The sequence below is a fragment of the Salvelinus alpinus genome, chromosome 5 (assembly GCF_045679555.1).
Source record: "Salvelinus alpinus chromosome 5, SLU_Salpinus.1, whole genome shotgun sequence".
Taxonomy (NCBI): Eukaryota; Metazoa; Chordata; class Actinopteri; order Salmoniformes; family Salmonidae; genus Salvelinus; species Salvelinus alpinus.
This window is the reverse complement of record NC_092090.1, coordinates 53,497,429-53,616,058: the sequence shown is the minus strand read 5'-3', so window position 1 is coordinate 53,616,058 and position 118,630 is coordinate 53,497,429. Positions and strand designations below refer to the sequence as shown.

The 118,630-nt window shown below is 43.3% G+C and overlaps 1 protein-coding gene across 3 annotated transcripts; it reads left to right on the top strand.

The window, feature by feature from the left end:
- Positions 1 to 8,121: 8,121 nt before the first annotated feature.
- On the top strand, positions 8,122 to 98,681 carry adam9a (ADAM metallopeptidase domain 9a). Of its 3 annotated transcripts, none has more exons than XM_071402277.1 (23): positions 8,122 to 8,546; positions 18,174 to 18,277; positions 21,864 to 21,922; positions 27,872 to 27,950; positions 45,410 to 45,486; positions 63,240 to 63,456; positions 63,556 to 63,621; positions 66,919 to 66,990; positions 72,955 to 73,124; positions 78,007 to 78,088; positions 81,718 to 81,851; positions 82,141 to 82,312; positions 83,187 to 83,279; positions 87,755 to 87,950; positions 88,167 to 88,272; positions 88,403 to 88,586; positions 88,870 to 88,950; positions 89,046 to 89,151; positions 89,504 to 89,645; positions 90,752 to 90,830; positions 94,576 to 94,605; positions 95,842 to 95,909; positions 96,011 to 98,681. In XM_071402277.1, exons 1-23 carry the CDS (start codon positions 8,462 to 8,464, stop codon positions 96,069 to 96,071), a joined length of 2,463 nt encoding a protein of 820 aa, XP_071258378.1. In that variant the 5' UTR covers positions 8,122 to 8,461; the 3' UTR covers positions 96,072 to 98,681. The 3 variants fall into 3 exon arrangements, with proteins under 3 accessions (XP_071258378.1, XP_071258379.1, XP_071258380.1); XM_071402279.1 differs by having other exon boundaries at positions 8,123 to 8,313; XM_071402278.1 differs by lacking the exon at positions 94,576 to 94,605.
- The last annotated feature ends 19,949 nt before the right edge of the window (positions 98,682 to 118,630 follow it).

The window sequence follows — 118,630 nt, the reverse complement described above, 5'->3', positions numbered from 1 at the left end:
TGTCTTTCCCACCGGAAAATGGCAGCTGCAGACCCAAGTGTTGTCACTGGGTTTCCGGTCCGCCCATTTGAAATCGAAAAAATATATATATAATTTTACTAGCTAGCTAAGTTGATTACTAAAATGGTAACATCTAATTAAAAGACCATAACCCACAGACTTGACTATAGTAATAGTAAAATAGACTGGGCTTTGGTCTATCTGCACATCTAAAATCCTACTATGAGTATGGGACATTTCTGCTGGGATGGAGGAATTATCTGGAATGCTTAACTTGGTGTCAGGACAGTCTATGGTACTATTTGTCCAAAGAGGTGAAGTATTCTGATGAGCTATACTACTGTACTTCTGATTCTAATTCTCAAGAGGAAAGTTAAAACCCTCAGCCATTAGGAACCATGAGGAGGACCAACAGTGATAAGGTGGATCGTCTAAGGAACTGACATGCAGGGATGTGGAACATAAGGATTTTGGGCAATGGCCAGCAGACCACAATTTCTACTAGCCCAGGCAACATTCGGGTCCTAAATCTGTGGTATGCGATGTTTATAAAGGAAAAATGTTTCTGCTGTGTCATGCTAGTTTGGTCCATGTTTTACTAGCCATTTCACTGCAGTGTCAGGCTACTTTAGCTCATTGTCTATGTAACAGTATAGCTCCGTCCCTCTTCTCGCCCCTACCTGGGCTCGAACCAGGGACCCTCTGCACACATCAACAACTGCCTCCCACGAAGCATCGTTACCCATCGCGCCACAAAAGCCGCTGCCCTTGCAGAGCAAGGGGAACAACTACTTCAAGGTCTCAGAGCAAGTGACGTCACCGATTGAAACGCTATTAGCGCGCACCACCGCTAACTAGCTAGCCATTTCACATCGGTTACATTTACTAGCCCAGTCTGAAAAGTACTAGCCTTGGGCTAGTTTAATTTCCATCTCTGCTGATATGTATAACTGACTTCACAGGACATTTGATTAGTCATGTACAACAGATACACTCGTGGAACAAAACCATTTGTTTTCTATGGGAAAACATTGAGCCCACAAGTCCTTTGTAAGCTAACTAGCCAGCTAGTTAACGTTACCTCACTGTTGCTTCTTGTCAATGGAAAAACCTACGGTTAGCTAGTTAGCTACAAAGGCCAGGGTCATTTAAAAAAAATAGTAATTAAAAAATGCTAAGGTAGCTAGGCAGGTCCTTTGAAAAATAAACACGATAAACTAAAAAGGCCAAAATATGTACTCGCTAGGTTACTGCTACTTGTCGATGAGAGTTTGCATGGAGAAATGTGGAGGTTTTTCCCACCATGGGGCTTGAGTGATTTAAGTCAACTTGCAACAGGATGTGTAGTTCTGTATGATAGCCACATTAGCAGCTAATTAGCATTTTATTTTTGGAGGGTAATTACATGCAAATTTATTGATAAAAGTTACCTTGTCCGAGAGAGATTTGCGCGGTTATCAAAACGTCACGGAAGCCTACACAAAACACAGACCTTGTATGAAGCGGTGTTGCCAACTCCTCAGTAAGGAAAGTAGCTATTGGCTGTCCTAAAAGTTGCTAGAAGTCGCTAAATGGCATCATCACCAAATTTACATAATTGGCCATGTGCATGTAATTGTGATGGACGCTGTAGGAGAGAGGAATAACGTCGTGGGAGAGACAAAAAATTTGTTAAAAACACCCTAAATATGTTTAGAACTACAAATGAGCAAGCTGCAGAGAGTGACACACACAGCGAATAAGAACCAGATATTTGAGGCCATACTCCTTCCTTCAGCACTTTATGGACCCCATTGTTAATCCCTGTCATAACAGAGGCATTGTCAGTCTCTATCCCCAGGGGTTTCTCTTTTTAAGACAACACTTCTCGAGGAAAGCCACCACAGCACAGGCTATAGATTTGGCATCTCCTCCCTCCAACTCAACAAGCCCCAGAAATGTTGATACAATTGTCTGCTTGGTCACTAAAGTACCTTATCACAACCCCCAGGTACTTAGAAACACTTACATCCGTGGACTCATTGAGGAGGAGGCTGAAACGCTGGTCACCCACATCTGCGACCAACTTTTTCAGAAAGAATGGTGCTAGAACACCATTAATCATTTCTGTGCATTTTGAAGTGGGTAGCAGCAGTGGAGTCTAAGAAAGTAGCTAGCTCTACATGCTTCTCCAATGTGATAACGTGTCAGCATGGAACAGTGTTCAGCAATAGCTAATGCCATGGTGCGCTCAGCCTTTTTTGCAGCTTGTTTTGGGTGGAAATGTTATAAGGCTTTGCCTTTTGAGTATGTTTTTGAGTTGTCATGTGTTTTTTTACATCACTAAGTTTGGCGTAGAAATCAGCCTTACAATACATATATGCCCGTGTATCATCTCCAATAATCGGCTTCAACCAGCCTTTGAATTCAGGGTTTGATTCCCACTCCTTTCTGTATTTTTGAGTGTACAGTTTAGACTGAGACATGATGAGCTAGCCAACTAGATGTTTAGCTTATGTCACAGAGAGCCACACACACAGTGGACAAGGTGAGTAAGTGACTGAGGCTGTGTGAGTCAAATGCAGGGATTTATTTTAGACAAAAAAACATTTTACATTTATATCCCGCCCTGAATGTAAGCCAGGGGGGGATCAGCCAGCAGTGGCTTCCCGCATGTGCGATTCATTTGCAGTCTGGAAGCGGAGGGGTGAACATCTCCTGCTCTGACTGCAGCTGGGAGGGACTGCTGCGAGAGGACTGGGCCGTCAATCTCCAATAACACCAGAAAAAATGGCTAGATTTGTCGCTAGTTGATTTTTTTTTAAATGTGTCGCTAGAGGGGTCTGAATACTCGCTAAATATAGCGACGAAGTCGCTAAGTTGGCAACATTGGTATGAAGTAGTTCTAAAATCTCAGATGGAAAAATGTATGGTGAAAAAAAACGTTTGGTTTTATGGGTATTATAACTCATACTGTGGTACTCAATTGAGAAAACAAAGAAATGTAACCTCTGGTTACTGAGAGATATTTCATTATAATTCCAGGTTTATTGTTCAAAGCTAAAGGTTTATCTAAGTTGTGAATCGTCCATAAATTATACAAAATGTAGATATGATTTTTAGGCCATATCGCCCAACCCTACTTTTCGTCCTCTTGCTAGGTTATGTGGTTGTGTTTTATTGTCCACAGCTGAAGGATTATCTAGGTTGGTTTATATCTCACTATAAATTAGCTTTTTCAAACAGAAATTTGCATCCTGCAGCACTAATTCCCCAAAGTTTTGGGGCACTGTAAAGTTCATGGAGAATAAGAGTACCTCCTCCCAGCTGCCCACTGCACTGAGACTAGGAAACACTGTCACCACAGATAAATCCACGATAATTGACAATTTCAATAAGCATTTCTCTACGGCTGGCCATGCTTTCCACCTGGCTACCCCAACCCCAGCCAACATCTCTGCACCCCCGCAGCAACTGGCCGAAGCCCCAACCCCCCCCCCCCCCCCCCGCTTCTCCTTCACCCAAATCCAGATAGCTGATGTTCAGAAAGAACTGCAAAATTTGGATTCCTACAAATCAGCTGGGCTAGACAATCTGGACCCTCTCTTCCTAAAATTATCTGCCGCTATTGTTGCAACTGTAAAAGGTTGCGTCAATCGAATCTGGTATCAGGATAAAATGTGATCCAGAGTCACCGAATATACTTTAAGTATTTTTATTTAACATAAGCGATAAATGGTAAATGCAATTTTCGTATATACTGGTTCACTGTATCACCACGCAGGGTAAAGCAGAGAACTGACTGAAATAGTACAGACATCTTCTTTTATACTGTGACAGATGTTGTAAGTTGGTGGTTGAAGATATCCCTCTAGTGGTGCGGGGGCTGTGCTTTGGCAAAGTGGGTGGGGTTATATCCTTCCTGTTTGGCCCTGTCCGGGGGTATCATCGGATGGGGCCACAGTGTCTCCTGACCCCTCCTGTCTCAGCCTCCAGTATTTATGCTGCAGTAGTTTATGTGTCGGGGGGCTAGGGTCAGTTGGTTATATCTGGAGTACTTCTCCTGTCCTATCCAGTGTCCTGTGTGAATTTAAGTATGCTCTCTCTAATTCTCTCCTTCTCTCTTTCTTTCTCTCTCTCGGAGGACCTGAGCCCTAGGACCATGCGTCAGGACGACCGGGCATGATGACTCCTTGCTGTCCCCAGTCCACCTGGCCTTGCTGCTGTTCCAGTTTCAACTGTTCTGCCTGCGGTTATGGAACCCTGACCTGTCCACCGGACGTGCTACCTGTCCCAGACCTGCTGTTTTCAACTCTTAATGATCGGCTATGAAAAGCCAACTGACATTTATTCCTGATTATTATTTGACCATGCTGGTCATTTATGAACATTTTGAACATCTTGGCCATGTTCTGTTATAATCTCCACCCGGCACAGCCAGAAGAGGACTGGCCACCCCTCATAGCCTGGTTCCTCTCTAGGTTTCTTCCTAGGTTTTGGCCTTTCTAGGGAGTTTTTCCCAGCCACCGTGCTTCTACACCTGCATTGGTTGCTGTTTGGGGTTTTAGGCTGGGTTTCTGTACAGCACTTCGAGATATTAGCTGATGTACGAAGGGCTATATAAAATAAACTTGATTGATTGATTGATGTAGTTGGCCTGTCACAGTTGGCCTGTCACAGTAGAGTAGTAGAGTTGGCCTGTCACAGTAGAGGCTTAGCGTGGTTTAAACTTGCTAGCCTATTGGTGGTGCCCAGGCTGGTCCCAGCCTCACAGCACACAGGATCCAGATATCCGGAAGTGTTTGTTGTGAAGTTTGAGCTAAGTTGTCGGTGGCTACACTGCTCAGTTCCTGTTTTCTTGTTATTCAGCATTTTTCCATCTTGTCTCAACCTTCTGGTTAGCACAGTCGACACCCTAGATTAACAACAGCTTTTCTGCCGTCACGCTATGTTTTGTGATTTACATGTCCTATTTCTATAAGGCATATATTTTTGTTAAAAAGAGAACAAAATCAAACTTCACACAACCTCTATTACTAGTCTGTTCAACCTCTTTCGTATCGTCTGAGATTCCTGAAGATTGGAAAGCGGCTGCGGTCATCCCCCTCTTCAAAGGGGGTGACACTCTAGGCCCAAGCTGTTACAGACCAATATCCATCCTGCCCTGCCTTTCTAAAGTCTTTGAAAGCCAAGTGAACAAACAGATCACCGACCATTTCGAATCCCACCGTACCTTCTCCGCTATGCAATCTGGTTTATGAGCAGGTCACGGGTGCACCTGAGCCACACTCAATGTCCTAAATGATATCATAACCTCCATTGATAAAAGACAGTACTGTGCAGCTGTCTTCATCGAGCTGGCCAAGGCTTTCGACTGTCAATCACCGTATTCTTATCGGTAAACTCAATAGCCTTGGTTTCTCTAATGACTGCCTCGCCTGGTTCACCAACTACTTCTCAGACAGAGTTCAGTGTGTCAAATCGGAGGGCCTGTTGTCCGAACCTCTGGCAGTCTCTATGGTGGTGCCACAGGGTTCAATTCTCGGGCCGACTCTTTTCTCCGTATATATCAATGATGTCGCTCTTGCTGCGGGTGATTATTTGTTCCACCTCTACGCAGACGACACCATTCTGTATACATCTGGCCCTTCTCTGGACACTGTGTTAACAAATCTCCAAACGAGCTTCAACGCCATACAACTAACTCTCCTTCCGTGGCCTCCAACTGCTCTTAAATGCCAGTAAAACTAAATTCATGCTTTTCAACCGATCGCTGCCCGCACCCGCCCACCCGACTAGCATCACTACTCTGGACGGTTCTGACTTAGAATATGTGGACAACTCTAAATACCTAGGTGTCTGGCTAGACTGGAAACTCTCCTTCCAGACTCACATTAAGCATCTCCAATCGAAAGTTAAATCTAGAATAGGCTTCATATTTCGAAACACTCATGCTGCCAAACATACCCTTGTAAAACTGACTATTCTACTGATCCTTGACTTCGGCGATGTCATTTACAAAATAGCCTCCAACACTCTACTCAGCAAATTGGATGCAGTCTATCACAGTGCCATCCATTTTGTCACCAAAGCCCCATATACTACCCACCACTGCGACCTGTATGCTCTCGTTGGCTGGTCCTCGCTACATATTCGTCGCCAAACCCACTGGCTCCAGGTCATAAGTCCTTGCAAGGTAAAGCTCTACCTTATCTCAGCTCACTGGTCACCATAGCAACACCCACCCGTAGCACACGCTCCAGTAGGTATATTTCGCTGGTCATCCCCAAAGCCAACACCTCTTTTGGCCGCATTTCCTTCCAGTTCTCTGCTGCCAATGACTGGAACGAATTGCAAAAATCATTGAAGTTGGAGAATTAGATCTCCCTCACTTACTTTAAGCGTCAGCTGTCAGAGCAGCTTACCGATCGCTGCAGTTGTACACAGCCCATCTGTAAATAGCCCATCCAACCAACTATCTTCCTCATCCCCATTATTTGTTTTTGTTTTTCTGCTCTTTTGCAACCCAGTATTTCTGCCTGCACATCCTCATCTGCACATCTATCACTCCAATGTAAATTGCTAAATTGTAATTACTTCGCCACTATTGGCCTATTTATTGCCTTATCTCCTTACTTAATTTGCACACACTGCATACAAATTTTTCTATCGTGTTATTGACTGTATGCTTGTTTATCCCATGTGTAACTCTGTGTTGTTGTTTTTGTCGCACTGCTTTGCTTTATTTTGGCCAGGTCGCAGTTGTAAATGAGAACTTGTTCTCAACTGGCCTACCTGGTTAAATAAAGATGAAATAAAAAAAACACTTGACTAAAGCATGGAAGATTCCAAAAAAATATTGCATCAGTAACAAGGTAAAGGAAGTTTCATTTAAAATGTTACGTAAAATGTATCCTGTGAAACCTGTTATGAAAGATTCAAGCTGAATTTTGATACTGTGTGATTTCTATATTTATAGTAGAATTTTTGGATTGATATACACAACTTTGTTATAAAGAAAACATGTACAATTGAATTGTATTGATATGATTTATTTCAGAAATTCTGATATTGATAAGGATGATATTTATTTCAACTGCTAATAATAATGGGTACATTTCATATTCACAAATGCAAATGGTCACTTTGTAAATGAATTGAAACAATATGGGACTACTTTAACTAAAATGAAAAACAAGGCAATCAACCTGTAGTATTATTAATTAATATGATTTGTTTGTGTAGGATTCCTGGCAATGTAAAAATGTTATGTATGCGTTTTTGCATGTGACTATTCCTCTTTTGTTTTGTTGATGTTTGTTAATAAATAAAGACAAAAAAAGGAGGCAGAGAAGGACGTCACTCGTTAACATTGCCACAAGTCATAATTATGGCTAAACTCCGCCCATTTCTACAAATGATCTCCTTAAAATCTGATTTTAAACTTAACCTTACCAAACAGTAAATTTCTGTAGCCAATTTTGACTTGGTGGCTGTGTTATTTAGTGGAAACCGGCAGGAGAATCACAAAATGTCTCTGACATCTGCTCAGCCATTGGCTGAGTTCAAGGGACAAGCAAGAAAGAACTGGTCCTACTAAATACGTAGATATTGCTGTGGTAGGCATTCCTGTTCCTGGAGTGTCGCAGGTATTGCAGTTTTCTTCCAACTAAGCAACGCACCAGACAAACTGGGCTAATTGATCAGTTCTGTAATTGCCTAAATTCAGCACACCTGGTTTTTCAGGTTGGTTATATCAAAACTATAAAGTGCCAGCGACACTCCAGGATCACTGTTACCTAAACCTGTAATAGTAGTTCTCTAAGTTTGTAATTTTCGTAACGTTATATTATGCACGTAGGACTGCATAATTTAGTGCATGCAACTGATACAGACGAGCTATGTTATTTTGGTTGGTACGCGCCTAGGGGTTTCCACTAGATAACACAGCCACAAAGTCAAAATTGTATATTGTAAAAATTCAAGAAAAAACAAAAATGCGCTTTTTGGTCTTCATTTGAGATCAGCGTTATGGGTTAGGTCTAAAATCACATTTTAAGAAGAGAAATTGAACAAATGGGAGGGATATATGACTTACTGGCAGCTAGTGACGACCGCACTACAAAGTCTGACGCATCAACACGCATGCGCTGTTTTATCCATTCGGGTTTACTGGATATGACATTAGGACTCGTTTGATCTAAAACGAAACTCGATTAAAAAAGATTGTGAAATCTGCGTTATTGTTAACTATTAGTCACTGATCATGCGATCCTGCTAGATCTATCGTCTGAAAAGAGCCAAAGCCAGCAGCGGTGAAGCAGTTGCTTGTTGGTGAGCTAGCAATAGTTGTTACGATATGGCAAGGTAATTGTCTAAAGGCTTTTTACAGAATGTGGAGAAGGCACTTCGTAATTGCTTGGAAGGCAACGCCTGGATAAGAAGATCCCTACTTAGATATTTTGTTGACAATTAGATAAACATGGGTATGCCATTATTGTCCCATCCGTGCTTTAAAGCAATTTGTGTCATCGCTTTACTCAATGGGCTTGGCGACTGCAGCGAGGGTGAGTAAAATTTACATTATAGCGAGCAACGGCTACAACATAGCCCGAGCGGCTTTCCTTCTCGGATATTCTAGGTTTCCAGTCGATAGTACAGTCACAAAGTCCAAATGGTCTATATCGTAAAAATTAATGTATAAAATGTTGCTTTTGGGTCATAATTTAAGGTTAAAATCCAATTTTAAGAGGGTAAATAGTCGTGGTTTATTACTTTGTTGTGGTAATTTGTTTGTAAATAGTCGTGGTTTATTACTTTGTTGTGGTAATGTGGTAACGACCGCTACTATGTCGCAAGAGGGATTCTAGAATTTGGCTAACTATATGAGAAGGGTGCAACTGCAGCCCGCTATTAGGGGCGTTCCTGCATCTGTAGGAACCCCTCTTTATACTAATATTGGTAACTTTTACAGGGGCGCTCCACTACAGTAGATGGCGCTAATCGCTAATGCACCATAATGTTGGATGCCAACCGCTGATACACCTCAGAAGAGGGGGAGGGTGGCAAAAACGGTAGCTAGCTATATCTACTACACACTGGTAGTGCCCCTGCCTGTCTGGCTCTGTTTTCCCGCAGTTTCCCACAGATGGGATCGAAGGACCTTGTGCTAGCTTAGCCAGCTACTCCTAAGGAGGACACTGGTACACAGCAGGTGGGAGGCGAGGGTGACGTGTGCTAGTACTGCTAGCTAGCTAGCACACATGTTGCCCGTGTCTCCTGTGTACCTGCGTAGCTAGCGGTAAGCGGGGGCGACACCGTGTGCTAGTTACTTAGCAAGCTAGCACATGGTGTCGCTAACTAGCAAGCTGGCTAGCTAGTTAGCACACAGTGTCGCTCCAGCCCCCTGCCTGCTGTACTAGCGAGAGGCAGGGGTGCGACCGGAAGACGGTGTCCTTCGTGTCCGCCTTTCGGGCACTGTTTTCCAGTAGTCCTGTGAACGATGTTGAGGGTTGGGCAGGCGGGAGCGAAGGACGCTGTCTATCGGTATCGCACCCACTAGCTAGCAAAGAGGACTCCGTTACACGTCAGGCGGTGGTGGATTTTTTAAATTTCCCTTTTGATCCACATTCAAAAGTGTCACACAAGCATGAAGATGTTGTGCACAAGGGGAGGAGTTTATGAAGGAACCAATGGGATGCTCGAGGGGGTGTTCGTGCAGATTCATAAATGCCCACATGCAGGAGCACCCCAAATTGCGGGCTGCAGTTGTACACTATTGAACTACATCCCTGCACGTGCTTTGAATGTTTTCTCTATCCAGACAGATACACGGCCCAGTCTATTAATGGAAGTAGTTGGCCCAGTCTCGTAATAGAAGTGCTATCTACGCTACCATAAGCTTTCCACTTCCTAGACGTCATTATTTACATTTACATTTAACATTTAAGTCATTTAGCAGACGCTCTTATCCAGAGCGACTTACAAATTGGTGCATTCACCTTATGATATCCAGTGGAACAACCACTTTACAATAGTGCATCTAACTCTTTTAAGGGAGGGGGGGGTTAGAAGGATTACTTTATCCTATCCTAGGTATTCCTTAAAGAGGTGGGGTTTCAGGTGTCTCCGGAAGGTGGTGATTGACTCCGCTGACCTGGCGTCGTGAGGGAGTTTGTTCCACCATTGGGGTGCCAGAGCAGCGAACAGTTTTGACTGGGCTGAGCGGGAACTGTACTTCCTCAGAGGTAGGGAGGCGAGCAGGCCAGAGGTGGATGAACGCAGTGCCCTTGTTTGGGTGTAGGGCCTGATCAGAGCCTGAAGGTACGGAGGTGCCGTTCCCCTCACAGCTCCGTAGGCAAGCACCATGGTCTTGTAGCGGATGCGAGCTTCAACTGGAAGCCAGTGGAGAGAGCGGAGGAGCGGGGTGACGTGAGAGAACTTGGGAAAGTTGAACACCAGACGGGCTGCGGCGTTCTGGATGAGTTGTAGGGGTTTAATGGCACAGGCAGGGAGCCCAGCCAACAGCGAGTTGCAGTAATCCAGACGGGAGATGACAAGTGCCTGGATTAGGACCTGCGCCGCTTCCTGCGTGAGACAGGGTCGTACTCTGCGAATGTTGTAGAGCATGAACCTACAGGAACGGGTCACCGCCTTGATGTTAGTTGAGAACGACAGGGTGTTGTCCAGGATCACGCCAAGGTTCTTAGCACTCTGGGAGGAGGACACAATGGAGTTGTCAACCGTGATGGCGAGATCATGGAACGGGCAGTCCTTCCCCGGGAGGAAGAGCAGCTCCGTCTTGCCGAGGTTCAGCTTGAGGTGGTGATCCGTCATCCACACTGATATGTCTGCCAGACATGCAGAGATGCGATTCACCACCTGGTTATCAGAGGGGGGAAAGGAGAAGATTAATTGTGTGTCGTCTGCATAGCAATGATAGGAGAGACCATGTGAGGATATGACAGAGCCAAGTGACTTGGTGTATAGCGAGAATAGGAGAGGGCCTAGAACAGAGCCCTGGGGGACACCAGTGGTGAGAGCACGTGGTGCGGAGACAGATTCTCGCCACGCCACCTGGTAGGAGCGACCTGTCAGGTAGGACGCAATCCAAGCGTGGGCCGCGCCGGAGATGCCCAGCTCGGAGAGGGTGGAGAGGAGGATCTGATGGTTCACAGTATCAAAGGCAGCCGATAGGTCTAGAAGGATGAGAGCAGAGGAGAGAGAGTTAGCTTTAGCAGTGCGAAGCGCCTCCGTGACACAGAGAAGAGCAGTCTCAGTTGAATGACTAGTCTTGAAACCTGACTGATTTGGATCAAGAAGGTCATTCTGCTGATTATTTGACCAGTGTGTTGGTTACAACATTAGCGTGAGCAACAATAGTGGAATTGGTGTTTCACCTTTAAAAGAAAAGTCCCCAATTAGTGGAATCAAGTTATTTTAAACTACACTGCTGTTTATATTAGTAACACCTTAATTAACCACCAAGGCCTTATGAGTATTGTCATGTGTCATTGGTACAATTATAGTAGCCCAAGGCTGTCAAAAGCTTTGAAACCTCATAAACCCAATCATATCGCTCAGGGATATTCAACTGGGGGTCCTACTGCAGCGGGTCTGCAAAAAATAAATTTATTTTAATGTTTTTTATGAATATCGCCAGCAATAACAGAAAAAACACATTTTGAATTGCATACATACAGTAGAAAATAGGATAATATCTTATTTCTAATGATGTCAACTTTATTTCTCAACTCTTAAAATTGAGCAAATTACCCTCATTGGAGCCAATTACTCACTCGAGTATCTGACATAGGCTTTGAAAAAGCACCTGCAAATAGCCTACCAGTGTGGCAAGTGCTGCTGGTATGCTTTCTTGACTTGGACATACATTTTTGCAAACACATGGCTAACCTTTGTTTAAACTGCTTCAGACCTGCCTAATTGTCACTTGAAACCGTTTTACTGTTTTAATAGGCTTAATTACACATTATTTTAACATCATACTCCAGTGTGATCTGTTATTGCAATTTATAGTCTTTGACATTTCAGGTTCAGATATAAGAATTTATCACAAAACAGTTTAGATGTAGTGAACTACTTTTTCAAAAAAACCTTAGTAAAGTATATTTTCTTAAGGGTAGCTTAACTTCTTCCAGTGTGAAGTAATTGGTAGCTTGTTAAACTATTTTTACAGTAGCTTCCCCAACACTGTCTACCAAATCTATTCATTTTAATATGTTGATTATTAAGAAAATACGTGGATTTTTTTGGGCTAACGTATGATGGGGGCCGCCGGTTTGCCAGGGAGAGGGGGTCCCTGGGCAAGAAAATGTTTAAGACCTCTGCACTAAAACGTTGGATTGATCAACAAAGTATAGTCAGCCAATCAGGCTCCGTGCGGACTACATCTGTGGAAATGTCAAAATAACATTTCCTTGATTGGCTGACTATCCTTTTGTTGTTAAACGTGACATTCTAGTGCCATTCCAAAAATTGCTGCTGTGGCTTCTGCTACTTAGCATGATGACAAAGTGCTCGTTTTTCCAGAAAACTGACGTCGTTCAATCTTCTCCGGGGGATAATGGTACAATTCGGGTACATTTTCTGAGCCATGTCTAGTGCCGGCTCCGCGGTGTCTTAATCTAAACAGGAGGCCTGTCTGAACCTAGTGCAGCTGTAAGCAAGCGGATCGGATCTTCTGTCTAGCCTACATCCGTCTCAATATTATATTCCGTCTCAATATTGTCCTTTTCAATATTAGCCTAAATGTGCCAATTTCACTTGTTGCGGTCTTAATGCTTCATTTGCTTCAAAGCCAGACACGACTATGCCCATTAACACGTGTCCCAAATGGCCGTCTATTCCCTATGTAGTGTGCTACTTTTGACCAGGGTCCAGAGGGCTCTGGTCAAAAGTATTGTACTTTAAAGGGAGTGGGGTGCCATTTGGGACACATCCTCAACAGGAAGTGGTGGAGGGTCATGGGAGTTTTCAGCTATTAGATCCAGTTTTTCCTCCGACAGTGTTTCCTAAAAGTATCAAATCAGATTCTATCATTGGATGGACAGATGGCATGGGCACCGGCGTGAGCAGGGACTGGAGATGTGTAGGGACAGTGTTTGTGATGATATAGAGAGCTAATCGGCCTACCATACAGTTGTTAATTTCCTACATGCAGGGCATTCATTTATAGCCTGACGACTCACACTTTATTCTTCCGCTGCTCTGTCGTTCGCTACATACTTTAGTCTTACAGGCTGACTACACTGCTTGCATTGCTGAGCGTTGTAAAATACATTTAGAAATCTATATTATTCAATTATTGCACCCACACTGCTCGCGCGCGCCAACCAGCGTCTGCGTTGCCAAGGGCTAAAATAGAACTCAGTTCTATTTCTGACGCAGATCCCGCTGCAAGTCCTGCCTCTCCCATCTCCTCATTGGTTTATAGAAGCAGGTACCCACGTGCCATCTCCTCATTGGTTATAGCCACGTGGGTGACTGAAAGACGAACGAGGTCAGTGGCGGTAATGCACCTAATTTATGAAAGTTGCCAATCGCAATATAAAGTCAAGAGAAGAAAAGGCCTGGAAGGAAGAGAGATGACTAGAAACGATTCGGTTGACCGTTTTATGTGTGGATTAATTGGCGGAGTAGAGGACCTTGTGCATTTCAGGTAAAGTAACAACTCAATGTTATATCCCAGGACAAATTAGCTAGCAACAGCAAGCTAGCTAAATTGGACAAATTAGCTAGCATGTGCAAGCTAACTAGCTAAATTGCCATAAATGTTTAATGCTTTTCGACCTGTCCCCAAATTAATATAATTGGTTCAGAGTTTGTTTTGATATTTTAACCTGCGTGTCGTAATCGCGTTTGGTGTGGGGGGACAAAATACATTTCTGCACGATGGCGCATGCGCGTAGCCGGTTTGGGTTCCGTGTTAGACTGCCAGCATTGAAGTTGTATGTGGTGACGAGGGGTGTTGTATAAAAAAAGTAATCAGCGATTGGATTGTCTAACCAATCAGAGTATCAAAGGCAATGACGAATTTTCTAACCATCGCTTTACCCACGTGTTCTAGCCTAACCCATTGGTTTCTGAACCAACCAGATTGCCCCAAAGTGTTCACATTTGAAGGGTCGGAGGTACCTAGATCAAGACTCATTGTGGAGAAGAAACTAACGTTCATGGGTGTGGCGTAGCGTTTGGCCGTAGCCAGGCAAATTCATTTAATGTTGAAGGTCCCCTTTCTGTGACAAATAAACCAAGCCTAGTGGCATGTTGTGGTTATGTAAGTGTGTGTTGTTGAGCAGGGACAAAGCCCTTACTTTACTGTATGTTACATCGACCTTGGTTGTTGTTTTTTTGTGTCCAAGATGCAACCATAGTAGACCAGTCTGGGCAACTTGATCGTTTTAAAACCTGTAAGGATGTTGAATAATTAAGTATTATGTAGATTAATCCAAAATCCAGCACAGATGTACACTCCAACAGGATGTGACAAGGTTGCCATGGTTACTCATCAACACAGACCTCACCATCCCCTCCAACCCACTGGTATAAAGAGCTGGAGACTGTTTTCAACGTAGTCTACTCTCGATTGCCTATGCAGATTCATGGACCGGCTATATCCGGGTTGCATATAAACAACTTCACATGCACTAGCACTCAATGCGCACAGGGAACAGCGTGAACTGTGATATCATTCTGTCGTCCAAAAATATGGCAGACATTGGATTTTTATTTGATTTAACTAGGCAAGTCAGTTAAAAACGTTCTTATTTACAATGACGGCCAAACCCTCCCCTAACCTGGACGACGCTGGGCCTATGGGACTCCCGATCACGGCTGGTTGTGACAGCCTGGGGTTGATTATCAAATGTTAATATCTTCGGCTGTGAATGATGGGGGAAAAATCTAGTCATCACCTTTGTGCACAAAATATACATAAACTATCTTAATAGGAATTTTCTTATCTGACTTCTCTATGTGGCCGTCTATGGAAATTGTTTTTCTAGACTGGGCATCAATTAAAGTGCAGTACCGACGCAGGACTGTAGGAGCAGTCAAAACCGTGATTCTAGACCGGAACCTTGGCCCATTGCTCCAACCCACACGAAGCAACGAGGTGACACTCCATGGAAAGTAGAGGTCGACCGATTATGATTTTTCAACGCCGATACTGATACCGATTTATTGGAGCACCAAAAACAGCCCATACCGATTAAATCGGCAGATAAAAAATAAATAAATGTATTTGTAATAATGACAATTACAACAATACTGAATGAACACTTATTTTAACTAAATATAATACATCAATAAAATCAATTTAGCATCAAATAAATAATGAAATATGTTCAATTTGGTTTAAATAATGCAAAAACAAAGTGTTGGAGACGAAAGTAAAAGTTCAATATGTGCCATGTAAGAAAGCTAACGTTTAAGTTCCTTGCTCAGAACATGAGAACATATGAAAGCTGGTGGTTCCTTTTAACATGAGTCTTCAACATTCCCAGGTAAGAAGTTTTAGGTTGTAGTTATTATAGGAATTATAGGACTATTTCTCTCTACGATTTGTATTTCATATACCTTTGACTATTGGATGTTCTTATAGCCACTTTAGTATTGCCAGTGTAACAGTATAGCTTCCGTCCCTCTCCTCGCTCCTACCTGGGCTCGAACCAGGAACACATTGACAACAGCCACCCTCGAAGCAGCGTTACCCATGCAGAGCAAGGGAAACAACCACAGGCTCAGAGCGAGTGACGTTTGAAACGCTATTAGCGCGCACCCCGCTAACTAGCTAGGCATTTTACATCGGTTACACCAGCCTAATCTCGGGAGTTGATAGGCTTGAAGTCATAAACAGCATAATGCTTGAAGCATTGCGAAGAGCTCCTGGCAAAACGCACAAAATGCTGTTTGAATGAATGCTTACGAGCCTGCTGCTGCCTACCATCGCTCAGTCAAACTGCTCTATCAAATCATAGACTTAATTATAACATAATAACACACAGAAATATGAGCCTTAGGTCATTAATATGGTCGAATCCGGAAACTATCATCTCGAAAACAAAACGTTTATTCTTTCAGTGAAATACGGAACCGTTCCGTATTTTATCTAACGGGTGGCATCCATAAGTCTAAATATTCCTGTTACATTGCACAACCTTCAATGTTATGTCATAATTACCTAAAATTCTGGCAAATTAGTTTGCAACGAGCCAGGCGGCCCAAACTGTTGCATATACCCTGACTCTGCGTGCAATGAACGCAAGAGAAGTGACACAATTTCACTTGGTTAATATTGCCTGCTAACCTGGTTTTCTTTTAGCCAAATATGCAGGTTTAAAATATATACTTGTGTATTGATTTTAAGAAAGGCATTGATGTTTATGGTTAGGTACACGTTGGAGCAACGACAGTCCTTTTTCACAAATGCGCACCGCATCGATTATATGCAACGCAGGACACGCTAGATAAACTAGTAATATCATCAACCATGTGTAGTTAACTAGTGATTATGATTGATTGTTTTTTATAAGATACGTTTAATGCTAGCTAGCAACTTACCTTGGCTTCTTACTGCATTCGCGTAACAGGCAGGCTCCTCGTGGAGTGCAATGAGAGGCAGGTGGTTAGAGCGTTGGACTGGTTAACTGTAAGGTTGCAAGATTGAATCCCCGAGCTGACAAGGTAATAATCTGTCGTTCTGCCCCTGAACAAGGCAGTTAACCCACCGTTCCTAGGCCGTCTTAACTGACTTGCCTAGTTAAATAAAGGTTTTAAAAAATCGGCCAAATCGGTGTCCAAAAATACCGATTTCCGATTGTTACGAAAACTTGAAATCGGCCCTAATTAATCGGCCATTCCGATTAATCGGTCGACCTCTAATGGAAAGTGTGACAGGCGGAGTTTCACGTACACAGTTACAGCTCCATTCACCCATTGGTCTTACTAGACAAAAGAACCAAAGAGACAGTGACGTTATTGTTGACCAGGCTCATCATATTCCTGTCTGCTGTTCACACACAACCCACTGTCTTTTATGTTGTCATATAACCTGGAGAGTTTGGAAACAACATCTAGGCCTAACATTAACTAATAGGATATGTCAAATAATAGTCCCTATTTCATGTTTGTAGGCCCTATGCACATGTTTGTTATCCACCAGTATTTTTGTAAACCGAGCAAAATGTCCTAGGGGCTCGGCTGCTTATACTGTACATCATGTAGCCCTATGGGATTGTGTGGCATTTTCCTTCAATTTAGCCTTTCAGGAAACACCAATGACCCCCACAAGCCAGGTGACAGAATAAACGAAAGAATGCCTATTTTCTTGCTAATCTCTACAACAGAAATTATTTGGCCACTGTTTGAAGAGATTGTAATTGTTTGTTGTCCATCTCTCACAAAGTGTATCTCCGTGTAGGATTGCTCTCATCCCGAACTAAGATGACGATCTAACAATATTTTTCCAAAACCAGACATGTAACATATGCCTACTATATAATCTGTTGTTTTTCGGCTCAAGAATACTTAATTAATTTGCTAGATGTTAAGTTTGAGCAAATATTTACAGTACTACTTGTTCTACGACTCATTCTTTATAGGCCACCCCACAAGGCAGCTCAGGTGAGAAGAAGTGAAAGAGTCAGTTGTCCTTTTGTGTTTGGGAAGGACACTCACACAGGAGGGGCCCGGCTGTCAGCTGTGAGCCAGCGCAGTGTTGGCAACCAGGCCCAAACGTACGCTTGACGTTGGCCTGGGTCGGGCAGCCGGAGCGACTGTGTGGGGTTAGCATCATCAGCACTTCTATCTCATATCTTCAGAGAGCAGTTTTCCTGACTGTGAGGAGGATGGAAGATGCCTGTATTGTTCCCTGCTCCTTGCCCTGACCTCAAGCGAAACAGTGGTCTCTCCCTCTCATTCACTCACACAGCCTCAGTAGGTTACGTAGCAGTTGAATGAAAATAAATTATTTGCTATAAACATGACCATATACAGTAGCGTAGACTGAAAAATATTTCTCACATTGGCAATGTAGTGGCATTGTGGTATGTCTGCTCCTTGACTGCTGTTATGCTGTTATGATCCTCTGAAATGACTAATGTAACTGTCTGTTGATGATCTATTGCAATACTATGCACAATATAACAGTCATAATGGTGTTATTCCTCTTGTAGGGTCAGCATCGCATCAGACCTCGCAGTTCTCCTCATATGAAGTCACCATACCCAAGCGCTTTGGGAAGCAGAGGAGAGACATGGATAGCTCAGATTCTAACCAGGTAAACCATGGCAATACATACAGAGAGAAAGCATTGTTGCTGTTCACCTCTAAAGTCCTTGCTGTCAGCGTCTATCAGCTGATAGTGAGTTAGTTTCCTCCTGACTTCCCTCCCTGTGTTGGGATCCCGCTCTCTCTTCACTCTCTTTGTCTCTCGCTCTCCTCTCCAGCTCTCTAACAACTCTGGCAGGAAATGTCAGCGTGGTAATATTTCTAGGTAGCCCACTGCCACTTCCTATTCACTCTGACCTCTGAAAACTCTGAATAAGAAAGAACTCTACAGTATTTGTACTCTGAAAAGCCATCCTCCACATTTTGTTTGTAGATTGTCTGTGATGATGTCACATCTTCGAGAATTCAGGGAGTCGCTGGTTTTATGTTCTAGACTCTCAAGACAGTGGACGATCCAGAGTTTTTACTATGGTTGTGTATTCTTAGCTGTTTTTCCTTCCTGGATAGCGTGTTGGAGCATGTTGCCTTCCAAACAGACAGCCCCCCTTCCGTAGAGACTTGGAGGAGTGGGTGAAATGTGAGAATTCCGTATGAAGGAGTGTGAAAGTTTTGAGGGTGTGTTCAGACAAAAGAGCTCTGTCATTTCTTTGTGCTGCAATGGACTTTGAATCCCCGAGCCGACAAGGTGAAAAATATCTGCCCTTGAGCAAGGCACTTAACCCTAATTCCTCAATCCTAGTTCCTCCGTTAAGTCACTCTTAAAAATTACTAAAATGTAGTAAATGTGCACCCTTACATAAGTGACTGAAGTTTATTAATTTGCATGGCTTGGATGGTCTAGCCTCTAACGGTTGGCATGGGTCGGCAAGGGTTCGAATCTGGCCTACTGTCTTGTGACACATTCTCTCTCTACCCTCTCTGTCATCTTGTCTATCTCTTCCCACTCCCTAAAATATGGTGAATTTGCTAACTCAAGGCATTGCCGTCATAAACCATGGGTGGGAGAAGATGAGAGGGTGAATATCAGTTTTTGGCTGTGGTGTGTGGATGGATGGGTGTTGGCCTCAGTTATCCTGGGACTAGAAGGCACTAGGGGGGGGGAAGTGCTAGACAGTGCTAGGGGAATGTCAGTCAGCCTCAAAATGGCTGAAGGAATGGAATTGACAGCATCTAGAACACCAATCCAGAGCACCTCTAGCCTATCCCAAAACTTCTCCCTCCAGCCGTGCTGCGGATTTTTCACAGGAACCATCTGTGAGAAACAGATGCCCACACTATGGGGGGGGTAGGAGGAGTCTGAAAAAGCACCAACACCTGTGGTTAGCCTCCTCCACCCCATGTCACACCTGCTATATGGCACAAACAAACAAGGACTTTTCTCCTGTTTTCTAGAGTAATATTTTTATTTAACCTTTATTTAACTAGGCGAGTCAGTTAAGAACAAATTATTTTTTACAATGATGGCCTACCAAGTAAATACAAGGCCAGTGAATCAAGTTGACAGCTGCAGACCTGGCCCTGTCTTTATTGGTCCCCTACACCCAACCTAGGGCTGGGCAGTATACTGTATTTTACCATATACCGGTGTTTATGCACAGACCGGTTTGGGTTTTACTTCACCTTCTAAAACGGTATTTGAATGTTTGGTTTGTTAAATGTGATACGCTGTGTGTAACGTCCATTGTTATAGTTTACTCCACTACTTGAGTCATCTCTCTCACTCACACACAGAGACCTAGTCACTCAAGGAGCGCATTTGTTGTTGCTTGACCACGAGACACATTCTTTCATTCTGCATGGTCAATGCAACAATGTTGATGACAATATAAATCCACAAGCGTTCTATAATTACAATATTAGTTTGTGTTTCTTACATCTGCAAACAACTTTGTATTTTCTTAGCAAGTTAAGCTAAATCGTGTTAGACACTAATGCTAATCGCTAGATAGCTAACTAGCTAATAAAAGTACTGGGTCAGAGCAAACGAAGCTAGCTAATACAGCCTGATACCAGTACTGGTGGAGGCTTAAATCAGCATGTTGTTTGTGCAACAGTATCTTCTAAATCAAAGAGGAATAGGCAAGCATGATATGTTGGCTATATAAATAAAGATTTAATTTAGCCAAATATTTATAGGGTCCCCTAGGAAACACTCTGAACATCACTTTGGTTCCTACCCTGTCACAATAACTCCTCCATGGTATTTTCATTTGTTGTTATGTCAGACAACACTAATCAAAGTGCCCACTATTATTTATATCCTAACTATAGAATTATAATAAACATTCTATTTCCATGATTACAAAAGTTCACTCAAGTGTTTTGATCTAAATCGCAATTGCAACATTTGGAGTTGAATGGAGAAAGACCCATTGAAATCATTTAGAATATATGTGTTGCCACCCTAGGGTCACGCACTACTCATAAAGCAAATGTAGAACTTTTATTAATCAAAAACATAAAATACCATCAAATTTGAAAAATACCATATTATATTTTGGCCTTATCGCCCAGCCCTACCCCAACCTCATCATCTACCTCTGTCAACAAGGAAAGATATGTTTTTGTCATTAATTCTCTCACTCACTCAGACAAGCGCACAAGCAAGCGCGCGTGCGCACACGCTTGCACTGACCGACTGGCATCAGCAAAACTAAACTAACTAATCTGCCTCCAGTCACAACTGGTCTTCCTCTCTGCAGCCTCCTAATGTCATGATTAAAAGGTCAGAGACTAGTGGCACAATTACACAGTTCAACCATCTGTCATGCCTCTGAGGCTGCTTTCCAAATGACACCCTATCCCCTATATAGTAGGGCCCTATGGGCCCTGGTCTAAAGTAGTGTACTATGTAGGGAATGGGGATGCGGTGCCATTTGGGACGCAGCCTCTGTAAACCTTGATGAAGGTCTATTGACCAAAACACTGTTTAAAAAATAAACTATTAAATTGTTGGTGGAACATTCAAGATGACCAGTGTTTACTTTTTTTCGGCCTTCAAATGCATCTCGAGGGTTTGCGCCTCGATGAAAGTGAGTAATCTGTAACCATGAGACGATTCTGATTCACTGGAATAACTGTGTCAAATTTAGTCTCTTCACAGGTTTTCACAACACAGTCAGTTGCCTGTGAGGCACTGTCAATGTCCTTTTAGGCTAGACACCATTTAACCTATTAAGAGATTCAGACTCCAGACCGAGGACACTGACTGGCCGCCTTCTATTTTCTCAGCTTCAATGACAGCATCTTGAAGACATCTACAAATAGCTTTGGTCTTGCTTTTATTTGGTTTGCCTTGATTGGTGAGTCAAATAGCCCATGTTTCTACATCGACAGGCATCCAAGTACTACTTGCTTGCTTTCATTCCTCTGGGGTCTGTTGGTTACACACCTAAGTACTGGGTTCGTTCACTAGGAACCAAACGAACGCAAACGGCCTGAAACAGGGAGGTATTAGCCTGAACGTTTTCGATAAGAAACGCTAGTTTTTGTTGCAGCGTGTTTCTTATTGCAAAATGTTTTGCTACGGTGTGCACTAATGAATGCACCCAATGACTGAGTTACCCTGTCACTCCGCTTTGTTTGTCCATCCAAATCCAGCATTGAAATGACTCCAGTTGTCTTTGCTTTTACAGGTGTCCTATATCATCAGTGCCATGGGAAAAGAGCATGTTGTTGTCCTGGAGAAGAATGAGTACGTATTGCCCACCCATGTTCTCCCTTGTCTTCTCTTGTAGATAGGCTTAGGCGGTATCCAGATTGTCATACCTTCATACCGACCTTGTGCCATACTGGGATATTTGTTAATACCGGCACTGAATACAAGGGGCGCTATTTTCAAACCCCACTGATCCTCTGTAATCCAAAGTTTAGCAATGCTAACAAGTACACATCCAATAGAGAATGCTAACTAAATACTAACAAACATTTTATCCATCCTCTGACCCAAGTATTTGCAGGACAGATATCCCAGATCATTAAGTAATACACGTAACTAAACATGTTACATACAGTTTGCATCATGTACAAAACAAATATTAGACAGCAAGGCTCTTGAGCCAGGAGGGGATTCTCTGCTGTCACCAAAATAAGCTTGATTTTGGAAGAAGCTAACCACTTAGCTAGATCGCTAACTAGCTACTAAATTAGCAAACCAAATGCACAACTGTAGAGCGTTTAGCATATTTTTGACACTTAACTTAATAGGTATAGGATATCTGGCTGGCAAACGTTTAGTTGTGAATTCCATACTCTAACTCGATTACCTGGTGAGTTCTGCACAACAGTGAGTGACTCACAAGGCTCCGGTCTCATCGTTGTGTGCTTGTTAACAAACACCACGTGACTGGGACTACCAATCATTTTTCGTTATGAAGCTTATGTGACAGGTGAAATGAACGCGTTCAACTTTATCTCCTAACATATTGCACAAATTGACTGCAAGTATTTACTGAAAGTATCTACAAATATTGCAATTTATTAAAAAAATACCTTCCTGTGGCTATTTCCAAATACCCCGGTATACAGCCCAAGCCTACTTGTCGACATTGTGTATCTAATCTAAAGTGATTAAATGTCATGGTGTCCCTTAAATATCTTTAACAACAGGCATGCTGATGATTATTGACAGGGCTTTAGTATAGCAGTATCACACACTGAATTCAAATCTACCTCTAGCCCCCAATCCCCTGCATGTAGGATTTGTTGGAAAATGAACAGAATTTGGCGGACTATATTCTGGTCAGAGGCACTCGGCCACTGTTCTGTTGTTTCTCTCATAGTTAGTATTAGCAATATGTCAAACTCGACCTAGCTTATTTAGAAGTCAAGGTGCAGTAATGACCATACCTATCAGATTATTTCTGCAGGAGTAACCAGGGGTTAGGGGTGGATTTTGGGATTCAGCAACTGTCCAATAGCACCCCTGTCAAGTGATGTTCCTGACCAGGGATGAGGCAGAGTGCAAGGCCCTACGCGTGGGCAACTCGGCCTGCAGCCCATTAGACCTTTCGAAGGGAATTGTTTATGTAGCAATTAAATATACACCGCAGCATTTCTGTTCCATCTATAAAAGTTGCAGAGCAGCCCCCAAATTAATTCGCGTTAGGCTGGTCTGTGGCTAGGTCCATTATGCCATGTTATCCTGCACACTGCGTGGCTAAGAGGCACAGTGCTCTACTACCAGTCTTTTAAAGCTACAGTGATGCTTTCCTCATAGTGATATCGGAATCCAAAGGTACACTTGTAGTTTGTCTTTTGCAGAGCTGCCCCCACGGCAAACCTGAGGGTTTTCTGAAATTGTGCACTTTGACGGAGAAATGCAGAGTTGACATTTTCCAGTTGTAAACACTACTCGCTTAGGAGGCTGAGTTTGTCAGCTCAAATGTTGTCAGCCAAGGACATGGTCAGACGTTACAGATGCAGTTAAATGATAATAGAGTTCTGTTCTTATAGGCTCTGTTGTTCCTAAAAAAAGAATACCCTGCCAAATTCTTTCCCAAGAGCGTATGCTCATTTGCTGCTATTGCGAGGTGGGAGGGGTGACAATATTTGACGTGTGTCCTTAAAAACGAGCGCAAAAGTGTCCATTTCATGCTACGCGAATGTGAACGTTTTAAGAGCCACAAAAATCAGGTCTTAACGGTAACGCAGTTGATAATGACATGGATTTTGAGCGAGGAAGTGCAGCCTATCCAACCATGATGCACAGTTCCCATGGAAGGAGAGATGTACCTTTTGGGCCGGTGAATTTCATATTGATAAACATGACACTGCTCTTGATAGTATCACTGATCTTTAATAAGCTTACGTATTGCCGAAAGCTCTGACGAAGGCCGTGAGGCCGATACGTAAGCTTATTAAAGATCAGAGATACTATCAAGAGCAATTTCCTTTTTCCTTCATCTTGTTCAACCATGCACCTGCAAAAAAGATTGCTCAGATGTGCGAGTGCCTTTTGAATATTGATAAACATTAAAAAACGATTGGTTTCCCCCCATTTTCGTTTATATTGATTTAAAAACCAATCACAGCCTACCCTCCCCTTAACCAAGGCTGGTTTAGCAGCATCACATAGGTGTGTCTTTTTATAGTGTCTCCAAAAGTAGCCTATGAATAAAGGGGTTTTAAATGGTCTACTGAGCGTGCATTTTCATTATTCACATACATTACTGTACCTGCATTTTGCTTGTACCTGGATTTTGCTTGTTTTGCTTGTTCTTGTTCTTCTCTTGTTTTCAAAGAGTGCCCTTCGTCCGATTACCAAAGACACGCTCCTGGCTCCTCCAAAGTACTCTATCCTCCTACATTGCCATATCAACGGCAGATATACAGTACCAGTCAAAAGTTGGGACACACTTACTCATTCAAGGGTTTTTCTTTATTTTTACTGTTTTCTACGTTGTAGAATCATAGTGAAGACATCCAAACTATGACATGACACATATGGAATCATGTAGTAACCAAAAAAAGTGTTAAAACAAATCAAAATATATTTTATATTTGATATTCTTCAGTAGCCACCCTTTGCCTTGACAGCTTTGCGCACTCTTGGCATTCTTTCAACTAGCTTCACCTGGAATGCTTTTCCAACAGTCTTGAAGGAGTTCCCACATATGCTGAGCACTTGTTGGCTGCTTTTCCTTCACTCTGCGGTCCAACTCATCCCAAACCATCTCAATTGGGTTGAGGTCTGGTGATTGTGGAGGACAGGTCATCTGATGCAACACTCCACTCTCCTTGGTCAAATAGCCCTTACACAGCCTAGAGGTGTGTTTTGGGTCATTGTCCTGTTGAAAAACAAATTATAGTCCCACTAAGCGCAAACCAGATTGGATGGCATATCGCTGCAGAATGCTGTGGTAGCCATGCTGGTTAAGTGTGCCTTGAATTCTAAATAAATCACTGACGGTGTCACCAGCAAAGCACCATCACACCACCACCTCCATGCTTCACGGTGGGAACCACACATGAACTCATGTATGATGGTGATGTGGTAGGCTTACCTTACTATTTCAACAACACATCATCAGTAGGGTACAACTAACTTATCTCACTACTGTGAGATGGTCCTGTCAGGTAATCCATTCACCTACTTTGTCTCACAAAGGCACAGTGGTTGGAAACAAAAATCGCAAATTTGGACTCATCAGACCAAGGGACAAATTCTCCCCTGAACAGTTGATGTTGAGATGTCTGTTACTTGAACTCTGAAGCATTCATTTGGGCTGCAATCTGAGGTGCAGTTAACTCTAAGGAACTTGTCCTCTGCAGCGGTCCTCATGAGAGCCAATTTCATAATAGCGCTTGAAGGTTTTTGTAACTGCACTTGACGAAACTTTAAAAGTTCTTGATTTTTTTCCTAATTGACTGACCTTCATGTCTTAAAGTAATGATGCTGTCGTTTCTCTTTGCTTATTTGACCTGTTCTTGCCATAATATGGACTTGGTCTTTTACCAAATAGGGCTATGTTCTGTATACCTCCCCCACCTTGTCACAACACAACTGGTTGGCTCAAACGCATTAAGAAGGAAAGAAATTCCACAAATTAGCTGTTAACAAAGCACACCTGTTAATTGAATTGCATTCCAGGCTACTCCCTCATGAAGCTGGTTGAGAGAATGCCAAGGGTGTGCAAAGGGTGGCTACTTTCTCATATGATTCCATGTGTTATTTCATAGTTTTGATGTCTTCACTATTATTCTACAAAGTAGAAAATAGTCAAAATAAAGAAGAAAAAAACCTTGAATGAGTAGGTGTGGTACTCTATATAGTGCCCTCTAAAATCGGTGTTGCGGAGAATGCAAACGGAATTCAACAATATTTTTTTTTTAATGAATTGAACTTGGCAAGAAGTCAACTAAATGTATTGAACTTATTAGGAAAGTAATTCATTTGCCCAAGTTAATCATAAGACATGAACAAAATACATGAGTGATTTAGTTTTTTCCTGCAAATTTCTGAAATGGCACAGGAATGCCCGTCTGCGTGTCCGTGTATGTCTACACTTTGTGTAGCCGTTAGTGAAGATTCTAATGATAACCCTGGTAGAGCTGGAAAGGCTTTCCCCAAAAAACTCAATTAAATGTTAACTACAAAGTATCCTATGCCTTCCTGGCAGAATTATGTAATGATTATTTGCATAAATCCAGTAGCCATTTGTTTAGAAAATGCTGCAATCACATGCGCTCTACAGAAACATTGCTAACCAAACACATTCTCTTGCTGGTGCGCACTTGTATTGAAGGGTAACTACACCCAAAAATGCAATTTCTTCAATTTTTCACAGACCTCAAAAGTGGTTTCCTGATGTGATTTAAGCACATCCACTTTGGTTGTTTTTCTAAGTATGATTTTGAGAGTGAGAGCGGAAATCAGGTAAAACAAAACGGCAAACGGAATCAGGCAAAAAAATAAAACCAAGCTTTGCTCAGTTAACTTTTGTGTTCCCCCAAGAAATGCTCCATGGGAAGGGGTTCCCCTTTACGGCCATTGGATCCCTCTTCCCACTTATCCCCCTCCAGCCCAGAAAGGACTTCATGAACATCCCGCTATCGTCCAAATACGTTTTTTTTTTTAAATACTCAAAGCTTATTTAAAACCTTAACAATGCCTCATTGTTTTCTGTGCGCTATTATTAGTCTGCATATACTGTGGTATTCTAGTAGGAGAGTGTATAAAAGTGTAGTAGTCAATGTAGTCATTTCTGATAATGTGCCCCACATCCAAAGTGGCCTGCTGTGGCCTGCTGGAGGTAATTTTGCAGGGCTCTGGCAGTGCTCCTCCTGCTCAAAGGCGGAGGTAGCGGTCCTGCTGCTGGGTTGTTGCCCTCCTACAGCCTCCTCCACGTCTCCTGATGTACTGGCCTGTCTCCTGGTAGCGCCTCCATGCTCTGGACACTACGCTGACAGACACAGCAAACCTTCTTGCCACAGCTCGCATTGATGTGCCATCCTGGATGAGCTGCACTACCTGAGCCACTTGTGTGGGTTGTAGACTCCGTCTCATGCTACCACTAGAGTGAGAGCACCGCCAGCATTCAAAAGTGACCAAAACATCAGCCAGGAAGCATAGGAACTGAGAAGTGGTCTGTGGTCACCACCTGCAGAATCACTCCTTTATTGGGGGTGTCTTGCTAATTGCCTATAATTTCCACCTTTTGTCTATTCCATTTGCACAACAGCATGTGAATTTTATTGTCAATCAGTGTTGCTTCCTAAGTGGACAGTTTGATTTCACAGAAGTGTGATTGACTTGGAGTTACATTGTGTTGTTTAAGTGTTCCCTTTATTTTTTTGAGCAGTGTATATATTTTTTTATACATTTGCAAAAAATGTCAACTTTTTTGCTTTGTCATTATGGGGTATTGTGTGTAGATTGAGGGGGGGGGGGATATTGAATCCATTTCAGAATAAGGCTGTAACGTAATAAAATGTGGAGAAAGTCAAGGGTTCAAGTAAATATTAACTCCTTTAACTACCACAACAAAAAATAACAGGTAAAGCAAGTCCCACAATTTTACTTCATTTAAAATTACCATTCATTTTTAATCAGACGTTGACTTTTTACCCGGCTCTGATACTTATGATCTGATGTGTAATTCCTGACAGAGGGTGTAACGTCAGCGTGTGTTTTGTTTTGTAGGCTACTGCTCCCTAAGGACTTCACTGTGTACACACATGCCAAGGATGGATCTCTAATAACCAACAGACCTCCAATGCAGGTAAGACCGTTTAAGATAACCTAAGGGTACTAGGGCTAGGCGATATCCATATTTTCATATCAATAATATGCCCTTGTTAAATATTGTGTTTTCCACTGAGTGTACAAAACATTAGGAACACCTGCTCTTTCCATGACATAGCTTTCACCTGGTCAGTCTAAGATCCCTTATTGATGTCACTTGTTAAATCAACTTCAAGGAGTGTAGATGAAGGGGAGGAGACAAGTTGAAGAAGGATTTTTAAGCCTATGTACTACATCAATTATGTAGTACATAGTGAAATCATGCATAAAGTACCCTACACCATCGCAAAGCACTTGAATTATATTCACATGCGTGCTGCCTAGTTTCAGCGGAATATCATCTGCAGGCAGTAATAGTGTGACCTAAAGTTTGAAGTGTAACTGACAGCGTTTTAACTACTTAGACCTGTTTGTGCCTTATCCAAATCATGTCCAGTCTAATAAAACATTCCCCAACCAGAAACCGTGGATTGATGGCAGCATTCGCGCAAAACTGAAGGCGCGAACCACTTCTTTTAATCAGGGCAAGGTGACCGGAAACATGACCGAATACAAACAGTGTAGCTATTCCCTCCGCAAGGCAATCAAACAAGCTAAGCGTCAGTATAGAGACAAAGTAGAGTCGCAATTCAATCATATTCAATCAATCCTTATACCAGTCTGCTGTCCCCACATGCTTCAAGAGGGCCACCATTGTTCCTGTTCCCAAGAAAGCTAAGGTAACTGAGCTAAATGGCTACCGCCCCGTGGCACTCACTTCCGTCATCATGAAGTGCTTTGAGAGACTAGTCAAGGACCATATCACCTCCACCCTACCTGACACCCTAGACCCACTCCAATTTGCTTACCGCCCCAATAGGTCCACAGACGACGCAATAGTAATCACACTGCACACTGCCCTAACCCATCTGGACAAGAGGAATACCTATGTAAGAATGCTGTTCATCGACTACAGCTCAGCATTTAAAAACATAGTACCCTCCAAACTCGTCATTAAGCTCGAGACCCTGGGTCTCGACCCCACCCTGTGCAACTGTGTCCTGGACTTCCTGACGGGCCGCCCCCAGGTGGTGAGGGTAGGTAACAACATCTCCACCCCGCTGATCCTCAACACTGTGGCCCCACAAGGGTTCCTTCTCAGCCCTCTCCTGTACTCCCTGTTCACCCACGACTGCGTGGCCATGAACGCCTACAACTCAATCATCAAGTTTGCAGATGACACTACAGTGGTAGGCTTGATTACCAACAACGACGAGACGGCCTACAGGGAGGAGGTGAGGGCCCTCGGAGTGTGGTGTCAGGAAAATAACCTCACACTCAACGTCAACAAAACAAAGGAGATGATTGTGGACTTCAGGTAACAGCAGAGGGTGCACCCCCCTATCCACATCGACGGGACAGTAGTGGAGAGGGTGGAAAGTTTTAAGTTCCTCGGCGTACACATCACGGACGAACTGAAAAGGTCCACCCACACAGACAGCGTGGTGAAGAAGGCGCAGTAGCGCTTCTTCAACCTCAGGAGGCTGTAGAAATGTAGCTTGTCACCAAAAACACTTTCACAGATGCACAATCGAGAGCATCCTGTCGGGCTGTATCACCACCTGGTACGGCAACTGCTCCGCCCATAACCGTAAGACTCTCCAGAGGGTAGTGAGGTCTGCACAACACATCACCGGGGGCAAACTACATGCCCTCCAGGACACCTACACCACCCGATGTCACAGGAAGGCCCAAAAGATCATCAAGTACAACAACCACCCGAGCCACTGCCTGGTCACCCCGCTATCATCCAGAAGGCGAGGTCAGTACAGGTGCATCAAAGCAGGGACCGAGAGACTGAAAAACAGCCATCACAAACATTGAGTGGCTGCTGCCAACATACTGACTCAACTCTAGCCACTTTAATAATGGGAAAATTGATGTAATAAATGTATCACTAGCCACTTTAAACAATGCCACTTTATATAATGTTTACATACCCTACATTACTCATCTCATATGTATATACTGTACTCTATATACTGTACTCTATACCATCTACTGCATCTTGCCTATGCCGTTCGGCCATCACTCATTCATATATTTTTATGTACATATTCTTATTCATTCCTTTACACTTGTGTGTATAAGGTAGTTGTTGTGAAATTGTTTGGTTAGATTACTTGTTAGATATTACTGCATGGTCGGAACTAGAAGCACAAGCATTTCGCTACGCTCGCATTAACATCTGCTAACCATGTGTATGTGACAAATAAAATTTGATTTGATTTGAATTTACCACAGGTGGAATCCAAGTTGTAGAAACATCTGAAGGATGATCAAGGGAAACAGGATGAACCTGAGCTCAACTTCGAGTCTCATAGCAAAGGGTTTGAATACTTATTTATATAAGGTATTTCTGTTTAATACATTTGAAAAAATGTTGAACAACCTGTTTTCACTTTGTTATTATGGGGTATTGTGTGCAGATTGCTAAGGATTTTTTTATTTAATCCATTTTAGAGTAAGGCTGTACCGTAACAAAATGTGCTAAAAGTGAATGTCTGAATACTTTCCGAAGGCACTGTATATACATACTCCTTTCTTGAAACATGAATATCTTAACAGCCTATCTGTTATTATAGACATGTTTGCACAGTGGCAAACCAATAGGAGGCCTTCAGTGTGTGACAGGTTTTTGATTCTGAAAGGACAGAAACCGTAATACCAGCGCACTCATGTAGGAGAGTGCACTTTTTGTAAAACGAGAAGGGCCAATGTTGTAGTGAAGGGTAGACGCAGGTATAATCCGTATACCCACTTTTCTTTCAGTGGGCATTGCTTATACTCACTTCTTAATCCCTACTGATGTGTATCAAAGTAGTGTAGTGGAGGTATACAGTGGAAACGGGTTCTCTGGAGTGATGAATCACGCTTCACCATCTGGCAGTCTGAATCGGGGTTTGGCGGATGCCATGGAAACACTACCTGCCCCAATGCATAGTGGCAACTGTATTGTTTGGTGGAGGAGGAATAATGGTCTTGGGTGTTTTTTCTTTGTTCGGACAAGGCCCCTTAGTCCCCAGTGAAGTGAAATCTTAGACTTCAAATGGGTTTCCATAGTACACAATCCATGTCTCAATTGTCTCAAGGCTTAAAAATCTTTGTTTAACCTGTCCCTTCACCTACACTGATTTGAAGTGGATTTAAAAAGTGACACCAATAAAGAATCATAGATTTTTACCTGGTCAGTCTGTCATGGAAAAAGCAGACGTTCCTAGTGTTTTGTACACTCTGTGTGTGTGTGTGTGTGTGTGTGTGTGTACATGCACAGTCAGTCAGGTCCAAAATTATTGGCGCGACTATATAATACAGATACTGAGCTATATTGTATGCTCAAAAAATGTGGGAAATTATATTCTTAAACTAGTACATCTGTTTTGAATACCTTGAGATTTTTTCTATGTTTTATGAGATTGGAGAACACATTGGGATGGATTTTAGACCATTCCTCCAAACATAATCTTACCAGATCCTTAATATGCTTTGACTGCACTTATGTACTGAGATGGCCATTGCAGAATGTTGATTATGTGGTCAATTAATAATTTCTTTGTGGATTCTGATGTGTGCTTGGGGTTATTGTCTTGCTGGAAGATGAACTTGTGGCCAAGTTTCAGCCTCCTGGCAGAGGCAACCATGTTTTTGGATACAATGTCCTGATACTGGAAAAAGTTCAGGACAAGGGCCCCAGGACCAGTGGAAGCCAAATAGCCCCATAACATCAAACATCCACCACCATGTTTTATAGTATATGTATATAGTATATGCATATTATTTTTCAACCCAAAACCCACCACTGATATGTGTGGCCAAAGAGCTCTGTTTTCATGTGCAATTGTATTAGTATAAAGAATATAAAAAAAACATTTTTTTTTAGCATACAGTAGCTCAGTATTTGAATTATTTATTTTATGCAGTCTTTTTTGTTCATCTTTATAATGGGTGCCAATAATTTTGGACCTGACTATCATTTATCGTGATATATGATAATACCGGTATGCTCATATCACCTAACCCAACAGGGCACTGACAATGTATCACCCATTTAGCATCTCTCAAATGCACTTCTTTCTCATAGCTTTTTATTGACTGCTTTGCGACTGCCTTTTATAGAAACGTGTGCTGTGGAAATGGCCTCTTCTGCCCAACCTGTTTTGTAATTTAATAGATAACTATATTTCTTTAAAACAGAAACTCATGTTAAAATGATACTACTATCCCATAAAAACAGTCACTTCAGTACAACCATCCACAATGACTTCTTAGTTTTTTTGATTGGATGTCCTATTTGTATGAGACCGACTGGGTTGAACTTGGGTCTCCTGTGCTCTACAAGACTGTTACAGCCCTCCTGTCAGGATCGTGAAGGTACAATTGAATAGTTCTATCCACTAATTAATTGGTGTTAATTTCTAGGGATGTATGATATATCGGTGAACATATCGGAATTGGCCGATATTAGCTAAAAATGCCAACATCGGTATCGGCCGATGTCTAGTTTAACGCCAATGTCAAAGCTGACGTGCATACCTATATAATGTAGGTACATGACGTAATGACGCCATGTAAAATGTTGCGCTACAGCTGCAACACAGCATTCCTAACCTAGCCAACAATGTCTGCTGTGTGGATCGAGCAGTAAACAAGTCAAGCAGTCATTTGAAAGAGTAAGAAAATTTCAGCGAGACAACACAACGGCGAAATCCATTAACACTAAGATAATGGAATTCATTGCCTTTGACAATCAACCGTTCTCTGTCGTGGGTGAAGTTGGCTTTCGCGAATGGTCGAGCACCGGTACACACTACTAAGTGTGCTATTTTTCAGATGTTGCCCGACCGGAATTACAGTAATATCGTCACTATTAGCTTCACGACATACTATGGAACGCCGTTTGGGTCTTTGTGTGTCAAAAAAGATACACGTCAAATAACACTATTTGACAAAACTATTTGCATGTGCAAGCCAAGCGCCACCACTACTATCAGTAGCACCTGCAAAGCTGTAAAAAATCTGCAAACACCGGCCACGAGCGATGTGTTTACAATACCGCGTTGGTAATAAAGCATTATTTGTTCGTCCGCAACTTCTGGGGAAGCTAGCTAGCTTTAGCTTGGTACCGAGCTAGCACCAATACAACCAGCCTGAAAACAATGACCAGTAGAAACTGCAGTCGTTTTCATTATTCTTAGCAATGATTTAGGAATCGTTGTGATTTAAGTATTAGCTATGTAGCCACTTGTTGTTCGCCAAATGAACTTCAGTTCATGAAAATATATAGCTAGCCTGCTATTTAACCCTGTTGGCCAAAGCTAATGTTATAAGCAGGAAGCTTGCTTCATCTGGCTAGTGAGGCTCAACCTGACCAATTTGTGGTTTGCCTTCAAAATACAAGTACCTTTTTGAAAGTGATGTTGAAGGTTACAATTGGTGGAATCATGCCATATTTAGACTAGATAATGTTAAACAAGGTTGGAATGTGAAGCAATGAAATGGGGTATCTGTCTACTCGGTGACACCCACAGAACACAACTGTGAAGAGTTTACCCAAATATTAGCGTTGTAGCTCTTTTCGCATGACTGTGTGAAATCACCTCCCCACTCAGCCTATTGTGTGTATTGACATTCATATTGCACTGTATAGCTTTACCTAAGGATTGGGGATCAATTAAATGGGGGTAACAGTCTACTCAATACTAGAGGTCGATCGATTAATCGGCATGGCCGATTTAATTAGGGCCGATTTCAAGTTTTCATAACAATTGGTAATCTGCGTTTTTGGATGCCGATTACATTGCAATCCACGAGGAGACTGCGTGGCAGGCTGACCACCTGTTACGCGAGTGCAGCAAGGAGCCAAGGTAAGTTACTAGCTAGCATTAAACTTATCTCATAAACAATCAATCTTAACATGGTTGACGATATTACTAGTTTAACTAGCTTGTCCTGCGTTGCATAAAATCAATGAGGTGTCTGTTAATTTATCATCGAATCACAGCCTACTTCGCCAAATGGGTGATGATTTAACAAAAGCGCATTCGTGAAAAAAGCACATTCGTTCCACAAATGTACCTAACCATAAACATCAATGCCTTTCTTAAAATCAATACACAGAAGTATATATTTTTTAAACCTGCATATTTAGTTAAGATAAATTCATGTTAGCAGGCAATATTAACTATGGAAATTGTGTCACTTCTCTTGCGTTCAGTGTAAGCAGAGTCAGGATATATGCAGCAGTTTGGCCCACCTGGCTCATTACGAACTGTGTGGAGACCATTTCTTCCTAACAAAATCCGTAATTAATTTGCCAGAATTTTACGTAATTATGACATAACATTGAAGGTTGTGCAATGTAACAGAAATATTTAGACTTAGGGTTGCCACCCGTTCGATGAAATGCGGAACGGATCCGTATTTCACTGAAAGAATAAACGTTTTGTTTTCGAAATGATAGTTTCCGGATTTGACCATATTAATGACCTAGGCTCCTATTTCTGTGTGTTTATTATAATTAAGTCTATGATATGATATTTGATAGAGCAGTCTGACTGAGCGATGGTAGGCAGCAGCAGGCTCGTAAGCATTCATTCAAACAGCACTTTCCTGCGTTTGCCAGCAGCTCTTTGCAATGTTTGAAGCGCAGCACTGTTTATGACTTCAAGCCTATCAACTCCCAAGATTAGGCTGGCAATACTATAGTGCCTATAAGAGCATCCAGTAGTCAAAGGTATATGAAATACAACTGGTATAGAGAGAAATAGTCCTATAATAACTACAACCTAAAACTTTTTAATTGGGAATATTGAAGACTCATGTTAAAAGGAACCACCAGCTTTCATATCTTCTCATGTTCTGAGCAAGGAACTTAAACGTTAGCTTTCTTACATGGCACATATTGCACTTTTACTTCCTTCTCCATTAATGTGTTTTTACATTATTTAAACAATTGAACATGTTTCATTATATGAGACTAAATTGGTTTTATTTATGTAATAAGTTAAAGTTAGTGTTCATTCAGTATTGTTATTATTACAAATATATATAAAAATCATCCGATTAATCGGTATCAGCTTTTTTTTGTCCTCCAATAATCGGTATTGGCGTTGAAAAATCATAATCGGTTGACCTCTACTCAATACCCAAGATATTTTTTCCCAACTTCCCTCAGAGTTATCGGACTCCAAAATATCCACGCAGTATTGTTTTTCCTCTGGAATAGTGTTCAATACACATAGGTTGACAATAAATTTGGCTCAATAAACAGTTGTTTCAGAGTCCCGCAATAAGAGCTACGATGCTAATGTTCTCTGGGTGTCACTTAGTAGACTGAAACCCCATGTCATTGATCCGCAATCCATAGGTAAAGCTGTACAGTGAAATAAGTATGCTCCCAAATGAAATTATAAAGTGTAATACATCCAGTGTGATTTCAAGTCTTTTGTCAAATTAACAAATTGCCTTCTGTTGATTTATTTTTTACAACATTCCAACCTCATTTAGCATGATCTATTCAATTATTGCTTAATTCTACTATTTGTATGCATTTGCAGCACTGTCAATGACATTTTCATTTTGAAGGCTAACCGCAAAGTCCACTATTGTGGCTAATCCTTATTGTGGCTAGCTTGGGTCCGACCACCATTAATCAAATAAGAACTGTCTTACAAATTAGGGTTATTTTAGATGACACCTAGCTATACAGCTACTGAAACAGATGTCGTTTTGCTATGTTTTGTGGAAGAACATTGTTTGCATCCATGAGCTAGCAAGCTTTTTTTTAATGACCAGCACTGTAGGTGTGCGAGAACTTGACCAGCATCATACCATATGTATCGATGAATCGTTGTGACATATAAAATACGATTGATAGAGTAATCAATGTATGAACATGTTAAGTTATTATGTGCAGTCATATTCAGGTCCTGATTGGTCAACAAGCTTATTGTTAATGTATCTTCTTTGACATGCAAAGACACAAACGGTGTTCCATAGAAATCCCGGTTGAGAATGAAACGACTGAACAATTGAACAAGAAACAGCGCAGCAAGTAAGTGAAAGAAATGGGGACATACGTAAATGCCAACAAAATAACTTTTTGGTCAATGTGGTGTGTCTAACCTCTATTTAACTAGGCAAGTCAGTTAAGAACAAATTCTTATTTACAGTGACGGCCTAACCCGGCCAAACCCGGACAACGCTGGGCCAATTGTTCGCCGCCCTATGGGACTCCCAATCACAGCCAGCTGTGATACAGCCTGGATTCGAATCAGGGACTGTAGTGACACCTCTTGCCCTGAGATGCAGTGCCTTAGACCGCTGCGTGTGTGTGTTAACTATTTAACTACTAGAATGCTTAAAAGGCCGCAATTTTTTTTTATATCGGTTATAGCTATCAGGTTTTTTGGCAAGGAAAATATTGGTATCGGCCAAGAATGTAATATCGGTGCATCACTATTCATTTCCTGTTTGTCTGGATGGAGCCAGAACAGGCGGAAGCAACTCCCATTCTGATAGAGGAAGGGAGTTGTGTTGGGTTAAAGACACACATTCATCACGTCATCATTCAGTTGTCCTCCACTATTTACTGCTGAAGTCCAGCTCTGTATTGCTTCCTGTATGACGCTGACATTTTAGTACTGGTATCAGCTATGTTTTGTGGAAATGTATGCATTTTGCAGAAGAAAGCGTATAGCGCATTCTTACTTTAAGCACTGGTTTCTCCCTCTGCATATTCATAATGAGTCCTAACTTAGCTCACAAAAATCATGACTAAGAGCAGCAGTTCTGGGAAGATGATGTAACCGTCTGGCTTACAGACAGACCTACTGTACAGTCAGGAATGCCTTTAAATTATTTAATTTTAAATAAAAGTTTTTTTTAAATGTGTAGTCTATTTTATTGATCAATACACTGAAGAAGTGATTGAGATGGAGAGGGACATAGAATAGAACTAGACCATCCCCAGCACTTTCTCTCCTTTTTGGCTAGACAGATGAAATATGGGTGGTGTGTGAAGACGTCCATCTTCTGCATTTGTTTTACATTGAGAAGGTCACAGAGATGGTAATCTTGCCATGTTAACAGTATATCACAAGACATTACAGAGATAGGGGCGGGACGTTTGTAGACTCTGGCATTTGTTTGACCCCTAGAGAGTGGGACTATAGAAGGCTGTGCTGTCCGGTTGTCATGATCCCCCGTCGTCTGACTCAGGATCCCCAGGGAGCCTATCAGAAAGGGGGATCTGTGGATCTGGATTAAAGGATCATGGTCGTACAGGCATGTTGTGACAACGCTGTCTAATGACAAATGCTGAGTAACAGGAAACACACTTCAATATTTTGATTAAAATCAGTACTGTTGTGATCAAGTCAGTCAAATGTTATTGTAATTGACAATCAGGAGTCTCACATGTTCCTTTGTTCACAGCAGGAGGCAAGAAATGGCCTATCATTTTTTTTGTATTGCCAATCTCATTCAATTCTACATCAAGCCTGTGTTGGAACTGGTCTGTTTGATGCCTCCATGAATGCCATTGCCTACATTTCAAAAGCAACCACATTATGATTTCTGAGCCATAAGGGCATCGGAGGATGAGCGATTTAATCTAATTGTGCAGACTGTCGTGAAAATGTTAGCAAGAGCCTAGAATGACAAAAATGGCCATCTTCTGTCTGTTGTAGAAGGCTGTTGTTCCTATTATCAACACCTGGAGAACCTCCTCACAGACACTGGGCAGGGCGCAATGAGACATTCTCAGAATGCAACATACGACTAGGGTTTTTTTGGGGATATTTTTCAGTTGTCTGTTCTGTTTAAACATTTCAAAGCGCAGAGATTTAGACAAATGGTGTACAGTGCTAAATACTGGCCTTTTCACTTTGGTAGTTTAAAAATGACATACTCCTGTGACCAAAATGTGAATGTGGCCTATACTTACTATATTCTGATATACTATTTTTATTATACAATATATTTTCCACAGCCACGCTGGAGGACTTTTTGTTTTGGTATTACTGGGAAGAAGCCAATGGAGGACGTCTGGAAAAGAGGGATTTTCCTGTAATGCTTTAACTTGGATGCCTTCCCTTGATATAGCTCATATATTCCATAACTATGCACATAAGAAATTAGCAATGTCTTCCCTGCTCTACAACTGACTTTTTTTGTGCCACAAAAATGAGTGATTTCGATTAAGTTGTTGGCAAACTAGAGTCATGAATTTTAAGGGTATTTTCTCGTCACTGGATCTGGGGCGAAATGGTAGTACAAGGTTGATCATGATCAAGAAATAGATGTTTGTGTTGGATACTGTCAGTGTGCTGTAGTAGGATGTCTACCCAGAGTGGGTGTAAACGCACTTTGGTGATAACTTCACTTCCTTATGTTATACATTTTACCAAGAGAAATATGATTATTCATATATCGTCCAGTGGGGTATTTCTCTAACATACTGTATCATTAACATATCCAAAAAGTCGGATTTTGTAACCTAATTTCTTAACCATCCGATAATAAACACCAAGCTCTAACACAGTGCAAGTTTCGTGTAACAACTTTTGAGGATTTTACATTTTGTGGTCAAAGTTGTTTTTGCGGATCGAACAATTTGCATGACACGAGCTGAATTAAATGCAAAAGGCTTTGAAAATAATTAAAAAGCTTGGTATACGCTCAGTGCTCCGTTGAAATTTCAGATACGCTTGTTATTGTGAGAAATCTAAGAATTACAGGAATTTCTAATTAATATGAAAAGCATATACTAAAATGCTACATGTAATGTCTCAATCGATATCCATCTTACCTTTTTATAGTTTGTCCTGCGGATTCAAGAAGAAAGATTAGTGTAACAGGAAAGTGAGCTTGTCAGGTAGCCAGTAGCCTTTAATTCTTGCACAGAATCCAACACAGCTGACATGGTGCATTATTCTTTTTTTCTCTGAAATCCATCCACCATAATTCTGGCCATCCTACAAGGGTAAAAACTCCAATATCTTTTGAACGGATTATGCTCGAGACATGAGGTTTGGACCATTAGTCTTAGAGGATTATCGACACAATGACCATATTATTTTACCCATTGGTCAAAATATGTGTTTTTGATTGGACACCCTAATTCTAGTATTTCAACTCTCATTCTTTTTGATAGTCTAACATTTGTTAAAAGAAAATGCGATACAAATGAGAACATTTTTAAATGAAGTCAAATAATTGAAAGGGAACATTCTGATTGTTTACTTCGTTTTTTTATTTTAACAAACCTTACGAGTCACAGGAAGTAAGAAATGTGACCATACGGCTCAAATCAGTCTTATGTAAACAAATTCAAATTGTTTGTTTTTTTACATTGGATAAAAGTAAAGAGACAGAGCTAGGAAATTGTATATCATACACTACAGTTGAGGAACAATGGGAAAGTAATTTTGGTTTTAAAGTTGATAAACTTGTAAACTCACTTTTGAGAAAATGGCCTTTGAATGGCCTTTTCATCGAAGTTTAATAAATTCCTCACTGCTGAAGTGAAGGCCATCCTCACTTGCTGCTTTTTAGTTAGCTTTGCGACAGTATAGAAAATAAATGTTGGATTATTTTTTATGAGCCTCAATCAGGTTGGAAGAGTAGGCTGATCGAGCAGCATTGAGGGCTCTTCCATATTGCACGGTATTGTCTTTACAAGCTTGTTGGACGACTTACAGTTTGTGGAGCGCCATTTTCATTTCAATTTTCTGGAAGCTTGCTTCTGGGCTTGGGTATTTTCTGTATATCGGGGAGCTGATTTCTTGTGACAAATGTTTTTTTGTTGTTAGAGGTGTGATTGCATCAATGGTAGGCTTGTGACGATACCAACATTTTACAAACGATACAATATCAGGCCAAGTATTGCGATACCGAGTAGTATCGCGAAATGCTGGTGTTTCTAGCTCCAACAGTGCAGTAATATCTGACTAGTAATATCTAAAAATGTAACAGGATGGTTGTTGCCATCCTGTACCTGTCCCGCAGGTGTGATGTTCGGATGTACCGATCCTGTGCAGGTGTTGTTACAAGTGGTCTGCCACTGCGAGGACGATCAGGTGTCCGTCCTGTCTCCCTGTAGCGCTGTCTTATAGCCTGACTACACACGTCTCATGTGCGAGCGTTGCAAAATAAATTTAGGAATCTATGTTATTCAATTATTGCACCCACACTGCTCGCGCGCATCAACGAGCGTCTCCGTTGCCAAGGGCTAAAATTGAAGTCATTCCTATTTCTGACGCAGATCGCACTGCAAGTCCTGCCTCTCCCATCTCCTCATTGGTTTATAGAAGCAGGTACCCACGTGCCATCTCCTCATTGGTTATACCCACGTGGGTGATTGAAAGATAAATGGCGTTGTCGTTGTAATACTATGAAAGTTTAGATGCCAATCACCATATAAGTTCAATGATGAAAAAGCCTGGAAGGAGGAGAGATGACTAGAAACGATTCGGTTGACCGTTTTGTGTGGATTAATTGTTGGAGTGGAGGACCATGTGCAGTTTAGGTAAAATAACAACCTAATGTTCATATCCCAGGACAAATTAGCTAGCAACAGCAAGCTAACTAGCTAAATTGGGCAAATTAGCTAGCAAGTGCAAGCTAACTAGCTAAATTGCCATAAATGTTTAATGCTTTTTGACCTGTCCCCAAATTAATGTAATTGGTTCAGAGTTTGTTTTGATATTTTAACCTGCGTGTCGTGGACAAAATAAATGTATGCGTGATGGCGCACGTGCGCAGCCGGTTTGGGTTCCGTGTTAGGTGTCTCACAGTACGGACATTGCAATTTATTGCCCTGGCCACATCTGCAGTCCTCATGCCTCCTTGCAGCATGCCTAAGGCACGTTCACGCAGATGAGCAGGGACCCTGGTAATCTTTCTTTTGGTGTTTTTTCAGAGTCAGTAGAAAGGCCTCTTTAGTGTCCTAAGTTTTCATAACTGTGACCTTAATTGCCTACCATCTGTAAGTTGTTAGTGTCTTAACGACCGTTCCACAGGTGCATGTTCATTAATTCTTTATGGTTTGTTGAACAAGCATGGGAAACTGTGTGTAAACCCTTTACAATGAAGATCTGTGAAGTTATTTGGATTTTTACGAATTATCTTTGAAAGACGGTGTCCTGGAAAAGGGACGTTTCTTTTTTTGCTGAGTTTGTGTGTGTGTGTATATACAGTTGAAGTCGGAAGATTACATGCACTTAGGTTGGAGTCATTAAAACTCATTTTCAACCACTCCACAAATATCTATATTCACAGTAAAACGAGTCTTATATCGACATAACCTGAAAGGCCGCTCAGCAAGGAAGAAGCCACTGCTCCAAAACCGCCATAAAAAAGCCAGACAACGGTTTGCAACTGCACATGGGGATAAAGATCGTACTTTTTGGAGAAATATCCTCTGGTCTGATGAAACAAAAATAGAACTGTTTGGCCATAATGACCATCGTTATGTTTGGAGGAAAAAGGGGGATGCTTGCAAGCCGAAGAACACCATCCCAACCGTGAAGCACGGTTGGGCATCATGTTGTGGGGGTGCTTTGCTGCAGGAGGGACTGGTGCACTTCACAAAATAGATGACATCATGAGGTATGTGACTATATTGAAGCAACATCTCAAGACATCAGTCAGGAAGTTAAAGCTTGGTCGCAAAGGGTTCTTCCAACTGGACAATGACCCCAAGCATACTTCCAAAGTTATGACAAAATGGCTTAAGGACAACAAAGTCAAGGTATTGGAGTGGCCATCACAAAGCCCTGACCTCATTCCCATAGAAAAGTTGTGGGCAGAACTGAAAAAGCATGTGCGGGCAAGGAAGTCTTACAAACCTGACTCAGTTACACCAGCTCTGGCAGGAGGAATGGACCAAAATTCCCTCAATTTATTGTGGGAAGCTTGTGAAAGGCTACCCAAAACGTTTGACCCAAGTTAAATAATTTAAAGGCAATGCTACCAAATACTAATTGAGTGTATGTAAACTTCTGACCCACTGGGAATGTGATGAAAGAAATATAAGCTGAAATAAAAATAACTCTACTATTATTATGACATTTCACATTCTTAAAATAAAGTGGTGATCCTAACTGACCAAACTCAGGGATTTTTTACTCGGATTAAATGTCAGGAATTGTGAAAAACTGAGTTTATATGTATGTGGCTAAGGTGTCTGTAAACCTCCGACTTCAACTGTATGTATGTGTATATATATATATATATATTATATATGTGTGTGTATATATATGTATGTGTATAAATGTATATATATGTGTGTATATATATGTGTGTGTGTGTGTATATAAAAAACTTTCATCGAATTAGATGGCTTATTCATCACAAAAATCATTGACAAAGTGGGCAAACTTAGGCACGAAGTGTCAACAAAGAACAGTTAGCCATCGTATGCATGCATACTAAAGCTAATAATTTAAGAAAAGCATTGCAATTTTGTAAAGTTATCAATAATGACAAACCTCCTGGCATTGACAATTTAGATAGCTACCATCCTCAGTAGCTTTCTGACTCTATAGCCACTCCTAGCCATCAAGTCTTTCATCTGAGCCTAGAGGAAAGACTTGGTCCTCAGGCCTGGAGGGAAGCCAAGTAATTCCCTACCCAAGAGTGGTATAGCGGCCTTTACTTGTTCTAACAGCAGACCTATCAGCTTGCTACCAGCTCTTAGCAAACTGTTGGAAAAAATGGTGTTTGACGAAATACAGTGCTATTTCTCTGTAAACAACAGACTTTCAGCATGCTTGTAGAGAAGTGCACTCTACATGTAATGCACGGACACAAATGATTGGTTGAAAGAAATGAATAAGAAGATTGTGGGAGCTGTACTGTTAGATTTCAGTGCAGTCTTCGATATTATTGACCATAACCTGTATAAAAAATGATGCAGCTGAGAAGAAGCAAAAAAACAAGAAAAAGTCAAGGTGTCTGAATACTTTCTGAATGCCCTGTATATGATGATCGTTTGTGGATGTGTGTGTGTAGAGTCAATATAAATGTGTGTGCATATTATGTATCTTAGCCTCACTGTCTAGTTGGATCACGTGACTGGTGAAGCAACGCACTTCCGCGTTGTCTCTGCACTGCTGTACTGTTTGTTGCTACTTGGCTACCTGCACATTTTGTTTAGCTTTTTAATAACTATTTAATCACTCTATATTTAACAAGTTTACCACGGTCTTAGTTTTGTCCTCACACAACTTTTTTTAATCAAATTTTTTCACCCGGAAGCTTAATCTGGACATAGGTCAGCAGGGGTGTGTGTATGTTTACATTGAAAGCCATGCTCAAGTAGGATTAGGAATTACATATGCCAGCTATCACTGTCACCTGGCTGAGAGTGATGGGGCCCCAGTCATGCTTCCTGGGTTTGGCTCATTTAAAGGGATATTCCTAGTGATTTTACATAATTAGTTGTTTCATATCTAACATGTTTTTCAGGTCTCCCTTGTAAAAAGAGGTCTCTTGACCTCAATGGGAAATAAAATCATGTGAATATACAAAATCCCCAAACTATCCCTTTTAATGTGGTAGTGTTGCCCCAGACCTGCCCAGTCTGCTTTTGTAATGGCCCTTTAAAGCAGCTGGATGAGGGTTCAGCCCTTCTTGCCCCCTCTCTCTGGTCAGGTCTCAAGATTGTCAAGCAAAGTGTGAGGAGGATTTCAGCCGGTCAGTCAGCCTCTAATCAGTGCTTCAGATTACGATATTTATGGGGTGGTTGTTTACTTAGTGACCCGGGCCTACACTATATATTCAAAAGTATGTGGACACCCCTTCAAATTAGTGGATTCAGCTATTTCCGTCACACCTGTTGCTGACTGGTGTATAAAACCGAGCACATCCATGCAGTCTCCATAGACAAACATTGGCAGTAGATTGACCTTACTGAGGTGCTCAGTGACTTTCAATGTGGCATTGTCATAGGATGCCACATCACGCTTCACCATCTGGCAGTCCGATGGACATATCTGAGCTTGGTGGATGCCAGGAGAACGTTACCCGCCCGAATGCAAAGTGCCATCTGTACATTTTGGTGGAGGATGTATAATGGTCTTGTGACTGTTTTTCATTGTTCGGGAAATCTTAATGCTACAGCATGCAATGACAATCTAGACGATTCTGTGCTTCTGACTTTGTGACAACAGGCCCTTTCCTGTTTCAGCATGACAATGCCTCTGTGTGCAAAGCTAGGTCCATACTGCAATGGTTTATCGAGATTGGTGTGGAAGAACTTGACTGGCCTGCACAGAGCCCTGAGCTCAACCCCATCGAGCACCTTTGGGATGAATTGGAACGACGACTGCGAGCCAGGCCTAATTACCCAACATCAGTGCCTGACCTCACTAATGCTCTTGTGGCTAAATGGAAGCAAGTCCCCGCAGCAATGTTCCAACATGTATTGGAAACCCTTCCCAGAAGAGTGGAGGCTGTTATAGCAGGAAAGGGGGGACCAACTCTATGTTAATGCCCATGATTTTGTAATGAGATGTTCAACAAGCAGGTGTCTTGATACATTTGGTCATGTGTATATCCCTAAAGTATCTGTGTAAGATCTAGGATCCGTTTTGCCTTTTAAGATCATAAGATTATATGGACAGAATTCTTGATGGGTCTACCATACCATCCGATTGCCCTATACTCTGGGGGAAACTCTCTGAACCTTGGTTACTTTACTTCGTTTCAGTGAGCTCCCATAGTTCTAAATCTCTACATGTTAGGCATCAAGGCTAAGACAATTAGCTCATGCTATTGTGAGAGAGCAGGGTGCTGCCAAGAATGCTTAAAGGGATAGGACACAGCATTTCCCTATAGATAGCCAGGGGGAGATTACAGACAAACGCAAAACATGTTTAATGGTGTTATTTAAATTGGACCTCAATTAACCCCTACAGCACTGTCAGTTCACGTGAAACCATTTCAGTTGACTTCTTCAAAATAATTTCTAACTTTAAAAAGACATTGCTCTGCAATATGTGCATGGGTTAGAAGTAGGCCTCATAATTTATTTGCCAAGCTCGACATGAACTCAGGACCAAATCTCTACCTCCAATTCAAGCCCCATCTTGAATCGTCAAAATTGAGTGATGCGCTTGCCTGGCGCTGCACTAAATCAAGATTCATCACCTCACCCAAAGATTTCACATTTTCTGTCACAAGCAATTAGGCTCTTAAATTGACTGTGGCTAACACAATGATATAACTTGCAATGCAATTTGAGTCAAATGTAACACTGACAATGGCCTTGCCAGGATGACATTACCTCATCTTTGCCTTCTAGCATCTCCTCTATAGCCTCTCTTGATACATATGGTTGTTTGACTCTTTAAGAAATTACTGAGCCGCCATTTTCTTTTATCCCTTCCGCAGGATCACTGTCACTATCGGGGCTATGTGGAGGACGTGGAGGGATCATCTGTGGCCATGAGTATCTGCTTTGGGCTAAGGTAACCCTTACCAAAAAAAACAGGCTTCTGTCCAATCTTTTGCCAATTTGCCGCAAATTTGGGGTAAGCTCATATTTTTTACATGCAAATTAGTTTTGTGGCAAACTGTTGCGGCAAATTTGTGGCGAACTTTTGGGTGAACTTGTGCCGAACATTCTGTTTGCTGAAAATTTGCTGCAACTCATTATGGATATGCCAATTAGATCAGGTTGTTGGTTACTTTGTGTATTAACAATATTGAAATGTCATATCTACAAAACAACTCACATAACTTTAAAGGAAAAATCCACCCAAAACCAATCATTCCTTTAACTTAGTGTTAAATAACACTGTGAGAACAATATTTTTTGTGAACAAATGTTTCATTTTGCCGTTTTATAATAATGTTGGTAGCAACATGGAAAATTATTGTGGAAATCTGCAGCTCAGGTTGACCACAAAATCTGCAATGCTCTCTCTATGGGCTGGCTAGGTGACTAGCTAGCTAGCAAATGTAGCTACACACAATAATACCAAAGAAAATATCAACATGTAAAGTAGCTAGTTTGTGGTAAAATCGCCTAAACAAACTGCACTATTAATTTAGGAGTCTACAATCTCACCATGTTCAATCAGTATATCAATGTGCCTCAGAGTGGAGTCTAACATTCGCAACAGCAGATATACGTTTGAGGAGATGGGAAACGTTGCCCATGCTACATCAATTGGCCATGCGGTGCATTCTGGGACAAAGAGCTTCAAGTAGTGAATGGGAGTCTATTCGGCGTCAGCTCAAAAACCCAACATTAGTACAAATTTTGTCGACAAAAAGTACAACATTATAAATCTTTCTTGAGATAATTAACTTGCTATCTGTAATATCGTATAGCTTTGGAATCTTGACATTACATACTTTCAAGGAAAATAGGCACGTTTCTCGACATATACACTGACTTTGGGAAGGGATTGCATGACGATTAGCTTTGCAACTTCGTGACGCAGCATGACAATGTGAACTCCATTGGTCGACAGTCTTCTGGGTGGGGAATTATACGTTCATTCATCTCCAATCTCCTTTCTATAATATCTCAGGCAACGGCATCATGCAATGCACCCTGGACTAAAAAGGCCGACCAAATAGGAAAAATTTTCTTTACCCTCCGTTAAATTACACATTTCATTAATTTAGCCATTTAATGTAGTCTTTGGCTCTCTGTAGAGTTTTATCATGTCAATTAACTCGTGACATTTGAAAGGGGTTCACCTAGGGTTCATGATAGGGGCTGTCCATATGTTTGATGCATTTTAATAGTTGATTATGCTTATGTTGTATTAAGAGAAGGGGAGGGGTTATAAGACCCCGCCCTCCTTACAGTTAAAGGGTCCTAGACTACAGATTAACGATATATATATATATTCATTATAGAGGTTTAGTATTGTTCCACAGTTGTTTTCTGGTCTCTTATAAAGAGACCCCTCTGAGAAATGTGTGACTGTGAAGACAGAACTCTGCAGGGGAGTGTAAGAGACAAGAGATAAGTCAGACATTCCACTATAAATCAACTTGGACATTTACTGCTAAGCTTTTAGATAGCTATATAAACAAGAGTTTTAGTGTTGAGTAGGCATGGATTTGGTCTCATGAGTAAAATATAAGGACGTAGGCAGTGACATTACAAGGGCTGGACTTCGGGTTTAATAAAATAACTTGGGACCTTTTCTTTTATGCAGAACTTACTCGGAAACATGCGTATGTTCCTGTTGTCAACTTCTGTCTGCAGTTGCATTAATAAAGGTTTTTGAATGATTTAATTAAAGATATTGTCAGAATGCTAATTTCACCAATGAGCCAATGATTGAAAAGGAACAAGGAACGAACTCCAACCCATTCTTGAATTACTCATTATACTAATAAAGTCTGATTTAATCAACAAATACGATAGTCAGTTTAAAAAAGATTAAGGGTACAGGACTGTACATATCTGGCTGTGTTGGCAAAATCACTACATGTCCCATCGAGCCAAGCGGGGAGAGGCTGCCCGTTGCCACAGTTCCAAGACAAGTCAGAAACGTCCAGCTAACCCTACGCCAATGACACCAGTGTATGATCTGCGTTAAGTAGCAATGATGTCCTTCGCAACTGTTGTCTTATGACACGACAGATAGCTCGAACCAGTCATGACTATTCAACAAAATAATAAATAATTTTCAAGTTTCTTTTACAGAATTTTTTTTACTTACACGATTGTATAACTAGCAAAAGAGTTTTGAAGTTGAGGGTGCATTTTGTATTAAGTTTGGAAATGAGGATTTAAACTTTCAGCTAGCCAGCTAATTTAGTCAGGGAAAAAAACGGGGGAAACAAGATCTAGCTGGGCGCACATGCACACTAGGCTAATTCAGGACACAGATTGTAGTTTTTATGCCCTGAAAAGTTTGAGTAAACAACTCAGACTGTAACTAATATATTAGATGACAAATATTTAAGGAGAGCGAATCGATATACAATCCCGAAATCAGCTGTAACTATCAATATTAAATGTTTACGTGAACCTGAATACAGAAAATGAATGGTGAAGACGCTTCTGGAGACGGTAGACTTCTCCCCACCACTTTATGGGAACGTTGACCTTAGAATGTTTAAAGGAACTACAGAATTTACATGAGCTAAGTGATAACTGAGCAATGAGCTTTCAACCAATGGATGTAACCAAATTGACAAAATCAAACCCAGTTCAGAACTATTGCCTTTTTGAGTGAACTTTGGAAGTCCTTGAGAAACAATCAGAAAACACAAAAACAACATTAGGGTACTGAAATCAGTCACTGAAAACATTTTATATTTTTGCATCTCAGCGGATAATGGACGGGTTTGGCTTTGGAAAAACAGGGTCACCTGTTACAAAGTTGCCTTGATGTTGCTATGCTTCTCACTGAAAGCATAGCAACATGGCATTCTACATATTTTTCAGCAAGGAAACAATGTTTCTGCCTTGTATGAATTCTATATAAAGAAACAATGTATCTAGCATAAACTGGGACTTAGGCCTACTCAATCTACCTTTAAATGTGTGGCCAACTGTTCCTAGAGTATACAAGATTTTTCTCCAGCCAAGCCTCAACACAATTGATTCAAACAAATCAACTAACTGTGATCTTCAATCTAGAATGGGGTCTTCATCATTACTAGTCTACTAGTTGTCTCTTCTTCCTGACAATGAGTTATGCCTAATATGGCAATATATATTATTTTTCCAAAATGTATTGTTGACTTACATCTCCAAGCCAAGCATGCAAAAAACATCCGGCGCCGAAACGAGATGGCCGCCTCGCTTCGCGTTCCTTGGAAAATATGCAGTATTTTGTTTTTTTATGTGTTATTTCTTACATCGGTACCCCAGGTAATCTTAGGTTTCATTACATACAGTCGGGAGGAACTACTGAATATACGATTAACGTCAACTCATCATCGTTCCTACCAGGAATATGACTTTCCCGAAACGGATCCAGTGTTTTGCCTTCCACCCAATACAATGGATCTGATCCCAGCCGGCGACCCTGTGCGACGCCGTAAAAGGGGCAAACGAGGCGGTCTCGTGGTCAGGCTTCGGAGACGGGCACATCGCGCTCCACTCCCTAGCATACTACTCGCCAATGTCCAGTCTCTTGACAATAAGGTTGATGAAATCCGAGCACGGGTAGCATTCCAGAGAGACATCAGGGATTGCAACGTGCTCTGCTTCACGGAAACATGGCTAACTCAAGAGACGCTAACGGAGTCGGTGCAGCCAGCTGGTTTCTTCATGCATCGCGCCGACAGAAACAAACATCTTTCTGGTAAGAAGAGGGGCGGGGGGGTATGCCTTATGATTAACGAGACGTGGTGTGATCATCATAACAACACACAGGAACTCAAGTCATTCTGTTCACCTGATCTAGAACTCCTCACAATAAAATGTCGACCGCATTATCTACCAAGGGAATTCTCTTCAATCATAATCACAGCCGTATATATTCCCCCCCAAGCAGACACATCGATGGCCCTGAACGAACTTTATCTGACTCTTTGTAAACTGGAAACCACACACCCTGAGGCTGCATTCATCGTAGCTGGGGATTTTAACAAGGCTAATCTAAAAACAAAACTCCCTAAATTCTATCAGCATATCGATTGTGCTACCAGGGCTGGAAAAACCCTAGATCATTGTTATACTAATTTCCGCGACGCATATAAGGCCCTCCCCCGCCCCCCTTTCGGAAAAGCTGACCACGACTCCATTTTGTTGATTCCGGCCTACAAACAGAAACTAAAACAACAAGCTCCCGCGCTCAGGTCTGTTCAACGCTGGTCCGACCAATCTGATTCCACGCTTCAAGACTGCTTCGATCACGCGGATTGGAATATGTTCCGCATTGCGTCCAACAACAATATTGACGAATATGCTGATTCGGTGAGCGAGTTCATTAGGAAGTGCATTGACGATGTCGTACCCACAGCAACGATTAAAACATTCCCAAACCAGAAACCGTGGATTGACGGCAGCATTCGCGTGAAACTGAAAGCGTGAACCACTGCTTTTAACCAGGGCAAGGTGACCGGAAGCATGACCGAATACAAACAGTGTAGCTATTCTCTCCGCAAGGCAATCAAACAGGCTAAGTCCCAGTACAGAGACAAAATCGAGTCGCAATTCAACAGCTCAGACACAAGAGGTATGTGGCAGGGTCTACAGTCAATCACGGATTACAAAAAGAAAACCAGCCCCGTCGCGGACCAGGATGTCTTGCTCCCAGACAGGCTAAACAACTTTTTTGCCCGCTTTGAGGACAATACAGTGCCACTGACACGGCCCCCTACCAAAACCTGCGGGCTCTCCTTCACTGCAGCCGAGGTGAGTAAAACATTTAAACGTGTTAACCCTCGCAAGGCTGCAGGCCCAGACGGCATTCCCAGCCGCGTCCTCAGAGCATGCGCAGACCAGCTGGCTGGTGTGTTTACGGACATATTCAATCAATCCTTATCCCAGTCTGCTGTTCCCACATGCTTCAAGAGGGCCACCATTGTTCCTGTTCCCAAGAAAGCTAAGGTAACTGAGCTAAACGACTACCGCCCCGTAGCACTCACTTCCGTCATCATGAAGTGCTTTGAGAGACTAGTCAAGGACCATATCACCTCCACCCTACCGGACACCCTAGACCCACTCCAATTTGCTTACCGACCCAATAGGTCCACAGACGACGCAATTGCAACCACACTGCACACTGCCCTAACCCATCTGGACAAGAGGAATACCCATGTGAGAATGCTGTTCATCGATTACAGCTCAGCATTTAACACCATAGTACCCTCCAAACTCGTCATCAAGCTCGAGACCCTGGGTCTCGACCCCGCCCTGTGCAACTGGGTCCTGGACTTCCTGACGGGCCGCCCCCAGGTGGTGAGGGTAGGTAACAACATCTCCACCCCGCTGATCCTCAACACTGGGGCCCCACAAGGGTGCGTTCTGAGCCCTCTCCTGTACTCCCTGTTCACCCACGACTGCGTGGCCATGCACGCCTCCAACTCAATCATCAAGTTTGCGGATGACACTACAGTGGTAGGCTTGATTACCAACAACGACGAGACGGCCTACAGGGAGGAGGTGAGGGCCCTCGGAGTGTGGTGTCAGGAAAATAACCTCACACTCAACGTCAACAAAACAAAGGAGATGATTGTGGACTTCAGGAAACAGCAGAGGGAGCACCCCCCTATCCACATCGACGGGTCAGTAGTGGAGAAGGTGGAAAGTTTTAAGTTCCTCGGTGTACACATCACGGACAAACTGAATTGGTCCACCCACACAGACAGCGTCGTGAAGAAGGCGCAGCAGCGCCTCTTCAACCTCAGGAGGCTGAAGAAATTCGGCTTGTCACCAAAAGCACTCACAAACTTCTACAGATGCACAATCGAGAGCATCCTGTCGGGCTGTATCACCGCCTGGTACGGCAACTGCTCCGCCCACAACCGTAAGGCTCTCCAGAGGGTAGTGAGGTCTGCAGAACGCATCACCGGGGGCAAACTACCTGCCCTCCAGGACACCTACACCACCCGATGTCACAGGAAGGCCATAAAGATCATCAAGGACAACAACCACCCAAGCCACTGCCTGTTCACCCCGCTATCATCCAGACGGCGAGGTCAGTACAGGTGCATCAAAGCAGGGACCGAGAAACTGAAAAACAGCTTCTATCTCAAGGCCATCAGACTGTTAAACAGCCACCACTAACATTTAGCGGCCGCTGCCAACATACTGACTCAACTCCAGCCACTTTAAAAATGGGAATTGATGGAAATTATGTAAGAATGTACCACTAGCCACTTTAAACAATGCCACTTAATATAATGTTTACATACCCTACATTACCCATCTCATATGTATATACTGTACTCTATATCATCTACTGCATCTTGCCATCTTTATGTAATACATGTACCACTAGCCACTTTAAACTATGCCACTTTATGTTTACATACCCTACAGTACTCATCTCATATGTATATACCGTACTCTATACCATCTACTGCATCTTGCCTATGCCGTTCTGTACCACCACTCATTCATATATCTTTATGTACATATTCTTTATCCCTTTACACTTGTGTGTGTATAAGGTAGTAGTTGTGGAATTGTAGGTTAGATTACTTGTTGGTTATTACTGCATTGTCGGAACTAGAAGCACAAGCATTTCGCTACACTCGCATTAACATCTGCTAACCATGTGTATGTGACTAATAAAATTTGATTTGATTTGATTTGAAGAAGCCATGACCTGGTGCACACATTTCTGTCCTCAGTTTGATTGAAGGCCTCAATCTGAATTTTTGCCTTGTAACTGATTGCTTCGAGTAAGAGAGAAGGAACAACACATGATGAAGATGCGCTAGTTACTAGTTTAATTAAAGCTATAAAATATCTAATTGTTACAAAGAATGGATGTATGGGCTACATTTATGAGATACTTGCATTTACTTACCTTATCAAGCTTGGGGACGGTACAAATGTATCACTCAAAAAAGTGTTCAGAGTAAGTGCACCACAAACATTTTTCCAGGGTGTTGATGCATCCTCTTCCCAATACAGCCTCTTCCAACACCACGGGTAGGGGGAGAGTATCCATCTGCAAAAGTAAAAGTTTGCTTTGATGTCAAGTCAGCTCATATTGTTGCTACCTTAGCTGTTGTGCTAGCTAACATGCTACTGAACAGTGACACTAGCATATTATTGGTATTAGCTAAAAGACAACAACTTAACACCTACAAATATCAGTGTTTTAAGCAAATCATTAGTGAGTTAGCTAGCTATCACATACATTTTGCAACATTTTGTATTCTTATTTTTCATAATTTTTTGTTGTATTGTTGAGGAACCTGCAAAAACGCATTTTGTTGGACGATGTATACTTGGGGACGGTACAAATGTATGCCAACATGCGTATCTTTACATACTACTAATAACATTTGAAACTTTAAATATGTTAACACTAGCTAGCCAGTTAGTGGTGGTGACAGATTGATACAGCAACAGAAAGTGTTGCCCTCTATCCCATAAAACATGACATTGCTAGCCACGTATCAATTAGCTAACACAATTTAAGAGTTGTTTGGAAGTTGAATAACTTGGACAACTTCGGTAGGTAGCTAGATAGCTAGCTTGGTTTGCATTTTCCAACAGATTTTTTTCTCCGCCTGACCTGGTTGTTAACAGTTACTGGTTTTCAAACTCGTGATCACAAGAAATGGCTTCTGGTAATGTTTCCTGCTAGTGGCAATAAATATTTTTGCCACGTGTGCCCTAGATTCACGACTAGTGGCATACATTTGCAAACTTCTGCTGACATTTTTTTGCACACTATTTATACTGAACAAAAATATAAACTCAACATGTAAAGTGTTTCATGAGGAGAAATAAAAGATGTCAGAAATGTTCCTTACACAAATTGCACATTAACAAGTTAAACCATCCACCTGACTGGTGTGGCATATGAAGAAGCACAGGTGCACCTTCTGCTAGGGACAATAAAAGCCCACACTAAAATGTGCAGTTTTGTCATACAACACAATGCTACAGATGTCTCAAGTTTTAAGGGAGCGTGCAATTGGCATGGTGACTGCAGGAATGTACACCAGAGATGTTGCCATAGAATTTAATGTTCATTTCTCTACCATAAGCCACCTCCAACGTCATTTTAGAGAATTTGGCAGTATGTTCAACCAGCCTCACAACCGCAGACCATGTATAACCACCCCAGCCCAGGACCTCCACATCCAGCCCCTTCACCTGCTGGATTATCTGAGACCAGCCACCAGGACAGCTGAGGAAACTGTGGGTTTGCATAACCTCAGAATTTCTGACAAATTGTCAGAAACCGGTGCAGGGAAGCTCATCTGCATGCTCATCGTCCTCACCAGAGTCTTGACCTGACTACAGTTCGGCGTCGTTACCGACTTCAGTGGGTAAATGCTCACCTTCAATTGCCACTGGCATGCTGGAGAAGTGTGCTCTTCACGGATTAATCACAGTTTCAACTGTACAGGGCACATGGCAGACATAGTGTCTGGTGTCATGTGGGCGAGCGGTTTGCTGATGTCAATGTTGTGAACAGGGTGCTCCATGGTGGGGTTATGGTATGGGGCAGGCATAAGCCACGGACAACAATTGCAAACACAATTAGCATTTTATCAATGGCAGTTTTAATGCACAGAGATAACGTGACAAGATCCTGAGGCTCATTGTTGTGCCATTCATCCGCCGCCATCATCTCATGTTGCAGCATGATAATGCACAGCCCCATGTTGCAAGGATCTGTACGCAATTCCTAGAAGCTGAACATGTTCGTTCTTCCATGGCCTGCATACTCACCAGACATGTCACACACTGCGCATGTTTGGGATGCTCTGGATTGACGTGTACGAAAGCGTTCTCCAGTTCCCCCCAATATCCAGCAACTTCGCACAGCCTTTGAAGCTGAGTGGTACAATATTACACAGGCCATAATCAACTATATGTGAAGATGTTGCACTGCATGAGGTCACACCAGATACTGACTGGTTTTCTGATCCAGACTCTTACCTTCTTTTTTTTAAGGTATCTGTGACCAACAGATGCATATCTGTATTCCCAGTCATATGAAATCCATAGAGTTATGAATATGAATTTATTTGAATTGACTGATTTCCTTATGAACTGAAATTGTTGCATGTTGCACTTATATTTTTCAGTGTAGTTTGTAGCAAATTTGCAAGAACAAATACTTTTTTTAGCGTTCGGTTATCAAAAGTGACAACACTCTGGATTTGAGAGGTTGGGGGGATTTAAGCTGTCAACTGTGGTTTAGTAGCAAAACAAGGTGCTCTCAAATAGGCCTCCCCGCCGGAGAGCGGGGTTCAAACCCCATAATGACGAAGCAAAAGCAGTTATTTAAAAAAAAAAAAACAAGCCATGAGGTCAAAGGAATTGTCCTTGGAGCTCGAAGACCGGATTGTGTCGAGGCGCAGGTTTTGAAGGTCACCAAGAACACAGTGGCATCCCTCATTCTTAAATGGAAGAAGTGTCGAACCACCAAGACTCTTCCTAGAGCTGGCCGCCTGGCCAAACTGAGCAATCGGGGGAGAAGGGCTTTGGTGAGGGAGGTAACCAAGAACCCAATGGTCATTCTGACAGAGCTCCAGAGTTCCTCTGTGGATATGGTTGTCCTTCTGGAAGGTTCTCCCATCTCTGAAGTACTCCACCCATCAGGCCTTTATGGTAAAGTGGCCAGACCGAAGCCACTCCTCAGTAAAAGGCACATGACAGCCTGCTTGGAGTTTGCCAAAAGGCACCTAAAGGACTCTGACCATGAGAAACGAGATTCTTTGGTCTGATGAAACCAAGATTGAACTATTTGGCCTGAATGCCAAGCGTCACGTCTGGAGGAAACCTGGCACCATCCTTACGGGGAAGCAGCATGTTTTTCAGGGACTGGGAGACAAGTCAGGATGAACAGAGCAAAGTACTGAGAGATCCTTGATGAAAATCTGCTCCAGAGCACTCGGGACCTCATCCTGAGGCGAAGGTTCACCTTCCAACAGGACAACAACCCTAAGCACACAGCCAAGAAAATGTAGGAGTGGTAGTACAGAGTAAAGGCTCTGAATACTTATGTAAATGTGATTATAAAATTATTTTTGTAATTATATTTTTAAATAATAATTAGCACAAAATAAATACCTGTTTTTGCTTTTGTCATTATGGATTATTGTGTGTAGATTGATGAGAAGAAGAAAAAAAACATTTAATCCATTTTAGAATAAGAATATATACACTCCCGTTCAAAAGTTTGAGGTCACTTTGAAATGTCCTTGTCCATAAAAATAACATCAAACTGATCAGAAATACAGTGTAGACATTGTTAATGTTGTCTCCACATCAACAGTGAAGAGGCGACTCCGGGATGCTGGCCTTCTAGGCAGAGTTGCAAAGAAAAAGCCATATATCAGACTGGCCAATGAAAAGCAAAGATTAACATGGGCAAAAGAACACAGACACTGGACAGAGGAACTCTGCCTAGAAGGCCAGCATCCCGGAGTCGGCCAAGATGGCGTAGCAGTCGGACGTGTCTTTGTCTTGTCTTGTCCCGTGTAAATAGTCCTCGTATTTTTCGTATACATTTCGTATATATTTTAATTTCACTTTCCATCTAGGAACTGAATATACATTCCTACATTCCGCCTCACCCAATGTGGTACGGACCTGCTATTTTTTATACTTTAGAACCGTAACCCCAATCAGAAGCTAGCCAGATAACTAGCTAGTAGTCAGTTAGCCACTGCTGCGGTCTTCACCCTTAACTCGGACACAGCCAGCTTCAGCTCGGGCCAATACCTGCCAGTCTGCAAGCGCGATATCAACCCAGAGCATATAGGACTGCTTTTTCTCTACCACATCACCGGATTCCTGACGCAAGCTCTGGACAATTACACCGTATCATCACAGCTAGCTAGCTGCAACCGAGTGGCTACTACTGGCTAACACCTCTGTCCCGAAGCAAGCACCAGTTAGCCTTGAGCTAGCCTCGAGCTAGGCCCATCTGCCGGCTAGCCGAAGAGGTCTACCAGCGAATTCTTGGGCTACAATACCTCTTTTGCCAATTGGACTGGACCTTTTTTTGCCGACACAGAGCCCTGCCAATCCATCACAACTGGTCTAAATCAGCTACAAGCTAATTTAGCCATTTTTTTGCCGCTGCTAGTAGCTTTTACCTTCTGCACAGACACCAGCCCTGTTATTAGCCTGGATATTACTCACCAATTTACCAGCATCGGACTGTCTCTCGACAACAACGCCGGATTCCTGCCGTAATCCCTGAGCCACTACTTCTGATCCTCACAGCTAGCTTGCAGCTAGCGCAGCTAGCGCCACTGCCACGAAGCTAGCACCAGTTAGCAAACACAATTCTACAATTCACAACCTCTCTTTCGCCACCGCCATCCGGCTTGGATTCTCTGTCGACACGACCACGTCTGAGCAGACCACCCCCCGGGCTACTAACTTTAAACGCCGCGTGCTAGCTTAGTGGAGGCCTCCCTGCTCCATCTACGGATGCCCCCTGGACACTATGATCACTCGGCTACATAGCTGATGCCTGCTTGACTGTCCATTAATTCACGGTACTCCATTCTGTTTATTTGTGTCGGCTCTGTGCTTTAACTCAGGATCTGTGTGTAGTTAATCCGACCCTCTCTGCCTAGTCGTCGCCATTTTTACCTGTTGTTGCTGTGTTAGACTAGCACCCTGTTATTGCTGCTGTTATCTTACCTGTTGTTTTAGCTAGCTCTCCCAATCAAGACCTGCAATCACTTTATGCCTTATTGTATGTCTCTCTCAAATATCAATATGCCTTGCATACTGTTGTTCAGGCTAGTTATCATTATCATTGTTTTGGTTTGCAATGGACCCTGTAGTTCCACTCTCCGTACCTCTGATACCTCCTTGGTCCCACCCCCCACACATGCGGTGACCTCACCCATTGAGACCAGCATGTCCAGAGATACAACCTCTCTTATCATCACCCAGTGCCTGGGCTTGCCTCCGCTGTACCCGCGCCCCACCATACCCCTGTCTGCACATTATGCCCAGAATCTATTCTACCACGCCCATAAATCTGCTCCTTTTATTCTTTGTCCCCAACGCTCTAGGCGACCAGTTTTGATAGCCTTTAGCCGCACCCTCATCCTACTACTCCTCTGTTCCTCGGGTGATGTGGAGGTAAACCCAGGCCCTGCATGTCCCCAGTCACCCTCATTTGTTGACTTCTGTGATCGAAAAAGCCTTGGCCTCATGCATGTCAACATCAGAAGCCTCCTCCCTAAGTTTGCCTTACTCACCGCTTTAGCACACTCTGCCAACCCTGATGTCCTTGCCGTGTCCGAATCCTGGCTTAGGAAGGCCACCAAAAATTCTGGGATTTCCATACCCAACTATAACACTTTCCGTCAAGATAGAACTGCCAAAGGGGGAGGAGTTGCAATCTACTGCAGAGATAGCCTGCAAAGTTCTGTCATACTTTCCAGGTCTATGCCCAAACAGTTCGAACTTCTAATTTTAAAAATTAATCTCTCCAGAAATAAGTCTCTCACTGTTGCCGCCTGCTACCGACCCCCCTCAGCTCCCAGCTGTGCCCTGGACACCATCTGTGAATTGATCGCTCCCCATCTAGCTTCAGAGTTTGTTCTGTTAGGTGACCTAAACTGGGATATGCTTAACACCCCGGCAGTCCTACAATCCAAGCTTGATGCCCTCAATCTCACACAAATCATCAAGGAACCCACCAGGTACAACCCTAAATCCGTAAACATGGGCACCCTAATAGACATTATCCTGACCAACCTGCCCTCCAAATACACCTCTGCTGTCTTCAATCAAGATCTCAGCGATCACTGCCTCATTGCCTGTATCCGCCACGGGTCCGCGGTCAAACGACCACCCCTCATCACTGTCAAACGCTCCCTAAAACACTTCTGCGAGCAGGCCTTTCTAATCGACCTGGCCCGGGTACCCTGGAAGGATATTGACCTCATCCCGTCAGTTGAGGATGCCTGGTCATTCTTTAAAAGTTACTTCCTCACCATATTAGACAAGCATGCTCCGTTCAAAAAATGCAGAACCAAGAACAGATATAGCCCTTGGTTCACTCCAGACCTGACTGCCCTCGACCAGCACAAAAACATCCTGTGGCGAACTGCAATAGCATCGAAAAGCCCCCGCGATATGCAACTGTTCAGGGAAGTCAGGAACCAATACACGCAGTCAGTCAGGAAAGCAAAGGCCAGCTTTTTCAAGCAGAAATTTGCATCCTGTAGCTCTAACTCCAAAAAGTTCTGGGATACTGTAAAGTCCATGGAGAACAAGAGCACCTCCTCCCAGCTGCCCACTGCACTGAGGCTAGGTAACACGGTCACCACCGATAAATCCGTGATAATCGAAGACTTCAACAAGCATTTCTCAATGGCTGGCCATGCCTTCCTCCTGGCGACTCCAACCTTGGCCAACAGCCCCGCCCCCCCCCGCTGCTACTCGCCCAAGCCTCCCCAGCTTCTCCTTTACCCAAATCCAGATAGCAGATGTTCTGAAAGAGCTGGAAAACCTGGACCCATACAAATCAGCTGGGCTTGACAATCTGGACCCCCTATTTCTGAAACTGTCCGCCGCCATTGTCGCACCCCCTATTACCAGCCTGTTCAACCTCTCCTTCGTATCATCTGAGATCCCCAAGGATTGGAAAGCTGCCGCGGTCATCCCCCTCTTCAAAGGGGGAGACACCCTGGACCCAAACTGTTACAGACCTATATCCATCCTGCCCTGCCTATCTAAGGTCTTCGAAAGCCAAGTCAACAAACAGATCACTGACCATCTCGAATCCCACCGTACCTTCTCCGCTGTGCAATCCGGTTTCCGAGCCGGTCACGGGTGCACCTCAGCCACGCTCAAGGTACTAAACGATATCATAACCGCCATCGATAAAAGACATTACTGTGCAGCCGTCTTCATCGACCTGGCCAAGGCTTTCGACTCTGTCAATCACCATATTCTTATCGGCAGACTCAGTAGCCTCGGTTTTTCTAATGACTGCCTTGCCTGGTTCACCAACTACTTTGCAGACAGAGTTCAGTGTGTCAAATCGGAGGGCATGTTGTCCGGTCGTCTGGCAGTCTCTATGGGGGTACCACAGGGTTCAATTCTCGGGCCGACTCTTTTCTCTGTATACATCAATGATGTTGCTCTTGCTGCGGGCGATTCCCTGATCCACCTCTACGCAGACGACACCATTCTATATACTTCCGGCCCTTCCTTGGACACTGTGCTATCTAACCTCCAAACGAGCTTCAATGCCATACAACACTCCTTCCGTGGCCTCCAACTGCTCTTAAACGCTAGTAAAACCAAATGCATGCTTTTCAACCGTTCGCTGCCTGCACCCGCACGCCCGACTAGCATCACCACCCTGGACGGTTCCGACCTAGAATATGTGGACATCTATAAGTACCTAGGTGTCTGGCTAGACTGCAAACTCTCCTTCCAGACTCATATCAAACATCTCCAATCCAAAATCAAATCAAGAATCGGCTTTCTATTCCGCAACAAAGCCTCCTTCACTCACGCCGCCAAACTTACCCTAGTAAAACTGACTATCCTACCGATCCTCGACTTCGGCGATGTCATCTACAAAATAGCTTCCAATACTCTACTCAGCAAACTGGATGCAGTTTATCACAGTGCCATTCGTTTTGTTACTAAAGCACCTTATACGACCCACCACTGCGACCTGTATGCCCTAGTCGGCTGGCCCTCGCTACATGTTCGTCGTCAGACCCACTGGCTCCAGGTCATCTACAAGGCTATGCTAGGTAAAGTGCCGCCTTATCTCAGTTCACTGGTCACGATGGCTACACCCACCCGCAGCACGCGCTCCAGCAGGTGTATCTCACTGATCATCCCTAAAGCCAAAACCTCATTTGGACGCCTTTCCTTCCAGTTCTCTGCTGCCTGCGACTGGAACGAATTGCAAAAATCTCTGAAGTTGGAGACTTTTATCTCCCTCAACAACTTTAAAAATCTGCTATCCGAGCAGCTAACCGATCGCTGCAGCTGTACATAGTCCATCTGTAAACTACCCACCCAATTTACCTACCTCACCCCCCATACTGCTTTTATTTATTTACTTTTCTGCTCTTTTGCACACCAGTATCTCTTCTTGCACATGATCATCTGATGATTTATCACTCCAGTGTTAATCTGCTAAATTGTAATTATTCGATTTATTGCCTACCTCATGCCTTTTGCACACATTGTATATAGATTCTCTTTTTTTTTTTCTACCATGTTATTGACTTGTTTATTGTTTACTCCATGTGTAACTCTGTGTTGTCTGTTCACACTGCTATGCTTTATCTTGGCCAGGTCGCAGTTGCAAATGAGAACTTGTTCTCAACTAGCCTACCTGGTTAAATAAAGGTGAAAAAAAATAAAAAATCCCGGAGTCGCCTCTTCACTGTTGACGTTGAGACTGGTGTTTTGCGTGTACTACTTAATGAAGCTGCCAGTTGAGGACTTGTGAGGTGTCTGTTTCTCAAACTAGACACTAATGTACTTGTCCTCATGCTCAGTTGTACACCTCCCATTCCTCTTTCTATTCTGGTTAGAGCCAGTTTGCGTTGTTCTGTGAAGGGAATAGTACACAGCGTTATACGAAATGTTCAGTTTCTTGGCAATTTCTCACTTGGAATAGCCTTCATTTCTCAGAACAAGAATAGACTGAGTTTCAGAAGAAAGTCTTAGTTTTTGGACATTATGAGCCTGTAATCGAACACACAAATGCTGACGCTCCAGATACTCAACTAGTCTAAAGGCCAGGTTATTGCTGATTTAATCAGCACAACAGTTTTCAGATGTGCTAACATAATTGCAAAAGGGTTTTCTAATGATCAATTAGCCTTTTAAAATGATAAACTTGGATTAGCGAACACAACGTGCCATTGGAACACAGGAGTGATGGTTGCTGGTAATGGGCCTCTGTACGCCTATGTAGATATTTCGTAAAAAATGTGCGGTTTCCAGCTACAATAGTCATTTACAAAAAAAATTGCTTTTCTCTCAAAAACAAGGACTTTTCTAAGTGACCCCAAACTTTTGTGTGTGTGGTGTACCAATTGAAACTTGGACACACCTACTCATTCAATGGTTTTTCTAGTGTAATAATAATAGTGAAGACATCATACTAAGAGAATAACACATGGAATCATGTAGTAACCAAAAAGTGTTAAACAAATCAAAATATATTTAATATTTGAGATTCTTCAAAGTAGCCACCCTTTACCTTGATGACAGCTTTGCACACTCTTGGCATTCTCTCAACCAGCTTCATGAAGTAGTCACCTGGAATGCATTTCAATTAACAGGTGTGCCTTAAGTTCATTTGTGGAATTTCTTTCCTCAATGCGTTTGAACCAATCAGTTGTGTTGTGACAAGGTAGGTTTGGTATACAGAATATCTCCCTATTTGGTTTAAGAACAAGTCCATATTATGGCAAGAACAGCTCAAACAAGCAAAGAGAAACGACAGTCCATCATTACTTTTAAGACATGAAGGTCAATCAATCCCGAAGATTTCAAGAATAGTATGATTAATATACATTTTCATCAAGTGTTTGACCTTTTTTAATGTGTACTTTTTTGAAAAGAATAATAATAATGGACCAGAATACCAACAAATCTCAATGTATAGGTAGAGGCAAAAATGTAATTTCAGTTTGCAGTGCCTGGCCTAAATTGTAATTAACAGGCTCAGTTTCCAAGCAGTTTTTTTGTCTTTTTCACCTACCTCCCACACACCATATGATCATGCTTTCGTATCACAGCAAGGACAAGCCAGTTTAGGCAGTGTTTTGTGGGTGTGGAACATTTATTGTTTTAGTTAAATGATCGTTAGTTGATTGTCTTTAGGAAAGAACCTGTACCAACCTTCCTCTTAAAACTGCCAATTATTCTGTTCTAAATGTATGTGCCATTCCCCTACTAAACTAACTGAAATGGGGAGGGACTACCCGGACTTGTTAACATCCACTGAAGTAGTTTGCGAGATTACTATATAGCTGCAGTAGTTGCCTTCGTAACCAAACAAACAGACTTGCTAGTTTAGCTAACCAAAATATCAGTCCTAGTTTGCTATTATGAACATCTACTTCAACAATGCCAATGTTTTCATTTTGACTTTTGCATTCAAAAACAGCTCAAACATTGAACATGTAACAATGAACTATAGCCATTGAATTCTACCATGCTGATATACCATGCATTATAGGGAAAAAATGCACACTCTCGAATGCCATTCAAGCCCATCAGAAACGAGTATTCAACAATGCCCATGGTGTAATTAACCAATAAGGCCCGAGGGAGTGTGGTATATGGGCAATATATCACGGCCAAGGGCTGTTATTGTGCAGGATGCAACACAGAGTACCTGGAAACAGTCCTTAGCCGTTGTAAATTGCCCATATACCACAAACTCCGAGGTGCCTTATTGCTATTATAATATTGTTACCAATGTAATTTGAAGAGTAAAAATACATGTTTTGTCATACCCATGGTATACGATCTGATATCCCACAGCCTTTTAACCGATCAGCATTTCGTTTATAATGATTAATATTGACCCCTTATGACCCTGGTGTGATCAGCCTTTTGTGTTTGAACCTCCAGAGGGGTGCTCCTCATGGACAACTCCAGCTATGGGATTGAGCCGCTGGTGTCTTCCTCGGACTTCCAGCACCTAGTGTACCGGCTGGAGGACGTGGTGTCGGAGCCGCTGGTGTGTGGCACTCCACACACGGAACAACTAGCCCCATCTGAACAGGACCACTCAGCGCATCACACCCACTCTGACACACACAAACAGCCTGTCAGCCACCTCCTCAGGGTGAGTTACCACAGGGTGTATGTGTGCGTGCTGAGTGTGCCTGTGCCTTCGTGCTGATTTATCTGCTTATGGTACTGTATGTGCTTTCTCTCCCTTCAGAGAAAGCGGGCAGTGCTGCTCCAGCCACACTATGTAGAGCTGTTCCTGGTGGTGGATAATGAGAGGGTGAGTGAATGTCCAACGACTGATAAACCTAGACTGTGTTTTATACATTATTTAAAATCTCTTCCCTCAACAGTACATTTTGGAAAGCAGTGGATGTGGTTGTGTTTAAAGCGGTTTTGATTGAGAAGTGTTTTTTTAAATTCCAATTCTTAAACCACAAAACGGTCTTGAGTGACAACAAATCTGTTCAATTAGCTTATTCGCTTTCCATACACCCACTCGCCCAAACTCCGGTCGCCATATTGGACTGCAGTAACACATACTTGTTTTTTCTGGCTGTCTTAATCAATACAGTGTAAAACAAAAACCTTTTTTTTTTATTATTATTTTTATGGAAGAACGATTTCAGTGTAAACTTATTAAACTACTCAAATCTGACAAATTATGTAGATAAGATAATGTACCTATATACACTACCATTCAAAAGTTTGGGGTCACTTAGAAATGTCCTTGTTTTGAAAGAAAAGCAACAACAAAAAATGTCCATTAACATAACATCAAATTGATCAGAAATACTGTTTAGACATTGTTATTGTTGTAAATGCCTATTGTAGCTGGAAACGGCTGATTTTTGAATGGAATATCTACATAGGCATACAGAGGCCCATTATCAGCAACCATCACTCCTTTGTTCCAATGGCATGTTGTGTTAGCTAATCAAAGTAAAAAAAAATTTAAAGGCTAATTGATCATTAGAAAACCGTTTGCATTTATATTAGCTCAGCTGAAAACTGTTGTCCTGATTAAAGAAGCAATAAAACTGGCCTTCTTTAGACTAGTTGAGAATCTGGAGCATCAGCATTTGTGTGTTCGATTACAGGCTCAAAATGGCCAGAAACAAATAACTTTCTTCTGTAACTCGTCCGTCTATTCTTGTTCTGAAGGCTATTCCATGCAAGAAATTGCCAAGAAACTGAAGATCTCGTATAACGCTGTGTACTATTCTCTTCACAGAACAGCGCAAACTGGCTCTAACCAGAATAGAAAGAGGAATGGGAGGCCTCGGTGTACAACTGAGCATGAGGACAAGTACATTAGTGTCTAGTTTGAGAAACAGACACCTCACAAGTCCTCAACTGGCAGCTTCATTAAGTAGTACACGCAAAACACCAGTCTCAACGTCAACAGTGAAGAGGCGACTCCGGGATGCTGGCCTTCTAGGCAGAGTTCCTCTGTCCAGTGTCTGTGTTCTTTTGCCCATTTTAATCTTCGCTATTTATTGGCCAGTCTGAGATACGGCTCCTCTTTCTAATCTGGTTAGAGCCATTTTGCTATGTTCTGTGAAGGGGGTAGTACACCGCGTTGTACGAGATCTGTGTTTAAAAATAAATACATAAACAATAATAAAATGTCCCTTTTTCAGGACCCTGTCTTTCAAAGATAATTCGTAAAAATCCAAATAACTTCACAGATCTTCATTGTATAGGGTTTAAACACTGTTTCCCATGCTTGTTCAATGAACCATAAACAATTAATGAACATGCACCTGTGAAACGGTCGTTAAGACACTAACAGCTTACAGACGGTAGGCAATTAACGTCTCAGTTATGAAAACTTAGGACACTGAGACCTTTCTACTGACTCTGAAAAACACCAAAAGAAAGATTACCAGGGTCCCTGCTCATCTGCGTGAACGTGCCTTAGGCATGCTGCAAGGAGGCATGAGGACTGCAAGTGCTGCCAGGGCAATAATTTGCCATGTCTGTACTGTAAGATGCCTAAAACAGCGCTACAGGGAGATATGGCGGACAGCTGATCATCCTCGCAGTGGCAGACCACGTGTAACAACACCTGCACAGGATCACTACATCCGAACATCACACCTGCGGGACAGGTACAGGATGGCAACAACAACTGCCCGAGTTACACCAGGAACGCACAATCCCTCCATCAGTGCTCAGACTGTCCACCATAGGCTGAGAGAGTCTGGACTGAGGGCTTGTAGGCCTGTTGTAAGGCAGGTCCTCACCAGACGTCATCCGCAACAACGTAGCCTATGGGCACACACCCACCGTCGCTGGACCAGACAGGACTGGCAAAAAGTGCTCTTCACTGACGAGTTGCGGTTTTGTCTCACCAGGGGTGATGGTTGGAGTCACTCTTATCGTCGAAGGAATGAGCGTTACACCGAGGCCTGTACTCTGGAGCGGGATCGATTTGGAGGTGGAGGGTCCGTCATGGTCTGGGGCGGTGTGTCACAGCATCATCGGACTGAGCTTGTTGTCATTGCAGGCAATCTCAACTCTGTGCGTTACAGGGAAGACATCCTCCTCCCTCATGTGGTACACTTCCTGCAGGCTCATCCTGACATGACCCTCCAGCAGGACAGTGCCACCAGCCATACTGCTCGTTCTGTGCGTGATTTCCTGCAAGACAGGAATGTCAGTGTTCTGCCATGGCCATCAAAGAGCCCGGATCTCAATCCCACTTAGCACGTCTGGGACCTGTTGGATTGGAGGGTGAGGGCTAGGGCCATTCTCCCCAGAAATGTCTGGGAACTTGCAGGTGCCTTGGTGGAAGAGTGGGGTAACATCTTACAGCAAGACCTGGCAAATCTGGTACTGTCCATGAGGACTGAACTTGTTCTCAGTTGCTGAATCTTATGTTCATACAAATATTTACACGTGTTAAGTTTGCTGAAAATAAACGCAGTTGACAGTGAGGACGTTTCTTTTTTTGCTGAATTTATTTGAGAACTTTCACCAAAATTAAAGCTAGACGGGGAGAATTTAAAATGTTTGCGCATCAGAACACAGCATTAGCCATGACAAAATGCATAAAATTGCATAAAATCTTTCTCTCGACTCCAAGGCACAATATGTAGAATTGCAGGCATTTCGCTTTAAAACTGCAACATTTTCTCTCAGCTCCATGGAGAAATGTGTAACATTTCAGTCAATTGGCTTAAAAATGCGAGCATTTCTCAACTTCGCCAAGGTGGGGGCCTTAAGTTTTCTTGCCAAGGGCCCGGACCGAATTCAGTTGCAGCGACTGGCTGACCGCACCCATTACCACCTAATCCCATTTTTGATCAAGAAAAAACCTTTGATCTTTTCATTTCTTGATGGCCTGTGTGAAATCTAGCCTGGGTACCAGACCTATTTTTGCTATCATTCCACTCTTTGCCATATGCCAAAGATATGACAAGGAGTGGCATGGTTGCACAAACATGATGCCCAGGCTAGTTGAAATCTCCATTGGGCTTAAGAACTTTTGGCCCAGTCCGTTTTTAAATTTTTTGAATGAGGCCTTCAGGATACTCTAGCCAATGCTCACTTCTGTCCTTTCCCTCTACAGTTCACCTACATGCACAGGAATGAGACTGCAGTGCGAGACGAGATGATTCATCTTGCAAACTACATTGACAGTGTAAGTATACAAAAAAGTATGCATACTACAAGTGCTCAATCAGGGTCAAATACCCTACGACACAGTATGGTATGAGTTGCAGTCAACGTTTGCAATACCAAACAAGACAATTCCAAGAATATACACCAATGATTTCTTCATAGATTGTGTTTAGAGTTTAGATGCAACATTTTCATATTGCATAGGAATTGTGCATAGTGCAAAACGTACTATAAACCTCACTATAATCTGGCAGTGTGATTGAAACATTTCTTTAACAATCTGCATTATAAAGAGGGCCTTTATGTATTTTTTTAAAACTATTAAGTTTAATAAATGCTAGTATAGTAAAATATTGCCTCATTTTAATTCTTCATCACACTACGAGATAAAGGTTAACAGTTATTGTGTCTTTGGCATCATTAAAGTGAAGACTGTTATTTTATCAAGTAAATTCTCTAATTATTATTACGTGATTAAACTAATCATGTAAAAGTAATTAACTAGAGTCAGGGCACGAAGGAAAATATTCAGATTAAAGTTATAATTTTCCTAATATAACTTCAGATATTTTAATATCTGATCAATTATTCTTCAATTAATGAATTATTCTTTACCTCACGTTAATCTCATTCCAAACGTCATAAATTGTTGGTTTTCTGCACGAACCCAGCCTTTACTATGAATCATCCATACATCAATTGTCTTAATCATATATTTACTAACTGAATAACAGAAATGCAAAAACAAACAGTAGATATGGTTACAAGGAAATGATAGGGGAGGTTCCCTAGTGGGCTTAGCCCATATGACGGCTTGGTAGACAAAAGGAAGTGGGTGTGGACTGAGAAGAGCGGGTAAGACAAGAGTCACTACACAGTTGATAATAATTCATTCAAATGCTAATTTGTAAGTCGCTCTGGATAAGAGCGTCTGCTAAATGACTTAAATGTAATGTAAATGTAATCCTTTGCACATGAACGCTCACTCATTCGGGAATCATTGCAATCAATATATATTTACGCTCAGTGTGCCATCAGAGATCTCTGTTGGAATCGTCCGTCTTTCTGTTGGAAAGTTCATCCGCTCGTCTCTCCATCTGCTTCCAATAAGTATTCTGTGGTAAGAATGGATACTTCAGTCCCATTCAGAAATGTTCTTATACAATAGATGTTTCGGCGGTTGTCGGTCTTCGCATTCCATGGTACATAATTCCTAGCTGCAGACTAGTAATTAGTATCGAAGATTTGCTCTTATTCTGTCGGTATCGATAGTCTGAGTTGTACCATTTCCACCAGTGTAGCCAATGCTCCACGTGGTTTGGTTAGGAATTCAACAACCATTACAACCTTAGCTTTTACTGAAGTTTTTTGTGGTCTCTACTCAAACCTTCGCCCCCTAAGCTTACCGAGGTACGCATGGTCTAAAGAGGATTTCTTCAGGTGGGGGTTTTATTCGGAACAGTAGAAAAGGTCTGTCCCATGACGCCAGATCAATGTCTGTGCTCATGGGGCGGGCCAATGACATTTACATTTAAGTCATTTAGCAGACGCTCTTATCCAGAGCGACTTACAAATTGGTGCATTCACCTTATGATATCCAGTGGAACAACCACTTTACAATAGTGCATCTAACTCTTTTAAGGGGGGGGGGGTTAGAAGGATTACTTTATCCTATCCTAGGTATTCCTTAAAGAGGTGGGGTTTCAGGTGTCTCCGGAAGGTGGTGATTGACTCCGCTGACCTGGCGTCGTGAGGGAGTTTGTTCCACCATTGGGGTGCCAGAGCAGCGAACAGTTTTGACTGGGCTGAGCGGGAACTGTACTTCCTCAGAGGTAGGGAGGCGAGCAGGCCAGAGGTGGATGAACGCAGTGCCCTTGTTTGGGTGTAGGGCCTGATCAGAGCCTGAAGGTACGGAGGTGCCGTTCCCCTCACAGCTCCGTAGGCAAGCGCCATGGTCTTGTAGCGGATGCGAGCTTCAACTGGAAGCCAGTGGAGAGAGCGGAGGAGCGGGGTGACGTGAGAGAACTTGGGAAGGTTGAACACCAGACGGGCTGCGGCGTTCTGGATGAGTTGTAGGGGTTTAATGTCACAGGCAGGGAGCCCAGCCAACAGCGAGTTGCAGTAATCCAGACGGGAGATGACAAGTGCCTGGATTAGGACCTGCGCCGCTTCCTGTGTGAGGCAGGGTCGTACTCTGCGAATGTTGTAGAGCATGAACCTACAGGAACGGGTCACCGCCTTGATGTTAGTTGAGAACGACAGGGTGTTGTCCAGGATCACGCCAAGGTTCTTAGCACTCTGGGAGGAGGACACAATGGAGTTGTCAACCGTGATGGCGAGATCATGGAACGGGCAGTCCTTCCCCGGGAGGAAGAGCAGCTCCGTCTTGCCGAGGTTCAACTTGAGGTGGTGATCCGTCATCCACACTGATATGTCTGCCAGACATGCAGAGATGCGATTCGCCACCTGGTTATCAGAAGGGGGAAAGGAGAAGATTAATTGTGTGTCGTCTGCATAGCAATGATAGGAGAGACCATGTGAGGATATGACAGAGCCAAGTGACTTGGTGTATAGCGAGAATAGGAGAGGGCCTAGAACAGAGCCCTGGGGGACACCAGTGGTGAGAGCACGTGGTGCGGAGACAGATTCTCGCCACGCCACCTGGTAGGAGCGACCTGTCAGGTAGGACGCAATCCAAGCGTGGGCCGCGCCGGAGATGCCCAACTCGGAGAGGGTGGAGAGGAGGATCTGATGGTTCACAAAATCAAAGGCAGCCAATAGGTCTAGAAGGATGAGAGCAGAGGAGAGAGAGTTAGCTTTAGCAGTGCGGAGCACCTCCGTGACACAGAGAAGAGCAGTCTCAGTTGAATGACTAGTCTTGAAACCTGACTGATTTGGATCAAGAAGGTCATTCTGAGAGAGATAGCAGGAGAGCTGGCCAAGGACGGCACGTTCAAGAGTTTTGGAGAGAAAAGAAAGAAGGGATACTGGTCTGTAGTTGTTGACATCGGAGGGATCGAGTGTAGGTTTTTTCAGAAGGGGTGCAACTCTCGCTCTCTTGAAGACGGAAGGGACGTAGCCAGCGGTCAAGGATGAGTTGATGAGCGAGGTGAGGTAAGGGAGAAGGTCTGGAGAAGAGAGGAGGGGATAGGGTCAAGCGGGCAGGTTGTTGGGCGGCCGGCCGTCACAAGACGCGAGATTTCATCTGGAGAGAGAGGGGAGAAAGAGGTCAAAGCACAGGGTAGGGCAGTGTGAGCAGAACCAGCGGTGTCGTTTGACTTAGCAAACGAGGATCGGATGTCGTCGACCTTCTTTTCAAAATGGTTGACGAAGTCATTCGCAGAGAGGGAGGAGGGGGGGGAGGGGGAGGAGGATTCAGGAGGGAGGAGAAGGTGGCAAAGAGCTTCCTAGGGTTAGAGGCAGATGCTTGGAATTTAGAGTGGTAGAAAGTGGCTTTAGCAGCAGAGACAGAAGAGGAGAATGTAGAGAGGACGGAGTGAAAGGATGCCAGGTCCGCAGGGAGGCGAGTTTTCCTCCATTTCCGCTCGGCTGCCCGGAGCCCTGTTCTGTGAGCTCGCAATGAGTCGTCGAGCCACGGAGCAGGAGGGGAGGACCGAGCCGGCCTGGAGGATAGGGGACATAGAGAGTCAAAGGATGCAGAAAGGGAGGAGAGGAGGGTTGAGGAGGCAGAATCAGGAGATAGGTTGGAGAAGGTTTGAGCAGAGGGAAGAGATGATAGGATGGAAGAGGAGAGAGTAGCGGGGGAGAGAGAGCGAAGGTTGGGACGGCGCGATACCATCCGAGTAGGGGCAGTGTGGGAAGTGTTGGATGAGAGCGAGAGGGAAAAGGATACAAGGTAGTGGTCGGAGACTTGGAGGGGAGTTGCAATGAGATTAGTGGAAGAACAGCATCTAGTAAAGATGAGGTCAAGCGTATTGCCTGCCTTGTGAGTAGGGGGGGAAGGTGAGAGGGTGAGGTCAAAAGAGGAGAGGAGTGGAAAGAAGGAGGCAGAGAGGAATGAGTCAAAGGTAGACGTGGGGAGGTTAAAGTCACCCAGAACTGTGAGAGGTGAGCCATCCTCAGGAAAGGAACTTATCAAGGCGTCAAGCTCATTGATGTACTCTCCAAGGGAACCTGGAGGGCGATAAATGATAAGGATGTTAAGCTTGAAAGGGCTGGTAACTGTGACAGCATGGAATTCAAAGGAGGCGATAGACAGATGGGTCAGGGGAGAAAGAGAGAATGTCCACTTGGGAGAGATGAGGATCCCAGTGCCACCACCCCGCTGACCAGAAGCTCTCGGGGTGTGCGAGAACACGTGGGCAGACGAGGAGAGAGCAGTAGGAGTAGCAGTGTTATCTGTGGTAATCCATGTTTCCGTCAGTGCCAAGAAGTCGAGGGACTGGAGGGAAGCATAGGCTGAGATGAACTCTGCCTTGTTGGCCGCAGATCGGCAGTTCCAGAGGCTGCCGGAGACCTGGAACTCCACGTGGGTCGTGCGCGCTGGGACCACCAGGTTAGAGTGGCAGCGGCCACGCGGTGTGAAGCGTTTGTATGGTCTGTGCAGAGAGGAGAGAAGAGGGATAGACAGACACATAGTTGACAGGCTACAGAAGAGGCTACGCTAATGCAAAGGAGATTGGAATGACAAGTGGACTACACGTCTCGAATGTTCAGAAAGTTAAGCTTACGTTGCAAAAAATCTTATTGACTAAAATGATACAGTACTGCTGGCTGGTGAAGTAGGCTAGCTAGCAGTGGCTGCGTTGACTTTGTTTGAAAGTGTAGCTGGCTAGGTAACCTCGATAACTGGCTAGGTAACCTCGATAACCTCGATAATTACTCTAAACTACACAATTATCTTGGATACAAAGACAGCAAAGACAACTATGTAGCTAGCTAACACTACACTAATCAAGTCGTTCCGTTGTAATGTAATAGTTTCTACAGTGCTGCTATTCGGTAGAATTTGGCTAGCTGGCTAGCTAGCAGTGTTGGCTAGGTAGGAGAACGGCGGCGCGGCGGACGAAAATAGCTGGCTAGCTAACCTCGATAATTACTCTAAACTACACAATTATCTTAGATACAAAGACAGCAAAGACAACTATGTAGCTAGCTAACACTACACTAATCAAGTCGTTCCATTGTAATGTGATAGTTTCTACAGTGCTGCTATTCGGTAGAAGTTGGCTAGCTGGCTAGCTAGCTAGCAGTGTTGACTACGTTAGAAGGACGAAAATAGCTGGCTAGCTAACCTCGATAATTACTCTAAACTACACAATTATCTTTGATACAAAGACGGCTATGTAGCTAGCTAAGAAAAAATTGCTAAGATCAAACAAATCAAACCGTTGTACTGTAATGAAATGAAATGAAATGTAATACTACCTGTGGAGCGAAGCGAAATGCGACTACTCGCTCCAACCCGGAAGTGCCAATGACTTAGTTAAACTTTAAAGGGAATACAATTCTCTCACATTAACGGTTTAAAATCACGTTACATAATTTCACAAATAGCTTAATCTTTACTCATTCATTTTATACAATAATTAGATGCAAACTCATAACGGAGGCTCCTGTATAAACAGAGTTATGGTAATGTGGCTGTATCGTTTTCCATGAGGTCACAACATGAAACAAAACGGACCGGTCGTCTTCTCCACCGACCGTTTACACATTCTCCAAAACATGGATATTGTTCAGTTCTCAAGTTCTGTGATGTAGAAGTTCCTTTGTTCTACTGTGAAACTCTCTCTCTCTATACTGCCTGGCCCTGCGGAGAGTCTCCTCCAGGAATCTACGACCTGAGATAACAGAACCTGGGTAGGAGGGAGAGAGAGGTGGTGAGAGAGAAGGGGAGGGTACTCACTATACCCAAAGAGGGCCACGTCATGACACAGTATTTTTAGCACGAAAATGACACCCTAGATGTGTCTATAGATCTCAATTTGTGACGTTCTTCCCATTTCTCTGTAATATACAGATGTACGTGGAGCTAAACATCCGTGTGGTGTTGGTGGGCCTGTACATCTGGGCCAACGGTAACCCCATCAGCATGGAGGGCAGCGCCGGGGAGGTGCTCAGCCGCTTTGTCCAGTGGAGGGAGAAGGAGCTGGTGCCACGGCAACGCCACGACAGCGCCCAGCTCATTCTGTGAGTCCCTGTACAGTTTTGCATCATATGAGGCACTATACATCATCATAGTTTTTGCTCTACTGAAAGTGCTTCAACTTAATGTGAGCGGACCAAGTAATTGGGCGTCACTCTAAAGCGGGAAGGTGGAACAAACGAGTCAGGAGTAGGTTTTCTTGATTGAACAAAGTTCTATATTGAGGGCATTTGGTCAACACAAACACTCCAACATAATCAATGAAAATCTCCAAAGGAAAAAACATACATCTTCTTCTCCAGATCAAACAGGAACACAATACGATTGTCTTTAAACTACAACAAAAGTCACGGGATTGTCACCGTCTTAATGGTTCTTCATAGATCGCTCCTCTGTCTCGGTGGCCATCTTCCAGAGATAGTTCTTCCCCCCCCTTCTGCTGGTTCCATACTCTCTCTTATAGGGGAAGGAGAATATCTCATTAGTAGTGTCAGCTGTGCTCAATTGCCTCTGGTTACCTTGTCTCCCATGCCTTGTTGGGCTACCATCCGTGAGCCCAGCCTGCCCTCTGGTGGTCCTTCCACATACCTTCCCCCTCAGGACCGAACCGGAGGGTCGGGCGCCAGACGCACCGTCTTGGTCGCGTCGGGACAGCGCGTCTGCATTCCCGTTCCTCGATCCGGCCCTGTGGATGACATGGAAAGAGAACGGTTGTAAAGACAAAAACCATCTGGCTATTCTGTTGTTACTGTTTCTCTTACCAGCCATCCACGTGAGGGGCGCATGGTCCGTAACTAATGCAAACCTCCGACCCAGTAGGTAGTACCGGAGATAATCGAGGGCCCACTTAATGGCTAAGGCCTCTTTCTCTACGGTAGCATACCTCTGTTCCCGATCGCTGAGCTTCCTACTTATGAAGAGAATTGGCTTCTCTGCTTCGCCTTTACCCTGAGCTAGTACGGCCCCGAGCCCCGTATCCAAGCCGTCGACCTGCACAATGAACTCTTGTGAGAAGTCCGGAGCCTGTAGGACGGGATCAGAACACAGGCCATCTTTTAGCAATTGAAAGGCCTCTTCCGTCTCGTCTTTCCACTCTACCTGGTTTGGCAAGTTTTTCTTGATGAGGTTTGTGAGGGGATTGGCAATGGTTGCATATCCCGGGATAAAACGGCGATAATATCCCGTTATCCCTAAGAAGGCCCGAACGTCCCGCTTGGTCCGGGGTCGCGGCCAGTCCCGAATTGCCCTGGTCTTCTCTGCCTGTGGGCGTATTTTCCCATTCCCCACGGTGTACCCCAGGTATTCCGCTTCGGACAGACCCAGGCAGCATTTATTTGGATTGGCCGTCAACCCTGTGGCTTCCAAACTCACGAGCACCGCCCGTAATCGCAGGAGGTGACTATCCCAGTCCTCGCTGTGGATAACCACATCGTCTATGTACGCCGCTGCATACTCTTGATGGGGCCGTAGAATGGCATCCATGAGGCGTTGGAAAGTTGCAGCGGCACCATGCAGTCCGAAGGGCATCCTCGCATACTGGAAAAGCCCCTCTGGTGTGGCAAAGGCAGTCTTTGGGCGATCCTCCGGAGCCACCGGCACTTGCCAATATCCCTTCGTCAAATCCAGGGTGGTGATGAACTTGGCCTTTCCTAAGCGCTCCAAGAGTTCATCCACGCGGGGCATGGGATACGCATCGAATGTAGAGATGGCATTCACGGCCCTAAAGTCGTTGCAGAGTCTCATACTACCATCGGATTTGGGGACCAGGACTATGGGACTGGACCACTCACTCGTCGATGGCTCGATCACACCCATCCTCAACATCTCCCTTACCTCGTTCTTAGCGATGACTCGGCGAGCCTCAGGAATCCTGTAAGGGCGGATATGCACCTTCTTGCCGGGTTCAGTGTGGATATGGTGAAACAGGACATCTGTTTGTCCTGGGAATGGAGAGAATATTCAACCGAAGTTCATAATCAGCTTGTCTAGCTGTCTTGACTGCTCCGGCAGGAGAGTTTGACCACGGCGCACCTGTGGTAGAGCCTCCTCTTTTCCTTTTCCCTCCAGGGCCATCAAAGCCACCTCCTCCTCTCTTCCATGGTACGTCTTCAACAGGTTTATGTGATAGTTGGACCTTCTTCCTTCTATCAGGTTGCTTGATGAGGTAATTGACCGGTGAGACCCTTTTCATTACCTCGTAGGGCCCCCTCCACTGTGCCAGCAAGCGATGTTCGGCCGTGGGCACGAGCACCATCACTTTCTCTCCCACGGTGAACTCACGGGGGGTCGCGGACTTATCATAGGCCCGGCCTTGGGTCCTTTGTGCCTTCTCCATATGCTCCTTGACTATGGGCCACACTGCTGACAGGCGGTCTCTCATCAGGGTAATATGTTCTATTGTGGATCGAAAGGGGCATGGTTGGGTCTCCTTGGCTAAGTCGAGGATCCCTCGACAGGGTCTGCCATAGAGCAATTCAAACGGAGAGAATCCAGTGGATGCTTGGGGTACTTCTCGCAGGGCAAACATTAAGTGTGGGAGAAGCATGTCCCAGTTTTTCCCGTCTCGGGACACCACTCTTCTCAACATGCTTTTAATCGTTTTGTTCAAGCGTTCACACAACCTGTCTGTTTGAGGGTGGAATATGCTTGTACGTATCTGTTGAACCTGATACAACCGACACAAGTCCTTCATCAACCGGGACATTAATGGGGTCCCCTGATCAGTTAAGATCGTCTTGGGGAGGCCCACCCGAGAGAACATCATGAATAATTCCTTGGCAATTCCCTTTGACGACATGTTACGCAGGGGTATGGCCTCCGGGAACTTGGTAGCGTAAATCTATGACCACTAGGATGTACTCGTGTCCTCTGGCGGATTTTGGGAGGGGTCCTACGAGGTCCATAGCTATGCGTTCAAAGGGAGTCTTTATGATGGGGAGAGGAATCAAAGGGTTACGTAGGTGTGGCCGTGGAGCTGTACGTTGACATTGATCACACGTCCTACAATACCTGGCCACATCCCGGGTGACCTGGGGCCAATAGAATCTCTGCATGATTCTGTCAATAGTCTTGTCTCGTGCCAGGTGTCCTCCTAGGACGTGGGATTGGGCTAACTGTAGAACTGTGTCCCTGTATGGTCTAGGCACCATTAGTAATTCCTGGTTTTCCCCCCTTCGTCGTACGACCCAGTATAAGAGACCCCGCCTGATTGCATAGTAAGGAAGAGGGGGCTCACCTGATCCGTCGACGTTCCTCCCGTCGATCACCTTCACCTTCATGGCCTCCCTTAGGTCTGGGTCTCTATGCTGCGAGGTGCCGAACTGTCCCTTTAATTCCTGGGGCAGATCAACCTCGGTAGAGGGATGTGGAGGTTGTTCCCCATCCCCCTCAGGGGTGACCGATGAGAATCCCTTCCAGGTTCCCTCCTCGGATGGAGCTTCAAATATATCCCTTAGCGCCTGGTTGCTCCTTCCTTCCTGTGTTGTGTATAACCCTTCACAGGTGTCTTCATCGGTGGTTTCCTGGAATATCTGTCGTAAACGTTGGGTCGCTATTTCTTCCTCTGCTGCAGAGGACGAGGACGCAGCTACGTCTCCTTGTAGGACTACTACCTCGGGCTTGGATTTTCTCTTTCCTGTACCCCTTCTTCCCGTGCATAACGTCATCTGCCGAAGCTCCTTATATAGAGGACAGTCTCTCCCGATCAATAATGGTACCTTTAGCTGGGGCACTTTCCCTGACCTGACTGTACACCTTCCTTTTGGAGTGAGAATAGGCAGATTCACAGTGGGGTAATAGTGGGTGTCTCCATGGATACAGGATACGGCTACTTTGTCTGGTAGCAGTGTTGCGGAGGTCACCAGCCGCTCCTCTACTAACGTAACCATACTTCCCGAGTCGAGAATGGCTACCACATCTTGTCCTTCGACTCGAACTGGAATCTCTGGGGCTGAAGCTATTTCTGCTAACCAACAGTGTTGATCCTACCCCCTCAAACCGAGATGTGTGGGGGTGGGCAGTGATGACTCTGTGCCCATGGGCTCGTCCTTGCTAGGACATTGTGGGGCATAATGGTTGGGAGACTGACATTTATAACACCGACCCTGCTGTGTGGGGGATGACTTCTCCCACCTCCGGAGGGGTTTTGGACGTTTCGGTGGCGGACGCGCCTGGGTGAGTCGTGGTACGGGATTGGAAGAATCCTTCCGTTCCTCCTTGTCACTTTTTAACAACTCCCCTGTAGACCGATATGTTTCCACCGCCTGGGCTATGTCGTCGGCTGACAACGGGTTGGCTTGCCCCACAACCCTTTTTAAGTCACTGGGTAATTCCCTCAATATCTTGTCCACTACGAGAGTCTTTAAACTACAACAAAGGTCACGGGATTGTCACCGTCTTAATGGTTCTTCATAGATCGCTCCTCTGTCTCGGTGGCCATCTTCCAGAGATAGTTCTTTCCCCCCCCCTTCTGCTGGTTCCATACTCTCTCTTATAGGGGAAGGAGAATATCTCATTAGTAGTGTCAGCTGTGCTCAATTGCATCTGGTTACCTTGTCTCCCATGCCTTGTTGGGCTACCATCCGTGAGCCCAGCCTGCCCTCTGGTGGTCCTTCCACATTAACTACTGACATCAACAACAAAAAAATGTATTAATCATTTTTGAGTGTAGTTATCCTTTAACCTCATAGAATACAGGGTTCATATTCAGCTTCTCTGAGTCAGAGTGCTGATCTAGGACCAGTCTTGCCTTTACAATCATAATAAGTAATAAGTGCTGATCTAGGGCAGGGGGACCTGATCCTAGATCAGCACTCTTACTCTGAGACACTTGATGAACATGGGCCCAGGAGAGACAAAATAGTAATTTATCACTGGGTTTATTATGTCTCTCGCTACATAGTCTCTCTGTATTTTTTGTCTCTCCAGGAAGAAGAGCTTTGGGGGCACTGCTGGGATGGCCTTTGTCAGCACGGTCTGCTCGCGGAGTCACGGGGGTGGGATCAACGCAGTAAGTTGCTGTTAAGTTCATGTTTTAAGTATCCCTATATTTCTGTTATTACGGGGCTATCACTCTGTCAAGAGTGCGCCTGCGCGGGAAGTCTTTCTGTTGATGGACCTAGCCTGGAGTGCGATGGCTACCTTGTAGTGTGTTCATATGGTATAGTAAACTTTGTTAAACTGGAACCTTGTCGTTGTGTCATTTCGAGTTAACAGTTGCTCCCTTGGGACTCCACTGATTACTCTCCCAAATGCATCATATCATGTAAAACACATCTCATACCTGTTATTTCTCTCTACTGAAAGTGCTCCATCTTGACTGCTGACATGCAACATTTTGGGGGATTGCATTAACAGTGGACTAATTAACAAAATACTAACAGATCGTTTTTGAGTGTAGTATTCCTTTAATATCCTCACCTCATACTCCGTGCATGTCTCTGCGTAGTTGCTGCTTGTTCGATAGATACTAAGCAGCCTTTCATTATATAGAAACTGACGCCTTTATCTATTTTTCTACTGGTTGTCAATTTGTTTGGATCTTTTTCACTGTGCTCATCTCTCTGTCTGTGCAACCATTTGCAATGCAAAAATGTTATCCCTAGCCAAAAGTGATCCCGACAGTTAATTTGGCCTACAATCAGCAATTAACAGCAGCAAGCCTGCTTCTCTCCATGTGAAGGCTATTAGGTCTAGAATAAGCAGACGGAGGCAGAGAGTGAGACGCTACAGCCAAAACCAACTAACTTGTAGCAGACAACGTCATTTGTCATCCCATATAATAGTGCCTGTATTAACTGGAGTAGCCAATGGAGACCTTAACCCCATTCAAATAATACAACAGCCTACCTGAAAGTTGCTAGTTGTAGTCTACTCTTTCTCATTTCGCTAACTTTAACTCCGTAATTTTATTCCGTCTTGCATTGCATTAGTGAACTCTCATTACACTTGTTACACATTGAGACTCATTGCTGCTTTGATTGGCTAAGATAAACGACAAGCTACACACTTGAAGGCTACCGGACGGCTACCAGGCTTTTTTATGGGGCGTGTGTCTTAAAAACTACATTGAAAAGTTTGTTTTATTAAATGAATCATTATAAATGTCATGGTATATCCTTGCAAGTAACAATGTCATATGGATATTTCAATTTAATGGAGAAAATCATTTTCAATGTTAAAATAGGCCTATTTTTGGGCCACAGAAATTCATACTCACAGAACATCAGTTCGTATATTCGAATAACGTGCACATACTATAGTAAAGAGACTTGCGTCCGTAGCTTATAGCCTATTGCTAACAGCTGGTAGATAGAGGCTATAGTTGTGTAGCCAAATTAAGAAGCTTAATAGTGCTAAAAATATTTACCTGTCAAAGTGCAAGAATCAAAGCTCCACTATTGATTAGGCCTACGTTTTTAGGCAGAAACATTATTCTACCTAGGCTACAGTTCAGTGAGGAATTTGTTATCAAGTCAGTACACAATTATTGTCTAGGGCTGTAAACTGCAGTGATGTAGGAACATTTGAATAACTGCCCGAACATCCTGTTTTTAATGCTTCTTGCTGAAATAAATGCATACAGCCTAGGCCTGATTTATGCAACCATTTGGATCGGTTATGGGTCTATTCTCAACTGTTTACAAGGTCCAAAAAGGTACAGTACATTAGCAGGCTACATGTTGTGAATTTTGATCACACAATCGCGCGCGCTCGCTCCTTTCAAACTCCCCGCCAGTTCTTTTGGCTCCTGTATTTTACATTCAGCAAGCAAGAACAAGCTGTAATTTCTCCTCAATAGACTAGTAGTAGTACATAAAATGCTTGAAATCATTGTACAACAAGCTATTGTAGTCTGGCTTTTCCTGGGACTCCAAGACTAAAGAGAAAAAGCTGTAGCGGAGAGGCCAGGTGCGTAATTGCGCAAAGATAACCTTCAAGACATACCAGAGATGTGTAGCCTTAGTTAGGAGCGTATGCAACCCATTATTCATTAGCTAAATATTAGCCCTAATACTGCAGTGAATAGTCTATACCCAATGAATTTACTCAGGGAAATATTTGTTTTAATCAGATGATGAAGTGACAGGTAGCCTAGGATAGACTAGACTGTGCACTTCCCAGGCTACGCTCCCAGTCCCGTGGGCATCCAGCTTGAAAATCTTTCTAATTGATTTAACTTTTTAGGGACAAGAAAATGACTAGGCTATAACAACACAATGCAATAATGCAACAAAAAAATATATAATATATATACATTTTTGGGGGTGTGTGTTTTACCCCCCTTTTTCTCCACAATTTCAATCTTGTCTCATTGCTGCAACTCACCAAGGGGCTCAAGAGAGGCGAAGGTGGAGTCATGCGTCCTCCGAAACACCCGCCAGCTTAACCTGGAAGCCAGCTGCACCAATGGGTCGGAGGAAACACTGTTCAACTGGCTACCGGATTCAGCCTGCAGGCACCCGGCCTGCCACAAGGATTCACTAAAGCGCTACGAGCCAAATAAAGCCCCCCTGGCCAAACTGTCCCCTAACCCGGGGGGACAGTTTGTAGTAATGTCTCTAGCACTGCGATGCAGTGGCTTAGACCGCTGCGCCACTCGGGAGGCCCCAATAATACTTTTTTATTTTTTAAGACTTTTTTTGTGAGTAAAAAAGTCTAGTCTGGGCTGTAACCTGCAGCGAATATAATTTCAATAACCGCTAAAAAGCCCTGTGTTTTGAATGCATGTTTCATTTCAAAATAATAATCTAGCCCAGTGGTTCCCAACCAGGGGTACTAGGACTTCAGGGGGTACTTGGCCAGTCCACAGGGGGTAGTTGAAGACTCATGAGACCATAGACTTACTGGTCAAATGCACACATGGGGGTATTCCGGGGCAGAGTATAATTCAGTTGGTGGTACACTAACTAAAAAAGGTTGGGAACCACTGATCTAGTCTATGCCTGATTTGGCAACTATTTGAATCAGTAATGGGTATTTTCTATTTTGTCAGGCTGTATCAGTGTTAACAGATAACATAGGAAAATATGTCCTTCTCATACTGATATGCGCTGTTTGTTGTGGATCATCATTCTCCCAAGTCGTCCTATAATTAATGTGGCCACCAATATGCTCACACATGCCCAGTTATTCAGGCAAGCTTACCGTGTACTCTGCTTCTCTCCTCTTCGAGCATCCTCGCGCACCTACAACCAAGAACACTTCAATAGAACGTGTTTTTGATTGGTTGTCAATGTTTTATCGTCGGAGGGACAGGGAAAGAATCTCTCTGAAAGTGATCCAAACGTTGGCTCTCGTTATCATTCTCAACTGCTTTTATAGTTATCGTTGTAGTGTGAACACTCTTGTTCACTCGTTATTGTTATAGTTATCGTCCTTGGTGTGGTCAGCCCTTAACACCCAAGTCAAGTTGAACTGGTCTTACACGCGATTAGAGTAAAGATGGGCATGGTGTGTGTCGCAAATGGCACCCTTTTCCCCATGTAATGCACTACTTTTGACCAGAACCTGGTCAAATTTAGTGCACTATATAGGGAATAGGGTGCCATTTGGGACATATCAATTGTGTCCACGCTGTTTAGCCTATAGCCCTCATTTGATTTCTAATGAGCGTTCTATGTCTTTCTCTGCCTTCAGTTCACCAACAACAACATCCCGTCCTTTGCGTCCATCGTGGCCCACGAGCTGGGCCACAACCTGGGCATGAACCACGACGACGGGCGTAACTGCCACTGCGGGGTCACCAGTTGTATTATGAACTCGGGCGCCACGTGAGTTTTCCTCGACCCTCAGACTAATTTCACCACTTTTCCCATGGTGATCTGTCCTTACATAAGGAGGGTCAAATATTGCTGTGGTGCAAAGTTTCCCCAAAGAACATATGTGGGATCAGCTTCCCCAACCCCAATCCTAGCTTTAACCATTAGTGGGGGAAATGCATCAGTGTCGTCTCGGGGAAACTTCAGACCTAGGATCAGTGTCGTCTAGGGGAAACTGCACTCTACACCATCACATATCCTGGTACTAACCCAGCTTCTTCTGTCTCTTATCCCCTCTCAGTGGCTCGCGGAACTTCAGCAGCTGCAGCGCCGACGACTTTGAGAAGATGATCCTGAACACGGGGGGCAGCTGCCTGCTTAACATCCCGCATCCTGAAGAGGCCTACAGCGCCCCCTACTGTGGCAACAAACTGGTGGATATGGGAGAGGAGTGTGACTGTGGCTCAGACAAGGTGACCGTTACAAAGTGACATGGTGCAACGTTGGTATCATTTTCAATTAAGTCAATTCAGGAAGTAAACTGAAAAAGAGGAATTGTCATTTCCATTTACTTCCTGAATTGACTAAATTGAAATGGAATATACTCCAACCCTGATATGGTGCTAGGCCCATAGACAGGGCTCTAAAGTGCTACCATGATTACAGGGAATCATGAATGATGAGTGAGAAAGTTAGAGGGATAAATATCATACCCTCCAAAAAATGGTTAAAGATTAGCATATCTTAGGGGTATGACCTCTAATTTTTCACTCATCATTATTCAAGATTCATTCAAGATTATCTGTAATCATGGTAGCATCCACATTAATATAGAAGTTTTCAGAAACATATTCTTATGTAAAATAAAAGTTACTCCAAAATGACACTACATTATTTACCATTCATTTCTACTGGTCACAACAACATCTAAATCACAAACAAAACATACTGCATAATGCATTAAACAAGTTTGTAAAGTCACAAGGCGTGCTAGGAATATGGGACCTTTGACTACTTTAAAAATCATGTAGAGAGTGAGACGCTAATCGGCTACAGCCAAGACTAGCTAACGTGTAGCAGCCACAATGTTTTTTATCTTCCCATATAACAGTGCCTGAATTGACTGGAGTAGCCTAGAGAAGCTAGCAAGCCAGCTAATTAAGGCCATATTTTGCTCTTTTTCTCCTTAACGCCATTCAGAACTACTAGCGCCAGTTGACGATTCCTGATATAGGGAATAGGGTGCTGTTTCGGACTACAGCAGTATTTTTGGAGAATGCCATAATAGTCTGTGATGGTGGCCTCCTGCTCACTGATTGTTCATGGTGTTTGTTTCTCCCCCTACAGGAATGTGAGAAGGACCCGTGCTGTGAAGCCAAGACCTGCAAGCTCAAGGGTGGAGCACAGTGTGCTTATGGAGTGTGCTGTAAAAATTGTCAGGTAACTTCCATTTAGTGTAGCACTGCTGTCTATGTTATTGGTATTAAAGTCAACCATCAGATTTTTTTTTTACATGAACCTCAAATTAGGGACAGACTAGAAAGAAAGGAATTTGAACAGCAGCAATATTCACCAGATACTTCGATAATTAAGTACTATTAAGCTTTTTTCGAATACTTTTAGCGTTTGCTTTCATCTACCTAGTTTGCTAGATACAGTGTCTTCAAAAAGTATTCATGCCTCTCGACTTTTTCAACCTTTTGTTGTGTTACAAAGTGCGATTCAAATTTATTTAATTATAATTTGTCTACGAACTACACAAAATACTCTGTCAAAGTGGAAGAAAATGTAAAACCTTTTAACTATGGAAAATAAAACACTAATATACAGTTTATTCGGAAAGTATTCAGACCCCTTGACCTTTCCACATTTTGTTACATTAAAGCGTTTCTGTAATTGGTTACATTTATTTTTCCCTCATCAATCTACACGCAATACCCCATAATGACGGAGCAAAAACTTTTTTATATATATGTATATGTGTGAGTATAAAATAAATATCACATTTACGTAAGTATTCAGAGCCTTTACTCAGTACTTTGTTGAAGCACTTTAGGCAGCATTTACACCCTCGAGTCTTCTTGGGTATGACGCTACAAGCTTGGCACACCTGTATTTGGGGAGTTTCTCCCATTCTTCTCTGCAGATCCTCTCAAGCTCTGTCAGGTTGGATGGGGAGCGTCGCTGCACAGCTGTTTACAGGTCTCTCCAGAGATGTTCGATCGGGTTCAAGTCCGGGCTCTGGCTGGGCCACCCAAGGACATTCAGAGACTTGTCCCGAAGCCACTCCTGCGTTGTTTTGGCTGTGTACTTAGGATCGTTGTCCTGTTGGAAGGTGAACCTTCGCCCCAGTCTGAGAACCTGCTCCAGAGCACTCAGGGCTTCATTAAATATCTGTCTGATTGGTGGAGTGCTGCAGAGATGGTTGTCCTTCTGGAAGGTTCTCCCATCTCCACAGAGGAATTCTGGAGCTCTGTCAGTGACCATTGGGTTCTTGTTCACCTTCCTGACCAAGGCCCTTCTCCCCCGATTGCTCAGTTTGGGCGGGCAACCAGCTCTAGGAAGAGTTTTGGTTGTTCCAAACTTCTTCCATTTAAGAATGATGGAGGCTACTGTTTTCTTGGCCTTCAATGCTGCAGACATTTTTTGGTACCCTTCCCCAGATCTGCGCCTCGACACAATCCTGTCTCTGAGCTCTACAGACAATTCCTTCGACATTATGGCTAGGTTTTTGCTCCGACATGCATTGTCAACTGTGGGACCTTATATAGACAAGTGTGTGCCTTTCCAAATCATGTCCAATCAATTGAATTTACCACAGGTGGACTCCAATCAAGTTGTAGAAACATCTCAAGGATGATCAATGGAAACAGAATGCACCTGAGCTCAATTTCATATTTTATAGCAAAGGGTCTGAGTACTTATGTAAATATGGCTTTGTCATTATGGGGTATTGTGTGTAGATTGAAGAGGGCCATTTTTCTTTTTAGAATATGGCTATTACGTAACAAAATGTGGAAAAGGGGAAGGGGTCTGAATACTTTACGAATGCACCTGTATCTAGATTAGGTAAGTATTCAACCCCCTGAGTCAATACATGTTAGAATCACCTTTGGCAATTACAGCTGTGAGTCTTTCTGGGTAAGTCTCTAAGAGCTTTGCACACCTGGAATGTAAACTCAGCAAAAAAGAAACGTCCTCTCACTGTCAACTGCGTTTATTTTCAGCAAACTTAACTTGTAAATATTTCTATGAACATAAGATTCAGCAACTGAGGCATAAACTGAAAAAGTTCCACAGACGTTTGACAAGCAGAAATGGAATAATGTGTCCCTGAACAAAGGGGGGGGTCAAAATCAAAAGTAACAGTCAGTATCTGGGGGGAAATGGCCCTAGCCCTCACCCTCCGATCCAACAGGTCCCAGACGTGCTAAATGGGATTGAGATCCGTGCTCTTAGCTAGCCATGGCAGAACACTGACATTCCTGTCTTGCAGGAAATCATGCACAGAACGAGCAGTATGGCTGGTGGCATTGTCATGCTGGAGGGTTATGTCAGAATGAGTACCACATGATGGAGGAGGATGTCTTCCCTGTAACGCACAGCGTTGAGATTGCCTGCAATGACAACAAGCCCCGTTCGAAGATGCTGTGACACACCGCCCCAGACCATGACGGACCCTCCACCTCCAAATCGATCCCGCTCCAGAGTACAGGCCTCGGTGTAACGCTCATTCCTTCGACGATAAGCGTGACACCGACCATCACCCCCTGGTGAGACAAAACCGCGACTCATCAGTGAAGAGCACTTTTTGCCAGTCCTGTCTGGTCCAGCAACAGTGGGTTTGTGCCCATAGGCTAAGTTGTTGCCGATGACGTCTGGTGAGGACCTGCCTTACAACAGGCCTACAAGCCCTCAGTCCAGCCTCTCAGCTTATTGCGGACAGTCTGAGCACCGATGGAGGGATTGTGCGTTCCTGGTGTAACTCGGGCAGTTGTTGTTGCCATCCTGTACCTGTCCCGCAGGTGTGATGTTCGGATGTACCGATCCTGTGCAGGTGTTGTTACACGTGGTCTGCCACTGCGAGGACGATCAGCTGTCCGTCCTGTCTCCCTGTAGTGCTGTCTTAGGCGTCTCACAGTGCGGACATTGCAATTTATTGCCCTTGCCACATCTGCAGTCCTCATGCCTTCTTGCAGCATGCCTAAGGCACGTTCACGCAGATGAGCAGGGACCCTGGTCATCTTTCGGTGTTTTTCACAGTCCGTAAAAAGGCCTCTTTAGTGTCCTAAGTTTTCATAACTGTGACCTTAATTGCCTACCGTCTATAAGCTGTTAGTGTCTTAACAATCGTTCCACGGGTGCATGTTCATTAATTGTTTATAGTTCATTGAACAAGCATGGGAAACAGTGTTTAAACCCTTTACAATGAAGATATGTTTACAATAAACCCTTTACAATGAAGTTATTAGAATTTTATGAATTATCTTTGAAAGACAGGGTCCTGAAAAAGGGACGTTTCTTTTTTTGCTGAGTTTATAATAGTTGTCCATTATTCTTTTAAAAATTCTTCAAGCTCTTTCAAGTTGGTGTTAATCATTGCCATTTTCAAGTCTTGCCATAGATTTTCAAGCCAATTTAAGTCAAAACTGTAACTAGGCCACTCGGGAACATTCAATGTTGTCTTGGTAAGCAACTCCAGTGTATATCTGGCCTTGTGTTTTGGGTAATTGTAATGCTGAAAGGTGAATGTGTCTGTTGGAAAGCAGACCAGGTTTTCCTGTACGATTTTGCCTGTGCTTAGCTCTGTTCTGTTTATTTGTATATTTTTTTTAAAACTCCCTTGTCCTTGCCGATGACTAACATACCCATAACATGATGCAGCCAACACCATGCGTGAAAATATGAAGACTGGTACTCCGTGACGTGTTGTATTGGATTTGCTCCAAGCATAATGCTTCATATTCAGGAGAAAAAGTTAATTTCTTTGCTAAAAATAATTCAGTATTACTTTAGTGCCTTATTGCAAACAGGATGCATGTTTTGGAATACTTGTATTCTGTACAGGCTTCCATCTTTTCACACTGTTATTTAGGTTAATGTTGTGGAGTACCTACAATGTTGTTGATCCATCCTCAGTTTTCTCCTATCACAGCCATTAAACTCGGTAACTGTTTTTAAGTCACCATTCGACCTCATGGTGAAATACTTGAGCGGTTTCCTTCCTCTCCAGCAACTGAGTTAGGAAGGAAGCCTGTATCTTTGTAATGAGTAAGTCTATTGATACACCATACAAAGTGTAATTAATAACTTCACCATGCGCAAAGGGATAGTCAATGTCTGCTCTTTTTTTTTACCCATCTACCAATGGGTGCCCTTCTTTGTGAACCATTGGAAAACCTCCCTGGTCTTAAATCTGTGCTTGAAATTCAATGCTTGACTGAGGGACCTTATAGATAGTTGTATGTTTGGGGTACAGAGATGGGGCAGTCATTTAAAAATCATGTTAATTAAACACTATTATTGCACACAGTGAGTCCATGCAACGTATTATGTGACTTCTTACGCACATTTTTACTCAACTTATTTAGGCTTGCCATAACAAAGGGGTTGAATAGTTATTGACTCAAGACATTTCAGCTTTTCATTTTTATTCATTTGTAAACCTTTCTACAAACATATTTCCCCTTTGACAGTGTGGGGTATTATGTGTAGATCAGTGACACAAATCCAAATTTTATCAATTTCTGAGGCTGGGTTTGCAGTTGTACCGATCCTGGGTTTGCAGTTTTGCAACTATAAAAAAAAGAATCATTGCAGCAGGCAAACTCAGTCAAGCCCAGCTAAAGTACTGAAGTTAGTTTGAACCCAGGTCTGATATTCACACTGTTCATGTGATGTCTTTACTCTCTTAGTATTTGCCAGGGGGCTCAGTGTGTAGAGGTAGCAATGATGAGTGCGACCTCTCGGAGTACTGCAACGGCTCATCTGCACTGTGTCCAAGCGACGTCTTCAAGCAGAACGGCCAACCCTGCAAAGTGGTTAAGGCCTACTGCTACAATGGGAAGTGCCAGCAATACGATGGACAATGCCGGGCCATCTTTGGCCCAAGTGAGTTCCCCTTTGCTCTGCATAAGAGGAATTCTGCTGCCTTCTAAATCACAATGTCCAGAACAATTGCTTATGAGTGCCCTCTGGTGGTACAATTGTTCTCCCTGCTGTTCCTACTCTTTTTCTCCTGGTAGTACAACATTTATAGACAAATCAGTGCAAATAAAACAATGGACACTGTACTGTAAATTCATTAATTTCCCACTTGTTGTACAGAGGCAAAGGCTGCCCCAGAGGTGTGTTTCAAAGATGTCAACTCCAAGGGGGATCGTTTTGGTAACTGCGGCTACCAGAACAATGGCTACAAGAAGTGTGAGAGCAGGTCAGACAAATTCTGTGACTTGCATTCTTGTCAATGTATAATCGACAGCAAATACAGTTGTCAACAATGTATGTTGACGGCATGAGGAAAATGTGTACTTGTGTGTTTACCCGTCTGTCACTCTGTATAGGAATGCCATGTGTGGGAAGCTGCAGTGTGAGAACGTCCAGTCGGTCACCGTCTTTGGCATCGAGCCCTCCATCATCCAGACGCCCATCGCCGGAATCAAGTGCTGGGGCGTTGACTTTCTGCTGGGGTCGGACGTTCCAGACCCTGGCATGGTGAACGAGGGGACCAAGTGTGGAGAGAACAAGGTAAGAGGAGCAAGTCGAACAAGTTGCAGGACCACTTTGGAAACGGGTTGGTTTTAGGAGCTATCCTCTGGGGAGCCATTGTACATTGTATAATTTTTTTCACCCAAATAAATTCCATTCAATTCCATAGTCTTATCTTCTTTGTTAGAGACCATTTCCAGGCGATACAGTAGTTGCAAAGCCCAGATGCAGTTATTTGCGTCTGCGTACAGAATTAGGTACGCTGTTCTCCACTTTCGCAGGAGCGTTTCGCTGAGCGACTTCTCACGTTATCGCTCCACAGGTCTGTTTGAATTACGAATGTCGGAGTGCCGACGTGCTTAACTACGACTGTGACATCCAGAAGAAATGCCACAGTCACGGGGTAGGTCATTCACTACTACTAAATTAATCGTCTCCCGGTGTGTGTCCTACAGGTGTCTGGGCTTTGTCTAATACGCTTGCATTTTCCGCTTTTAGGTGTGTAACAGCAACAGGAACTGCCACTGTGAGAACGGCTGGGCACCGCCCTACTGCGAAGTTAAAGGTTTCGGCGGCAGCGTGGACAGCGGCCCTACGTGGAACGGTGAGTGACCAGCACAAAGGCCCTCTCAGAGCAGACTCCATGGGCGCATAGTCTAAAGAAGAATCTTCTTCTCCTAATCTACCTGCTATGATCTGAAGACATCTGTGTGTTTTGGATACCAAATGGGTGTAAGCAATATGGCCTAATGAGAATTTACTAATTTAGTCTTACTTGTCCAGATTAAAAATAGATTTTTCAAAGAGGACAATAAGAGGCTACTTGAAGCCAGTTGAGATGCAAGACCTTGTGTCAGTCTGTTATTTCCCAGGATACATTGAAGTACAGTATTGTTAGACAGGTTGATTGGGACTGTTGGTCCCTACCCCTGACTGTTGGTTCCTACCCCCTACAGACAAGGACACCGCCACAAGGGATGGGCTGCTGGTTTTCTTCTTTCTGGTACTGCCTCTGATGGCGCTGGGCCTCTTCGTCTTCTTCAGGAGGAATGAGCTGCAGAGGCGCTTCTGCAGGAGGAAAAGATCCCAGGGCTACGAGTGAGTCCACTTCATCAACTTCTCTTAGTCTGGGTCCCAAATATTATTCTATACACTGAATTCCTTTACCATATAGACCATATTTATTTCATGATTGCCCTTGACTTACTTTAAAGACACGATATGTAGAATTTAGCTCTGACGATTACTGTTTTCAAAAATTCTGAAGTTTCTGCCTGATTCCAGCTTATGTGACACAACAAGCAAGTGTAGAGAATCATTGTACCATCTAAACCACTGTGAAATATGTGTTCAATAACAAAAAAATATATTTTTAGCTTTTGAAGTTGACAAAAACGAAAGTTATGGGGAAGCAAGGCCAAGCATACAAATATTACACATAGAACAGATCTACCGCTTGTCAGACTTGATGCCACTAACCACGTTTCCATCCACAATTTTTAAGCGAGTAAAGTCATGTCGTTTAAAAACATAATCACGACAGCTGTGATGGAAACAGGAAGTTTTGGTATAATTTTATTAATGCCGACAGATGATTTGTTCGTTCGACATGGTGCCACGGTGATGAGTTTAATGCCGCTTTCCTAAAAATATTGAGGGTCTTCTACTGGTGACATGATGATTGATGCTTAACTTCCGTTTGACAAATAAAAATATTCTTGCTCTTATCCATAATAATCTTGTCATGTAGACTAGCCTACCCTCACAGCCTACCCGCACTGTATCTGCGAGCTGTTGACTAGAGCGCAGGTGCCAAGACCAGAGGAGGCTCGTTTGCTATTTAACGCAACAGATTTTGTTACAAAACTATCAGTACAGTTGAAAACGCGATGGAAACACATTGAACTTTAAATGTTTATTCTGTACAAGAAAACCTGAGTGAGAAAGTACATTTTGTGTGAACTTCATCATCACACACTGATTTTTATCCGCAACAAGTCTATTTAGTGGAAACATACCACTGGTGGGAAAATGCTCATATTTTCTTTATGCAGATTCTAGAATATTTGCATGAAAATCTGTTGCAAATTGGATGGAAACCTAGCTACTGAGAATGACAGATCTATATCTTGCATTTGTATCTGAAATGAACACAAAACTAAATAATGGGACATGCTTGTTTGTTTTTTCCCTCCTGTGCACAGGGCCGACAGCAGACCTCAGGCCAACACTAGCCGAGGCCCTCCTCCGAGAGCCAACCCCAACACCATTGTCAAAGACAGAGTGAGTCTCAGTCACCAAACTTTCCCCATGAAAGTTTCATGGTGGTATGGATGTAATCTTTTAAAATAATTCTCTAACCCATAAATGACAGACTTCAGGCTAGTAGATTCTCTCCCTGTATCTCATCATCTGTCTGTCTTTGACTAAGAAACATTAAACATGCTGTGCCCCAGGTTGTCTGAAAAGCAGAGGTTGCAATTAAAATAATGTTCTTATCATTTAGTTCTGAACAGTACCATTCTTTTTTTTGTTCCGTTCTGAAACGGTTTAAACACCAAAAAAGTAACAGTTTATATTTAAAAAAAATAAAAATAATAATTGTTCACTTAGCTCGACATTTTAATTATTTCACCAATGGATAGATCAGCTTGCTATGGAATGGGAAAGCTATGTACATGCATTGGACAGACAAGTGTTTTCCATAGGGTGCGACTGAAATTTTGCGGGTGAGGAGCGCTCTGTGTATGAAGCGCTGGGCATCTTGTTGTTATGACATGCCAAGTCTGAATTAGACCCACGGAATTATACCTACGGAGGGAGCGACTTCTATGAAGGAACTTTGAATGTCTTTGAACTTCAGAGCGTTGGCTTACTGCTCCTTCCGGACCAGGCCCAAATCCCCGTCATTCGCATGAAGAGGAGACGCCGATACACGGGCCGCAAATCTGGGTACTTGGTGAGAATTTGTCGGCGAGTGGATAATCCGCCTTTAACTACTGTCCTACTGGGGAACGTGCAATCACTGGAGAGTAAACTGCATGAGCTCCATTTGAGACTATCCTACGAACGGGATATTAATAACTGTAATATCATATGTTTCAACAAGTCTTGACTGAGCGAGGACATGGATAATATACAGTTGGCTGGGTTTTCCATGTATCGGCAAGACAGAACAGCTACCTCTGGAAAGACTAGGGGTGGTCTGTGTCTATTTGTCAATAACAGCTGGTTCGCGATCTCTAATATTAAGGAAGTCTCATGATAAACTGTAGACCACACTATATACTAAGAGAGTTTTCATCTATTTTTCATAGCTGGCTATTTACCACCACAAACTGATGCAGGCACTAAGACCGTACTCAACGAGTTGTATAAGGCCATAAGCTAACAAGAGAATGCTCACCCAGAAGTGGTGCTCCTAGTGGCTGGGGACTTCAATGCAGGACAACTTAAATCCGTTTTACCTCATTTCTAACAGCATGTCACGTGCAACCAGACGGGAAAATATGCACACGGAGATGCGTACAAAGCTGTCGCTCACCCTCCATTTGGCAAATTATATCCTCTTGATTCCTGCTTACAAGCAAAAACTCAAGCACAAAGTACCAGTGACTCGTTCAATACGGAAGCGGTCAGATGACGTGGACGCTAAGCTACAGGACTGTTTTGGTAGAACGGACTAAAATGTATTCTGGGATTCATTGGGAGGCATTGAGGAGTATACCACATCAGTCACCGGCTTCATCAATAAGTGCATCGACGACGTCACGACGTCGTCCCCACAGTGACCGTACGTACATATCCCAACCAGAAGCCATGGATTACAGGCAACATCCGCACCAAGATAAAAGCTAGAGCTCCCGCTTTCAAGGATTGGGACACTAATCTGGACGCTGATAAGAAATCCCGCTATGCCCCCACGACGAACCATCAAACAGGCAAGCGTCAATACAGGACGAAGATTGAATCCTACTATACCACCTCTGATGCTTGTCTTATGTGGCAGGGCTTGCAAACTATTATGGATTATAAAGGGAAACCCAGCCGCGAGCTGCCCAGTGACGCGAGCCTACCAGACAAGCTAAGTGCCTTCTGTGCTCCGAGGCAAGCAACACTGAACCAAGCATGAGATCCCCAGCAGTTCCGGATGACTGTGTGATCATGCTCTCTGTAGCCGATGTAAGACCTTTAAACAGTTCAACATTGCTTTGAAAGGCTGGTCATGGCTCACATCAACACCATCATCCCAGAAACCCTAGACCCACTAGAATTCGCATACCGCTCCAACCGATCTGCAGATGATGCATTCTCTATTGCACGCCACACTGCCCTTTCCTACCTGGCCAAAAGGAACGCCTAAGTGAGAATGCTGTTCGTTGACTACAGCTCAGCGTTCAACACCATAGTGCCCTCAAATCTCATCACTAACCTAAGGACCCTGAGACTAAACACCTCCCTCTGCAACTGGATCCTGTACTTCCTGCCAGGCTGCCCCCAGATGGTAAGGGAAGGCAACAATAATCTGCTACGCTGATCCTCAACACAGGGGCCCCTCAGGTGCGTGCTTAGTCTCCTCCTGTACTCCCTGTTCACCCACGACTGCGTGGCCACGCACGACTCCAAAACCAAGTTTGCCGACAACAACAGTGGTAGGCCTGATCACCGATCAGCCTACAGGGAGGAGGTCAGAGACCTGGCAGTGTGGTGCCAGGACAACAACCTCTCCCTCAATGTGAGCAAGACAAAGCTGTTTGAACCACAGGAAAAGGAGGGCCGAGCACGCCGCATTTATCTCGACGGGGCTGTAGTGGAACGGGTCAAGAGCTTCAAGTTCCTTAGTGTCCACATCACTAACAAACTATCATGGTCCAAACACACCAAGAGAGTTGTGAAGACGGCACAACAATGCCTATTCCCCATCAGGAGACTGAAAAGATCCTCATTGGTTGCATCACCGCTTGGTATCCGACCGCAAGACGCTACAGAGGGTAGTGCGTACGGCCCAGCTTCCTGCCATCCAGGACCTCTATTTCAGGCGATCTGAGGAAGGCCTAAAAGTTGTCAGATTCCAGCCACCCAAGTCAGACTGTTCTCTGCTACCTCACGGCAAGGAGTAGCGGAGCGCCAAGTCTAGGTCCAAAAGTCTCATTAACAGCTTCTACCACCAAGCCATACGACTGCTAAACAGTTAATCAAATCGCTACCCAGACTATTTGCATACACCCCCCCCCCCCCCCCCCTTTACGCTGATGCTACTCGCTGCTTAGTATCTATGCATAGTCCCTTTACCCCTACCTATATGTACATATTACCTTACTTTTAAGAAAACTCTACATTGTTGGTTAAGGGCTTGTAAGTAAGCATTTCATGGAAAGGTCCTGTTGTATTCGGCGCATGTGACATATTTGATGTGATTACATTACACCATAATGCCACTTAGAGTTTTCGAAGACACTGGAATAAGTTTCTTAATGACAGTGAGGGCTTTGCATAGGCACTTTGTTGCAGAACGTGAAAGAACGTTATTACCTGGTTCCCATTCTTTTAAAATAACAGTTCTGTTCCGTAACAGAATAGATCGCTTTCGTCCTCGGTTCTGGTTGTTACTTGAAAAAAAAAAAAAAAAGTTTTTCGGTTCTGTTCCCTGAACCAATTCCTACCCCTGCTGAAAGCGACCTCTTTTACCATGTACGGAGTCCATTGTAGCAACATTATGTTAAGTTGAGGCATGTTTACTGTCACCACTATTTATGTTTTTAGCCACTTGAGTGTGTGACCAGGTCTTGGTGATATTTCACTGTCTTGAAAGTCATAGACCTAATCTGAGTCCCAAATAGTACCCTAATTCCTATTCCATAGTGCACTACTTTTGATCAGGGTCCCTACACACACAACTTTTGGTTGAGTCCTATGGGTCCTGTTCAAATTTTATGCACTAAATGGCGTGCCATTTGTGACACAGACCTGTATTGATGGATTCTTTGTTTGATAATGACGAGGCTTCTTCTTCTTTCCCCATGTAAAGCACCAAGCTCAGTTATTACCACCAGAGGAGGTAAAATACTCACATTTGCTCTTAAGAGGGTCTGTGGGGCATTGCTTCTGTATTCCCTTTTATTCTCCTTTTCTACCAATCATTGGGGCTTTGCTGAATATGACACAACATAAATATTTGAACACCACTCGAATATTCTGGGCTTTCTGTGTTATTCTGGGCTTTTCTTCTATAGTAAAGTTTAAAATGAGGAATGTGCTTATGTAACTATACATGCTAAATGTTTTGGCATCTACTGTACCCAAATTAAATAGAGGATTCTCTCTCAGCCCACTGGAGTGGCAGAAACACAGCAGTAATGCAACGTGGCTCAGCCTTTTCAACTGAGGAGTTTTGAATTGCCGCTGTTCTGCTGTAGGGCGCATGCTGTCCTATCCTAACCTTAGTCATTTACTCCCATACTAATCAATGTTGTAACCAGACCTGGGTCACGTACAAATGTAAAATACTTTCAGTTATCTTGTCTGGGGTGATCTAGCAGTTAGTGCCGCTGCCACCAACACCCGTTTGCACATGTGCATGGGTTCGAATCTGGCACAATGCCTTTGTGACACACACTACATCTATCTCTCCTCTGCACAATAAAATACAGAAAATCCTTAAAAATATATAAAAAATACTTTAAAGTACTTGTGCTGCACATGATTTAGTTTGCCTGGTACAATTATACCAATGGAATAGTCCCAAAAGTGTACAGTCAAAGCGAAAACAAGCACACCTCATTTGGAAGTATTTTACTTTTATATTTGACCCAGGTTTGGTGGTAAGATCACAGCAAGTTACTTTGTGTTTATCGGTTTTCTGTTCTGTCACCATGTTTGTCTCTCTGCCACCTCTTCTGTCTGTGGTGGAAAATTGCAGCACATTTTCAGGGCAAATTCAAAGCAGGATATAGACATTTATTCACTTCAATTGCAGACTTTCTGTTCATCTTGATGGAATGGAGATTTTTGTCCACATAAGAGTCAAATATGTTAGTAAACTTGAAATAGACAAATAATAGGAGTTTTGAGGGTATGTTGTATTTATTGAATGTTAGTTGGGGAATCCTACTATTTAGTGAGTTTACTCATGTATTCATCCCTGCATTACAATCTTTCCTCAGTTATGATTCCTAACCCTCACACCCACCCACAGCTGCCATTACCTGCACCCCAAAACATAGGCTCACAATTGTTATGCTGAAGTTGTTTTGGTGTTACCTTCCACTGAGAGTGATATTTATGTTCATTGCAGGTTGTGCAGACGAGCAGGACCGTCTCTGTGCCATCTTATGCTGTCAGACCACCTCCTCCCTATTCAAGGTAAAGATTGTACTTGCTACTTACTACTCATTAGGCCTACCTTTTTATATGATGTAAGCGTCAGCCCTCAATTGACAAATGTTTGTTTATTTTTCTCTTAGACCAACACCTGCTGCAACACAACTTGTGCCTCAAAGACCTGCGCCCCCACCCCCAGTCTAGCCCATGGAAACGCGGTCAGCCAAAATCCACACATGAAATGCAGTCACTTGACATAAGAGGCACACCTGCAATACAGAGTTGTAAAACAAACTGGACCCGTTTCTGATCCACTCCAAGGTGTCTTTTTTGTTGTTGTTGCAAGAAGCAGAGATGTTTGGCTACATGAGACCGCTGCTACCAATTGCATACACTTCACTTCTCCTTGAGCAACTGTCATAGGAATGTAAAGATGATGACACACAAGCCCTTGATGATCATAGTGGGGAGTTTGTGTTGGTTAAGTAAAACATTTTAATTAACATTTTAGACAAACCTGATGGTGCTGGTGGGAATGTAATCCATGCGCCGGCTTAACTGATACTGCAGAAATGTACCTGGTTTGGATCATACTGCCTGCAGTTTACCCTCTCTTTGGTCCTACTGTATGATGATTTGTGTTCTTTATTCCCTGAAGACAGTTTTGACTCCTCAGATGCTTTTATCAGATTCAGGCCACATGAGTTTAACATAAAACTTTTTTTTTATTTTCACTTGGTTAATGGTAATATGCACCCTTTCATCACTTGATAACCCGCAGATATTTAAAGTTTTGCAGTATTAAATCTGGTTTGAATTAGTTGTCTTATAAGTGTGTCCCATACAGTACAATAATGTTGCTCTTACAACCTTAATCTTATGTTGCCGTTAATTTAGCTTAAAAACCATGCTGGATTTCTATCTTCATTTTTCACCTTTTGGAAATTAAGACAATATCGTGAACATATTGGATAATGAGCTAGATTACACCTGGACCTTTTGACTGATAAATGTTTTCTGCATTTGGTGACCCAATACAGATATTCATAGCCTGTCCCTTTGTTACAGTTCTTCTATTCAATACATTTTATAGGATACTTATATTTTCCAATTTAGCCATTATCCCCAATGGATTGCCCAAATTTAGGCACCTTTATTAATAATTTGATTAATAAACCGGGTCTAAGGGCATTCGGTTGCGACAGCTTGTGAGATAAACCATGGTTCAATGACCGTACATGCAAGCAGCATGCGTGACGGCGTCCGAAATGACATCCATAATCGGTAGACAGGTCTGATTCATAGGTTGCCGTTTGCATCGCCGAACAGTGAAGAAACTATCAAATCACATTTTTAGACGCTAACCCTCCTCCCCAAAACAAAATCTAATATGGATGCCAATGTTTTGTTCTCGCTTTGTGTGCGCACATTTTCTCAACTTCCCGCATGGTGCCTATATTGCGCGGCGGATTAGCTTGACAGACAGGTGTGAAACACAGCCATGTGTTCACGCAAAATGAGAACACAATATAGAATCCATAATTGGTTTTGATTTGAGGTGGGAGGTAGCATCTAAAAACTGGATTTAATAGTTTATTCACTTTTCTGCGACGCAAACAGTGACCAATCAATCAGAACCTTTATTTAACTAGGCAAGTCAGTTAAGAACCAGTTCTTATTTACAATGATGGTCTACCCTGGACAAACCCTAACCCGGACGATGCTGGGCCAATTGTGCGCTGCCCTATGGGACTCCCAATCACAGCCGATTGCGATACAGCCTGGAATCGAACCAGGGTCTGTAGTGATGCCACTAATACTGAGATGCAGTGGCTTAGACCACTGCGCCACTCGGGAGCCCCAAAATGTACTTAGACCGCTGCGGCACTTGGGAGCCCCAACAGGAGCCCCAAAAAATACTATAAATAAAAACTTGCACTTGCGACCAGACCGTCATTAGTGCATGACTTATCTCGCAAGCTGTCACTATGGAATTCCCTTAGACCCAAGCTACATACATTTTTTGACTTATGAATTAATGATATATACCCATTGATCGCTTTATTGTTTCCGCTGCTGATTGCCACTTTAATGTGTGTCCATTTTATTTGACTGGTTTTGTTGTATCCCTGATTTGTTTGAAAAAAATATAACATAAAATAAGTCAATATTTAAGGGCTATGTAACATTTCATGTGATCATGCCATGTTTGCATTTTGAGAAACTATATCGAGGTCAATGGCCTATGCATTGAAAACTGGTGAACATTCTGAAATGTGTTTACTGTATATTCGGACATGATGATTTTCCAATGACGGGAAGGCGGCAGGTCATGTGGCTTTAGAAGCATCCTGTCTCAGACATTTGAAAGACACTGCCTGCATAAACGTTACTGAGGCATCCTATAGCAATATGGCAATCCTCCCACCTCTTTGATGCTGCATACAACAACCAACTTCCTTAGCCACAATAAAGACTGACTTCTTCAAGAACAAATGTCATCACGTGTCATACTGTAGCAGGCTACATGCTGAAGTAGACTTTTAACAAATGTTTGTTTGAGGATCATGCACGTATGTGGTTGACATTTCACGTTTTATGTTTGCAGAATGTGAAAATGATTTGATTGGCCTGATTTGAACTGCATTTCCTACATCTTCCAGGTTCTCTGTATATGATGATGTGATAGCTGGCAATAGTGAAAATGTCTGACACTTTGTGATTCAAAGAAAGTCATGGCTGCCTTGATTGGACTAATTGGTGGTGGTGATTTTTGTAATGCATATGAAATAAAAATCCACATACTCACATAAATGCAGCCATCATTTAAATGTATAACATTATAATATATGTATTTTAAGCTTCGTACTAAAAGCATGTCTATGATATTAATGACTGAGAAGGCCCTTGTGCCTTCTCACACCGCTGAATGTGTGCAGTTATTCCATGATAATGCATATTGTACATTTTTGCTTATTTTAGTTGACTAGGCCTATCCAGGCTGCTACATTCTCATCAAACAAGATTTCCCCATATACTGTGCCTTCAGAAAGTATTCATGCCCCTTATTCCAGATTTTGTTACAGCCTGAATTCAAAATGTATTACATGTTTTTCTCACCCATCTACACAATACCTCATAATGACAAAGTGAAAACAGGTTTTTGATATTTTTGCAAATGTATTTAAAAAAAGAAATGATATTTACGTAAGTATTCAGACCCTTTGCTATGAGACTTGAAATTGAGCTCAGGTGCATCCTGTTTCCATTGACCAGCCTTAATGTTTCTACAACTTGATTAGAGTCCATCTGTGTAAAATGCAATTGATTGGACATGATTTGGAAAGGCGCACACCTGTCTATATAAGGTCCCACAGTTGTCAGAGCAAATACCAAACAATGAGGTTGATGGAATTGTCCGTAGAGCTTCGAGACAGGATTGTGTCGAGACACAGATCTGGGGAAGAGGACCAAAAAATGTCTGCAGCATTGAAGGTCCCCAAGAGCACAGTGGCCTCCATCATTCTTAAATGGAAGAAGTTTGGAACTACCAACACTCTTCCTTGAGCTGGCCGCCCAGCCAAACTGAACAATCGGGGGAGAAGGGCCTTGGTCAGGGAGGTGACCAAGAACCCAATGGTCACTCTGAAAGAGCGCCAGAGTTCCTCTGTGGAGATGGGAGAACCTTCCGTAAGGACAAAAAGTCTCCAGGCTATAATCGCTGCCAAAGGTGTGAAAAGTACTGAGGAAAGGGTCTGAATACTGTAATGAAACAGCAGGGGGCAGGTCTCGAACCCACGACCTTCTAGCCCGAGGTCCGGCACGTTATCTACTACCGCAAAAGCATGCTCGAATGGCAGAGTCGATTTCCGCGCTTATAAACCCAGGGTCGTTACACTACTCCCTCCTTTCAAAGAGCGCGTCCTCGTGCTAGCTTGCGACTCTACGTCTTACAGGAATGCGCTCACCGGTCAAGCACACGCACTGTCGTGGATGCAAGGTCCGATCACTTCTGACACCAATGTAATGAAACAGGCAGGGAGCAGATCTCGAACCCTCAACCTTCTAGCCCGAAGTCCGGCGCGCTATCGACTGTGCCGCAAAAGCATGCTCAAGCGGCAGAGTCGATTTCCGCGCTTATAAACCCAGGGCTGTTACACTACTCCCTCCTTTCAAAGAGCGCGTCCTCGTGCTAGCTTGCAACTCTACGTCTTACAGGAACGCGCTCACCGGCCAAGCACATGCACTGTCGTGGATGCAAGGTACGATCCCATTTCTGACACCAATGTAATGAAACAGCAGGGGGCAGGTCTCGAACCCTCGACCTTCTAGCCTGAGGTCCGGCGCGCTATCGACTGTGCCGCAAAAGCATGCTCGAACGGCAGAGTCGATTTCCGCGCTTATAAACCCAGGGTCGTTACAATACTTTTGTAAATGGTTTATCAGATGTTTTTATAAACATTTGCAAAAATGTCTAAACCTGTTTTTTGCTTTGTCATTATGGGGGTATTTTGTGTGGATTTATGAGGGGGAAAAAACAATACATTTTAGAACAAGGCTGTAGCGTAACAAAATGTGGAAAAAGTGAAGCGGCCTGAATACATAAGTATGTGGACACCCCTAATAATTACTGGATTCGGCTAGTTCAGCCATTGCTGACAGGTGTATAAAATCGAGCACATAGCCATGCAATCTCCATAGACAAACATTGTGAGAAGAATGGCCTTACTGAAGAGCTCAGTGACTTTCAACCTGGCACCGTCATAGGATGCCACCTTTCCAACAAGTCAGTTCGTCAAATTTCTGCCCTGCTAGAGCGGCCCCGGTTAACTATAACTGCTGTTATTGTGAAGTGGAAACGTCTAGGAGCAACAACAGCTCAGCTGCTAAGTGGTCCTGTAGGCCACACAAGCTCACTGAACAGGACCGCCGGGTGCTGTAGCGCGTAAAAATCGCCTGTCCTCGGTTGCAAACTGCCTCTGGAAGAAACATCAGCACAGTAACTGTTTGTCGGGAGCTTCAAGAAATGGGTTTCCATGGCCGAGCAGCCGCATACAAGCCTAAGATCACCATGCGCAATGCCAAGCGTCAGCTGGAGTGGTGTAGAGCTTGCCGCCATTGGACTCTGGAGCAGTGGAAATGCGTTCTTTGGAGTGATGATTCACGCTTCACCATCTGGTAGCCCGACGGACAAATCAGGGTTTGGCGGATGCCAGGAAAACTCTATCTGCTCCAATGCGTAGTGCCAACTTGTAAAGTTTGGTGGAGGAGAAATGATGGTCCGGGGGTGGTTTTTCATGGTTCGGGCTAGGCCTCTTAGTTCCAGTGAAGGGAAATCTTAGCACCTCAGCATACAATGGCATTCTAGACGATTCTGTGCAACCAACTTTGTGGCAACAGTTTGGGGAAGGGCCTTTCCTGTTTCAGCATGACAATGCCCCTGTGCACAAAGCAAAGTCCATACATAAATAGTTTGTCGAGATCGATGTGGAAGAACTTGTCTGGCCTGCACAGAGCCCTGACCTCAAACCCATCGAAGGCCTTTGGAATGAATTGGAATGCCAATTGCGAGCCAGGCCTAATTGCCCAACATCAGTGCCCGACCCCACTAATGTTCTTGTGGCTGAATGGAAGCAAGTCCCTGCAGAAATGTTCCAACTAGTGGAAAGCCTTCCCAGGAGAGTGGAGGCTGTTATAGCAGCAAAGGGAGGGACCAACTCCATATTAATCAATCAAGTTTATTTCAATCAAATTTATTTTATATAGCCCTTCGTACATCAGCTAATATCTCGAAGTGCTGTACAGAAATGCCCATGTTAATGCCCATGATTGTGGAATAAGATGTCCACATACTTTTGGTCATGTAGTGTAAGTATTGACACCCCTGAGTCAATACTTTGTAGAAGCACCTTTGGCAGTGATTACAGCTGCCTTCCTGGATAAGTCTCTAAGAGCTTTCCACACCTGGATTGTGAAACATTTGACAATTATTATTTTCAAAATTCTTCAAGCTTTGTCAAATTTGTTATTGATCATTGCTATACAATTTTCAGGTCTTGCCATAGATATTCAAGGAGATTAAAGTCAAAACTGTAACTCGGCCACTCGGGGACATTCACTGTCGTTTTGGTAAGCAACTCCAGTTTATATTTGGCCTTGTGTTTTAGGTTATTGTCCTGCTGAAAAGTAAATTTGTCTCCCAGTGTCTGGTGGAAAGCAAACTGAACCAGGTTTTCCTCTAGGAGTTTGCCTGTGTTTAGTTTCATTCCGTTTATTTTTTATCCTGAAAAACTCCCAGGTCCTTAACGATTACAACCATACCCATAACATGATGCAGCCACCACTATGCTTGAAAATATAGAGTGGTAGTCGGTAATGTTTTGGATTGGATTTGCCCCAAACATCACACTTTGTATTCAGGAAAATATTACTTCAGTGCCTTGTTGCAAACAAGATGCATGATTTGGAATATTTATATTCTGTACAGGTTTCCTTTTCACTCTGTCAATTATGTGAATATTGTGGAGTTACTACAATGTTGTTGATCCATCCTCAGTTTTCTATCAAAGCCATTAAACTCTGTAACTGTTTTTAAGTCACCATTGGCCTCATGGTGAAATCCCTTTGACATTATGGGGTATTGTGTGTATGCCGTTGACAAAACATCTCAATTGAATCCATTTTAAATTTAGGCTGTAACACAGCAAAATATGGAAAAGTCAAGGGGGTGAATACTTTCTGAAGGCACTGTAATATAGCTGTGTGCAACGATAGTTTTCTCATATGAATCTTACGCTCTGCTTTTCACAAAGTAGTTCCACAGTATCTGTAGTCTTCTGGACCATAGACCAGGGGTTCTCAACCTTTTCTCTTCCGAGTCTCTGGGGTGAATCATTAATTCAAATTATTAGAAATCGCCTTTAAAAATAGGGTACAACAAGACTGTGTAGTGTACATAACCGGAGTTAGGAGGCAAACAAACTACTCCTCTCACACTGCATTGAGATCTTTGTTGTCCAGTCACAGTGCAGATACAAGTCACGTGATCTGTCGGCGAGCACATAATGCAGTGCAATAGCTGCTGTATCCGATCACGGGGCAGATGCAAGTGACGTGCTGTTGGCGCACACGTATGCATTCGCTCGCGGATCACGTGACTTGTATCTGCTCTGTGATTGAACGATGCAGATCACAAAGCTCATGGTTAGCATCGTTTTTTGGTGCTCTTTGCACCAGTAACTGATGGTAAGAACATGAATTCTCAACAGAGGCTGAAACATTCATAACCGATGGGCACTACATCAACATGCAAATTATCTTGCAATCTCGGGATAAAATGAAATGTTTGTGGCACAGTAATATCGCTATCGTTAATATTTATTATCACAATGGGTGATTACATTGAGAATTATCTTACTGGAACCGGTCGTCGGTGCCCTATTGGGAAAACTCTTTGTTAATGGTTTAAAAAAAAACACCCACCCAAGCAAGTGTCATAGTCGTGTGTATAGGTGGCAGGGATGTCATGCGTAGGACAATCAAAACTTGGTGGAATGGAGTAGTTTAATAACTTAAAGCACAACTCCAAAACCATGAAATACAATGAAACAAAGTGGGTACGATGACCCGTCGCGCACCAAATACAAAACACGAATACGTAACATAAAACAAACTCTGACAAAGACATGAGGGGAAACAGAGGGTTAAATACACAACAGGTAATGAATTGGATTGAAACCAGGTGTGTAGGAAGACCAGACAAAACCTATGGAAAATTAAAAATGGATCAATGACGGCTAGAAGAACGGTGACGTTGCCCGCCGAGCACCGCCCGAACAAGGAGGCTTCGACTTTGGCAGAAGTCGTGACAGCAAGTTGTAATTGCAGGCGGTCTTTTCAAACAGCTCTTACACTAAAAGTGAATTATGATAATTTCACAGTATTATTCCAACCTCGGTGTGAAAATATATACAGTTGAAGTCGGAAGTTTACATACACTTAGGTTGGAGTCATTAAAACTCGTTTTTCAGCCACTCAACAAATTTCTTGTAAACAAACTATAGTTTTGGCAAGTCAGTTAGGACATCTACTTTGTGCATGACACAGATAATTTTTCAACAATTGTTTACAGACAGATTATTATTATTATTATTATTATTATATCACAATTCCAGTGGGTCAGAAGTTCACATACACTAAGTTGACTGTGCCTTTAAACAGCTTGGAAAATTCCAGAAAATTATGTCATGGCTTTAGAAGCTTCTGATAGGCTCATTGACATCATTTGAGTCAATTGGTGGTGTACCTGTGGATGTATATCAAGGCCTACCTTCAAACTCAGTGCCTCTTTGCTTGACATCATGGGAATATCAAAAGAAATCATCCAAGACCTCAGAAAAAAAATTGTAGACCTCCAAGTCTGGTTCATACTTGGGAGAAATTTCCAAATGCCTGAAGGTACCACGTTCATCTGTACAAACAATAGTAGACAAGTATAAACACCATGGGACCACGCAGCCGTCATACCGCTCAGGAAGGAGACGCGTTCTGTCTCCTGGAGATGAACGCACTTTGGTGCGAAAAGTGCAAATCAATCCCAGAACAACAGCAAAGGACCTTGTGAAGATGCTGGAGGAAACAGGTACAAAAGTATCTATATCCACAGTAAAACGAGTCCTATATCGACATAACCTGAAAGGCCTCTCAGCAAGGAAGAAGCCACTGCTCCAAAACCGCCATAAAAAAGCCAGACTACGGTTTGCAACTGCACATGGGGACAAACATTGTACTTTTTGGAGAAATGTCTTCTGGTCTGATGAAACAAAAATAGAACTGTTTGGCCATAATGACCATAGTTATGTTTGGAGGAAAAAGGGGGAGGCTTGCAAGCTGAAGAACACTATCCTAACCATGAAGCACGGGGGTGGCGGCATCATGTTGTGGGGGTGCTTTGCTGCAGGAGGGGCTGGTGCACTTCAAAAAATAGATGACATCATGAGAAAGAAAATGATGTGGATATATTGAAGCAACATCTCAAGACATCAGTCAGGAAGTCAAAGCTTGGTCGCAAATGGGTCTTCCAAATGGACAATGACCCCAAGCATACTTCCAAAGTTGTGGCAAAATGGCTTAAGGAGAACAAAGTCAAGGTATTGGAGTGGCCATAACAAAGCCCTGACCTCAATCCTATAGAAAATTTGTGGGCAGAACTGAAAAAGTGTGTGCGTGCAAGGAGGCCTACAAACGTGACTCAGTTCCACCAGCTCTGTCAGGAGGAATGGGCCAAAATTCACCCAACTTATTGTGGGAAGCTTGTGGAAGGCTATCCAACACGTTTGACCCAGGTTAAACAATTTAAAGGCAACACTACCAAATACTAATTGAGTGCATGTAAACTTCTGACACACTGGGAATGCGATGAAAGAAATAAAAGCTGAAATAAATCACTCTACTATTATTCTGACATTACACATTATTAAAATAAAGTGGTGATCCTAACTGACCTAAGACCGGGAATTTCAACTGGGATTAAATGTCAGAAATTGTGAAAAACTGAGTTTAAATGTATTTGGCTAAGGTGTTTGTAAACTTCCTGTCAGAACTCCCCAAGGAGATGTGGGTGTAGAGTCAGGCGCAGGAAAGTTCAGGATGAAAAGGGCATTTAATCAACCAGCTCAAAAATCACAGGACACCTGACTACAGCAGTAGCCATGAAACCCATTAAGACACAGTCCAGGGAAAAACACCTGTAAAACATGAACTAGCGAAAAACACAACCCAAATTGACAGTAAACAAAAACAATACCGCACAAAAATCCAAAGGAAATGTCGAGATAAATACCCCCCCCATTTAACCAAAATGAAACCAGGTGAAAACACAAAACAGACATAACCAAAAGAAAAGCAAAAAGGATCGGTGGCAGCTAGTAGATTGGCGACGACGACCGCCGAGCACCGCCCGGACAGGGAGAGGAGCCAACTTCGGTGGAAATCGTGACACTTCCGACTTCAACTGTATAGAAAAAATAGGAAATGGACAAAGGAACAATATTTAGAAAGTTATTAGCGCAATGCATGATGGGCAATGATGTTCTACACTGCATTTTTTTGTGTCCCACAATAATTTATATATATATATTTTTAAACGTGTTAACAACCCAATATTGTTAATCAACCTGGTTGTCACCAAAATAATGATGATATAATAGTAGCCATACATTGTTGTTTTCACGGCCGTTGCTGGAAGAAGACCAATGTGCAGCGTGGTGAGCGTACATTTTCCTTTTTATTATGGAATGTCGCCAACAATAAACAATACAAAAACGACCGTGAAGCTTAACAGGGCTAATGCCACCAACAAAATTAACTACCCACAGGAGGGAAAAAGGGCTACCTAAGTATGGTTCCCAATCAGAGACAACGATAGACAGCTGTCCCTGATTGAGAACCATACCCGGCCAAAACATAGAACCACAAAATCATAGAATGCCCACCCCAAATCACACCCTGACCAAACCAAATTGAGACATAAAAAGGCTCTCTAAGGTCAGGGCGTGACAGTTGTTTTGTTTATTAATGCCAATACTGTTTTCTATGCTTGTTTTCGCTTAATACTTTGGGATATTGGTGCACTTGTCGTCAGAAAGACACTTTTTTCCCTGTAGGCAACAGTTGTCCTACACGATTTTCTTCATAACGCATTACATATTTTGTGCAGCCTACATTACACAATTTTCTTCATTATGCATTTTATACAAGGCTATGTTGAATTTTATGAGGGTTGCCAGATTGGAGTAAAAATACAGATGCACACACTCACTTTGTTTATACTCATGTTATAGCCAACTCTTAACTTTTGTATTCATTATTATTAACTAGTTAAATGTTTGTAGTTTTGTAACGGCTGTCATCCTCTTCTTCCTCTGAAGAGGTGTAGCAAGGATCGGACCAATACGCAGCGTGGTAGGTGTCCATGTTTTAATATGGAAAACTGAACATGAACACAAATACAAAAACAATAAACGTGAACAAACCGAAACAGTCCCGTGTGGCACAAACACTGACACAGGAAACAAACACCCACAAAATACCCAAAGGACATGCCTGCCTAAATATGGTTCCCAATCAGAGACAACGATAAACACCTGCCTCTAATTGAGAACCAATCTAGGCAACCATAGACTTACATAAACACCTAGAATGAACACAACCCCATAAATCTACAAAAAGAAACCTAGACAGTACAAACACCCTAGACGAGACAAAAACACACAAACCACCCTCGTCACACCCTGACCTAACCAAAATAATAAAGAGAACAAAGATAACTAAGGCCAGGACGTGACAAGTTTGCATGTTTCAGTAATGATTAAATAGTCATAAATCTCTGCTTGATTTAGCTTTTTGGTATATTTGGCATTTTTATACATATTTTGTATTTTCACCGAAGAAAGCAATAATTAATCAACACACTACTGTAAATAAATTGAGACTTTATGGAGAGCAAGCCTCTTATTTCTCTCCGTAAATAAGTGGTGAGAAATGTCCAGCCTTTACAGACCAATAATAATGATACAAGTTATATCATCTTAAAAAGGGTTTATTTACAACCTATGGGGTATAGGATGTTGGGAATAATGGTATAGGAGAGTCTGAAATAAATTAAATACACTAACCCTAAGCTATGTTCAATGTCAGCAGCAATTTCCAGTGAGAAATGCTCAGTCTGAAGCCATTCGGCTATGGGTTTCAGAATCTTGCGGAGCACTCCTGCCCGGTAAGTGTTCCACAGAAACAATATCCTCATCTACGAGGATTGCCTCTTCCTAACCTGGCCAGAGTAGCGCCACTTATCCTGATTGGGTCAGACCACCCACATCTCGTCACCCCGACTGAGCCTATATGAGCTGGACCAGAAGGAGGGCCCATTGCTGTCCATACATCCTTGGGTTGGGCTGTGCAAGGTCCAGCCCATCTACTTCACGCCACCCAAGCTGTACAATCACAGCAAGTCCTCTTCACCAGAAGCAATCCAGCTCCATCCCCCTGTGCAGCCACTGACCTCCTTCGGAATGTAGAGATGCTCTGGAAGATGGACACCTTCTCCTACCGGAAGCTACAGGAGGTCACCCGCTCAAAACATGACTCATATGCAATAGAACTCCTGGAGAAGCGCACCACCACCACTGAACTGGATGGCGTTCAGAGGTACGCGACCCCACTGCTATGGGTGCCCAACCATCCTCTTCTGGCAACCACAACACAGGCTGTACTCCCACTACTGCGTGGAACGGAGCGACGCCTGGTGAAGAATCCTGAGCTTGCTGAAGTTCATAACCGGGAGATTCATAACCTTGTGAAGGCAGGCTATGTCACAAAAGTGACCGCTCATGAAGAGGGAAACCCACTCAGCGAATCCTGGTATTTCCCTCACCATGTTATCCAGCAACACGGTGGGAAGTACCGACTTGTCTTCAACTGTTCATTCCAAGCTGCTGGTCAAAGCCTGAATGACTGTCTACTCCCCGGACCAACCTTAGGTCCTTCCTTGCTCGGTGTCCTTCTCCGGTTCCGGCAGCACTCTACAGCCATCAGTGGAGACATCAAAGCCATGTTTCATCAGATTCGTCTACTGCCTTCCGACACCACACTGCTCCGGTTCATATGGCGAGATATGGAACGAGATGCAGAGCCCACCATCTATGAATGGCAAGTACTCCCATTTGGCACCACCTGCAGTCCTTGCTGTGCCATATACGCTCTGCAGAGACACGCACGGGAGCACCCAGACAGTGACCCAGAAGTATGGGATTCAGTGGAAAATGCCTTCTATGTGGACAACTGCTTACAGAGCATCCCATCCACGGCTGAAGCGAAAGCACTCCTTGATAAAGTACGGAATCTCCTGTCCAAAGGGTGATTTGAGGTCCGACAGTGGGCGAGTAACAGAGCGGCGGTTATCCAGCACCTCCCGCCACAAGCCAGGTCCAGTAGCAGTGAACTATGGCTATCGCAGTCTGGTGCTAACCCACAAGAGCCCACTCTAGGACTGAGATGGAGCTGCATACCGGATACCCTTGGGTACAAGCACCGCTCAACCCTGAGTACCGAAACCCCCACTCTGCGCACCATCTATCGGACACTGGCCAGTCAATACGATCCCCTTGGGTATATCCTGCCATACACAACCCGGGCCAAAGTCTTAGTCCAGGACCTGTGGCAGACCAAGAGGGACTGGGATGAACCGATCCACCCGGCTGACCTAGTGGAACGATGGATCTGTTGGGAAACAGAGTTATCGGAGCTCTCTGAAGTCCAAATGCAAAGATGTTATGTACCACCCTGTGCTGACCAACTGGGATCATGCCTGGAACCGCATGTGTTCTGTGACGCTTCAGAGCGAGCTTATGGGGCGGTTTCCTATCTAAGAGTGGAGGTTAAGGCAGGACACACCCATGTCTCCTTTGTCATGGCCAGGTCCAGGGTCGCACCCAAGAAGCAGTTGTCAATGCCTAGGCTGGAACTCAGTGCTGCCCTTTCCGGAGCCCAGTTGGCCTCTACCTTGCGAGCTGAGCTCACCTTGCCAATCCAAAGGGTCATCTACTGGAGTGATTCGACCACTGTATTGAGCTGGCTCACATCGGAGTCCTGCAGGTATAAGGTGTTCGTCGGAACTTGCATTGCGGAAATCCAAGACCTGACAGAGGTCCAGGACTGGAGGTATGTTGATAGCATAAACAATCCTGCTGATGACGTTACTCGCGGTAAAACCCTTAAGGAACTGGCTCAACCCCATCGCTGGAGCTTGGGACCACCATTCTTGTCCCAACCAGAGAATGAGTGGCCGACAGCCCCCAGGCGTGCGGCTCCTCCGCAACCAACTGAAGCTCATGAGTTAAGGAAGTCCGCCCAATGCTACAGCATCTCTATGGAACCAACAACAGCTCTCCCTGACCTAGCACAATCCCAAACACTGCCAGATCTGATCGCCGCCACAAAACCTCCCTCGCGGCAGAGACACTACTCCTCCAGCATGCACAAGCAGTTAGCTTCCCTGAGGAGCTAAAAGCTCTGAAAGCTGGTAGGGAAGTTGCTAAGGAGAGCCGTCTTCTCTCTCTCGCCCCAGAATATGATCAAATCCTTGGAGTGATCAGAGTCGGAGGGAGGCTGCGCCAAGCAGAAGTTTTGGACCCCGATGCTATCCACCCAATTATCCTTGACTCCAGACACCCTCTTACCAGGCTCCTCATCAAGAGTTATGATGAAAAGCTTCTCCACCCAGGGCCAGAGAGGGTCTATGGGGAGATGAGGCGGAAGTACTGGATACTTGGAGGACGAGGAGCCATTCGTAAGCACCAATACGCCTGCTTAGAATGTCAGAAATGGCAGATTTACCCCCTGCTCGCTTGCGCCTCCTCAAACCACCCTTCTGGTCAACAGGAGTAGATTGCTTTGGCCCCTTGACGATCAAGCTAGGTCGTCGAGTGGAAAAGCGCTGGGGCAAGTGTTTGACGACTAGGTGTGTCCACCTGGACCTACTGGAGAGTTTGGATACTGAAGCCTTCCTCATGGCCCTACGGCGGTTTATCTCCCGACGGGGGAAACCCTACGAGATCCTGGCTGACAGAGGCACAAACTTCAAAGCATTCCAAGCCATGGAACCCAGCCTCCAGGATCAGCTGATGGACCAACAAATCTTATTCAAATTTAACCCTCCAGGAGCTCCTCATTTTGGAGGAACATGGGAGCGAGAGATCAAATCTGTAAAGACGGCTTTACGAGTCATCCTGGGGGACCAAACTGTCACTGAAACTGTCTTGCGAACCGTCCTGATAGAGGTGGAAGGGATATTGAACTCCAAACCCTTGGGATATCTCTCTGCAGACATCGCTGACCCCGATCCGGTTACACCGAATATGCTCTTGATGGGACGCCGAGATGCGTCACTTCCTCAAGCCATGTATGCTGATACCAACCTCGTTGGCAGACGCCGGTGGTGACACAGCCAGATCTTGGCTGACCATTTCTAAGCCCGATTCATTCGGGATTACCTACCAAGCCTACAGTACAGGGGGAAATGGCGGAGAGAAATGGCCAGCCTGGAAACTGGCCAAGTAGTAATGATGGTGGACCCTCAGCTGCCTCGAGCATCCTGGCCGGTGGGACGTATCACTAAGACCAAGCCTGGGACTGATGGTCGCGTTAGATCAGTGGAGATCCAGGTAAAGAACCGGACATATATCCGGCCAGTTGCTCGACTAATTCCTCTCCCTGAGATGACGGAGGACGGGGAGCAATGAGCCTTTTTGAGGAGTGTGGAATTTAACAAATTTCCAGGATGGCTGTAGAAAAGGCCCATGGAGTTGGTGGAATAATCATTTAATTCATGGTCTCTTACTCAGCTGGGCCAGGGGCGCTTTAATTAGGTCAGGTGGCAATGACCGACAGATCTCATCCACATAAAAGGAGGAAAACGCCATCGCCTGATCTCGCTGCTTTCTCTTCCTTAACTCCGTCTGCTCCAGAAGTTCTGTGCGTCCATGAATCCACGTAAGTCCACCGAATCTGTTACCTTTCATCTGAACTATCTGTTGCGATCGGGAGAGTGGGCCATCAGTTATTGTTTATAGTTATTATCGCGGAGCACGGCTTGGAGCGCACGCTTCAAACATATGGTGTAATGTGAATTGTCAATCATCGCGGCCATACGGATCCTCATAGGCCAATTATGCAATCGATATGGTTAATATGTAATTAAATTAATTACATGTACACATGAAGACAATTGAAAGGGTGAAATGAGAAACGTCATTGTTTGCTAACTGATCGACTTTGATATCAAACTAAAGGGGATTATTGAATGAATGATACTGGCTCTCATGAGGACCACCACAGGAATGGAAGACCCAGAGTTACCTCTGCTGCAGAGCATAAGTTCATTAGAGTTAACTCCAACTAAGATTGCAGCCCAAATAAATGCTTCAATTAGTTCAATTAAGAGACAAGTCTCAACATCAACTGTTCAGAGGAGACTGCGAGAATCAGGCCTTCATGGTCAAATTGCTGCAAAGAAACAACTACTAAATACACCAATAATAAGAAGAGTCTTGCTTGGGCCAAGAAACACGAGACCGGTGGAAATCTGTCCTTTGGTCTGATGAGATTTTTGGTTCCAGCCGCCATGTCTTTGTGAGACACAGAGTAGGTGAATGGATGATCTCCACATGTGTGGTTCCTACTGTGAAGCATGTGAAGCACACTTAACCAGTATGGCTACCACAGCATTCTGCAGCGATACACTATCCCATCTGGTTTTTGCGCTTGGTGGGACTATCATTTGTTTTTCAACAGGACAATGACCCGAAATACACCTCTAGGCTGTGTAAGGGCTATTTGACCAAGAAGGAGAGTGATGGAGTGCTGCATCAGATGACCTGGCCTCCACAATCACCCGACCTCAACCCAATTGAGATGGTTTGGGATGAGTTGGACCGCAGGGAAGGAAAAGTGGCCAACAAGTGCTCAGCATATGTGGGAACTCCTTCAAGACTGTTGGAAAAGCATTCCTCATGAAGTTGGTTGAGAGAATGCCAAGAGTGTGCAAAGCTGTCATCAAGGCATAGGGTGTCTACTTTGAATAATCTGAAATATAAAATATATTTTTATTTATTTAACACTTTTTGGATTACAACAAGATTTCATGTTTTATTTCATAGTTGTGATGTCTTCACTATTATTCTACAATGTTGAAAATAGTAAAAACAAATTTAAAAAACCTTGAATGAGTAGGTTTGTCCAAACTTTTGAGTGGTACTGTATTTGCATGAATTGAGTGTGAAATTGCGTTGTTTAATCACTACTCTCACGAAAAGGCTCTTTCAGAGACTCTGTAACTCAAATCCCAATTTTTGGCCATTTCTGGTCTGGTTGAAGTGTTGGTGGACTACAAATCCGAAGTCAACTCCACTTGAAGTTGTCTAGCACTATGTTAAAATAGCCACAATAAGGATTAACCATAATAGTGGGATTTGCAATGCACCTATAAAATAAAAGTCCTTAATTGAAAGTGAACCAAATGGTTCTAGATAATACTAAACATGCTACGATGCTAATATTTGTGTTAACTGTGGGTGTCATCACTTGTGCACCACACACCCCAGCAGCCCCCGCGAGGTGGTGGAGCCCACAGGCATTGGGGGCCCCCAGCTCCCCACATAAAATTATTATTTTGGAGGTATAGAAATTAAAATACTAGGATGGACATGAACTTTCTTATGGAGAATGTATCTGCACTGAATGTTTGTCATATTTTTTATGTTTTATTTTGTTGTTATTTTATGGGGCCATCTCTTGTATCATTTTCTAGGCCTCCTAGGTATAATGTATATGATTACTGCCACTAGGGGGAGCTGTGATGTCAAATGGGAGCGTTAGTGAGATTGTCAGGTCTTGGAGGCAGTGTTGCCAATTTAGCGAGTATTCAGACCCCTCTAGCGACACATTTTCAAAAAAGCGACTAGTGACAAATCTAGCGACTTTTTCTGGTGTTATTGGAGACTGATGTGAAAGCACGTATTGTTCTTACTCTTCTCACGTATTGTTCTTACTCTTCTCTTCCCACCCTCGCGCATGCGGGAAGCCGCCGCTGTCTGATCCTGCCCTGGCTTACATTTAAAAAAAACAATTAACCTGAATTAGGGCCAGACTAGTTACCATAATTTTCTCACATTGCCATTGACAGTTTTTTCTATTGTCTCTTTTTGGTCCATTTAGATTGTTAATGTAGATTGTATACAAAAAAAAAATATGGTTAAAAATGTTCATGAGAGGGCCTCCCGGGTGGCACAGCGTGCCACCAGAGACTCTGGGTTCGAGCCGAGGCTCTGTTGCAGCCGACCTCGCGCGCGACCGGGAGGTCCATGGGGCGACACATAATTGGCCTAGCGTCGTCCGGGTTAGGGAGGGTTTGGCCGGTAGGGATATCCTTGTCTCATTGCGCACTAGCAACTCCTGTGGCGGGCCGGGCACAGTGCACGCTGACCAGGTCGCTAGGTGTACGGTGTTTCCTCCGACACATTGGTGCGGCTGGCTCCTGGGTTGGATGCGCGCCGTGTTAAGAAGCAGTGCGGCTTGGTTGGGTTGTGTTTCGGAGGACGCATGGATCTCGACCTTCGTCTCTCCCGAGCCCGTACGGGATGTGTAGCGATGAGACAAGACAGTAACTACTAACAATTGGATAACACGAAATTGGGGAGAAAAAGGGGGTTAAAAAAATATACAGTGGGGAGAACAAGTATTTGATACACTGCCGATTTTGCAGGTTTTCCTACTTACAAAGCATGTAGAGGGCTGTAATTTTTATCATAGGTACACTTCAACTGTGAGAGACGGAATCTAAAACAAAAATCCAGAAAATCACATTATATGATTTTTAAGTAATTAATTTGCATTTTATTGCATGACATAAGTATTTGATACATCAGAAAAGCAGAACTTAATATTTGGTACAGAAACATTTGTTTGCAATTACAGAGATCATACGTTTCCTGTAGTTCTTGACCAGGTTTACACACACTGCAGCAGGGATTTTGGCCCACTCCTCCATACAGACCTTCTCCAGATCCTTCAGGTTTCGGGGCTGTCGCTGGGCAATACGGACTTTCAGCTCCCTCCAAAGATTTTCTATTGGGTTCAGGTCAGGAGACTGGCTAGGCCACTCCAGGACCTTGAGATGCTTCTTACGGAGCCACTCCTTAGTTGCCCTGGCTGTGTGTTTCGGGTCGTTGTCATGCTGGAAGACCCAGCCATGACCCATCTTCAATGCTCTTACTGAGGGAAGGAGGTTGTTGGCCAAGATCTCGCGATACAAGGCCCCATCCATCCTCCCCTCAATACGGTGCAGTCGTCCTGTCCCTTTTGCAGAAAAGCATCCCCAAAGAATGCTTCCGCGCTTCACGGTTGGAATGGTGTTCTTGGGGTTGTACTCATCCTTCTTCTTCCTCCAAACACGGCGAGTGGAGTTTAGACCAAAAAGCTCTATTTTTTTCTCATCAGACCAAATGACCTTCTCCCATTCCTCCTCTGGATCATCCAGATGGTCATTGGCAAACTTCAGACGGGCCTGGACATGCGCTGGCTTGAGCAGGGGGACCTTGCGTGCGCTGCAGGATTTTAATACATGACGGCGTGGTGTGTTACTAATGGTTTTCTTTGAGACTGTGGTCCCAGCTCTCTTCAGGTCATTGACCAGGTCCTGCTGTGTAGTTCTGGGCTGATCTCTTACCTTCCTCATGATCATTGATGCCCTCCTCATGATCATTGATGCCCCACGAGGTGAGATCTTGCATGGAGCCCCAGACCGAGGGTGATTGACCATCATCTTGAACTTCTTCCATTTTCTAATAATTGCGCCAACAACAGCCTTCTCACCAAGCTGCTTGCCTATTGTCCTGTAGCCCATCCCAGCCTTGTGCAGGTCTACAATTTTATCCCTGATGTCCTTACACAGATCTCTGGTCTTGGCCATTGTGGAGAGGTTGGAGTCTGTTTGATTGAGTGTGTGGACAGGTGTCTTTTATACAGGTAACGAGTTCAAACAGGTGCAGTTAATACAGGTAATGAGTGGAGAACAGGAGGGCTTCTTAAAGAAAAACTAACCGGTCTGTGAGAGCCGGAATTCTTACTGGTTGGTAGGTTTTCAAATACTTATGTCATGCAATAAAATGCAAATTAATTACTTAAAAATCATACAATGTGATTTTCTGGATTTTTGTTTTAGATTCCGTCTCTCACAGTTGAAGTGTACCTAGGATAACAAATTACAGACCTCTTCATGCTTTGTAAGTAGGAAAACCTGCAAAATCGGCAGTGTATCAAATACTTGTTCTCCCCACTGTATTAAAAAATAAAATAAAAAATAAATGTTCATGTTTTACTGTGACTTGTTATAGGCTCCTAAGGTTAAAAACCAAACCAAATTAAGAAAACTAAACTAAAAAACAATAAACTAAAAAACGAAGTAACTCAGAGTCTCTTTTGGGTCACTTTTGCCAGTCCCAAGCCCGGATAAAGGAGGAGGGTTGGAATTGTGACATAAAAAAAAACAAGAATCGACAGAAGAAAGTTAATTTGCAGTTCGAAACATATTTAGGGTGTTTTTTACTCACTTTTTGTCTCTCCCACAACGTTATTCCTCTCTCCTACATCACAATTACATGCACATGGCCAATTATGCAAATTATGTGATGACGTCATTTAGTGACTTCTAGCGACTTTTAGGACAGACAATAGCTACTTTCCTTACTGAGGAGTTGGAAACACTGCTTGGAGGTTCTTCTTCAATCTTGGAGAATGCCTACTACTAAACACCTCTAACCTTTCTCCGTCTCATCATTTTATTCTGTTTAATTCAGGTATGTAATGTACAAAAGTGCAATATGACTCTCAAAATATTGAGGTAACATGGTTAATTACATAGTCCATAATTTTGGTGATGTTTGAAGGCAATTGGAGAGTTTTAATCGAGTGAAAAAACTTGTTGGTATTTTCCCCATTGTAAGTAATGGAGGTGTGCTTGGTTGATAATGGTTTATATGTAAGAAAGGATTTAAAAAAAATGTCCCACCTTTATTTAACTAGGCAAGTCAGTTAAAACCTTTTCTCAATAGGGGGGGCGCTATTTCCACTTTGTAAAAAATCGTTCCCAAATTAAACTGCCTCGTACTCAATTCTTGCTCGTACAATATGCATATTATTATTACTATTGGATAGAAAACACTCTCTAGTTTCTAAAACCGTTTGAATTATATCTGTGAGTAAAACAGAACTCATTTTGCAGCAAACTTCCTGTCAGGAAGTGAGAAATCTGAAATCGAGGGCTCTGTTCCAGGGTCAGTTTATTAATTTGCATGGAATCTATGGGTCTACATGCACTGCATACGCCTTCCCCTAGATGTCAGTAGGCAGTGAGAATTGGAATGGGGTGTATAGCTCTATCTGAGGCCGAATAAGACCTGTTGGAATGACGCGACCACTCTTTCCTTTCTTCACCATGGCGCGAAAGGGTCACCTGGATTGCGTTCTGAAAAGCTTTCGTTATCGATGTTAGATATCTCCGGCTCTGATTTTATTTGATATATGTGTTAAAAACATCATAAACTAGTTATATTAAACCGACTTATATCAGTTTATATCAGTTGATTGCGATTTTCGGTATTTTGTTTGTTATGCGTTCTGGTGAGTTGGACACTTCCGTGCCGCATGGCCAGCTTTGTTAGCTAAATCGACAGATGAAGACGACATTCTACAACCGAACAACGTTTATTCTGGAAAAAGGACACCTTGTACAAGATTCTGATGGAAGCTCATCAAATAGTAGGAACCATTTATGATATTATTTCGTATTTCTGTCTAAAATGTTTAGACTATATTCCGCCCAGATTTCGGGCGCTGTCTCGCTATAACGTAAGCTGTATGTCGTACTAAGGTTATTTAAAAAAAATCTAACACAGCGGTTGCATTAAGAACTAGTGTATCTTTCATTTGCTGTCCAACCTGTATTTTTTAGTAAAGTATATGATTAGTTATTTGATTAGATGATGTGAGTGTCAGAAATATATCCGGATTATTTTGTGCAGTTTGGCTAGTATTCACATTGTTCAACCACAAATTGTACCTATAAATATGCACATTTTCGAACAAACCATATATGTATTGTGTAATATGATGTTATAGGACTGTCATCTGATGAAGTTTGAGAAGGTTAGTGAAAAAATTTATATATTTTGCTGGTTTATTCGCTATCGCTAACGTGCCTTGAATGAATGCGGTTGTGTGGTAGGCTATTGTAGTAAGCTAATATAATGCTATATTGTGTTTTCGCTGTAAAACACTTAAAAAATCTGAAATGTTGGCTGGATTCACAAGATGTTTGTCTTTCATTTGCTGTACACCGTGTATTTTTCATAAATGTTTTATGATGAGTATTTCGGTATTTCACGTTGGTTTCTGTAGTTATTCTAGCTGCTTTGGTGAGACTTGTGATGGTGGCTGCAATGTAAAACTATGATTTATACCTGAAATATGCACATTTTTCGAACAAAACATATGCTATACAATAAATATGTTATCAGACTGTCATCTGATGAAGTTGTTTCTTGGTTAGTGACTATTTATATCTTTATTTGGTCGAATTTGTGATAGCTACCTATGCAGTAAAAAAATTGTGAAAATATGCGGTTGGGTTTTTTGCTATCGTGGTTAGCTAATAGAAATACATATTGTGTTTTCCCTGTAAAACATTTTAAAAATCGGAAATGATGGCTGGATTCACAAGATATGTATCTTTCATCTGGTGTCTTGGACTTGTGATTTCATGATATTTAGATGCTAGTATTTACTTGTGGCGCTATGCTAGTCAGCTTTTTTACTGATGAGGGTGCTCCCGGATCCGGGATGAGTACCAAGTAGAAGTTAAGAACAAGTTCTTATTTACAATGACGGCCTACACAGGCCAAACCCGTACGACGCTAGGCCAATTGTGCGCCGCCCTATGGGACTCCCAATCACGGCCGGTTGTGATACAGCCTGGATTCAAACCAGGGTGTCTGTAGTGACGCCTTTAGCACTGAGATGCAGTGCCTTAGACTGCTGGCGCCTGAACTTTTTGTACTTTTTTAAAACATCATTTTAGCTCATATTTGTGATGTGACAATAAAATGTGGTAAAGTGTTGATATTTGTACAGAAATAACGTTTAACAGTTCG

What these genes read in the sequence shown, in the direction of transcription:
- adam9a (XM_071402277.1), top strand. Translation starts at nt 8,462, where the DNA reads ATGGGTATGCCATTATTGTCCCATCCGTGCTTTAAAGCAATTTGTGTC. An exon ending in GACAGCGCCCAGCTCATTCT is followed by an intron (nt 73,125 to 78,006) that starts GTGAGTCCCTGT and finishes TTGTCTCTCCAG; the next exon opens with GAAGAAGAGCTTTGGGGGCA. An exon ending in AGAAATGCCACAGTCACGGG is followed by an intron (nt 88,951 to 89,045) that starts GTAGGTCATTCA and finishes TTCCGCTTTTAG; the next exon opens with GTGTGTAACAGCAACAGGAA.